At 41.7% G+C, this 144,179-nt stretch overlaps 4 protein-coding genes across 13 annotated transcripts in view; 1 reads left to right on the plus strand and 3 right to left on the minus strand.

Moving 5' to 3' along the window:
* Positions 1-36,944: 36,944 nt before the first annotated feature.
* On the minus strand, positions 36,945-46,809 carry LOC128905081 (histamine H3 receptor-like). Its single transcript, XM_054190558.1, has 3 exons — positions 46,521-46,809; positions 43,753-43,919; positions 36,945-42,028 (listed from the first exon to the last, which is right to left on the minus strand). The coding sequence occupies exons 1-3, from the start codon at positions 46,807-46,809 to the stop codon at positions 41,243-41,245; spliced, it is 1,242 nt and encodes a 413-aa protein (XP_054046533.1). The 3' UTR covers positions 36,945-41,242.
* Positions 46,810-46,863: 54 nt separating this feature from the next.
* Positions 46,864-64,544, minus strand: LOC128905079 (histamine H3 receptor-like). Of its 4 annotated transcripts, XM_054190556.1 has the most exons (5): positions 60,582-63,652; positions 59,811-60,081; positions 56,515-56,681; positions 52,563-53,098; positions 46,864-46,976 (listed from the first exon to the last, which is right to left on the minus strand). In XM_054190556.1, exons 1-5 carry the CDS (start codon positions 60,600-60,602, stop codon positions 46,892-46,894), a joined length of 1,080 nt encoding a protein of 359 aa, XP_054046531.1. In that variant the 5' UTR covers positions 60,603-63,652; the 3' UTR covers positions 46,864-46,891. The 4 variants fall into 4 exon arrangements, with proteins under 4 accessions (XP_054046531.1, XP_054046530.1, XP_054046528.1 ...); XM_054190555.1 differs by lacking the exons at positions 46,864-46,976; positions 60,582-63,652 and adding an exon at positions 64,507-64,544 and having other exon boundaries at positions 48,049-53,098; XM_054190553.1 differs by lacking the exon at positions 46,864-46,976 and having other exon boundaries at positions 48,049-53,098.
* Positions 64,545-68,572: 4,028 nt separating this feature from the next.
* Positions 68,573-92,658, minus strand: IMPACT (impact RWD domain protein). 6 transcript variants are annotated; one of them, XM_054190560.1, is made up of 12 exons: positions 92,564-92,658; positions 91,766-91,894; positions 90,753-90,805; positions 89,672-89,734; positions 87,916-88,002; positions 86,282-86,367; positions 84,233-84,361; positions 83,843-83,937; positions 79,282-79,355; positions 77,536-77,626; positions 70,541-70,675; positions 68,573-68,711 (listed from the first exon to the last, which is right to left on the minus strand). In XM_054190560.1, the coding sequence occupies exons 1-12, from the start codon at positions 92,597-92,599 to the stop codon at positions 68,640-68,642; spliced, it is 1,050 nt and encodes a 349-aa protein (XP_054046535.1). In that variant the 5' UTR covers positions 92,600-92,658; the 3' UTR covers positions 68,573-68,639. The 6 variants fall into 6 exon arrangements, with proteins under 6 accessions (XP_054046535.1, XP_054046534.1, XP_054046537.1 ...); XM_054190559.1 differs by having other exon boundaries at positions 83,843-83,940; XM_054190562.1 differs by lacking the exon at positions 87,916-88,002.
* An 8,219-nt stretch (positions 92,659-100,877) lies between these two features.
* OSBPL1A (oxysterol binding protein like 1A) overlaps positions 100,878-144,179 on the plus strand; it is a 73,330-nt gene continuing 30,028 nt past the window's right edge. For both annotated transcript variants that reach the window (XM_054189643.1, XM_054189644.1), the window contains exons 1-16: positions 100,878-100,979; positions 101,753-101,905; positions 106,952-107,074; positions 111,666-111,751; positions 113,763-113,837; positions 114,968-115,079; positions 116,053-116,138; positions 116,627-116,771; positions 117,507-117,574; positions 117,655-117,699; positions 118,726-118,799; positions 118,882-118,945; positions 119,925-120,026; positions 121,466-121,591; positions 122,721-122,802; positions 125,308-125,414. In XM_054189643.1, coding sequence (XP_054045618.1) covers positions 106,954-107,074; positions 111,666-111,751; positions 113,763-113,837; positions 114,968-115,079; positions 116,053-116,138; positions 116,627-116,771; positions 117,507-117,574; positions 117,655-117,699; positions 118,726-118,799; positions 118,882-118,945; positions 119,925-120,026; positions 121,466-121,591; positions 122,721-122,802; positions 125,308-125,414 — 1,293 coding nt within the window. In that variant the 5' untranslated portion in view covers positions 100,878-100,979; positions 101,753-101,905; positions 106,952-106,953. The remainder of the gene's footprint in view (positions 100,980-101,752; positions 101,906-106,951; positions 107,075-111,665; positions 111,752-113,762; positions 113,838-114,967; positions 115,080-116,052; positions 116,139-116,626; positions 116,772-117,506; positions 117,575-117,654; positions 117,700-118,725; positions 118,800-118,881; positions 118,946-119,924; positions 120,027-121,465; positions 121,592-122,720; positions 122,803-125,307; positions 125,415-144,179) is intronic.

Genomic DNA, 144,179 nt, shown 5'->3' on the forward strand with positions numbered 1-144,179 from the left:
CGTATTTAGGCCACCTTAATAATACGGAAATGCCCATCAATCAGGTAATTACATATTTAGACTGTGAGAGAAAAGGCTGTTTTGACATCCAGTAGTTTGTTACATCCATTAAAAAAAAAAATAATCATCAAAGCAAAAAAGATGAGGAGACCATATCATGCCCTTACAAGGACAATAAAGGGAAGATGAGAATGTGCAGGAGAAAGCGAACTCTGGGCTGTGGGGAGGTGGTAAAGCCTTATAATGCCCAGACTGATCTACTGAATTTTGTAGGGGGGAAAAAACCGCAGTCCGTCTGGGACTTCTAAATACCAGGATTAATCCTGAAGTAAAAGTTCATGATTATATTACTCAAACCCATTAGAAACAGATTTTCTAATGGAAATGCTGACTTTGCACTGTAACACAAGCAGTGAATATTATAATTTCATATTTCCTGTTACCATGGACAGTTAATACACTAAAAAGAAACAGAGGACCTGGAAAATTTATACAAGAGACCGCGTCATGCCATTTGTTACCATGCTGTTAATTACACTTCGGTTCCCACTGCGCGACTCAGCGCAGGCTCGCCAGCCCCCTGCATCTGGAAGCCATCCCCTGCCCTCCTGCTTCGGGTAGTTAACGCTACATATTTTGGGCGCTGCAGAGGACATGCCACCCTGCCAAGTCTTCTGCGTGCTGATCAACTCCCAAACACCCATCAAAGTGATAATCATGGTGCCTCTGGTCCTTGTGTTACTGGAGAGAAGTGAGGCACCAGGAGGCCATGGTGGTGGTCACAGGGCTGGTGGGAGGGACCATCAGGCAGCACCACACCCAGGGGAGATAGGGAAAAGCCAGAGCAGGTGGTAGAAGTTTGGTGGTATGGGTGGCAAGAGAATGGGGGCTAAAAGGCAAGGAATGAGACGATGAGAAAGGTAGGTCAGAAAAAGAAGGAAGGCAGCCTGGAAAAGCTGCTGCCCTCAGAAATATTGCCTTATTCATGCACTACACGGTGGGGCTGCCTGGAGAAGAGCTGCTTCTGGACAGGGTAAGGGCTCTTGGGACAAACTGGGAAGCCCTGAATTATCCACCCCAGCACAGGGAAGCAATGAGGTAATGGAGCTGAAGGGGAAGGCGGGGGAGCGGAGGGAAAGGCGCATCAAAGAGATCAAGCAGAAATATTATCTTCTTTTGCAGCAGGGGAGGAAGCCCCCATTTAACTTTTCCATGTTTTCTTTGGACTGTTTTCAAGCGAGGCACCCTGGGTTGTGTGCTACGTCTCAGGCAAAGAAACTCCAGCAAAGCAAGCCCGGCTCCTTGCTTTGGCATCTCAGTCGGCAGTAATTTATATTGCTGTTCCTCCTTAATAAAATCCATCGTGCACTCCAAAAGAGTAACTAGGACACTTAGTTTTTATTCCACATGCATCTCATTTGTCTTCAGCAGGTTCTTCCATAATCTCATCATTATTGCAATCACCCTCTGAGGACAGCTGACTTGCATTAATCAGCTAGGCCTCTCATCCCTCACTAGATTCTTTACAGTTTTACTGTGCCCTTGGGCATCCTAACTTTACTTGAAAAATTAATAAACCTCCCCTCTCTTATCTTACCTTATTAATGTCTGTCTTTGTAACCCATTATCCCTGCATCTCTTCGGTGACCATTTGAGGATGTGGTTACCACCAAAGGATTGTGCCCTGGTGAGGCTGCACACAAGAGTGCCCTACATAATTGAAAAAAAAAAAAAGGGGGGGGGGTGGGGGTGATGAGAGAAAGAAAGAAAAAGACCATAAAAACTTTCAAGTCCAACATCATTGTTTACAAGACAGAATAAAAATATGGCAGTTGCTTAGAACCCAATACACGGTATTAAGACTCATCAAATAGTTCCTTCTTGCCTTATTCCTCTTTCTATGTAAGCAGACCCTTGCCCTGCAGCCCCCCCCCCCCAAAATGTACCCCAGCGCCCACCCATCCCTCCCCTCTCATGCACCCTATTAAACCTGACTCGTTCGTTTTAGGTGTTTTGAAATCCTGGTACATTAATCACTTGTGTTTGCACACACTTTATGTGGGTTGTTGGTCATGGTCTGTAGTTATACTGGCTGTCTCCCTTGCTTACTTAAAAGTACAATCCAATTGAAAATAAAGATTTTGCAGGTTTGCTCATTTCACACAGTGATAGCAGCTGGTAAGTGTCTTTTGCAATTCATCAGAGGCCTCCCAGACCACCTGCTCTTGGCATCCTGCAAACAGCTGGCTCTGTGTAAGTACCATAAGCTATTATCTTACTCAATAAATAATGAAATAAAGAAAGAAAGCAGGACAAAACCACATCTTTGTAAATAACATACATTCATGACTAGTCATGTCTCCTGTTTCAGAGAAGACGAAAATCAACTTAAGATCCTTTGCTGGATTTAGCAGTACCTTATGACAGAAGATGGAGATAAACACCACCAATACACAGGGCTCTGTATTTTCTTTCTTTCTTTCTTTTTGAAACCTGCTCTATTTCTGAAAAGACCACAGGGAGCTTTTATGAAACTTCAGCTAATGTCACCAGATGTCCCACTATCGAGAGGTGACTCTCAGTCTTTGAAAGACCGCCCCACTTAGATTTTTTCGAAATGAACTTTTGTCATCTCTTTTTGGTCCCAAGAGCAGATACGAGGTCATTTTCTCCTCCCCAGCGCTCTGCTGCTCGTGAGGCTGCTGCCAGGTCTCCTCCGGGCTGGGGGAGGAGCTGCCGGCTTGTTCGACAGGAGATCGGCTGGAGCTGAAATCGGAAGGGCCATGGGCCACCAGAGCTGGAGCACAAAATGCATCCCTGTGACTGGGAAGGAACTTCAGAGGTGAGAAGGAGGAAGAAGACAATGGGGGAAACGGTGCCAGAATATTCCCTCTGAAGATGAATAAAGGTTTTAATAGGAAAGTGCTGCATTTTGGGCACAAAGCCTGTGTCTCATAAAGATTTTTATTTTTTAATCTATGAATTCTATGAGGTGCGTCTAACAGATTTCTTGCACTGCGAACAAAGGCAATAAATAAATGCAATCTGTTGCATGAATGATTTATATCAGCGCAATTTAAATTTAGGGTCTGATTTATCTTATTTTTTTTTAAATGGCCTCCTGTTTTATGCTCGCCATAAACTGAGGATGCGAGAGATGGCAGTTGGAGACCTGACTGCCTGAGAGGCAGAGAAAACTGGGCAGTTCAGTGCCTGCCACGCTGCGCGGGCACAGAGCCGCTCTTTTTCTCCCGCAGAGGAAAGCCTTGCTCGGCGGGCTGTCTCGTTCCCTTTAATGGCAGTCCTCTTGTAGTAAGGTATTAATCACTGCGAGAAAGGATGCCTGACCCCAGCTCCTGTCATTGCAAGCGAGGACTGGGAGAGGAGTGTTTAAAAGCCGGCTTTTAACATCCTGTAAAAAAAAAAAAAATACTTGCGATGGTTTTCCGAACGACTATTTTCTCCCTCTTGCCTTGCAACCACCATACGGGATTTGCTACTGAAAGTGCAGACAGAGGTACCATCCCCTCTCCTTAAATCAGGCAGAGCGGCGGACTCCAAAAGTGGGGTGGAAGGGAAGGAGCCCTCGTTTGATCCCGTCTGTGCCAGGCAGCACAGCTGAGCTGGCACTGGGCTGTTTTAGTTTGCTCCTGTCATAGATCAGGGGCGAGTTAATGCCTTTCTGACACGGCGTGTAGCCAGGAGGGGGGCAAGACAGGTACTCTGCCTCAGAGAGATGTCTCTGATGGGCTCCTTAAAATCCTGTGATTGACAGGGCCATGCCATGCACTTCTAACGAAGCATTTAAGTGCCCCGGAAAGTCCAGCAAATGTGCATGACATCCCTGCAAGTTTTTCTGTTTCATTTCAACCTTCCTGCCCTTTCCAGTCTCTCTCTCTCTTCTCTCGTTTCCAAGAGCAGTCAATTCCAGAGGCCAATTCGCACGTAAACACGAGATGCAGACAAACCTGCCCGGCACTTACCTCTCCTTTGGGTCAACGCTGGGGACAAGCAGCCAGAAAGAAAAGTCTTATGAAAACCCTGGTGCAAACACCACCAGGGGCTGTTTTCTGATAATGCTTTTCAGAACTGGCTTCCAAGCCTGCGACATGGCAGACCATCTCTTTGGGCCATTGTCATGGCGACATGGCCATTGGGCCATTATTCCAGCAGCAGGGCGAGCCCGTTCAGGGAGCATGGCTGGCCAGGGGCCGTATGGAGGGAACCGCTCACCCCAGTCCCTGCAGGCGGTGTTTTTCTGGTTAAACGGGAGCAAAGGAGCAATGGGCTTTGGCAAGGGTTGAGCACTTTCACTGCTTTGATGAATCCCGCAAGGTCTTGGGAAAAAAATAGCAGAATGGGTGGCAGCACCTCCGTGGGTGTCTGTGGGATCTGTGGAGGGTGGAGAGAAAGATCTACATCGGTCTCAGATACGGAATGTTTTGTGCCTCCTCTTTGGTGGCATTTATGTGCTTTTGCCACTAAGGAGATGAATCCTGTTCTACTGAACATTATGTGGTTTCTTGCGCTTGCACTAAACCGGAGCCTGAAGCAAAAGCCCAGACCTAAATGTTCCTCCATTCTGCGTATCAGATTTTCTTTATGCCCTATATCTTGCAGCTTTTTCTCTTTTTGCCACTAAGCATTTTCTGAAACTTGTGGCTAGAAGCTATAGTTTTTATGATATTTTTAGTACACTGCATGGTTGTTTAAAGTGCACCTTATAAAACTTCAGTCCTCAGCCAGCTCCCTATAAACTGGTTCTGTTTTACATCAACAGGCTTCAAACCTTCCTTGCCATTCCCCACCCTCCCCTTTTAATAACGAGGCAATCTATAGCAACAATTTCTCTTGCATGTGCTGATGCAGCCTACTCAGAATTCAAGACAGGAGGCTTTTACTTTACTTTATTATTTCACCAAGACTAAAATCCTCCAGACACTATTTTCATTTTTAAGAGCAGCCTGGGTAAACACTGAAGATGGAATTAAGAATTTTGCTCTTGACAGAAAGAAGCTGGAATAAAATGAACATGGGACATAGCATAACCTAGCCAGGAACCCGAAAAAATTAGCTAGCAAAAAAAAAAAAGCTAGCAATTCATTATGAGCACAGGCTCACTCTGTCATAACTCATGCTCCAAAAGTCCTGAAACACATGGGCAGTTCAGATCTCATTTCTGGTCTGGCCAAATCTGCGGTCGAACTGGTCTTTCGATATTAATTTTGAAGAGTTTGGCTTTGCAGCCAGCAGCTTGTGTTTTTCTATAAAAAGCAATGATGGGCAAAGCTCAAAGGGTATGAGGTTAGTTTACATCTACCCTTCAACGGCAGGGATATTTATTTGAGGGTTAAGTGAACTACTGCAAGATCTGCAAAAATGGGTTAGAAACACCACGTTTTTTCCAATGATATTGACTGCTTCTTTTCCATCAGGATGGAACTATACAAGTATCCTCTCCTGCATGACACTGATGTCTCTAATTAATATATACTACAATACTTCTATTGGAGAACGCCTGGAACACCCAGCCAAGGCCAGAGCACCACTGCAGCAGGCACATGGCATATATATGTAATAAAAATCTTAATGCTGTTTAAAAATAGGCATCAGTGAATCCCATTCATCAATTTTGCACCAACCTCAGTGGGGTTTCTTTTGCTTGGATGGAGGGCACGTGCTTGTGAAAGTGGAACCTCATTAGACTAAGGATGCCAGAAAGGAAGTATTTCTACTTTATCATGGTTATTGTTATTATTTTGTTTCAGTGTTATTTTCACTGAGGGAACGGAGTATCAAATTCTCACTTGTGGAAGTTCTTCCCGGTCTCTTTTGCATATCATATTCCACTCCAGCACTTGCTTCCCTTTCTCCAAGCATCGTCATGTGCAAGGCAACATGTTTTTCAAGCTGTCTGCAACTGCCGTTGAATCTCCCCTACTTTAGTTAAAAACTAAAAGTAAATAGAGGATATGGAGTATCAATGGGAGGTAGCACTCAAGCTGATGGTGCAGCACTGTTAATTACACAATACTTTTATTGAGCAATTCAGTGGTAATTCTTACTGCTATTCCTCCTTAATAAGATCCATTGTGCACCATAAAATAGTAACTAGGACACAGTTTGTATTCCACATGCATCTCATATCTCTTTAGCAGGTTCTTCCATATCCATAATCTCATCATTATTACTATTACCCTCAGAAGACAGTTGACTTGCATTAATCAGACAGGCTGCCATTCCCTTGCCAGATTTTCTGCAGTTTTATTGTGCTTTTGGACATTTTAATTAACTTGAAAAATTAATTAAAAATCTTACCTTATTAATATCTCCTACCTTCCCCCTACTCAGTAATCCATTATCACTGTTTATCATCACTGACCATTCAATTCCAGAATGGTCTTGTAATGGGAGAGCACACCAGAATGCCCAGGTAATGCTAAAATGATAAGGTGACTCTGAGACGTCTTAAAACGCTCAATTTGGTCTTTTACTTAAAGAATACCTGACTGTCAGAGAAGTAAAACCAAACTGCTACAGCTCATTAAAGACTATTCCAATTCCTTCCCACTCACAATCCAGCTTAAAAGCTCAGATCTTTCTTCTGTTCTTATACAGTTGGTTGGAGATTGCCAGAGAATGGACTGAATGAAATGAAGGCCAATTCATTTCAAGATGCCATGACACATCCCTGAAACTCGGTCACCAATCACATTAGTTAGAGTTTTACAATCTTTTCCATGAAAAAAAAAATTAAACAGGGAGCTATAGAAATTAATAAGGAGTCCATGGAAATTACTCTTGAAACATATGTAGTTTAACAGAGCAAAAAAGCCTTTCTACTGATATTTTTTTCAAGCAAGCTACAGAACTTGGTAAAGAACAGTTGCCCCAACATTAAATTCTTTAGGGTGGTTTTAAATTCCCAAGAGGCTGCAATATTTTGGACAAAAAAACCCAGTGATTCCTTCAGCAGAAAAGATATTTTTCATGCATTTTTGTCTTTTCTGCCATTCTTCTCTCAATTGCTCAGCACTATTAATATGATTAAATCATGATTGCACTAGCATGAGCAGTTCCACTGGAGCCAGCTAAGCTGGCTCTAACTAACTAACAGCAAAGAAGAGCACACCATGCCACAAGGGCGCAAAGGCTTGCCCTCAACATTTCTGTTTGAGGTGCCAGCTGGGATCTCGCCTCTGTTCTCCAGCTCATACAAAGTGTGATGCCTGGACTGAAAGATTTGGAAACAGAACCGCAGATTTTTGATTCAGTGCACCATTATTTTGAATTGTCTGCTTTTACTGACCATCCAATGATATGTCAGCAGAGCTGATACATTTTACCTCAGCTTTAAAACTTCCTCAATGCTGTCTTTTGTTAAGAAGGGCCAAGACACACCTGAGCCAATTCCTCAGGTTTCAGGAATGGGAATTCTCAAGCTGCTGAAGTGATAGACTACCATCCTCCTTGCAAGGGCTCATCTCCCTTTTCCCTGGGAAGGAGGGAGACAACACCTGCTACTGTAGTCATCCACATAGGGTTTCTATAGGGAAAATAAAGAAATAAGCCCAGGTTACTAGACACGTTGCTTGTGATGATGAACTTCTCTTAGAAAGAAATGTGATCTGCTGGAGACCTGGTGAGATTCAAGCTTTACTTTCCTAACAGTAAGGAAAGCTTGTCCCAAGGTAAAGGCACTTGGCTCAAGGAGACATGGGTTAAATTCCACATATGGGCATCCCGAGTGTGAAAATAATTTAGATATTGCCTGTCTGGGTCCCTCGCCTGTAATCAGAGCCATGTAAGCAGCTATAACTAACACTACTGCTCAATGGAGAGAGCCAACAGCAGGGAAAAAGTGAATTGATTATTGATAATTAAAAAGAAAATAAAAGTTAAAAGTTCCCAGCAGATAAAATGCAAATATTTAGAGCAAGCACAGCAATTTGCAGCTCCTCCCAAACAGGACAATTCCAAGAGCTCTCCATAAAGGAGGGTGATCCAAGAAAGAGATACCCAAACTGCCTGTGGTTTTAGTCCTTCCAAGAACAAAAAATTTGTTTTTAAACTGGTGTCAGAGTTTCACGAACAAAGGCCTTCACCCACCTTTCATCCAAGTAAACACCCAGATTACCAGAAGACAAAGAAAAAGGAGTGACCAGTATAGCTTAAATCCTAACAAAAAGCACTTTGAGGTAGTTTAAAGCTGCACATCCTATCACAGCCAGGAGAGAAGCTTCTGAATTATTTAGTAACCTCAGGCCTTTCAAAAGGAGAAGAAACTCATTGCCCGGTTCCATGGGACTTGGATGAAGTTGTGTGGGTAGGAGTATTAGATATTTATTCACCATGGACTTTGATAAATAATTTACCAGTTCAACTGCGTCTAACAAGATCACTGAATGGTGAAATCTCTGCTGTAAGCAAATAGAAACATTTCCTCTGTCGACTGCACAGGTGAGGTCCCAAACTCATCTAAAGAAATCCAGGCTGCATTTTGTAAAAATCAGACAGGTAACCAGAAAGCTTCATGGCAGTAGGCAAAAGTATTCTGCTTCATAATTATCGTTACAGACCCAGTCTTACCTGGCATACGGTAAATTCAGAGGTTTATTAATATAAGCCTGGACTACTGGATCAGGGGGGCCCTCTGCCCAATACCACAACGCTTTTCACACAAAGTGTCAGAGAGATGAGGAAAATGTCTTGTTCTTACAATGAACAAGCGAGAATCTTACAAATCCTTCTGCTCAAAACCCAGACAGTGCACTTCACTTTCAGCCATGTGCACAGAAGGGGAGTTCTCCACTAACGCTGCTAAATGTACAGAGGCAGAATTTATGCGCATTCCTAAATAGTGTATCTTTCTTATTCTTTTTAAATAGATGGCCCAGAGGCCTTCTTTAAACCCCCTGTCCCGATCTTCTTTTGAACTAACCCCATTTTTACTCTTGCAGTCGCATGTGCACATTGTCAAGCAATAGTGACATCAAGTGGCCTAGCTCAGCTGATCACTAGCATTTTTGTTTCCCGGCTCATCCCGAGGGCAGATATCGATCGTCATCAATCCTTTGTGTAAACAGATCTGAAATAAATCCAGTATCAGACATTTATCCTGTTGAGGGTATTGCTCATCAGCTTGATTTAAGTTATGTTTATATGTGAGTATAGTATGATTTACAAGAGACCTTCCAACTTTTCACTGTATGGTAGTTTAAAAGTTCTCTATCAGAAATATACCTGTATAATCCTGACAGTAAGAAGATTAAAAGCCACCTTCTCCCATCTGATCTACAGCACAGGTACACCAATGCGGCAGAAATGAGTAATATTTATTGTTTGTATTTCCTGAGTGCCTAGTATCCACCAGCAGAGACCAGGGCTCTGTTGTGCTAGACACTGCAAATGCATAAGGAAAAATGTTCCCAGCACCAAGAGACCTTGTAGTGTCCCTGATGAGAAATGAAAAAGGCAGAGGCAGCCAGCAGATAGGAGAGCACGAGACTATGAAGCAACAAAAGCAACACAGCAATGTATTCCTGCCCCACCAGCTTCCTAAGTAACAAGGAGGTATAAACCCCTCTTTTATGGCTACACAACCCCTAAAAATATGAAGGCAATTGTGATGGTAAAACCACCACTGTTGGCTGAAGGTATCTGGCAATGGAATGAACTGCCAGAAGAGATACGAGAAATACAAGGTCTAACCACCGCCTGCGGCCACAGCCAAACCTTTTCCCTAGTGATACCCACAATGGCAGGTCCACCACTGCTTCCCAAAAACAACAGCTGAAAATGTTTCACCTTTCCCTCAAACCTACCAGCTCTTGGAAGATTTCAGAGAGATGTGCTAGCTGATGAGTACAAACTATTTTAAAGATATTTACAGCATATCCACAGTGATATATTCAATTTGCTATTTCTTGTGAGCAATAAGTCACCTGACATATTTGGATGGCCACAAATGCTACTTCAGTAAATTCTCCCTGAATTCTGAAAGTTTTCTGGGCCACAGTGTTAAATTCACAAAGGTGTCCGTTCCTCAGAAGTACTCTGACCAGCGTCAGACAGCAGGGCAAGGAAAAGGAGCTGCTTAGCAGACAGTGACTCTACAACACATGTTCTCCTCTAAATCACAGGCTTTATGAGCCCTAGCAGCTTTAACACATGTCTTCAGTCCCTTTGGAGAGAGGGCTAAGCACAGCATATGAGGAGGGTGAGCATATGCCAGTGCATGAACTGAACATGTCAGTACAGAGAAATAAGGATAGATGCTTTCAAAATGAGAATGCTTTCCTCCGCACTCCTTCATCAGTGACTGTGATGTTTTATATGAAGTATATTTACCACGCTTTCAGAGGTACCTTTCGGTTTCAGCAGCAGTGGACATGGCTGCAAAGCAAATTGGGGGAGGTGATATGAGCATGCCAACTTTAACCTAGTGGTGGCAAGCGTAAGATTGTGGAAGACAAAAAAAACATGCCTAAAAAGGATGAATAAGGCTGGTAAGAAGGAGAAAAGTGCATGATCGGGGATGCTTTTGCATTCCACATTAAAGGTGGTGGTCACAGCCATACGACTGCACAGCCTCTCTAGTTTGGCTGCAGCTGTTCAACCTCCAAGCTAGTCACCAGGCATATACCCGAGTCTCTGGTTGCCAGTGGGTTTTGAAGCCTATGCAGTGCACCTTCAGGGGTAGTCATGCTGGTTAACTGGCACCTGGCATTTATTCCTCTTCTTGTGCTAAAATCACACCTTCAGTTTGCTGTGGAGGTACATCCGTGGCACCACTTGGTTCCTCTTCTTCAGAACTGCAACATGAGGGAGCTGTGTTTCCTGCTTGAGTAAACCATGAGGGGCTGGGTTGACCATGGTCTTGTCCAATGTTTCTTTCCTGTTTCGTAACATTTAAATAGCCAGATTCCCATTTCATTCCCCCTGTATTGAGAAGTTAGCTGGTTACACACACCAGTATCTACTGGTAGAGCACTCATATGGGTTCCCGAGGCCCCAAGTCCAGCTGAATAAAACAGTAGTGTCTCATGGCACACAGCAACATGCTGCATATCCGGAGTGACCTGTATGGCACATGCACAGCAATCACAGTGCCACATCAGGGAAAAAAGAGGCCTCTGGAGCTGGGAGGCCCAGGTTACAGGCCCCACCACCCCATGCCGTAAGACAGCCCGGGTTATTGCTGAGTACAGGTGCAAGTGAGAGAACATGTTCCTCGTTATTAGCTATTCACCATGTGTGCTCCAACATTCATTAGTCTCCTGTTTAACTAGAGTTATTCAGGTAAGGAGCAGAGACAATACCATATGACTTATGTGAACACTCACACACCGTGAATAATGAATAGTGAATAGCCAAAGTGAACCTCTCACTGGACTGAAAATGCTTTGTCCAAGCTGTTTAACAAATACTTAGGAATAATATTCCCATTGACAGAAATTGGATCTCGTTGAGGAATAACTGATGCACGCACATAAAAAATGAAAAAAAATCTACCCCCCCACCCCCCCCACATACCCTCAATTTACTGAATTTACTCACAGTGACTAATCTCAGTAGGCTCTACTTCCCTGCAACTATGGGAATCCTCCCATGGATCCACGAAAGGGGGAAATATAGCTTTATGTATCTACACGCCACCCATTGTTTTGTTGCAGTTATGGCTTTTTGTAGTTTTCTAGACAGTAGTAGTACTGAAATAATTTCCTCTGACAGCAGACTGCTAGGTGCAGGCACAGTGGAAAAGTAGGACAACGTTGCAGCCACGCAGGGGCTCGTTCACGCTTTCGGGTTTCGAGGGGAGGGATGTTCCTTCTAGTAGCAGGTTGACCAAATAGGATGCAGGGACTATGCAAAAGTAATGGAGATGCCCGGGCACAGACTCACTCCATCATTCGGGTCTGTCAGGGGATGACATTTATTCCGGCTTTCTCATGTCGGGTTGTCATGTTGCGTTGAATTCAGTTCTCAACCCAGAAATGAGAGGTGGCAGGATCAGAATGGTGAGACAGCTAACAATGAACATTACATGAGCTGGAAATTATCTCTTACAAAGCAAAAAAAAAAAAAAAATCCAAAAAACTAAAGCTAGCTATATCTCCTGGCTGTTATATTAATAACAGGTAAGCTGGACAGATATGCAGGGGCTATGCATGGATGCATTGAATAGCAGCTTGAAAACTGCTCCAAATGGCTTAGGGGAGCGGCTAAGGAGAAACTAATGTGTAAGACTTTCAAAGCAATCGAAACCCTAACAGACTCAGAAATGGTTGCATCTTCTGCGTTGTGTTCTGCCACAAAGTGCCGTGAGCCTTGAATTAAATCACAGAGACACAAGCTGAAAGCGAGGAGCTGTAGCCACAGCTTGATCCTAATGTAAAGCTTACCTCACCTCACCAGAAGGATCCAGGATAGCGTTATGAGCCAAATTTTCACATCCTCTGCACGCCAGCATAGCGTATAGCATCATCCTTGGAAAATATGTGACCTGCCAGAAGTAGAAATATATTGACCCAGGATGCCGAAAAAATTTGCCCATTGCAATCAGGATCAACTTTTGTTCTTAACACACCTCTTTGGTCCATTTTATTTCATATTTCTCCGTTTTGTTTTTTGCACAGGAGCCATGGGTAGTGCTGCAAATAGAGGAGAAACTCCCAGGGCTGTGTTAAAAAAATTCCAGATGTAAAGCAAAATGGATTAATACACTTTTCTACAAAGTGGTAAAATGAAAACACATCTGATGGACTTCCACACAGTTTGCCTCAGGCAAAGAGCATTCCATTAAAATAAAAATACATTTGGTTAGAGCAAATTAAATGTTCCCAAGGAGGAATAGCTTGAGGTCAAAGGTGAAGCCACTTTACTTGCACACATGTTTTCAATCTGTTTGACCTCTGTGATCAGCAAAGCTCAGATGTGCAAAGGGGAAGAAGCTTAAAAGAGATTGGGAAGAATAAAAAAATAAAATACAAAGAAATGCATAAAAGATCTGCATAAGATAGCTGTAAACTCCCTGTACTGAAAGAGGAAAAGGTGTGAGGAGTTTCTTCTGTGATCATTCTCTGGGTAATAAAAGACCTGGAAGATCTTAACCATATTGCAGAATCATGTTTTTTCTCATCAGCTGGGACAGAAAGAATCACTGTTAAGCTGTTGTGGGAGGGATTTGTGTGGCTGATGGTGAGCACGTCTGAAAAGACTCAAGGGAAGTGGATCAAAAAGAAAAAAAAAGAGCAAGTGAAAGACTTTCTGCTGAACCAGTGCCCCGTTGCATGCACGCTCCCCACTGAGTATGCTCTGGCTGCTCTCTTGCAGGTAGGCTTTTGGGGCAGGTTAGTGCCCAAGAAACCAGGAGGCTGGAGCAAGCAGGCAGAGGAGAGCACCCTGCCAGTATACTGGGTGACAGACAGCTTCCAACGCAAGCTTCATGGTGGCCTAAATCCACAAGGGAAGAGCAGTTGTTCCCTGCCTCCTTTGTAAGACGAACCTGACTGAAAGTCTTATTCCCGCACTCCAGAGAGATCCGGCAGGCAGGGGAGACAGGGTGAGCAGGGGGGAGGGAAAACAGGGTTGTGTATTTTGCCTCTCAGCCGCCTCCTCGCCTCTCCTCGCCTCGCCTCTCCTCACCTCTCCAACAGATACCATGAGTTGGGGTCTTCTTCAGCACAAGGTGAATGTTCCGAACCTAGGCTCAAATATGTCCAAAGAAAAGCAAAAAAACCCAAACAAACCTCAGCTGAAGGCTTATCTGGAGCTTTCTCCCTTCACCATATATAGCCCAGAATGCTACAAATGACAGAGCCTTTTATTGCCAACCATGGGTTTATGATGCCTGCTAACGCTGAATGTTCACTGCCCTGGCAGCTGGCGTTAGACTGTCTTTCCCCCGCAGCTGGTGCTTGAGAGAGGAGCCTCTCAGCAGTGGCTGTTCCTTGCAGCCGAGCCTTAATCAGGTCAACAAGAATGGATTTTGCTTCTCGCTCCCAATGAAAGGCTGTCGCATGTGCAGACTAGAAGTCCACAGATCCTTTGGACAAACTAGACTTACCCAGGAGCCACGTTTGGTCAGATTGCTGTTTTGAAGCCAGCCAGTTTAGCTACTCGATATTTCACAACTCATCTGTTTGCTATGGGTTAGCAAATCCATTGGCCCCTCTCCATCTATGACAGCTGTGTTATTGCCTATGTCACTGCAGGAAAAAAAAAGAAAGGTGCTTTACATCTTTCCCAGGTTATTACTGTGGATTGATCCATCTACAGCCCTGCGGCTGCAGGTTGCATCCCCGGTGGCTCACTACCCACCCACACGCTAGCAGGCACCAGTGCAACCAGTGCATCTGCTGTGCAGAGCCCTGGACTCAGCTGGGAGCTCAGGGATCATCTGTGCACCCATCTGGGCTCAGAAGGTTCGAGTGGCATTTCCACCGGGACTTTCAACGCTCTTTTGTCTTCTCAGCTGCTTCAAAGCAGCAGAAAACCACGAAGGCGTTTTTTAAAAAGGGGAGTGTGTCTGCATCTCTACTAACTGCTGATCGAGAAAAGCAATTCTGCGTTTGTCACAAATCCATGTTCTCACTGGTCCTGAAATCCCAAAGCCAGCACCTCCGCCAACGCGAATGAGAGGGGCTCCATCAATTTCAATTATATGATACGGGTTAAGATCAGCTGAAAATCTGGGAGGCGGTGTTCAAAAAGTGCATGACCAACCTCACATGTGCTTCAGCTGCAAACCAACCCCAAACTTCTGACCATAACTCGCCCCAGGTGGAGTCACTCCCAAGCCTCTCACCCCTGAGCTTTGGGGCAGAGGGGATCCTGAGATCAGGCTTGAACACTCTGCAAGATCAATGATATTTACGCCTTACCCCATGGCAGCGAAGCATCGAAAAGGGGTTTGCTACACCTCTCTTGGACTCGCAAGGATCTGTGAGGTCGGCTTTTTTATTAACAGGTAAGTCCGTGCCATGTGAGGAACAGCAGAGTTTACACTTGCCATCTGCAAAATGAATTACATGTTCCAGGCATCTGCGGCTTCATAAATTATAACGCAGTGTCAACGGTGGACCTGTGAGGAGATTTTAGACAACAGGAGCAAAGAAACTGCCAGCATGCTGAGAGGATGCACAGGCAGAGAGGCTGGAAAGGCGTCTGGCCGCTACCTGCTTGGGTTTGCCCAGCTTTTCCCTCCCGCCTGCCCATCCGCCAGCAGACTTGCACCACGGGCACCGAAGGGTGGCAGAGGGCACACTTTTATCAGCCTTTTAAATGCCCTCTCTGTAATTAGGTGTGGACGAGGCTCTGCTTGGCATTCCTCTGTGTCCCCCCTTGAGCACGGCTGGTGAGGACCCCTTGGGGGAGAGGGGGGCAGGCAGGGGGGCCGGGAGGGCTGGGGTTTTGCATATGAGATTAAGGACGGAAGATCCCGTTCATTTCCCTTTTATCTGTCTGTGTGCTGTAGCACTGAAGTCTCTGCTTTCCCTGTGTTATGTTCAGCCTGCGGAGTGACTCATCTGCAAGCGCAAATTACCTTGCTAAAGTATTCTTAGGAGAAATAATTAGCCACAAGCACCTCCTCTCCAGCCTCCTGTATGTGCCTCCAGGGACTGGGGCGCTTGACATAAATCATTTAGTCCCGAGCCCTAGCACACACCTTTCCCAAAGGACTCCATAATTGGCAAAGTAGTTGCCAGCCGGGTTTAAAGTGATTTGAAATTGTTTTCCATACAGCCTTGCTGATAGCAAAAGGTTTCCCCCTTTCCTCAAGCATGAGTTACAGTAACATGATTGAATGTAACCCGTTATTCAGTTCAAGCTGTGATTCTGATACGGTATAGACAATATAAATTCCCCAGAGCTCTGTGAGGCCACCTCAATGGTCCATTTAAGTCCAATTCAATTAGGCTCACTATAGTTCTTAGGATTTCTTAGGTATGTTTGCAGCAGCCTTGGGGTTTGAATGTGAGAACAGTATTCATCTAGGAGTTTTAAATTAGGTCTCAGGTGTCATCATTCTAAATGAATTATTACAGTGGTGTGTTCATGCCATTACAGGTAAGGTTATGTTAGTATCTCCACTCAGCCATATTAATGCACCGAGGGCTGGAGCTTGGTATGTAAGGTCCTTGCCTTACAGTGACTTTTTTAACCCACTTTTCAAAATAATCGGGCTGCCGGGCACCGAGCTGGATTTAAACTGCATGTAAATATGTTTTTTACTTTCAGCTTCTGCCTGATTGTCAGCAGTGTGGTTTAGGAGGTGCTGTTACGCCCGCAGCACTGCCAGTGCGCTCCCCTCCACCGAGAGTCAGGGGGAAAGGGTCCCTGCCCTGCCGGCCTCGCCATCACTGCCACTGGAAAATAAGCGGGCAGTGGGGAAGGGAGTGCTGGGACGGGCAAAGCAATGGGGGAAGGAGTGAGAGCCCCTGCCTTGCTCACGCCTTCCTTCCCATCATTGGATTTCGGAGTCCTTCTGGTGCTGCATTATTTCCCTAGCCACAGCTGGTGGGGAGGGAAACATAAAGACGATGGTTTATTTTGCTTTTCCCAGCTTTTCGCCGTTTGTGTCTGAATCTGATCTCTCTCCGGTACTTACTGCTCCTCTCAGCGGTTTCAGGAATGAGTGTGGTGAGGGGAGGGAAACACTTCAGCAGCCCAAATGGCCCCTCCATATTTTGTGCCTGCAGATGGACACCATTTGGCTCCTCTAATGAGGCAATGCAAATGCCAGGTATGCAGATGAAGCTTACTTCAAAGAAGGAAGAAAGAAGAAGCGGAGAAGATGTTTTATTTTTGGCAGGTAACTCTGGAAGCCTAGCTGGCATTTGGGTTGATTCTCGAGACCGGTATTTAAAGGGTAAAAATAACATGTCTTTATTGGCCTACACGGCAAAGTTATTTTCATTATTTTCCTCTGGTCCCCTCTAGTGGCTCCAACAGAAAGTGAGACCCCCTTAGTCCATTGGTGTATTAACAGGAAAAGTCATAGTCCTGCTAGAGCTAAACAGAGAAGGAGCAGGGGACATTTCACAGGGCGGGAGCTGAGGAACAAAACAATCAGGTCGCCTTTACGTAGTTTTATACAGGCTGTCAGGTCTCCTGGATCCAAGCATCCTGAGACCCACGTCGTACTTTCCTAGAAGAGTATCCTACCCCTCATAGCCCTAACCTTTTCCTATTGCTTTTATCCTAGAAATCTCACTTAGTTTCTCTCCATTCAGATTTGCTATGTCCTACCGCTATGCTCCTGGGAGAAACATGCCAATATTTTGCCTGTGTTATGTAGGGGAATAGTCGGAAGAAAAGACTCCAAATCTCTTCTCTCCGCTCTCTGTCATATCTTTGCTAGGGCAGACTGTAGCCCTAAGATCCTTCCAAGATCAAATAAATGCCTCCAGGAAGAAAAGATCAAAGGAGAAAAAAGCTTAAGAAGTCACTAGTCTGGGTATTTCCTTGTATTAGAGTGGCCCATCATGATTCAAGCAGTCTCCTGGGTTACAAAATTTAAGGGGCAAAGCGTGCTTCCCTGGGGACAGAAGCCCCCCGGTGAGGGAGAGCATCCGTAGGGCACATCCACACAGACAGCGGGAGGCCTTATGCATTCACTTTTCCCTACTCCCAGACATCTAGAAGAGTCAGACTCTACCCACGGGCCAGGTATCAATGTTAGTACTGATTATTTCCGAGATTCACGGCAAGTCTTGTGAGCAGCACAGCGCTGGCATGATGGACTCAGAGAGCCACATGCTTCTAGGCACCTTGCTGCCTCTTCTGCCTGCCACAGCCAGGGTCCCATTCTGGCTGAGCACAGAGACATGGGGACCAGGAAGGTCACGGTTCTTCCAAAGGCATTCAGGGAACACACCGAGGAACGGCTCACTTGTTTCTAGACCTGAGCTGGAATGTCCTGACTGCCCCGTTATGCCAGGGGAGCATTTCTGTGGGTTTAACACTAATCGAGGGATGCCTGCACTGCACACAGATTACCTGCGAGGTGCCGGATGTTTCCCAGCCTTTCTTCAGTATCTGTTTCTAGGAATGGAATTTCAGCAATTCATTTTCTTTTAGCTGCCTTCACTTTTCCTCCCTTAGTTTTGTTTTCCACAGCATCTTCCTCACTCCTTTTAATACTGCTACTATTAAAGTACAATAAAGGTCACCTTAGGGTGTCACTCATGGGTCTGCCCCTTGCTTGCAGAAACCTGAGGGAATTCAATCCAAATGACTTCAAGTTAGTCGCATATGCGGATATCTTATTCGGTCAAGACTCTAGTGAAAGGGAATGTGTTAAAAGAGAAAATAAATATCTCTTAAGGAGCAATGTTGCTTTGCAACATTTTACCTTCTTCACCAGAATGTATTTTCTTCAGGAACTGGAAAAGCCTATGCCTTACTGAAGTTTTATTTAAGTAATTGATTTGTACAGATGTATTTTCTTACTATTTAACAATCTCCTTTTGCTAGAAACACTTTTGAAAGTTTTTGCACCAGGTGGACAATTAGGATTTAGTAGGAAAACAACAGGTGCCCAGTTTATATGTAGGACATTTCACATGAGAAGACAAATCTTGACATCCCTACACAGTTAATCGAAAGCCAGCCTGGCGAATGGGAGCAAAAAAACCTTCCCCAAAGCACAAATGCATGACAGCTTTGTGTTGGAATCCCAGATCTAGAAACCAATCCTCATCCGCGAGGCGCTTGTGTTCGGAACAAGTACTGTGGAGAAGGGAAAGAGAAGAAAAATTACTTCTCCACTGTCTCTCTGCTTCTCCAGCCCTACAGCCTGCTGGGGTCCTACACAGAGCAGGAATATTCGCAGGTCTGCCTAATGTTGTACTGGCTGCACTTGTTCTCTCTGGACAGACCCACTGGTCTGGGTTTGCTGGTGTTTGTCGAGTGTTGTCTGCACTGGGAGCACCCGAGGGCTCTTCCCAGCTCCTTAACTGGGCAGCCCAGTTGCAGCCCGACCCCTTTCCTGGCACTCTGCAGCTCAGTCCCCACATTCGCCGGTCCATGAGTTGCAGCTCAGGTGCCCTGGCCAGACTCCCACTGCCCTCAGACCTCCAAGAAGAGATTAAATGTGCAGCCACAGAACTGTCAGAGGCACCCTAAAGCTGCTGCTGGGGGAGCCTGTCGGCTGTCTTGCCGGGACTGGCTGAGAAGAGGCTTTGTTAGGGCCAGAGATTTGTGTCCCCTGATTTCTTCACTCCTTGTGTCTATTGCATTTTTGCAGGCTGCGTGCCAGGCAGCTGAGAACCCTCTGAACCGGTCCTCAGCCCAAACCTGTCATTCCAGCGAAGCTCTTTCTGTCCTGTAACTCAATTACCGAAACGTAATTTCATCACAGTTTCCTTCCAGCATCAATAAGAAACAGACTCTATCACAAACAACGCACGGCACCAGCACCGGCCTCAGAGCTCGCAAAACGTGGCACCCACTGCATCCTTACCCCGCACCCACAGCATCCCTACGGACCCTTTGCGTGAGAGGGGACCGCTCGGAGCCACTTAAAGCAGCAGATTCCCGCAGAGGGAGTGAAAAACCTGTGCGCTGCCACCCAGTTGCCACCATCTCCTCCTTCGGTGGCTGACGGGGGGCGGTTTCCGCGGAACAACAGTGACATCCAGTGGCCGCGGCCACCCGGGCGAGCCGTGTAATCCCTGCTGCGGGCATCGCTCTGGAGCGGGCAGATGCTTTGTCTTCCTTATGTGAAAAAATGTTGAGCAAAGTGCTGCCAGGCCGGCGAGACAGCAGCCTTACGGGAACTGCAGGTCTCGCTTTTCAGCAGCAAACCTGTGCTTTACTCAAGGCAAGAGGAAAGGAAGAGTCGCGGTTCAGTCAGGGAGTCTTGGGATCCGAAACTATGCAAAGAATGCAGGATAAAATATTTTGGTGAGTGGGTGGAGGGTATTTAGAGAAGGAGGAGGTCACCTCCATGCCTCTGGCCACTAACCCCTAAAATACAAAAAAAGTGATGGGCTGTAGCCCCACATTAGTGAAATTGGCTTGGGGTTATTTTTCCTTCTCATTCTTTCAAACTTTACGTCTGCGGCTGTAGATCTTCCAGCCACAATCAAGGGACTTTAAAAAAAAACAACCACAAATGCTGTGATTCTCCTGATATCTGCCCATCGCTGGAACCTTGGCTCCAAAATAGTGAGTACCTGGAAACAGGCAAAATCAAAGGGTCAGTGATGCTGCAACCTCTCTGACTTCTTTTCCCCAGCAGTCCAGCTTCAGTGTAAACGATGACAAGAGCTACCCTTACAAAACTGACCTGAGGCTAAGTCTGCACTGAAAACCTCTATCTGTGGAACCACATTGGTTTAAGCAGTGACATTTTTATTCCTGTTTTTTTATTCCTGCTGAATCCCTAGAGCAGGATTAGCTGCACTAGCAAAAGCTCCTGTGCAGGAGTGATGGGAGGCAAGTTAACAGGCAGTAGTCTCCGCTCACTAGCGGTGCCTGGGGCAGCCCTATCTCAGCCCCAGTGTCCTTTCCTCCTCACCCTTCTCCCTCTGAACCACAGCCCATTGCCCATGAGCTGTGCTTGTGCTGGAGGGCTCTGCAGCTCTGCCAGCTCAGCTCTCCTGCTACAAAGCAGCCCTTCATCCTCACCCTTGCCTGTAAGTTCCCTTATACAGCAACATCCCAGTATTTCCAATATGAATTTACTGGCAATAGTACCGATTACAAGTGCTTCAAGGCAATTTACCACAGCTCCTACACCAATCTTTCCACTTTTAAGATCGCTAACAGTAAAAATACTCATCAGGGGAAAAATGCCATCATAAAGGAAAGAGAAGGCCTCCTTGCATCTGAGTCACTGTTCGTGCATTAAAGATCAAGGACTGGAGTAACTACACGAGAAGCCACTTCCCGATGTCTTCATCTTTGGCTGCACTGTAGATATAGAGCTAACATTTAAATAAGTTACCTGGATGCTAAGAAAGGAATCCATGATCCATGAATGTTGATAAGCAGCTTCTTGGTTCCTGAGAGGAAAGAAAAATAGACAATTAATTAAGGTAACTAGTAGCTTTATTTCTAGCTTTCCCAGTAGCTCCAGGGGTATTCAGGACTGCCAGTGAATTGGAAGAAAATCAATAACTAATTGAGAAGTAAACATTCGCTGTTACAGGTCATCCCCTGAAACCTCAAGCCATAGAAGGGGAACCCTGTTCTTATAAGATCTCCGTCCCTGGGGCTGCTTGAAAATATTGGCAGGACATTAACGTGGCCCCCTCCTCCTACCATGTGGTAGATCTGAGGGAAGATAGATCTTGGGGCCTCCTGCTAGAGCAGGAGGTTGCAATCTCACTCCAAATCATTGCCTGCTTCTCCCATTTGTGTGCCACTCACAACAGTGCCCGGGATGTCCCCAGCCTTACCTCAGCCCTACTCATGCCTCCTAAGAATCACTTTCTTTCTAGAAATCCTGAAGGTGGGTTCCTCACCGGCAGCGAACATTTTGGGGATGCCATGGGACACCTGAGCAGAGCTGGAGCTATCCTGGATGAGATGGCACCAGCAGGTAACTGATGGCACAGGTGCCACTTCTAGAGGCATGTCTGCGGGTGGACACCCAGGACATGAAGAATTCCCCTTTTGCAGGATACACCCCACTGATCTCATGATGATAAAATGGCTTTTTACCACTGCCGCTTTTGTAGTTATCGTTGCTGGCTGCCCTGGCAGGCAGGCAGAGGGATATGCTCCCTGTCCTCATCAGGGAGCTACTCCCACCACAGGGCACCTGTCACTGCTCCATGTGTGGAGGCCGAGGAGGAAGAGGATAAACTCTGCTTTTCCACCCCTCACTCAGCAGCTGTAGCAAAAGATGGACTCACCCAGCCTGTAAGAAAAACCTTCTCACCCAGGCTGCTTGCTGGCTACTGCTGCTGTCTTCCCTCCCCAGGCTTAACAGGGAAAAACCCATGGGAAAGCAGCTGCTGCTAGGTGCACAGCAGCTCCAGCGAGGGGCCCAGGTCAGCAGCAGCGGTGGTAACATGCCAGGACTCCTGGAGACAGGGTACGGCTGTCAGCGCAAGAGGCGGGTGCCAAAATTACGCCAGCGCCTCATTAACCCGGAGAGGCAGCTCTGTGCAGCGGAGGAGGCAGGGATGGCCGAGGAGGGGGAGGCCAGGCTGCTGCTCGGGTGTCAAAGCACAGGCAATAATTGACAGCTCCATGCTGGCAGGCAGCAACGAAGGAGAAATCTGTAGACTTGTCCTCCCAACGTGAGGAAAGAGACGCGTGGTTCTCTAACAACCTCGCTTCGGCATCGCCTTCCTTTTCATGCGCGTAATAGCTACCAGCGGCAGCATCTCCTGTCAATCGCTGACAAAGGATCCCACCTGGCACCGCGCAGATGCTGCCTCACGAACAACAGGCCACCGGGAGAGAGGTGTTGAGTGTTGGAAGATTTATAGGCATCAAACTCTTCTTTGTAAAAGAGAAAAAAACGTGGGTGGCAAGAACAAAAAGGATGGGAATAGAAAAAAGACAAGGAGGAAAACCTGCTGTGAGGAAGTACAATAAGGGAATAAATCACAGGAAAGAAGATGGAGGCCCACCCAGGCTGGTGTGGTGAATTGTAATGCTTTGCTGGTTTTGGTTCCCCCTCCTGATTTGGTCCTGCACTGATGCTGCTTACTATCCCTGGGCACCAGAAGTGAGGCTGTGGCGGAATTCCCCTGAAACACCAGTAAAGTCCATCGCTTGTTGCTCTTCGCTGTCATGATCCTACTGACTCCTGGTATATTTAGCCCAGCAGTCCTTCACAAACTCATGATATCCCATTGGGGTTTGAGTGGGGAACTTGAAATGTTTTGCTTATTTGTGCAATAACATGCGATTCTTAAATCAGTCCATATTCAACTTGGTCTGGCACCAAGATGGTGTTACAGCAGCTCTGTCCTCTCCCTAAGTCTCTGCAGCCAGCAAAAATCTGCAAATCTGCTTACTTATACCCTGTTTTGTCTTTAGCTTTTAAACTATGTCAGGATCTTCACTCACAGATGCTGCCTCCTAGATGGAGGTCTGAATTTCCACAGATAGCTCCTACAACTCTTTTTAACTCATAAAACTCCCAAGTAGTTGTCATATCCCCTCCTCCAGAGGGGCCCAGGATGTGAAAGGAAAGACCCTGCATGGAGCGGCATTTTACCTGGATACTTCTCCATCCTTTCTTCTCATCAGTTTAAGTTTCAAAAGTGCTGAGGACTTTTCCTCCCTTCTAAATGTCAGTAAGTGTTGTCAGGCACCCACTGCACCTATGCCCACAGACACAGCTCTACAACATGTCTTCATTTTTCACCGTTTTGTTTTGCGGAGGCACAGCCCCTCTTGCTCACCTGGCAGACTGAGTTATCTGACATTACATTTGCACTTTCCCAGAGGCCAGAAGGCTTCAGCTACCAAGCCATCATCATCTAGCCTCCCCCTGTGGGCATAATATGCTAATTTATACCCACAATCAAGCATCTGTGATACCATTTGTGTTGCAGATACTGTGGAGGGAATTGATGGTTATTCGGATCTTGTGCTAACTGAGGAAAAACTGATTTATTTCCCCACTGAGTGGAACAGTTACTAAAACCAGCGTGGATGAACTCTTCTTTTTCAATGTGCCTTGGCTGCATGCTAATAGTTTGGAGTCTAGGTGACTCATTCATTGGAGAAACTTTGCTCTCTGAATTATTCACTTATTCAGCCTACTAAGCCAGATAATAAGAGATGGCAGAACCTTTCCTCATCTCTCAGAGGGTATATTAGTATCTTTTAAACATTCATACTCTGCCCAAATATATATATTTCAAGACTTATTTGTGCCTGCATTCTTTTTCTTTAGTTAATTTGATACTCTTTTGTTCTAACTTTGCTTGTATCACCAAAGTTTGGCTGAGGATAGAGCCGTGCTTCCATATGAAGAAAGGAGACTGGTTTCCTTTTTTACACAAACATCTTATGTGTGAGGACACTCAGAATTTATTCCCTATGATGGGGAAAATCCTAACAGCACCACCCTGTTTCCTGCCCTATAGATGTTTTCTGTATCCAAATATACAGTCACTTCAAATTTATTTTAAAACACAAACATCTCCATCCATACGATTGAATCCTTCGTCAACATTTACACTGATCACAGCAGCTTTTCTTTGAGGTAAAATCCAAGACACACATTACTTCTCGTGTCTATCCAAAACAGATCTTATGACACCTTTGTAGCTGTCTGCCCTTTTCCTGATCCCCATTTTGAATTCATCTCCTTTGCTGCACCAGGGTCAAGATTCCCGAAGTGCAGACCCCCTCTGCCTGCCCTCCTTTTCTCAAAGGCCCCACTCCTCTGTCTGCTTCGCTTCCCCTTCTGAGCCACAAGCAGCAAAATGCACCTACTGCTCCCTCCTCTCTCCTTTTCACACCTTCTTCTGTGCTCATCCCTTCTCCTGGAGCACCCTCTCCCCACCACAACGTCGGTCACTTGCTGGGTCACCAAGGTGCTCCCAACTTCTCCAACAAATATGAATCATCAAACTCCCACACTGGGGAGATTCAAGCCCCAAAGGAGAGAGAGAAAGAGACCAGAAGACCCTGTGCACTGGCCTGGATTTCAGCATTGCTATTGCTCTTACATATGTATCACCACATATTTATATATTACCCTATACTCTGTTAATGAGAACAACACTGAACCCAACAACAGACAGACAGACAAGATAGTTCTGACCCACCATTCTAGATCCCTCTTCAAGACCCACCTCTCAACCTGTAAAGGTTGCGAAAGAGTTGCAGATGGCTGAGATGCTCTTCATGTGCTAATTTTACTTTATTTTATGGCATGAGTTTCAAGGCTGTTAACACTTCTTCAGCCAAGGACCACATCATTCTTTGACTATAAAGCACCTAGCACAGCCAAATCTTGGTCCAGCCTCCGGTTACACAAATCATGATAACATCTGATTGCATGCCTCTCCCTTTGTCACTGCCTCAGAGCGTCAGGTCAGAAAGTCAATCAGGGACCGAGTCACCTTTTGCATTGTCTATTGCAAGACTCTTGTCCCAAGTTCCTCTTCAAAACTAATAAAACATAATAATGTATAGAAAGTCTTTACTCGTACTGGTTTTTTTCCGTTTACTTTTACTATAAAAACTAAGCAAGATTACATATGATGATAATGATCATGAGATTAAGCGTAATTTTGAACATACATGAGGACAGTTTCTGATCACAATAAGGTGAAACATACTCTTTTTTTTCCTGCTGAGGCCTGTTTGCTCAGTGTCATTATTTACCTCTGGCTTTTCACAACCCTGCTGTGCTAATACTGTTTCAACAGAGATTTTTAACATTTAACGAAGGCACTGTGTTAGCTTTTAACCAACTGATATATTCTGCATTGCTGAACTTAATTTTTTGCTTTTGATTTTTTTCAGCCTAAGCATTACATTTCATTTCAACCAAGTCAGGCTCTGAATATCCCATATTTAAATACCTGCAAACTTTCTCCCGTGATCTCCACTTTGGGATAGTAAAGCAGCGCATGAAATGAGTGTTTCTGAAGTTTAGTGCTGAATGACACATTGAAAAATAAACAACCGACGGTGAGAGAAAGAAATGACACAGTGAGTGCTGTTTTAAGAAGAATTATCACTTTCAAGGGGAACAGGAGACACACAGGGACTGTGCCTGGCCCATGAGCATGGGAAAAACTCAAAGGAATTCCTTCGTGCACAGCCAGTGTAAGCCACAGCAATACCCTTTGTGTCTGGTTGCTCCTTGTAGGGGTAGGGTAGAGAAGCAGGGAAAATCCAGTGCATATATGTAGAGAGAGACACTGGTAGACACAAAAAAAAGAGATCCTCCTCAGAGGTTTTCGGAGTCCTATGGGTCCATGCTACTGCACTACCTAGATCAGAGCAATTGCCATCCCTTTACAGCAGGTGAATAAAGGAGAGACAGTGTTAAATTTTCTGGCATCTAGTTTAACACATCTTCCATCCTGGGACCCTAATTATATCCAGGTGGTGTCCAGGTGCAGGTGTCTGGACTATCTCCATTGGGCACATTTGCTTATGGAATAGTCTGGTTGGTGGGTTTTTTTGTTTTAGAAAAATGTGTTCTCCTGGCCATTCATTATGGGCTTCCACTCTTCCCAAAATTTCCCTGTGTCCCCAAACTGAGTAACAGCTAATCAAAGCCATAAATAAAAGAAGCCTGCTTTGACAACTGAGAACACTTCTAACATAATTTATACAATCTGCTTGGCCTCACTGATTTTTCCAAAATCCACAGCAAGGGTACATTTTAAAACATGCAATATTGTTCCTGAGAGGAATGTAGGTGGGCTTTTCTCTTTTTGTTCTTGAGACCACTGACTTTCACTATGAAATTTAAAAAATAACCAGAACTTTATAAGGCAGCTATATAGGAAGGAAGCCATAATAAGAAAGAAAGATGACACCAATATACAAGAAGAGCTTGAGGACAAATAAAATCACTGTTGGGGAACAAAGGCATTTTCCAACGTTCGGCCACTAAATTCCACCACCACATTTGGCTATGCCCAACAATCTCACTAAGGTTGTTCAAGAGTAAATACTGTCAGAATGGTTTTTACGGCAAACTATGACAGCCTAGGTATAGGTTAGCAACCAAATGCTTCTAATGGTAGTATGGTTTGACAATACCATTATCTGGGATGGCCAACAAGTGCCTTTATCCTCAGCAGCCTTCATTCAACAAACATGAGATGATCACAGTCTAGACTTGGTTTGGTTCATATTAAAGACACTATACAATACAGCTGACCACAAGAAATATTTTTTGCAAAGTTATTACAAAGTGTTTCAGCTTAAATTAAATGGGAAACAGAGCAAAAATATTTTTTTTAAGTAAGATCATTGATTTCAAAGAACAGGTGAGTCAAACTGAATATTGAATACAAAAAAAAAGTACAGCTTCCCTAAGATAAAGGTGACCAGCGTGCTCAAATAGGAAGGATGAGGAAATATCTTGCTTTAAGTTAAGAAAGCTCAGGTGATTTTTCAAGTCTGTTAGTAAATCTCTTCGATGAAGTAATCAAGTAGTGGGCAGTGCCATTGGACTGAGGAACAGCAAGGGTATGACCTGCAATTAAGAAGGTGAAAAAACTGACCCATATTTACAGGTCTATTAGAGCCACTTGAATAGCTTGCTAGGCTTTAAAATAGCATTCTGTGGGGAGTCTAATTAATGATGCAGAGGTAAAAGCAATATGGGATAAATTGCAACATGGGTTTATTAAAAGTAGACCTTGCCAGACATTCTCAATTTCTTCTTTTGAAAAGGTAACTATGAGGGCAGCAGGGGAGGTATTTCCAGTAAAAGTAGGGAAGCATTCATGTCTTTGTACGAGGCCCAGGTGATACCATATGGAAAACTGCATACAATCCTGGACACCCACATTTCAGGGAGGTACCTTCCAGCTGGAAGAGGCATAGAGAGGTCAGCGGGAAGGTTAGGAAAATGGATGTGAGATGTCTGGCTGTTCAGCCTAACAAGGGGTGGCGGGCTGGGGATGCGGCTGTGAGAAGCAGCCTGGGGAAAGGAGACCTATCTAAAACAAAAGACAACGCTGGCGCAGAACCTATGCATACAAAGTGGTCAAGAGTAAATTTAGGCTGGAAGGAAAATGAGCCGCAAAAGCTTTGCAGCTCCGGCAAAGGTTTCCAAGAAGAGCTGTGAGACAGAAAGCTAATTACATCTCAGGATGAGCAGTGGGTATTTGAGAATTTGTTAAGAAATACAGCAAAAAACTAGCATTACTACTGATTTTGCAAAATGGCAATTAAATGCAAGATTGCTTGAGAACCAATATAACTGGGTCATTTTAATACGTCACATAATTTGTATTCAAAAATTCCTGCATTTTAATGTCGATTAATATTATCTTGAAAATAATTTATCACCTGAATAAGTTAATAAAATTAGGAACGGAAATAAAGCCCGGCAGCAATACACAGTTATTGGTATAGGTATAGGCTGGGTGTTACTAGCCATTAACATTGTTTTCCCATGCGAGTAAGAGAAGATGCGAAGAGACCAATTCTGGTTCCAGTTAAATCAGTTGGACCAGAGTCAAACACTCCCCCACTCTTCGATTCAGTCCCCATCTGTAGCACTGTAACAGGGCATAGCATTTTCCATCAAAACTTTATTAAGACTGGCCAGGCTGTGAAAGAAATTGTGATGGCTCACAGTGCGCTGTAAGTGCACAAAATCTGGGAGACATTGACATGGTAAATGTAGGCAAAGCCCTGGAAAGAAGCAGAGGAAAAAGTTGTTTTCCTGTTATGTCCTCTACTACTTTTAATACTTGCCACCTTTAATGGCTGGTCTTCACTAGGCTACGTCTGGTTTTCACTAGACTTCTGATCTAGTTAAAGATGTCCCTGCTTACTGCAGGGGGTTGGACTAGATGACCTTTAAAGGTCCCTTCCAACCCAGCACATTCTATGATTCTATAATTCTATGATCATGTAACCAGTCAACAAAACAGGACCCGTCAGTGGTGGCCGGCAGGAGGTGAGGCGACAGGAGGTGTTGCTGGCTGCTCACAGGCTGCCCTGGACCCGTGACAGCCCATTTCCCCCTCCGATGGGGCAGCGTGCGGTGGGGAGGTACGTACCATGCTGTGGTGGATCCCACGCATAGCGATTCCCATGTCACTGCTTCAGAAACATTCCCTGCCAGTTAAAATTTGTCTTTCTTTAGAAGTCTTTTAAATAGGAAAACAATTGTGAATTGTAGCACTGTACTTTCTGTGCTTTCACTTACTATTCACTTCCTCAGAGAATCAAAAGGACTGATATAGAGAGAGAAACGACCCAAAAAACACGTAAAACTCGTTTACACATATAAAGTATTCTTTCTTGAACTAGATGACCTCCACAGGTCCCTTCCAACCAAAATTATTCTGCAATTCTATGAAGTGGTACCACTGGCCCCTTCAGCCTCTTCTCCCAGAGGATCACACTCACAGAAGCTGGAAACAACAGGGAGCAGGAGAGCTCCATTCACGGCTGGGTACAATCTACCTACAAGGGTGACACTGCAAAACCGAGCCATAAGAAAACTGCTTACTCCATCCCTAAACTCATGAATGTTTGGGGGAAAAAATTAAACTTAGGCTAACAGTCATTTCAGCGGCACAGATCACTTTGAGAGGGACATAATGTATAACCCAGTCAGCTTTGAAAGGTGCTGGTTTTGAAGCAATCTCTGCTGCACGAGGAAGACTTAAAATGTTTAAAATATCTGAGGGATGGCCTGCAAAGCTGCAGCTAAGCTGTGTTAAAGGTTTAAAGACAATTTATTATTTTTTACTGATCTAAATCCTTAAATCACCTTAAACTCTTAGCTCACCTAAGACTTTAAAATAAAAGACCTTAAACTCCCTGTGTCGCTGTATCAGGCATTAATCTCATCATATTTATGAAACTTAAGTATGTAAATAAAAGTATAAACTTTATATTATTAAAAAGTTGTGAGATTTTAGAAATGTCACAACTGAATGTGGCTCTCAGCTGACTTCACAAAGGCAGTCTGCGTTTGTGTAAAGCTTCAACCTTCAGAGACAGTTTACTCTCTGTATTGCAGACATCCCTTAAGTTTGGGCACCCTTCTTTGTCATTTATAAGTTGGGGATCACTATAAAAAAGGAGTAATAAAATGATACCATAGCATTCTTTTTTATGACTAAGGAATGCATCCCACAGTATTTGAAGCTTGTATGAATAACTGCACTCCATGATTTTCTTTTTCTTCAGTGGGTTTTAGTCACACATTACACCAGGGTCACCAACATTGTGAAATGTGAATAGGCTTGCAGCTAGTCTTCTGCTTTCTTTTTGAAATCTTACGTCATTTTCCAGAGAAACTTCACCTTCCCTACTCAGTGTTAAGTAGCTTCCTACCATATCTTCTGTTGTAAGTGAAGGGTAGCTTTGCTTCTTCTTTCTGTTCCTTTAACAAAACTACACAGATGGAGAGAGAATTTTGCTTTCCCCAGCACTGAAGAGATGTCCGGAGCAGTTAAGGATGAGAGAAGGAAAAGGAGGAAAGAAAAGAGGCTTTGAAGGACCAGCAGCTCCTGTTACTGGAGCCACCCTGAACATTGCAATGGTGGGGGAATTCATGGCTCAGCGGCGAAAAGGGACTGCGGCACCTTCATGCACCCAACAGTGCAGGGGTGATGGGGCAGCCTAAGGACCCAGGCAAAGTGTCTGCTAGGACAAAGGTCCTCCGTGCTGGCCCTCATTTCTTTGCTTCACCCTTCAAGCAAACACCTCAACTACACTCACTCTTGACCAGCAAGTAAACAGATTATAGGATGGAAACCTCCCAAGAAAGCATTGTAGCATTAATTTGAGGTATTAAAAAGGAGTGAGTACATTTTGGTAATAAACTGGAGCAGAAATTAAAAAAAAAAAGTTTGCAGGCAAAAAAAAATGAAGGTTGTTTTTTGGGGTTTTTTTTTTTGGCAAAGCCTGAAATTCAGTGCAAACCCAAAAGAATCAGAGGATGTTGCCCAGCTTTGAACCCACAAGCCCAAGGAAAATCATAAATTAGGCAAACCTGCCCTCAATGCCTGTTGGTCCATGCAATGATAATTGGAGCCCCTGCAGGCTGGGCCATGCAGGTCCCCCCTGCACAGAGTACCCAGCTCCTGAAAAGTGCCTCCTGGGCACAGTGCCATGTTGCCCACCTCACATCTCTGCCCTCCTCTCTCTGGGGCAGGACACGGCTTTCAAATTCGCCCCGGGGCTGTGGAGCCCTTTTTGCCTATTAGAAAAGCTAAATTGGATGCTAAGTGCCCTGACTGTCAGCAAAGCACAGCTGATGGCAAGAGCCACCAGGGCAGTCTGAAGCACAGCACCTCTCTGCAGGCTGCTGCCCCACCTCAGGCTTGACCAGCAGCCCTTCAGGTGCTATGGTGGCAGCTTTCCTTTCAATTAATAAATCTAAACTGGGAAGAGCCATGGAGAGGCAGGAATTATGCAGGGCGGTCAAAGGGGAGAAGGCAAAGGCTAATGGCCTGAAGTGAGAAAGAAAGACAACCCAAGATTAAAAGATCCTAACAGCAAAATCCGCCAAAATGCACCCACAGGAACTCTGACACTGGTGACTTGTGCTTTGGGAGGATGAAGGGGAGGAAGGAGAGGAGGCGATGGCCTATCTGAACACTCTGTGGCTTCAAGTGCAAGAAATAAACAGACTTGCTCCAGGAATACTAATCACTACAGAGAGACTTTGAGTTGCTCCAGTGCGTGTGAGGTAGACCCCTCTCCCTGGCCTGACCATAAAGCTGTGATATTATCAGCAGTGTGATATTATCAGCAGTGTGATAGTATCAGTCCAACTCACACTTTTCCCTCTCTGGATATTCCTTTACACAGCTGACATGTCAAAAATTAGAGAAACCTTTTTTTTAATCCCAGCAATCTAATAAGATACACCCATGTTACTAATATCCTTTTTAAAAGGCACTTAGCTAAAAACCTAGCAAATTTGGGGAAAAAAACCCAACAAAACAAACAACCAACAACAAAAAAAACCCCAACAACCAAAAAAACCCAACAAAGAGCCTATTTAACCTGTCAGATCTTTTCCCACCCAGAACTGGATATAACATAGCACCGAATCACACCTGTTGCTCTGCTGGTTCCCTTTCTTATGAAAAATACATTCAAAGTCGTCAGCTGGATCTCACTGTGGTAATTGATTCAGCTGATCTTCAGACAGTCCTTTCTAGCATCTCAGAATATATGTGAGAAGAGACATTCAGTTACGGCTCAAGGTATTTCTCAAAATCAGAGGGTTTTACCTATTTGATGTTTTAATAGGCAACTAATTACTCCTCCTCACATCCTCCATTTGGTTCAGGGCTTTCCTTTCTACCTTTCAAGACCTGTGTGGTCCAAACAGAAGTATGGCAATTCAACACGTTGCATTTGGATATGCCAGTAGTCTGTGTATGCTAGTCTATGTGTCTTTTATTCTATGTGTATTTTATTATACAAAATGCACAATCACTCCTTAAATTGAGCTATAATTTTAGTGCCGTTCCCCTCCCACCTCACATCACCACCAGAAGCCTGAAGTCCCATCAGCATGAGTGTCAGTAAAACCATCGATTTCAGCCTGTGAGCCAAATCAAATTAGACATGAGTTTTTCCCTAATAAGCTCTGCCCTGGTCAGCAAGGGACCGGAAGAAACCTCCTTAGCTCCATCTGAAAACTCATTGCCCTCTCCAAGTTGGTCATGGGTTTATTCTGTATTTTGAATGACAAAGCAACCCCTCAGCTCAGCTAATACCTTGGCGATTTGCTCTTCACACTAGCTCCCCAATGGAGTTCAGGTCCCTCTTTTAAGGCTCAAAAGCTGAAATAAGTTTAATCCTAACCTTCTGCTTTTCCTCCCTGTGTAGATGTGCCCTCCCACAATACCAAGGAGCAACAAATCTAGTGACCTCACAAGAAATAACTTGCACAGAGACCAAGGCCGAAGCTCTGGACATGGCAAGAATCTCTGAAGGAAATTAAAGCACCGTTTTCCTCCAGTTTTGGTTTAAACTCTCCTTTCTTCATTCTCTTACACGCACAGATTTAAATAGCAAGGAATACATAAACCTGCATGCTAGATGGGAGGAATATTTAAAAAGATAATATTGCCATTCTTCATCAAGAAAAAAATAAGACATTTACACACAGCTCCTCAAAGGACCCTGTTTCCAGTTCCTCCAACATGGTGGAGAGGAAGGGTACAACACTAGGTGGAAGGTTGTAAAAGGAGGTGAGCCAGAGGCCAACACTGTTCGCTCTCTATCAGGCTACACCTCGCCCGGTGGTCTGGTGCAAAGGGACCGCTGCCCAGGCAGAACACGGCAAAGGAAACCTGATGTATCATAATGAAAAAAATTAACCAGGGCATTGTGACATTAACCAGCGTGAACAACTCGCCAACAGAGAACAGAAAAGAAACAGTGTGCCCATCCGTATAACACGAGAAAAGCCAGGCAACGAGTTAACCTGAAATAGCAAAAGTAGAACAGGTTGAAAAATGATTGATCCGCGCACACCAGAAATTATTACTGAAATATAATACAAATAATGCAGACAGTTAAACTTCAGAGGCCGTACCCATTAACTTCCATGGCATTATTCCAGAAATTAATTTGGCTCATGTACTGTAGTGCAGGCATTTGCACTGATGTACTGTCTTTGTATTTACTTGAGGACTGACTCTACTTGCAGTCAGCTGTCAAAAGCGGCAGAATCAGTTGAATGTAAACGTCTCAGCAGGGAACTCCACTAATTTTGACATTTACAGACAGTTTACCCAATACAGAGGACTTGAGACAGACCCTTAGCACACCAGGGAAAGCAGTACAACTGAGATCTGTCCTGCTAGGGAAGTCCTCCATCTGAGGGACGGAGAGCAGATCCCCTTGAAGTTCTCCACCATACAGATCAAGCAAGGTCCTACTCCATTCTAGTTTGGCATAACTTTGCTAAAGTTGCTGGAGGTTTTCCAAGAGAGCCAAGCTAAAACTCTGATCTGTAGAAAACGACTGAGAAAACTATCCAAGTACTCATACCCAAAGCTGCAGCTTCATCATTACTTTAAGCTGACCCAAAAGTAAGCTGCTGACAAAGCGAGAGGTCTCACCTCTTCTGTTAGACCCGCAGCTAGCAATTCTGTGCTTGTGTGGTAAACTAGATAAGGTACTCGCCCTAAACTAACCAACCAAACTGAAAAACGGTTACTTGTCACCTAGATCAGCCCCTAGATGGAATTTCCTGCGCAGCTGCACAAGCCCTCAGCCAGGGTGGGAGCGGGGCAGGATGGCGGGGCCAGGGGCAGAAGCAGCGGCAGGAAGGGTAGGAGAGACGGACAGACGACTGGTTTAGCAGCGGTCCTCAATTAGAATGGCCTTAAAGCAATCATGAGAACAAAGCCTTTTATATGACGGGAGATAAAACGTTTTTTCAATGAGCCAAGACCGAGGACCTGCTCTCAGCTCGGTATGACTCTCCCTTCTTTTCCATGGGAGATTTAAGGCAAGGCTCTGTTTTAAATGCAGAGCACGGGATGATTTCTACACAGGGCAACTCAGGAAGAAGTCCTGCGCTGACTTTATTATTATCTGTATGACTAAAGCCTCCCTTTCTTTGCCAAGGTAGTAAGCCCTACCCCTAATCTTTTCTGCAGCAGAGTAAATATTAGATGTAATACAACAGATCCGGTGGCGTTTCTAGCAGAAAGGTGCTGGTGTCATATCATGCAGGATTGTACATACAAATGACACCTTTTGAAAAACCCACGGATTTGCAAGGTTTAAAAATACCGTGTAGCACTAGTGACATCTGCAGGTGCACGTTGGTTGGAACAGCGAGAGGAAAAATGCCAAAAAATGAGACTTCTATGAGAGCTATCATAAGGAAAACCAGCGGATGCACTCACAGCCCCCGCCTTTACAGGCAAAGCCAGGGATGAACAGGCCCTCTCAACTGCTGTCCTAAGGGATTAAGTCAGACCCCTCCTCTAAATCATGCTCTGGAGGAACTTCTCATTTTGTTGGCAATACAGGTGGTGGGGGAAACCTGGCCTCCTGTTTTAAAAGGCACCTGCACAGCAGCGTGGCTGTCCTCCTTCCTAGGAGCGAGAAATAAAAGCATGAATCTTCAAGGGGGAGGTTGTGTTGCTTCCGCGGTCAGACCTAGGTAGGGTGACCAAAAGACACCAGGGTGAAGAAGACAAACACAAATCATTGCACCATGTCCTACAGAAAATGAGGGAAAGGGAACAGCTGATTTTAAATGTTTCCACAGCTCAAGAGAGAGTGCATCAGTGAAGAGTCGCTATTGGTTATATTGAGTCTTGTTGCGACTGATAGGTCTAACGAATGCTCTTCTTTAAAGATAGAGTGATAAGCGAGAGTTCCTACCAAATAAAATGCATACTCAAGATAAAAACTTTTGGCAGAGTTGTTTAGCAAGGAGAGAAAATGAGTGAGCAAGTATGCACACGAGTGAAGATCAGAGCATTGCGCAAACACTTGAAGGCAAGAAACTTTGATCCATCTTGAAGTACAGTAGCCAGATTCTGAAAAAAAGGGCCGGAGGGGAAAAGCCTTGAGAAGGCATTACATAGATTTGGTGATATAAGGGAAGAGACAGTCTGCTTTTTTCATTTCCCCTCCATTCAAGAAAACGATCCCCTCCGCACGGTAAAAAATTGAGCTTCACCTTCATCTTCTTTCATTATGTGATGCTGTTCCAGTTTCTCCATACACAAATCCAGCCACTCTACTTTGTAACACTTCACCCTATTTACACTAGGAAAGCTATTTGTAACTCACTTCATTAACACTGCTGTTAAAACAGTGTTATTAAACTAAATGCATGCAGGTACAAAACAAGATCAAAGAGGAATTGGATTTTTCTGGTCTGGATACATCTGTTGTGTTTCTTTGCTTAAAATGTCTTCATTTCTAATCTTGGTCGATTTTTTTTTTAAACACTTTCTCTTAAATAAAAATTTTGCATTTTACATCATGTTTAATCCAAGTTCTCAAAACCCTTACAAAGTGTTATGCCAGAACCTCCACACCATCAAAGGGAATCAGCTAGGATGGTTTATACTTGTTAGGAACACAGGTTGCTACGTTTTGGCATTTGTGAGATAAGGCGGCACTGTCATTTTAGAAATACCGGGGATGACACCTGTTCTGAAGTGATGATACACAAGAACCCTGTGTTCTACCCCAAAATTACAGCAGCACCCTAACAGCAGGTAGGCAATGAATGGTGAAGTTTGTATAATGTAAGGAGCGGTATATATGGTTGTGTTAGACTGCTAACATGTTAACAACAACAGGTTTTACTCAGGGAATATTCAATTTCTGTGTAGAACTCTTAAAAAAAGATATTTTTGCAGTACAGGAAATGAGAAAGAAAACAGTAACGTAAATGAGAACAGCAATCAGATCTATGATATGTTTAGTGAAAAGCTGTACCAATATGGCCGGGGAACTGTTGAGGAGGGCACACAGAAATATGGGCCATAGCAAATCTATAGGCACTACAACAGTATGGAGGAACATGAACTACCTGATGCAAAATGGGAAACCAGGCACTACAAGGAATACGAGAAATGTGGTGAGGCTGCAAGGAAAAAAAACAGCACTGAAGGATGCAATTGAAGGGAAAAACTGATATAACAATAAAGTATTAGGATAGCACTGATAAAAATAATAAAAGAAACGTGTGGGATCTGGAGTTGTTTTGGGGGAAGATGGACAAGATACCTTCGGCAGATAGAGCTGGGAATCTCCTGGGGAGCCCCTGATCAGACTGGATTTGCTTGGGAATCACTTGTGTGATTTCTTTCTTCCACTTTGGAAGACTTCAGCTCCCCAGGTATGACTGTGGGGGATCACAACACAAACATGAGATGACAAGCTGGGTCCAAGGCCAATCTCAAAGTCCAGTTAAAACCTCCAAAAAATGCCAAAGGCAGAGCTGAGAGCAGCCTACAGGCACTGATGTAGCTCAGGCCAGGACCACCCCAGTCTAACAGTGCTCCAGGGCCTAAAGCTCATGTCAGGAGTGGGGGTCCAGGTGAGGTTGGTCATGGCAGTTGAGGCCTATTGGGTGCCCACAAGGTCCTCACACAAATAGCAATAAGACTCAATTGTTCTTGACTAGGATTTGTTCAACAAGACGTCCTTCCCTTCATCAGTTCTTTTGGTTAGAGACCAAAGATTTTTTTATGAAGGATTATGCTGTTGTTCAGTAATGAAACTAAAACGCCATGTTTTCAGAAGCCAGACATATTCCTCAAAAAAAACACATGACACTCTTTTATTCAGCTCCAGCTTTTGCTTTTTAACACAACTGAATTTTGTTTATAAAAGCTTTTTCTTCACACATTTTCATAGACATTTTCAAGTAAATTCTGTACTTCAAAGGCAAGTTTTACTTTGGTATTTTGAAACAACTTTGTTGGGTTTTTTTTAATGTCTAGGAAAGACAGGAAGTTGTCTGGTCACTCTCACTTACACAATAATGCATATGTGAAAAAGCCCATATGGTTCTGTCAATCCAAGGGAAAAGTGAAATTTGCATCTGACAGAGCTATCACGTTTCCCTCTAATCAGCACCCGTACTGATGCCTTTCATCAGCACGGACCCCGTGCCATGGCTTGCAGGACCTGTACTGACCATGAGTTTCAGAGCAGGTGTAGGGAGAATTTCATGTCATCGACGCTTAGGGCAGTAATGCAGCTCACTTGTGCAACTTCCATGGGGACCCTTGGTCCAGAAGAATATTCTTGGGCTAAACCCTCCCTCTGACAGTTCCCAATATTTCTGCTGTCTGGCTGAAGGATGAGGAATACAATGTAGAGAGATCCTGTGTCTTTCTCTATTGGAAATAACATCTACATCAGAAGAATAGAGACTAATTTACCCCCTCGCCTAAACCACTCAATTTTTCTTGCCCAACAGCTTCTTTAGTATTCCTCTATCCTACAAACAACAGCTCACAAAAAGTGAGGAAGACAAGCGACCAGATTCTCAATTTATTTGCCAGTACAGTTGCAAAGGGTGCCAGAAATAAGCCAGAGGGATTAATGAAATATCTACCCATGCCCTTAAACCCAAGTTTTCATCAAGAAGCACTGTCCAGTTAGAGTAATTATTCTGGCAACTTCTAACTTGTCAAGTAAGCTCGAATAGAGGCAGCGTTAGATGCTCCACTGCCCCTCAGAGGAGCTAGGCTTGTGCTCAGTTATCTTCTATCAACTAACTTCAGCTTGCTTTTCCTAGGCCTTGCACAGGGCACTGATGCAGACTTCATGAGGCCTCAGGCTGCTTAAAAATAAGTCCCGGTTGATACCAGCATTCAGCCCTTGTTCTGGCCTGTACCAACCAGTTGTGGCAGAGACCAGGCTGGTATGAGAAGCAAACAAAAGATGGGAGCAAGGAAGAGGAAGAAAAACAAAAGTAAAAAACAAAGCATGTCATAGTTATAAGAGTATGTGTCCTTATCTGCCCATGGCAATGGCTTAATTTCATAGATAGCCTTTTGATAAGCTAACCAGAATGAGATCTCTAACTCCATATTGCTAACACTATCAAAAGTATGTCTTATAAAGCATTAAGGAGCCATTTGCTTTTAAAGCTGACACAAAAGGATTTGTTTGCCCATGTTCGACATTACTGACTTTACAACTTGCATTTTAAAAGAATGACAAAAGCTTTGCAGGGTAAAAGACTGGTACGCACTGTGCTTAAAGAAAACAGATGGGTGTAGTGGGCACTTGTGTTTTGTGTTCTGACCTCTTTGGATTTATCTGTTGACTTTTAGCAGTAATTACAAGCCCAACGCATTGGCCAAGATCCTATAATGCCCAGTGCTGTTTAGGCATCAACTAAAAAGATTACACCTAGTCTAAAGAGCAAACAAGAACTGTATTCAGAAAATGCTGGAGAGAAGGTAGAAAAGCCAATATGCTTTTGTAAACATCTCAGTTACACCATAGTCTTTGTAAATTTACATTTTAGCCTCTGTTAGTTCAAAAAGAAATGTAACAGAAAGAAAAAAAAAAATCAAAGGAAACGGTAATGGGCCAGAGTCTGTAGAAGGAATAAACTTTTCACTTCAACAGCTGGGTGTGACAGTGGAAAAAGATCAGGCTGGGCTGGGTAATCACCTGATCTGTCTGAAGACGATGTCAACAGAAGTACATCTTCTTGCTGTATTTGTCATAATGCAGCTTTTTATAAGTGAGTACACAAACAAGGGCTGTGTCCCTGGCCACTCTTCTCCTGACACTGAACTGGCATTCGTGTTTCCACGTGCATGTATCAGAATGACCCTTCTTCCTCAGCACTTCACACCTGAATCTTGGGCAAGTTTATTCCCAAAAGGCTGACTGCCAATCAGTGTTTCCTAGCATTTAAAAAACTCTAAAAATATCAAAACTGGGATTATTCCTTTCAAGTTGTTTTTTTGGTTTGTTTTTTTTTTAAAGTTACGTTACTACTTTCACGCATTCTTTGCATTACATTGTTTTCAGTTCATTTGTTGTATCCCATGGTTAACATCTTCAACAAAGCTCTATTTCAAAAACAGGTCTTTGAAGTAGTTTCTATTGACTCTTACAGCTCTCAGCTCATGTTTGAGAGACAGCACTTCCTACATTACTGAATACATGTGTAATTTGTGTAAGTAAGTGAGTTTAAATTGTCATATAGTATAGCAAACCAAATAACTGTGATTAAGTGGTAGTTCAGACCAGAAGGATAACATTCAGATGAGTGTTCAGTAAAATATACTAATATACTGTATGAATATACACTAAATAAAATTGGAAGATAAAAGAGACATCCACTACCTCTCATGTTTCTTTAGTATTTATTCTTCCATTAATTTGCTAACCTTATACTTACTGACAGTGTGATGAAAAGAAACTATTTGTATTTTAAAGAGTTACACCTGTTTATTTAGTAAGGAATCTAGTACCCGGTAATTCCAGAGTTGTGCAACTAAATAACCCTTAACAGTTTGGAGAAGATGACCTCCATGCTGTCTCAGCTAAGGCACCACACACAGTATAGGTAGTCATCAAGGTCGGTCATTTTCCTGTGTCATGCAGCAAACCAAACACAGCCTTACACCATGTGTAAGAAATTCACCCATTTATCATAACCTCCAACAAAGGGCTTGTAACAGAAATAGAATCATGAATCATAGAATGGTTTGGGTTGGAAGGGACCTTGAAGATCATCCAGTTCCAACCCCCTGCCATGGGCAGGGACACCTCCCACTAGACCAGGCTGCTCAAAGCCCCATCCAGCCTGGCCTTGAACACTTCCAGGGATGGGGCATCCACAACTTCCCTGGGCAACCTGTTCCAGTGCCTCACCACCCTCACAGTGAAAAATTTCTTCCTAATATCTAGTCTAAATCTACCCTCTTCTAGTTTGAAGCCATTACCCTTCGTCCTATCGCTACATGCCCTTGTAAAAAGTCCCTCTCCATCCTGTAGGCCCCCTTCAGATACTGGAAGGCTGCTATAAGGTCTCCCCGGAGCCTTCTCTTCTCCAGGCTGAGGAACCCCAACTCTCTCAGCCTCAGAAGTACAGAAGAGGACAAATGAGATATAATATTCACATTTAGCCTGTTTCTCAATTATTCAAAGTACTTGCCCACTGGGATGCTGAACTGAATCGGGATTTTCTTTGCTGTGGAGTAGAGCTGGTCCCTGTGCATTACATCATATTTGGAAGTGGGCAGGGCTTGTAAGACCAGCATTTTTCACAGTGCGAGTTAGAGCTTCGCTCGGAGTTACAAAAGGATTCAGAGGGTGCTATGCAGCGTTAGAGACACTCGGACTGCTGCACACATTCTCCTCTGCGCCAGCAGCAGCATATTTTTTCCCTCATGGACTAAGAACAAATACTACTTTTTTCTATGATCTCTCAAAACTATAGCCACAGAAGGCTTGTTTCTTGAAGAATAGCTGGAGATGCACATAAACGCATCTAAATTCTCTACTGCTGCCTCTGAGCAAGTAGACGGGTTAATGCCCTTCTGCAAAGAACACCACTTCAGTTTTTAAAAGTAGTCCCTGTGTTCCACTGATGTTGGAACATCCTTAGCGAATGGAAGTAATCCTGCTATGTGCCTGACAACTAAAGTCATAACTTAACTGGATGTTTTACGGTAAGGAAAAAAATGCTTCTGAATGCAGTACAAACTGTTCAAAAGAAACAGAATAGAGAAGATGATACTAACTTTAGAATACTATTGACCTTATGGCAAATACCCACCTTTACTGTATTTTTAACTAATACTACCCATGAACACAAAGACATGCTGCACTGCAATTGAAGATAGTATCTTCAACAACCAGAATGAAGATAATGTGGATAGACTGCTAGGGGAAGTCAGACAGAGGCAATATGCTTTATCTGGCCAATTGAAATAGCTGGAAAAAAGTACACAAACTTTCGGCATGTGTGTTTGTCTGAAGGACAACATATATTGTGGAAAGCTTATCTAGGCTTTCTAACTGGGCTAATCTCCTGGAAGAGACTAACTCTAATTTCCAACTGCAGCTACGTACATCCCTCGTCCAGCTGCTCTTGAGCCTTTTTTTTTTTTTCCTTCTAAAAAGAGCCTGATCTCAATGTTGCAAACTTTTTGGGACATAATATTTTCATGAAAGCCATTCGAAATTTATCATGACAGAGAGGATAGAGAAATGGATTCAGAGAGGAATTGAGCCACAAAAGCCAAAAGGTTATTTCATACAAGGAGTTGTGAACACAAGTTCCTTTGCAGGCCCCACGAATAATCATTAGTAAAGTGTATGGGGCCCAGCAAATGGCAAACACACATACAATTATGGCAAGTGACTTCGCTATTTTCTTGTCCTGCTGCAGTTTTGATCTGGTCTTTGTACAGAAAGAAACAGAGAAGTCATTCGCTGGGGTTACAGAACTGCTTCTGGATGGAGATGAGCTCTCAGCTGCCAAAGAGTCTTTCTTTGGCCTCATGGTGGAAGAAACACTGTCCTCTCTTTCCAATGAAGGAGAAACCACTCCTAGCCTCAGCAAGAAGCAAAATCTCCAGGACAGGCTGTCACTCTTTGGAGGCTCACAGTCCTGTGTGCTGCCGAGCTGCTGGCGCCTCCGGATGTTGTGGAAGATGTGCACGTTGAAGTAGGTCACTGAGAGCAGCGGCACAAAGAACTCCAGGGTGGATGCACAAAGGAGGAAGTACCAGTTGTGGAAGAACTCAGCGTAGCACTGATCTGCCGGTACCACGCTGTGTCCAGCCACATGCTCCCAAAAAAGAATTGCCGGGCAGTAGAGGAGGAAGGCAAAGACCCAGATGGCCACCATCTTGATGACAGGGTTGGACGTTATTCCCTGCTGGGCTCTGTAAGATACCTGTGAAGGAAAAAAAGAAAAAGGTCACTCCTGTAAAGACAGAGTTTGGAACAAATAGAAGTAACAGGAGAAGAACTTAGCAGAGTGCTTGGTAATTTAGAGCTACAGCCATGCTGATCAGCTGAAGCTCACCCAAGTGTGTTTAATTCATTGATGTTGACATAACGTAGGGGTGTCTCTCTACAGGTTAATGTAACTGTGCTAGGGTCCTGGTCCATGGATGAAACATGATCATCCATCAGTACCTAGTAATTGGTATGCCTTTTTTGAGACATCTGTGGTCGGAAGTGCCAGAGTAATTAGTATTTTATAGCTGTTCAGAGCATGACGCCCATTCACTGACAACTGTGCTGCTTTTTACAGCATTTTACAAGCTAATAGGACTTTATGCGTCACAGTGGTCAACAGAATACATGTCGCACATATATTTAACACCCATCTTTGAGAAAATTGTTTATTGCACACTTCATGAGGAGGTAGGAGAGATTCCAGCTCTGCTATGCAGCCTTTAGCTGATGAAACCTTCTCCCCCCTCCAGGGCCAGTACATATTTTCCACTATACGTTGCAGAACAGACAGTTATCTTGTAGCTTACATCCTGCTCCATCCCTTTCACAGGGTGACAGGGTGAGTATGTAATTCTGGGAGATTAGCTTTCCAATTGGAAAAAAAAAAAAAAAGTATGAGTTAATTTCAATAAAGACCATCATACAAATGTCCATGGGTCTTAATTAAATTTGCACAGGTGGTGTGAATTTTGCACTTTGTAAATGCTGAGTCTTTGGCTTTCCAGTGTAATGCTTCTTATGTGCAAAATGTTTTAGTGTTTGATTTACCATATTTTTTCCTTTAAATAAAATAAAATAGCATAAAATAATAAAATGTAATAAAAAGGCAAGTACAATATGTAAAATTAATTATAATTGACAAAAATAAAACTGAAATTCTATCATATGGCATTCTGTTGACATTCTCATACATCATGAAAGAGCTGGAACCTTTAGCTCTCCTTGACATTTCCCTGCCACTTGAGCTAACAGAGTGACTAGTGAGAAATTCTGGTCTCCATCCTTAGCAGGAACCAAGACATGCATGGTGGGTAAGATGCTCTGCAGAGAGCAGAGACATAGAGTGCGTCTGAAGTTTGGATTCTGCCCCAGGCATCGAGAGGAGTTTATTGCTGCATGTCCGCAGGCAGTCCCTGCAATCTGCCCTTTGTCCCGCTCTCTTCCCTGTTTGCTCTTGCTCCCAGTCTTCTCCAGGAACATTTGGGGCCACGTCTCAGGCCTAGACATCCTCCCCAGTGTCCTTCACCTCACTGCCCTAGCCCCACTGCCTTTTCCTCGCATGCCTGATTTTAGGTCCAAACCCAAATCCAGGTTATTTCAAATTTCCTCTTTCCTTTCCCGCTTTTCACCAGCCTCCTGCCCTACCCTTTTCACCCCTCAGCTTGCTTTCCTTAAAACAGAAGCACAAGAGCAACCTGCAGCAGAAATTGTGAGAAAAGTCCTGTTTGACCAGCTCTGGGCTGGAATATGCTAAATGCAGAGTATTCACCACATCTAGCTGCAAATACCTAATAATTTCCACATGCCAGCACATTTTTGAGGGATATTATCTTGATTAAATTTGGGCTTCTACTCACCAACATGGCGAAGGTTGGAGAGTATAATCCACCAACGCTCTTGCGACAAAATCAGAGAAGTTATAAACAGAGTACTTACAGCTTTAGTAACTGACAGGAAACGGTCATAGCTGATAAGAACAATGTTAAATACTGAAGCTGTGCACAGGAGATAGTCCAGAGCCAGCCAGAGCTTGCAGATGCCTCTTCCCAAGTGCCATTTCCCCGTCAGGCTGTAAGGGATGTAGATAGGTATGCAGAACGCACCTATGGAAAGCAACCACAGGGACACCACGTGGTTCATACGGATTGCAAACAGTACTCCTGGAAGCAGAGAGAGACACTAGTCTGATGTTTGGCCAAAAAAACCCTAAATCTATAAAGGTGAATGTGTAATTTATATACCTAAATTCTTACATTCTCATGAAATCCGACGGTGACTTTGTATGTATTAGATGTTAATCTATTTGGGTATGCTGATTGTTGGGAACAAGCTCAGGGCAAATCAGCAAAGAAGGATCTGCTTAAGAAGAAAACTGCAGTCTAACCAACTTACGGTCTCTAAAGATATATAATCAGTGCTGCAGCATAAATGCACTGTGGTTGGATTCTGACATGTAACCTCATCACTGTTTCTCCTGTAGTCTTTTATCTGTGTTAGAGTTTTCCCCCAAACACATCTAAAGATGTTGCTAATGTCTGTTATTGATTTAAGATTAGTTAGCATTTGTAATCTAGAGGCAATATATTGGACAGTCTGAGTGGTACCTGGAAACCTCTTCTACCAAAATCAGAGCAGTCACAGCAGAGGTATGAAACCCTCTCCCACTTTAAAAATGTGTTTTAAACTCGTGCTGGTTCTCCAGCTGAGATTAACTCCAGAACTATCTTTTGGTTTCTTCCATTTGCTTTTTCCTCAAAAAGGCCTTCCACTGAAGTACTTTTATAAGAAAGTCATGTTTGTGTTTTATTTTTAAGCCAGCAACTTCATTTTACCACTAATATTCTTCCAAAAGCATGGTGCAATGTCTGATGCTACATTCCTGAAAACGCTGATCAACTAGAGACAAATATCAAACTATACGCAGCTTCAAGATCCATTTTAAACTCTTCAGATTATTCTTTTTCAGTATGTCCACCAAGATCCTAGACTTGAACGTGTCCAGGCTGATGTGGCCCACTGACAATAAACCTCCGGGCAATGAGCTGACAGATTGTTATCAACAGGCAAACGCACACAGCACTTTGAATACTGATGGCTTGCTTTAACATATATCTTAAGTACAAGCAGCATCACTTCTGTACAAAATACTCATTTTTCAGAGTTCTTGATGACAGCTACTGCTCTCATCAGCTTCAGCGGGATCAATGTTTGGCACCATGTCAAAAAGTAATGACTGCTCTTAGCTATAGATACAAATACAGACGCAAGAACCAGGTTCTAAGCATTTATATTTGAAGCTGTTCTCATTTTTAATAATTAGAGGTTGCAAAAGCATGAGTCATATGCCTGGAAAGATTCCAGACTTCTAAGAAATTAAAAAAATACCACAGCAGCTTCAGAAAATAAAGCATTTTCTGACTGATCCTAGAGACATGATCTATAGGCCAACATAATACCGATATCAATCATTTCCTCTTGGCTGATTTAAGATTTCATGAGGCACCAGCCGCAAATAAGAACTGATGTAGAAGGCAGATATTTAAATCTCTTGTTTAAACTGTAAGATATGAGGAGAAACAGAATTTTGCAGAAGACCTGAGCAATGAAATGGCAGCTCTAGCAAATTGTCTGCCTGGAGCTGGACAGCAAAGGCTCCAGCACACGTATGGTTTGGTTTCCAAACCCATGGGGTGAGCCCCAGAATTAGGCATCAACCATTATAAATGGCATAAATGAAGGAAAATCTTAAAGGCTAAACTCACACACTTCGCTGCACAGCACTGACAAAGGAGCAGCGTGTAGGAGGGACAGTACTGCCAGAAGCGCAGTAGGTCAATGAGTGCTATTTCCCTCCTCACGGTTTAGTGAATATCGGTCTCTGTGACTGTCCCGAAGAGAGAGCACTTGTGTGCAGAAATACCTCCTCGCTAGCCTCAAGTCAAGATGTTTGGAGGAACATCTTCCACAGGACCATGGTTTTGTCTGGCTTTCTGTGCTGCACGGGCTGTTTCCCTGCCCTGAGCCCTGAGGGACTGATGCACCAGGCGTTCACGCCTCCCACCTCCTCGCCTGTCATCACCCACCAGGGCTGGATCCGTGGCACCTCCAGGGACCAACTCTCCTGGACCTCTGCAATGACACTATGGGAAGAGGGGACTAAAAACCTATGGGAAGTTGCCAGCAGGCTGTTGCTGGCATCAGGAAAGCCATCTGATCTACAGCATGCATTGAGTGGAAGCCAGTAAAAAAGTCATAGTGGTAAAGTGTAACACACTCATAAGTCATTAGTACTAATTAATTTACCTGGCTATGCCACAGAGAGCTGTATAAGAAAACAGTTACCCTGTCAAATATGAGGATGTTCTGAAGTGTGTGATCTTTCAGGAGGAAGAAAGGGAAGTCATAAACAATAGCAAACAACTTTCTTTCAGTTAGTATTCATGTACAATAGTTGCTCCTTTTTCCTGAAGCAACATTGAAAGTATTTATATGGAAAAAGGATGCATTTCTCATTATAACATATTTTGAGACATAACAGGCTGCTAAAACGCTTAATGCAGTTTCCACCATTCCTTACCCTTCCCCTAGAGACACAGCTGGGAAATAGTTCCCTCAGAAGAAACCACCCACCAACAGAAAGCCCCCTCACTTCTCCTAAGATTCCTAGGAAACAAACAGTACACGCCTCCACGGCTGCGACTTACCCACTGCAAAGTCAGAAATGGCGAGATTGAGAAAGTAATAGTTACTCCGATGCCTGAGGCTTCTGTCCATGATGAAAGCAAGGATCACCAAGACGTTCCCGAGGATGGTGACCAGAGCTAGCAACACCATGAGGAAGGCCAGCAGCACCAACACGCCCAGTGAAAACTCGGAGCTCGGCGACTGTGTGGAGAAAGTCTCATTAAATGCTCCAGCCACATGCGGAGTTTCGGCAGTGCTGTTGTCCATGTCGCGTATCCAGGTCAGTTCAGTCTGGGAAAAAAATCTCATCTGGCAGAGTTATCCAAAAGGTTGAGACAAGTCTGTTAGAAGGATGGACTGAATACTGACACATCCAAAAAAATTCACAATATCAGTGTAACGGATCACAAGTCTTCAAGGCCTGGAGTCTCTCACATTCCTTGATCTGAATGCACCTATTGGCCTGAAAACAAAATCTAAAAAAAAGACACCTCATAAGCAGCGGTAAATGCACACTTTAAAACAAATCATCTCTTTCTCTCCTGAATGCTGATCCTTATCTACTGAGATCAGAAAAGTTAGTCTGAAAACAACCCTTTTCACAGTCAAGCAGTTTGCATATTAGCATTGTGTAAGCGTTTTTACACATTGAATTCTGCTGAAGCTAAAAACAGATCTCATTTTCACTTCCCCAGTGGTCAACAGGATCTACATTATTACAATTCTATTTCTCTCACAGTAAAATGCAGGCACTGTTGCGCTTGCTGCTCCACCACTTCCTAAATGGTACCATTAAGAACAGAGATGTATATTTCTTTATGCTGCCGGTTACAGAGCATTTAAAATTCAGTTATATATAGCAGAAGTATCACCAATACCTTTTCAGCTCATCCTAATTAGAAGCAAGTCTAGCCCTGGGCACAGCAAACGAAATACCTGGACTTTGGAGGATTTATAAGCCTGGCCCATCTAATCCTCCACTTCCCAAGTAATTCCAGGTAAACTCCTAGTCCACACAATGCCAAACCCTTGGCCCTCTGCAGGTGTGAGAAGGCATAGCCCTTCCTCATCACAATTTCGTTTATCTTGGTAAGGGTGCACAGAGGTGGGCAGGCCATGGCTGTGACTCATGTCTGCAACTCATCAGCCCCAAAGCACTCCGTGACACCAGCTTTTCAGACTGTGGCCACAATGCTGGGTGCTTGAGAAGATGTAGGGCAATAAACAAGGAAAGAGAGGGTGGACAAGATGTGGGGAGGAGAAGTGCAGTGCCCTGGTCCTGTCTTGGGGAACAAAGGGAAATATATTGTAAGGAGCAATTAAAGCAAAAGGTGTAGGGCAACAGGAATGGAAGAGGCTTTGGGAATGATAAAACGTGGCAAACGGACACCTGCCCGAGGTGCACATGTGCAAATGCAGCCTGGGGCCTTTGTTCCTCCAACACACAGGAGGAACCAGAGCTTCCTGTGCAGCCACAAAGCCACCAGGCTGTTGGAGTAACAGCAGTGGTGGGGCAGCTCGGGCAACTGGAGACCTGCAATGGGCAGAGACAAGCTTGTCAGGAAAGACAGGCAGGGAAGCTGAGGAGCAAGGATTGCCCGCCACACACAGGAGCAGGTCGAATGTATGGAGCCCTTCTACGGGGTAGACAGTCTGGTTGCAAATTTGCGGGTCAGGGTCGGAGGAGAGGCCAGCGACACAGATGACACAGTGGTGGGAGTGTGTTGCAAACCACCCCAAGCAGGGTAAGGGAGTTGATGAAGTCTTCATTAAGCAAATCAAGGAAGCCTCTGGCTCACAGACCCTGTTTCTTGTGTAGGACTTCATGACATCTGCCAGAAGGGCAAGACAGCAGGTACAAGCAGTCAACAAGACCCCTGGAGGGTGTCAGGGACAACTTTTTGATACAAGTACCAAATGGGCCAATGGGAGTGACACAGAGCTAGATCAGCTCTTCACTAGTAAACAGGAGCTGGTTAAGGATGTGTAATCAATGGCAGCTTTGGCTGCAGTGACCATGACGCAATGAAGTTCAAGATCTTAAAGGTGGTGAGGAAGGAGAGTGGCAGAGTAGAGACTCTGGATGTCAGGTAAGCATACTTTGGTTTATTCAGGAAAGTGGTAGGTGGCATCCCATGGGAGGCAGACCTGAAGTGACAATGTGCTCAGGAAACCTGCAGGCCTTTAAGGACAGCAGCCTCCATGCACACGAAAAGCCCATCCCAATTGTGGAGAAAACAAGTAGAGGTATCAGGAGACTGGCTAACCAGGGAAGCTACAATGCAAAAAGGCAGCATGGAGGAGTTTGAAGCAGGGACAGGCTATAAAGGAGGAATTTAGAAACGTTGCCTGCCACAAAAGCATGATGTTGGGGAAACCAAAGCTCATCTAGAATTGATGCCTGTAGGGGACATCAAAGACAACATGAAGAACTTCAAACACCCCATTAATAGTAAAATGCTGAATAAGAAATATATAGGTCTGTTGCTGAATGGGGCCGGTGATCTAGCGACAGCAGATGTGGATAAGGCTGAGGTACCCAATGCTTTCTTTGCTTCAGTCTTCACTAGCCAGGTCTCCCTCTCCTCCGTGTTTAGTGAACGAGTTCAAGGAGGAGACCTGGCAGGAGCAGGTGAGAATAAGACAGGGATTACTTGAGAGGACTTGGTCCATAAGAGTCCGTGGGACCTGATGGCCTACACCCAAGGCTGCTGAGTGAACCAGCTACCATCCTTGCAAGGCCACTTTCTATTCTCTTTGAAAGGTCATGGACATGAGGGGAGGTTCCCAATGACTGAAGAAAGGCAAATGTTGCACTGATCTGCAAATGGTGCCACAAGGACAAAAAGTCAGTCTCTCTTTGGTCCCTGGGAAAATAATGGAGCAAGTCCTCATGGAAGGCATTTCTGAGAACTTGAGGGAGAAAAGGGTGTCTGGGAAGAGTCAGCATGGGTTTATCAAGGGTAAATCATGCCTGAGCAACTTGGTTGTCTTCTTTGACAAAATGACTGGATTAGCAGACAAAAGGAGAGTAGCTATTTGCTTTTAAAAATTAGGGAATAAAATAAAATGTTAAAGTTTTAATCATAGTCCTTCACGGGGCTGAGGGAGAAATCTATGTGGTCAGTCCTTCCTTCCTGTGGAGGAAAAACCGTAGCCTAACATAAAGGAGACAGAGATTAGGAGAATCATTAGGGTTAAATACTCATACCAGAAACAAACAAACAAACAGAAGACAACACAATGCTTCCAACATTTATGTTTTATTTGCTTTTTTTTAAGACCTGAGAGGTTGTTTTTTTAAGACCTTAAAACACAACTTTGTTGTGGTTTAAGCTGAAACTCACAGAGTCATAGGCCTACTGTCACCACATATTTACAAGAGCTACTGGACATCTGCAAAGACAGAAGAAAATGCAAGGGCATGAAAAGGTGGAATGGATGAGTGAGTGCAGAGAGAGACTTGGCTTAGAAATCACTTTGGCAAGCAAAGTCCATTTGTGTCAGTGCACGAAAGGCAGGCCCAAGAACAAATGCTGAATAAGCATCTTACATATATACGGAGGAGAAGACCTCCCAAGAGAATGCCTTGACCAAGACAGCTTTAGTGCTGTGAGCACAGCAACGAAGTGCCTGAATTACCCTGGGAGCACCAAGCAAAATTTTCAACCATTAGAAACATACAATAAATTCTTCAAATACGGAGGAGTGGTGTGAGAAAACAGTTTGAATGCTGTGTGTGTAACACAGAACATCAAAAACATTGATCACTAGTAGCTTCACTGCTCTGTGTGGTTTCAGATCTGCTGCACGTTGTGCTCCCTGACACACTCTAGTTTTCCAGGACTGCAAAATGTCGATAGGGTTTACCTAGTCAATACTTTTGGAGGCCATTTTTCCAAAGCAAACAACACATTCTTTAACCACAAAATGCAAACTTTTTCTACACTAAAAGCAGAGGAATAGAAAAGCAGACAACTCAAATACATCTATGCCAGCGCCTTAGCTCGTGACAGTGCAAAATGACCTCCCCCTGAGGCTGTACCTCTCTTAGCAATTAGGCTCACAATCCATAACACCACCCACCTGAGGCAATGAAGCATAATGAGAATGAACGGTGAAAGATAATCGTGTGAAAACTGGCAAGCGAAGTCTTCAGTTCCATACCTTTGAACACTTGGAGCATTTTAGCTCCTCAAAGCCACCAGCTTTTGTGCGATGATTAAGCTGCTTACATGCATTTGAACTGTGCTTGCAAAGGACCACTCTGCTTTTGCAACGCTTCTACAACCCATTTCAAATTAGATAAAAAATACTATTTAAATTGACTATTGGTCTTCATTGATCTGTGTATCAGATTTCTCTTTTCATATTTTATACATTTATATATCTATATACAAAGAGGAAAGAAACTTATATAAAAGGAGAGGAGAAAAAAATTAACCAGTGACTCTCACTTACCCACCTGTGAAAGCCTTCTGGGTGAGCTGCAACACCCAACACAAGGTAAGAAAGTTTGGCACATGGAATGGGTTATAATCAAGCTCCATTGCCTTCTCCCCATCTACTCACTCCTTTCAGCACTGCATATTCAACTGCTTTATTTATTAACAGCTGCTTAAGACACCTCTCTGTCAGCTTTCAAACCTCTGTTTGATACTGATTCAGTGGCAGAGAAAATCCATATAATGTCACAGCAACGGGACACAAAGAACTGATCTAGTATAAAAAGCACTCTGTCGGTTCAAATTTGTCCCAGACATTTTGATGGAATAATTTTGCACTTGCAAAGCTTTACACCCGAGAGGGTATTGTCCATTCTCGCCCAGCCAGCCAAAATCATAAATCCAGCATGAACTTTGTATCGCTTGCTCTGCTAATTCAAAAGGAATGTGATCATGTGCCCAAGCCTGGCCTATCTTTTAGGTAATCAAATAGTGCACAAACCTGGCACTAAATATCATTTAAGTGCAACCAAAGAGGCAGACACTGTCAGGAGAAAAGACAGCGCTGGTGAAAAGAGTAACAACCATTAACGCCTGTGACAATTTTGATAATCAATTTCAAAATTCCATTACCATGGAAGCTTTCTTTCTCTGAAAATCATCCACAACTACTAACTTATGTGTACTGTGACCTGCAACATATAGTATGGGCAATATTAAAATTAGAAAAGGACAGATATGCCGGATTAGGCAGCCCATTCACTTGCATATTGCTCACTGTGGGAATTATAACAACTACAGGGCACCATCATACTATCTTTCCTCCACAATAGTTTTTAAAATGAAATGATACTGCTCCTGTGAGTATTTGTACAACCTTTCAAAAATGTAGCAGAACCGCTCCTTCACTGATAGCTTTAGGTTCACAAATAGGACATAGTTTAACTCAATGCACACACAAACAGGTCTCTCCCTCCAATGAAGCTCTATGGAGATATCTAGAGAAGAGTTCTTTCATAGTACCGGCTCTACATAAAAAATAAAAAAATTAAAAAAAAAAAACAAAAAAACAGGAAAACCAAAAGTACCTCAAACCCACAAACCAAGAAGCACATCCATCAAAACTTGGTATTCCTTTCAGTGCACTAGGTGGTGTTTAACCTGGCATCACACCAGCAAAAACAAAAATAAGATCCTGAAAACCAGCAGAATCAGAGCAAATACCTACCTCTGCTGCACTCTTAACCAATGTCATTAGTAAAAAAAAGTTTTTGCTCTATTTCTGTTGAAGATACATACAAAAAAAATAGCGCTAAATAAGAGAGGAACCTTATCTGCAAGTCATTTATTTTAACTCTCTAAAGAGAAGGTGTGTTACGTGATCTCAATGTTGCAAACATTTTGGGACATAATATTTTCATAAAAGCCATTCGAAACCTCATATGACAGAGAGGGTAAAGAAACGGGTTCAAAGATGAATTGATCCACAAAAGCCAAAAAGTTATTTCATACCAGGAGTTATGGATGCACTTTCCTTTGCAGGCCCCACGAATAATCATTAGTAAAGTGTACGGGGCCCAGCAAATGGCAAACACACATACAATTATGGCAAGTGACCTTGCAATTTTCTTGTCCTGCTGCAGTTTTGACCCGGTCCTTGAACGGAAAGAAACAGAGAAGTCCCTTTTGAGAGCGGTGGGACTCATTTGTGGTGGAGGTGGGCAGTTAGCCATGACTGCTGGTCTCCACGACCTTGTTAATGATGAAACACTGTCCTCTGCTTCCGACGGAGTTGATGATGTTCCTGGCCTTGGCAAGAAGCAAAATCTCCAGGACAGGCTGTCACTCTTTGGAGGCTCACAGTCCTGTGTGCTGCCAAGCCGCTGGCGCCTCTGGATGTTGTGGAAGATGTGCACGTTGAAGTAGGTCACTGAGAGCAGCGGCACAAAGAACTCCAGGGTGGATGCACAAAGGAGGAAGTACCAGTTGTGGAAGAACTCAGCGTAGCACTGATCTGCCGGTACCACGCTGTGTCCAGCCACATGCTCCCAAAAGATGATTGCCGGGCAGTAGAGGAGGAAGGCAAAGACCCAGATGGCCACCATCTTGATGACAGGGTTGGACGTTATTCCCTGCTGGGCTCTGTAAGACACCTGTGAAGGAAAAGGAGATGTCATTTATTCAGATAAAATTTTGTAACAATTATGTCAAAAAACCCATGAGCAAGCAAGTCAAATATAACATTTCTTCTGTAATTCCCCAGACACCTAGCATATCTTCACTTATATAAGGTCCTGAAAAACTCTCTTAGACTTGCTCATAAAATACTGTAGCTCTGTGATTTATTTTAATACTTGGGATTGGAGAGGAGCTGAAATTACGATGGCTAAACCACCATTTGGCTTCCAGGTGTGAAAGGACATGGCTTGTTTTCATCACCACCACAGTACGGTAGCAGTAAGGAATCAGTTTATGATTCATGAAATGCCCAGGCTCAGAGGAGAGTGAAAGCAGCTGTGGGACTTCCTTCGGGCACAGGCAGAAGCAGAAGTCTTCTGAATTGGACAGATTGCCATGTGCGACTGCGAATGCTAGACAATGTAATTTTTAATACTGTTTCCCTCTTGCTGTAGCAGAAAAATCTGTGCCACACATATGCTTTAACATCCCTTACTCTATTGAAACATTCTGTTTTAACACTCACTTTACCTTGTAAAGAGCTCATTGCATTACTGCAAATCTTGATGGGTTTATGTCTACCCAGACGGCGTTAATTTATTTTATTCTCTAGCCCTAAATATCTACCTTTGAGAAAAATATAAGAATTAAAATCATGTCATCCAAAGTTAGAAGAGTTAAAACTGCCCTTGTAATAGCCCAGTTATTACGTACAATACATACTTCTAGTTCTTGGTCCCCTGCGTCTTTGGGAGTACAAGATGATCAATTAATAAGAAGCTGGACAATTTTATTTCCACCATACTGTTCAACATTTGTCATCTCAGGCTTTACTCAAGACCCAGAACTACTACCTTCCTCATCAGCTTCCTATCCTGTTCATTAGCATAGCACCTGCATGCTACACAAACATTAATGAATGGTATCTTCGCAGCATATGACAGGATGGGCATTGTCCCTACTTTACCGGTGAGTAACAGAGCAGCAGTGCGGTGTTACACATGTTATTTTAGATTCTCTATTTTAAACATCTGCAGCCTGAAGATTCAGACTCCTCTACATCTTAAAGTAGATCAGGTCCTTAGGGATATCTGGTCTTCCTGGGATCCTCAAGGCTGGTGCACAGAGATGTTTGCTCCTGTGACCTGGATAACTTTGAGGTGCTGTGGGGATTAGAAATATCATCAACTGGGGAGTCATCTCAATGGAGAGTCCAGAGGAGGGCCACAAAGATGATCAGAGGGCTGGAGCCTCTCTCCTATGAGGACAGGCTGAGAGAGTTGGGGTTGTTCAGCCTGGAGAAGAGAAGGCTCCAGGGAGACCTTAGACCCCCTTCCAGTACCTAAAGGGGGCCTACAGGAAAGATGGGTGGGGACTCTTGATCAGGGAGTGGAGCAATAGGTCAAGGGGTAATGATTTTAAACTGAAAGAGGGGAGATTTAGATGAGATATTAGGAAGAAATCCTTTCCTGTGAGGGTGGTGAGGCACTGGAACAGGTTGCCCAGAGAAGTTGTGGCTGCCCCATCCCTGGTGGTGTTCGAGGTCAGGCTGGATGGGGCTTTGAGCAGCCTGGTCTAGTGGGAGGTGTCCCTGCCCATGGCAGGGGGCTTGGAACTAGATGATCTTTAAGGTCCCTTCCAACTCAAACTGTTCTATGATTCTATGACACTGGCTCCGAGCACACCTCCAGTTCTGCAATAATGAATTTGCAGTCCTTTGCAATACCACAAGTACCTCAATTTAGTAGGCAGAAAACAGGAAGCTCAGCACAGCTTCACTAAAAGTTAAATCTGAGATGACTTGCCCCTGGCCACAAGCTAAGTTTGCAGCAGAGGCAGAAGTGGATCCCAAGTCCATGAGGAAGCATGACATCTTTTCTTGGGATAACAGCCCTAATGTTACACCCTCCTGGACTCACTCCATCCTAATTACCTAAAGAAGAAAAACAGAATGTGATCAAGTAAACGAAGACCATCAACAGTGCGTAAGAACACGCAGCTCAGTTGGGTTGCAGGGGCCTTTTTAATTTATATTTCTCACATTCTGAGCTCTGCAACTTCATTAATATTTTTCAATATTACAATGTCTTAAATACAGGGATTTTCATACTTTATTGTTCAGCTTTAGAAAAAAAAAAAGGCAGAAACAACCAATCCTAAAACCACAACACTGGGGAAGAAGAGAAAGAGATTAGGCATTGTATCAGCCCTTCCCAAATGAGAGTCTCCCAATCTAATGCAGCCCATGTCACTCGAGCTAGCAGACTCATCAAATGCAAAGGATGTTGATCATCCAGAGGGGTCCAGAGGAGGGCCACGAAGATGATCAAAGGGCTGGAGCACCTCTCCTATGAAGACGGGCTGAGAGAGTTGGGGTTGTTCAGCCTGGAGAAGAGAAGGCCCCGGGGAGACCTTATAGCAGGCTTCCAGTACCTAAAGGGGGCCTACAGGAAAGCTGGGGAGGGGCTGTTTGCAAGGGCATGTAGCGATAGGACGAGGGGCAATGGTTTTAAACTAGAGCAGGGTAGGTTTAGATTACACATTAGGAAGAAGTTCTTTACAATGAGGGTGGTGAGACACTGGAACAGGTTGCCCAGAGAGGTGGTGGAGGCCCCATCCCTGGAGACATTCAAGGCCAGGCTTGATGAGGCCCTGAGCAATCTCATCTGTCCCTGCTTACTGCAGGGGGGTTGGAATAGATGACCTTTAGAGGTCCCTTCCAACCCAACACATTCTATGATTCTATGATCTTCCATCTGGACTAAACACCAGGTAGAGCTTAGAAATGGTGAATGATAATATTTACCACTGGATTCCTCAGGTACCTTCTGAAGGAGAAGAACGATAATATTCAAGAAACACCTCTTACCTCTCCACATATTGTGATTCCTTCCTCTTTTTGCTTCAAGGGATTAGTTTTCACCCAACTGCTTGTTGGAAGCACATGTCAATCACCCCCTGTGGTAACACAGATCCTCATCTGATCTTCAGTCAGTCCTTCCCACATCTCCATACCTTCCTCTCATTTTAAAATTTATCCCAAGCCTAAGCACATCCTTGACTCAACCTAGTTTTCATTACCACTCTTCTAATGACCAAAGCCCAAGCTCTCCACGCTCCTGCTGCCCCTTTCCTATCTTGACCTTCCCACCTGCTCTGTAGTGTAACTAAATGGTTTCTAATCCAGGCGGCAGGAGGGAAGCACTGAAATCATAGGCAAGGCATTGTCCTATCTCTAAATCCCAATGTAACATTGAAGCACTAACATTTCTCCGGATAAAAATGGTACAATAATGAAGGACTGTTTAGATTCTAGTGTTAATCATGAACACTCTGAGTTTTATAGAAATCTTGATATATATAAAGAAATAATTAGAAATGTTCTTCTTACAGCTTTAGTAACTGACAGGAAACGGTCGTAGCTGATAAGGGCGATGCTAAACACTGAAGCTGTGCACACGAGATAGTCCATAACTAGCCAGAGCTTGCACAGGCCTCTTCCGAAGTGCCACATCCCTGTCAGGGCGTAAGGGATGTACAAAGGCATACAGAACGCACCTATGGAAACAAACCAAACGCACATGTCAATCAGCACTGCAGGCAGCGCCCGTGGAAGCATAGAAACACTTCTGCGGCATCTGATAAAAGCACGACACTGACTGGAATTGCCACATGGAAGGCTTTGTATTCTCATGCAACCAATGAGCACTTTATTACAAACTAGGCACCAGTAACATAATTAACACCTTTCCGAAAGGTGTATCGTGTTGGTCATGTATCATTATAACTTCTGTTTATATCACCTGCTAAAGGAAGGAGCGGCCAACTTTTTTACCTACTGAAGTAAACACTATTAACTACTGAAATTAAAACAAACAAGCAAAAAACATCTTTCCCCCCCAGTGTAATTTACTAACTGTTTTCTACAATAAATTATCTAATTGCCATGCTCCTATCCTCTTAGAGGCAAAAGCGTCCAAAAGTGCTCCAGAAGTAACTTTTGTAGAACTACATTATGAATTTCAGACTAATCTTTAAAACTATATGATCAAACTGGCGAAAGCTGCACAGTTAATTAAGCACACCATTGTGGTTTAACCCAGCAGGCAGCCAAACACCACACAGCCGTTCGCTCACTCCCCACCCCCAGTGGGAGGGGGGAGAGAATCGGAAAAAAAGAAGTAAAATTTATGGGTTGAGATAAAGATGGTTTAATAGCAGGGAAAAGAAAGAGATAATAATAATAACGATGATGATGATAAAAGAATATACAAAACAAGTGATGCACAATGTAATCGCTCACCACCCACCAACCGATGCCCAGTCAGCTCCCCAGCAGCCGTCCCCGGACAGCTTTCCCACTTGTTTATATACTGAGTGTGACATCATGTGGTATGGAATATCCCTTTGGTCAGTTGGGGTCAGCTGTCCCGACTGTGTCCCCTCCCAACTTCTTGTGTACCCCCAGTCTTCTTACTGGCAAGGCAGTACGAGAAGCTGAAAAGTCCTTGACTTAGTGTAAACACTGCTTAGCAATAACTAAAACATCAGCATGCTATCAACATTATTCTTATCCGATGTCCAAAACATAGCACTATACCAGCTACTAGGAAGAAAATTAACTCTATCCCAGCCGAAACCAGGACAGTACACCCAGACTAACATTTCTTTTCATCGTAATTCTTGATCAAAACCACTTTTCAGTGATGAGCTGACAGTGTTATCTATGGGAACACACTAAACGGTGGGAACGTACATGAGTGACCCACACCCATGGCTATCTCAATTTGGGCTGTTAAATCCAAATGTGAAAGTGCCAATAATGAATTTCTAGGTGACCACACTACTCACACAGTCACAAAGCAGCCTTGTGAGGCTGAAGAGCTGACGGTGCAGTTTGCTGTGTCGCAGAAATGCAGTGAACAGCATCAGTGCTGCAGTGAAATGGAATCACTGCACCTACAGAGCAACTAACACTTGCTCTTTTGAGCAAAACATTGTATTATAGATTTTAACATTCACCAGGGCTGGGGGGGAGGGGGTATTATTTCAAATTTAAATTTACTTCATAATGATGCGTGCTCCTGTAACAGGTACTGAAGAGTATCTTAAGAGTTTCCATTTCACTAAAAAATCTTACAACTTCTGTTATTCTCCCTCTACTAAGAATCAAGACATCTCTACTCAAATCCAGCTATAGGTCCAGAAGCACAGAGATAAAGCAAAAGTTGTTGAAGGTCAAAATAAGATAGATTAAATATATTAAAAGAATAAGCAGAGGGCTCTGCAAGCAGTGTGTGCTTTTAGCAATTAGGATCAAGCAGAAATTAAGGATGATTTAGGTATACCCTGAATCTAAATTATGTAGCTACAGAAATACAAATCAAATTGACTCTAAAGTATGCAAAGCTTTTAACCAAATTTAGAATGAAAAAAACAGACATTCAGGGTAACATAAGATCATAACATTTATGGAAGTTCGGTAAAGCCAAGTAAGATTTACTTCCTTGTTTGACAGGGGACATTATTTACTTCGTACTTCTCAGCTAGATGCTGGTATTTGTTCAATATGGTGCTAGATGGTGAGCCAGATGACAGAACACCACTCTGTCCACTGGTTTTCTGTTCACTGCTGGTTTTTTCCTGTGTACTGTAGCCAGACAGCAGGCAGCCAGAGCTCTGCAGCACAATAAGGCAGTTATGAGCTGAAGAAGACATGAAGTGTATGGGGGAAAGGATCAAAACGTTACAGAAGGGAACCTGGACATCACCAAGATCAGACTATCAGAAACTGTGCCCCTAACAGAACTTATGACACTGGCAATAAATTTTAAGAAGATGTTCTTCTGTTCTTTCAGTATCCTTTTTAAGTGTGTAGGCAGAAAAGTACAATAAAAAGAGTTTTAAAAGATTTTGTTGTGATGTGACAAGACAGTATATAGATTTCATGAAATAGCCACACCCGTTTAAAACCACCTTTCTGCATAATCAATAATTTAACACTTCACAGAATACTGCAATACATCAATCTCCCATGGCACATTACACTAGCATTGTAATTGTACTTTTTCTCAGTATAAGTTTCAAAATAAAATGTGTCTCTATGTATAAATATGTATGTATAGCATCAAACTTCTTAGAAACTTTGATTTATTATTTTTATTTACCTATATAAACACATATTCCTAAGGTACAACTCTAGGTAGAGGATGTACAGCAAAATGTTTAAAAATACTATTCATCACTATTTTAGTTGCAAACATCAGGTGATTATCTGTATTGTGTGACAGTAGATTGAAAAAGAAGATAACAACTGTGCATGCAAGATCTGCCAGATAACATATGCTCTATTTGATTTGACTATCTAGACTTTAGTCAAGAGTCTTCACAAACAACTCCTATTCTTTGTTATTCCACACAGATTCACACACGCTAGTATTTTTATGGCCATAACATTAAACATTAGCTGTTAACCTGGCAAAGGATCCACTTCTTATGATAATGTATTTCAGAAAAACAGTAGGCTGCTAGGACACAATGCAGTTTCCACCATTCCTTACCCTTCCCCTAGAGACACAGCTGGGAAATAGTTCCCTCAGAAGAAACCACCCACCAACAGAAAGCCCCCTCGCTTCTCCTAAGATTCCTAGGAAACAAACAGTACACGCCTCCACGGCTGCGACTTACCCACTGCAAAGTCAGAAATGGCGAGATTGAGAAAGTAATAGTTACTCCGATGCCTGAGGTTTCTGTCCATGATGAAAGCAAGGATCACCAAGGCGTTCCCGAGCATGGTGACCAGAGCTAGCAACACCATGAGGAAGGCCAGCAGCACCAACACGCCCAGTGAAAACCCGGAGCTCGGTGACTGTGTGGAGAAAGTCTCATTAAATGCTCCAGCCACATGCGGAGTTTCGGCAGTGCTGTTGTCCATGTCGCTTATCCAGGTCAGTTCAGTCTGGGAAAAAAATCGCATCTGGCAGAGTTATCCAAAAGGTTGAGATTCATAAGGATTATAAACAGGATGGGCCAAAAATCCAATAAACAAAAATTAAAAGATTCTGATGCTAGATAGTTTTCCTAAGATTTTGTAGTTTTAATAAATACCAATGCATCTGAAACCATGTTTATCTCTATAATATACCAGTAAGAAATACGTAGTTTTTTCAAGCTCTTATTTTAAAATGCAAGTTGTTCTTTATGCAACCTGATGCTTATCTGTGGAGGTCGGGAGGGCTGATTTGAGAATTATCTCTTGCTTTCCTCCCTCCCTCGTTCCCTCCCTTGCAGAAGCGCTATGCTTGTTAGCATTACGGACATCATCTTTTTCTGGAAGTTGTTCCTTAATCTTGGGTACCAATCCTTATGAGAATTTAAACTACTTTGTAATTTCATCCCTGTTTATCTAGCATTATTGTCAATTCAGCAAGTCTGTGGTCCTTCTCTATTGCATTATACCTTTTTGTTGACCAAAGGCATGGTCAGCTTTGTTGTTGCTGTTGCTGTTCCTCTTTCTGTGAATCCTGAAAGGGCTGAAAACGGACATGCTGTAAATAAGCATATACACAATTTCTTACCAGAGCAGTTAACCAGTAAAGGTCCAACCCTCAGAGATCAGGGTTGCAAAATTTCCACTGAAATCAGTTTCAAAACTATTAGCGGGAGCCCCAGTGACACAGCATCAGCTGCTGCCAACCCAGAACCAAGGAACAAAATTACTGACTCCCTGAACATGAATGAGAGCTTGGCAATTAGCTTTAATAGGACTAGGCTTTTCTTTCCACACTGGTGGGAGAAATCGTTGTGTCTTCCACAAGCGCTTATATTTTGTATGAGTAATGAAGCCACTTGCAGAGAGCTGTGAGTATTCCGCAGTTGTAAAAATTCAATCATTTTTATTATGGATTTTAAAAACACTTTGGTGTCTAATTTTAGATACTTAAATTTGAAAAATGTTGGCTGTCATGTCTATGCTTCTGTTGTGGGAACAAATTCATTAGCATTTGCCAAGTGCTTTTACTAAATGTTTGAATGGCAGCAGTACAAAAAATGCAAAACTTTATCATCCATACAAATATCTTCACAGCATGCCTGTCCATTACTGCTTTAAGCTTTATTTCATTTCCAGGTAATACTGGAAATGTTGAAAACACACTTTGGCAACCACTACTAAGTAATACCAATAGCCTTTCTTCTCCTAGCAATACTGAAGCTCATCTACATAAGTTTTCAAGGTCCACTATCATGTGGTTGAAAAGACAAAAAATATGGTGAACAAATGTGAGGTCAAATTAAGGGTTTGGCCAAGTCTGTATCCCGTTTCAGCTGCCTGTAGCCTAAAGAAGAGAGTAAGAACATGGCAAAATATACTGCCGGTGTGTTCCCCGTGCCTCCAGTGATTTGTGCCTCAAGGTGCAAATATGATACTAGAAGTGACACTCGATCATTTTATTTTCATTTCGCCTTCTAAACAGTCACATTCTTACGCCAAGAATTTCTGCTTCTGCATTTTACTGGTAATAAAAGACATCACAGGACTCCTGTAGCTTCTAAGGAGGGTAACAGTCCTTCTGTGATTGCTTCCCTGCATTCAAATCCACACAACAGCAGGAAAATTGCCGTGGATACTGCCAAATCACAGATCCTACATAAACTGTTACCATGTCCCCATTATAGTTTTTCTTTCCTCATACCTAATGCAACCAGTCCTTTTTGACTGGTCTCGCCTTATCACAGGAGCAACAGCTCGTTCCTGTGCGTTCGAAGCGACAATCCCTTGCTAAGAAGCACTGAACGCAGGGCACCTCATATGCACACAAACCTTCAGAGGTGCGTGCTCAGAAACTGCACTGAGACACATAACCTAGAGGAAGGCACATAAAAGATTGTCTTCTAGTAGCCATGGGGGTGCCTGCCCTCAGTCAGGACAGGGTCCTGGAACAGGTTTTCCCATAGCCAGTAACGCTCCCCCTTTTTCAACCGCAGAAGACAAGAGAAGAACCAAGTTCTTAAGCATTCTTTACTACTGGAAACTTTTGGATATGCTTTGATTCCTAACTTGGCCCTCAATGGCCAGAAATGAGCTGGCAGGCTTTCTACAGACTGGTGTCTATGATGAATCAATGCAGAGCCACCAGTCTCAGAAGAAAAGAATTAGTTACAATCTCCTGAAAACTCCACGAGGACCAAAAGGCTGAAAAAATCTTATTAAAGCAGAAAAATCATAGATCAAAACTGTGTTCTGAAATAATATCTTTTTGGTAAAAAACACACAAGCCGTGAGGCTGAAAGCCACTGTTTGTAACAATTGCAGTTAAAACTGGATCCCCTTAATAGCAAAGCCCTTACTGAAGTATTACGCGTTTTTTTTCCTCCAGTGAGAATCTATGCTAAAATAATTAAAGCTACAGTGGCAGTTAAGTTACTAAACCACGACACTGATGTAATTTGCAACTACTGTGCCTCAGAATGGTGCAATCACAGCTCTTTGCAAAAGTAAGCGTAATGTTTTTGGACTCTTTTCTTCTTGCCCAAGCTGCTTTACAAAGTATATACAGAAAGGTTCTCATTGTACCTTAACCCAAAATCATCAGTGCTGAGGAACTGTATCAGAAGAGTATTAGAAGTATTTAATAAGGAGGCTGCCCACACAATGGCTTCCCAGATACAACAATTACATCCTCACTTTTGTAGCATGCAACAAATTATCGTAGTTTTAGTACACCTGTATGTAACAGCTGTGCTAAATGTTTAGATTCTTCTAAGAAATACTGTATCACTTTGAATTGCCTGCTTTTCTTTGACATTTTATTTAGTGATACAAGAATTAAGACATTAGCTTAAGTGTAATAAAGTTCAGCAGTCCTAGAGTCCCCTGGGAACCTGGAAATTCTCAGCTCCACTTCTGGTCCACGTGGACCCGCCTTGTAACTTTTCAGTCTGTTACTTGATCTCTTTGCTGTAGTTTCCTCACCCCCTAAGAGGAAGGTAATGCTTAGCAAGCTTCTCAAAATCCGAGGGAAATTCTGCATTAACTAATAAAGTATGTCAGTGGAAGAGAATGAAAGATACACTCTCCAAAGTAACTTTAGTCTCTTAGTTAAGATAACTCAGTTGGGAAGCAAGGAAGTTAGATTTCAGAGCCTCCAAAATCAAGCTGAAGACGGGATTCATCCTAGCTGAGCACTCTACCCGTATACTCTTCAGTCTCAAGAGGAGAGTCATCAGCTTCACTGTTTTTCATGAGAAACAGCTGACTTTACCAAACGGCTTCAATCCTAGGGTGCTTTCTAGGAGTATACAGCTACCTAATTCCTTTCCATCTCCCTCCCTCAGCATTTCTTCTCGGAGCTAACTTAGATCTAACTTGGTTTCTCAAAGTCTTCAGATATCTAATTCTCCCACACCACGTGCGTGTGCAGCGGGGCACCTAAAATCACACTCACGTGCCTTGTGAACGTACCTCTGGCATCACTGACCTATTTTGCACAAGTCACGATGCCACGTAACTAGTCTGTTCGCATCCAGGAGATAATCTACACCAGTCAGCACTTTGGTTTTTGTTTTTTTTTTTTTTTTTTAAAAACTTGAGCAGTATAAGTGTAGGTTAATAGAAGATACACAACATAAGCTTTATGTGTGTGGCTATAACTACGATTAAACCAGTCTAGAGAACATGTCTAGCTAGGAAAATATCTGAAGTAGATAATAAACTGCTGATTTTCTACTGGGGTCAGGGCAGCATATGAACTGCTTGATCATAATCTTATAAAACGATACGGAATTTTTATTCAAATAGACACGCTAGACAATAACTGCATAGCACAGATTAATACACCAAAAGGATCCATAAGCAAATGTTACAGTTTTATCTTCCCTTCCTTCTTCCCCAGGCATTAAACAAGAATGGACACTGAACAGTAAAAGCACCACCCCAAATTACCTGCTTATTAAAGTGTTCACATTTTGCAATATTGAGAAATTACAAACTGTACAGAATTGCTATGTTGCAATTAAAGAGACAATTATCTTCACTTTTAAAAGTTAAGGGCAGTAGATTTTAAAAACAAGTGTCCTTTCCATATTTCGGCATGGAAGACTTCCAGATATGGTAGGAAATTTAGAGGAAATGTTCTGCCTAACCACCACTTCTTGAAGAGAAACTCGTAAGAATGACAGGAGTTCTTTTCCACTGCTCAATTGTCTTGAATTCATTAAGGTTCTTCTATCTGAAGTCTCTGTTTTACAGAGAAACCACCTGGCAGTTCTTTAGAAAGTACTTTGATAACAAAATATCCCGACCAGAGACCAGATATAAACTGCAGCTGTTGGTCCAGTCACTTAAATTTGAGCAACAAAGAAAAATAAATCACTCTGATACTACCTTGTAGGAGACTGGGGTCCTGAAGTGGCTAATCTGGTTTCAGCCGTACTCCTGATTCATTTCCAGAAGAGTATAGTGAAAACAGTATAAAAAAGAGGCAAGACAGAACAGTGTGGCAACAAAGATTAAATAGAAGTCACAATCCACCTTTTTCTGCTAGTGTTTGATTCTTCACGGACATATTTTTATGACAGGCAACTGTACTTTAGGTATGGATTACTGATATTATATTTTTCTTCTTTTTTTTTTCCCAGATAATTAAATTTATAATTCTTCCACAAGTAGGGGATATGTATACAGCCCATATAGTCTTAAACAAATTTTCAACTGCTGCTTCAGTTTAGCATTATATGTTCCATCAGGACATTATTTTTAAAGTTAAAGCTGTTGCAAGCCATTTTTTTAATCTCTTTCCCTTGCTGGATCCCACTTGCTAGTTCACATACACAGAATTTATTTCATGCAATCTGATTTCTCATCAGGTCACATCATCAAGCTCTGGACTGAAGAACACCGGTGCCCCGTTCTGATTTAGTTGATTTTTCAATACATTCCTCTGGATCCTTATTTACAAATCTTCAACTTGCAGGACAATATTAACTCATCAGAGTTTACATAGATAATCAAGATTATTACATTGTTCAGCACTAGGAGTTTAGAATATCAGTATTTATAACAACGCACTTAACAGGAGTATGAAGTTTGTGTCCCCAGCTTACTCAAAAGCAAAGGCTGACCTCATCCTTGTTACCTGGTAGGGGAGGAAGCCATGCTAAATCTACAGCAGATCTCCTGTCAGCACACTTCAGATAACAGACTGCAAAAATTCATTCCTTTCCCACCATCGGGGGCATTTTTGCTGATTCTGCTGAACTTCCTTTCACCACAGAAACCTGCAAAAAAATGGTGACACATACCTAACAGAAAGGGCAAACCTTTCTCTTCTCTGCATAGACACATACTGAAGGCTACAACTTCTCTCTTATCTGTAAACCTTACCCCAAAATAAAAAAATGATTACTTATGTCAGCAACATAAAAACTAAATGGTTGTTAGTTATGAAAATGACAGGGTTGTTACGATTACAAGTCATTGTCTATTTTGTTCTCGTCATATTTTTTAATTAATTAAGGAATACCAATCTAACATTACTATAGTTCAGAGGCAAAAGATACCAGTGCTTCCAGTCCATTCAAGGGCAATACGCTGGCTTCAGAATAACATACTTCACAAGTACGTACTTCAGCATTCTCAAACTAACCTGCAACTCCCACAAATATTATGAAGTGTAATTTCACTTTTTTCCTTTCCTTTTTTTTTTTTTTAAAGATATCTGCATATTTTTTTTGAGCAACAGCTTACGGCCCCAGAGCACAAGTGACTTACGAAGCAAGCCAGCTGCTTGTAAGAGCAGGCTGACGTGTTTTCCTTCTCAGATTCTGGGGAACCTCTGTTCTCCACTAAGTAAGAGAAACAAAATGTTTTATAGCTCAGTTTCTAAAGAAGTTACATTCTTGATTTCTTTGTTAACAAGGCAAATGCATTCTAGGCAATGATGAAAGTTTGCAGATCAAAATATATTCCATGTGTCTGCTGCTGCCCTGCTTTACACGGGCACTATATTATTTGTGTCCCTTGGTTACCAGTGCCAGTGTGAAAACACTCTTGACACATCTCAAGGACTTCAACTGCCATATCAGTGTTAAATTTTTGACCCTGACATGTAGCAACCACTGCTGCTCTAACATTTTCTGCATTACAAAGCAGAAACAAGTGTACTCAAATAAGTGATAGCATGTAGCATCCTTGAAGCACAGCTAATAATCAAAGAGCAAGAACCACAGGTTCTTTGGGCCATGATCTACGCTGAGGCACCGCTCTCAAAGGAAAGGACAAAATCCTGCATTGCAAAACTCTTCTGGAAAGCCACATGAAAACTTGTTCTTGCAATAAAGGAAGTTTAAACTTCAGAAATGGTAAAAAAACAAAAATAGGAAGAGAATGCAACTTCTCTAACCAGAAGTGTCCACAGTACAGCTAGCCAGCACTTGACATTCATTGCATTTGTTTCAGAGAGAAACAGAATGAAATAGAATAGCATGAATAGAAAAGAACGGAATGAAGACAACACATTTCCGCCTTGATGGTCTGTTTCCAAACATTTTAAGGGACAGGGGATTAATTTTGCTCACTGATTGGAGGACCTATATGGTCTATTTCACACAGCAAGTGGTTATCAAAAACTTGTTTCTTCCATTTTGGGGTTTTAGTTTTTGCTAACACACAACACCGAAACATGAGATTCTTGGGGATAAGGATCGGTACTTTCTGAAAAAAAACAGTAATTAAAAACAAAACAAAAACCATCAGACACTTAGCTTTTACATACCTTGGACTGAACACTCTAAAGTTCATACCTTCAGAATCACTTGTTGGTTCTGAGCGTTCAAGCTAAAAGGATTCTCTTTGGAAAAGAACATGAATTACCATGAGTGGAATTGAATCTTGGGCAGCTGTAGCAGAACATGTCACAATTCATCTGCTTCCTGCATTAAGTAATTGCTACAATTTCAAACTATCGTAAAAGCAACAGAAAATTTGAAACACTTAATAAGGTACTGGAAGTGAATGGCAAAATAAAAAAATTCTATCAATAAGACAGGCAAACAACAAACAAGGAATACTTGTACGACCCAAAAAGTGCAAGACTACTATATAATGTAATATATGGATCTCCTTCTCTAGGACAAATGTCATTTTACTATTACAAGTACAGATACTAAGGCTGAATGCAAAAAAAAGAGCTTTACTATGCAAACAAGGTAATGTAACTGGATAAAATTGCTTCAGTGAATCAATGCAGGATCTGCCACAGAATTAGTGGTTTGTTTTGTTTTTTTTTTAAATCACATATTTCAGTGGTACTTTTAAAGCCACTGAAATTCTTAAGGCATATCTCTGTTGCTGTATCAAACTCTGGAGTAGTTACTTTGATTAGATGAAGTTTGCCCTGGGAAAGGTTTTCTGGGGTACCTCTACCGTAGAAATATAACGAACGGTTCAGTATAAGAACATATTGGCAAAAAGATGTATACAGAACTGGTGGCCAAATAAGCTAGTCTTACAAATACACCTTTAAACTATGCAAGTGCCACTAGAGAAATGTCATTAAATAGTCACAGCCCTGACATTACTATATGAGTAAATTATATAAGGTGTACCTGACCTAGGAAAGCACCTGTGACTCAGCTAGTAATGTTTTTCTGTTAATTTTTTTTGTAATGCATTAGAGAAAAGTTAGGAAGGTATTAAGAAAAGAGTAGAAAATTCAAGTGTTTGTGATCATAGTATTAACACTTGTTTTTTCCTGCTCTACACCAATGGAAGTCACTTCAGAATGTTTACTAATGTCCACCACTAGCTGTAACAGTCTGATTTCAAAATCCCCATATTCTTTGTTGAAATCACTGGTTCCTTTAATTATACAACACTCAACGTTCAGCTTTCTAACAGGCTTCTAGACTCCTGACGCTTACAGAACAATCCTCAAAGAAATCTTGAAGTAATTTCTTCACATTTGTTAGTTCATCACCCACGTTCAGTCTTTCTTATGTCACCAGGCCGGCCCTATCTAGCATGATCAAGAACTGCATCAGCAGGACCAGGCTCTGGGCCATACGCTTTCCTTTTAGGTATAGAAAATCTAAAACTTCGTAAGTAACTTTGCCTATGAATGACTCCGGTCCCTCCCTCAATACAACAAACTAGGGAATTCAACTACTAATACAAGACAGGTGTTTGAGTTCGAACTCAGGAATGGAGAAGATAAGTAAACCGCATTTTAAATTAGTCATCCATCGTCGGGTGGGAGGAGGTGGGATGGGGAGATGGTTCCAAGTGTTACAAAGTCCTCATAACAAGGAGCTAAAATGTATGAGAATACAGAAAACTTGTGTCGAAGATCTACTTCAGAACAGCAGAAGAAATCACAGAACAAGATGAAAATATATCTATAGATTTACTGAATTCTCTTTTGAATACAAAATGTCTGTTGTATTGGATAAGGCAATAATGTCCACGTTTTCTTTGTATAAATATGTGCAAAATAATCTTCTATATTTTTTAAAAATAAATTAGTGTTCTGTTCTCTTCTTGTTGTCCTTCCTTATCTTTTTGCTCTTTCCTGCTTGTTTGGATGATTCTTCCTGAAATGAAAAACAAGCATTTCAAAATTTAAACAGCATTCTTCTGTACCTTAAGTATTCTCTCAAGGTCACCAAAATTATTCTTAATATGAAATGTGTTCATAGTTCACTGGGATTTATGAAAGTTTTGAATTGTATAATATTTGTCCACTCAGTTTCATTAATTTGTCTGCTTATCTTGCTATTTAAAAACTTCCGCCTTCAGCAATGATAAAATTATAGACATAGTTATGCCAACAGAAGCATATAATATAAAAATAATCTAAGGCATTTCCACTCAAGGAAGAGGTTACCATCATAGGAATACTTCTACACTATATTGCAAAACTCCATCTAGTGTGGATGTGGCCTTATCAAGAGATATACTGTACACCAGTGCATTAAAACTGTGTCCCTAAATGAAACAAACCTACACAGGGAAAAACAAAATTTTGCTGGGTCAACATTGTAACGTACAGCTTGCTCTGACTGTCAAATTCTGAAAAACAAGACTTTTCTTCAGTGGGCATTCATCGCAAGCACTCCCCAAAATGGTGAAAGAATCTGCCACTACATATGCCAGAATCTGGGACGTTTTAATCTATTCCCTTCTACCTTTTGCACATGGGAGGGAAACGGACTCTAAGAGAGTTAGCGAAAAGAATACTTCTTCCACTAGCCACATCTATGGCATTAGAATAGTAATCACCATAAGTTCCATCTGTCATTTTTCTGATGGACACTGGTAACAAAATACATTTGTTAATACACAATAAAGAAATACAGTCTAACTTAAGTTGTTAAAAAAAGAAAAAAAAAAGAAATCATTTTTGGTACTAAACCTTTTCTAGAGGGTTAATGCTTAAAAGTCTTGTTAGTTTCCTTTTATCTTGTGAGCAATGCTTTCAAGTAAGAGAATACTGATAAATTGCCAAGAAGGTAAATCAATAAGTACATCCAAGCACTTCTAAAATGCAAAAAGCAAATAACTGAAAAGTGCAGGGGCAGAAATGGGGAAGACTGCTCAGCTTTCAGCCACAGCAATCTTACATACTTTCATATGAAAATGAAAACTGACAGTTGTGTACTTTTTCAAGTATCCATTAGTAATTGTTTCCAATTGTCTTAAGCTTTCTATTGTTAGCAATTACATACTATATTGTACATAGACACATGTAATATGCTGTTCTGAGGATGAAGAAAAGTTGAAAACCAAGAATATCAGATGATTAAATGACCCAAGTCTTCTACGAAATGCCTTTTAAAGACATTTGGAACTTTGCCTCCCCAGTCATTTAAGCTCCCTTGAAACATTTTTCCCTTAATCTTTTCTGTAACAGTTAATGCTACTTTCTTTGAATTCTTCTAGTCTAGATTTTTTTTTAAATGGTGCCTATCACCTATACTTCTGAAAACTTCTTTGGGTCCAATAAAACTTTCAATGTTTAAAATGCCTACTAGTTACAGTTATCCCCAAGCTCAGTGTCTGCCTGAGCCACTAGAACTGGTGGCAAAGGTAAGCATGAGAAGCAGCAACTTCCAGTTTTCCGAACACACAGAAAGAGGCATTTCCCCTTCCCATCCTCCCCCAAACCTCAAATTTGGGTTCTGGACCAATGTCCTCAACTGCTGCCACCCTTCTATGGCACACCTCACACTTAGAAAGCAGGTCACTAACATCTTTGGAAGTTCTTTGGAAGTCTTTGCACTGATACTATGCATACCATCAGTGCATCAAAGCAACCAGTGCTTGACACAGGTAGTATTACTTTTCTTCTGGCTTTATCTAACAGTGACAATTTACACAAGTTCACATACAAACGCCTTCATTGTAAGAGGCAGAAACTTACCACTGAATGTACATAGTTATATTCCACAAGTATATTTCTTGCACAATTGTTTATATGTTTAAAACGATCTGGTCCTAAGAGAATACCTCCATACCAGCGGGATACCACAACTAACACATTGTGGACGTTCAAAATCTGTTTTTTAAAACAAAACAAACAAAAAAAAAAAAGTAAGGGTAAGTTTCCCTCTCCAAGCTCCTATCCAAAGCTAAATTCAAAGAAAAATGAGTCAATATATTCCTCCGAAAGGGCGCAAAGCTATTTCATGTGCATTACAGTTGCTCATTCACGTGTCAAAGGCTTCAGACATTACTTAAACGGAAAATTAGTGACTTACATTTAGTATTCTTTGATACGATGAATTACTATTTCCAGAGAACCTCTGTCACTAAGCAGGTTGTCCATCCACATTTTTGGAAGCGTTGGTGGATGAGGCTAATAACAGCCAGGGGACAGGCATTATGCATATGGATGCCTAAAATGCCATAAGCTAGCACTGTTGCATGTGCAGGACCTAGCAACAGCACTTGGATAATAAATAAAAATCTCTGCATTTTCCAGGTTTGAGTCTTAGTCCTTTACAGCCAAGCAGTTGCTTTCTAAATTCAAAAAGGCATAGGGAAAGTTCACACAACGTGAAATAATTGTATTAGCAATTAGGATAGAAAGAACTAAACAACCTTTATATAGCTTTTTTAGGACTGTAACAAAAATCAAGTAGAGAGTTAAACCAAAGCGATGATTTCTTTTACTTTTATTAAAGGCAAGAAACAGGGAAGGCCTTCAACAGCTTTGCTTTTCACAAAATCTAAATGTGACTTGACAAGACTTGAAAACTAGCATTTATTCTGTCTTAAAGCAATTCTGTGCTCAAGATCTCCCCATCATCAGCAAACACTACTAGCACAGGGAATGCACACAAGAGAAACACACATCTTGTCAAAATATAAGATATACATTATTGCATGGAAACATGTAGTGACAATCACCAGTTAGCATTTTTGCTTAAATTAGTCTTGCATGATTAGTGACCATGATCATGAATTTGTCCCTCAAACCAAGGCATCTGAAATCTCTGGTCTTCACTTACAAACAGCTTTCTTTTAAGCCCTGCACAGTACTACAGTAACACACGCAGGTGGCTTGGAGCCAGACAGAGCAAACACAGCTTTATTTGCATAAGGCTGAGCAAAAACACTGTGGTCTGCAAGTATCAGGGTGGTTTGGTGGAGGCGAGAAAAATCCCTCAAGAGATAGCTACTAATAAAGCATGCCAACAACAATTAGTTGTCAAGGAGAAAAATACATCTATTTGATTAATTTGAACACCACCATTAGAAGATTCTATCGTTGCTCATGAAAACAGAAATATTCTTAGAATTTTAAAACTAAAAGGATAATGTTAAAAAAAAAAAAAGGAAAGAAGGACTGGGGCAGGTTTTGTGACGGGCACTTTCTACTCTACATTTACACATCAGCCATAAAATCTACGTATAGCAACTGTTCACAGTAAACAGGATGCCAAGCAGAGTTGGGAAATTTTTAACTGTAACTTCAAGTTCGAAAGAATTAATCTAAAATAGTTTCTTGTAACTGGAAAGTACCATCTTGACTGAAGTGCTCAGTTTATCTGAAACAAGATAAGATTTCTATTGCAAAAGAAGACCTCTAAGTACAGCAACAGTAACTGTATTAAACCACCTAATTTTCAAGCCCATATCATAGAATTATTTAGGTTGGAAAAGATCATCGCATCCAACCATTAACCTGGCACTGCCAAGTTACCACTAAACCATGTCCCTAAGTGCCACATCTACACGTCTTTTAAATACTTCCAGGGATGGCGACTCAACCACTTCCCTTGGCAGCCTCTTCCAATGCTTGATAACCCTTTCGGTGAAGAAATTCTTCCTAATATCCAATATAAACCTCCCCTGGTGCACCTTGAGGCCATTTCTTCTCAGTCCTATCGCTTGTCACTTGGGAGAAGAGGCTGACCCCCACCTCGCTACAACCTCCTTTCAGGTAGTTGTAGAAAGTGATAAGGTCTCCCCTCAGCCTCCTTTTCTCCAGGCTAAACAGCCCCAGCTCCCTCAGCTGCTCCTCATAAGACTTGTTTTCCAGACCCTTCACCAGCTTTCTTGCTCTTTGGAAACAATTCAGCACCTCAATGTCTTTCTTGTAGTGAGGGGCCCAAAACCGAACACATTACTCAAGGTGTGACCCCACTACTGCTGAGTACAGGGGACGATCGCTTCCCTAGTCCTGCTGGCCACACTGTTCCTGATACAAGCCAGGATGCTGTTGGCCTCCTTGGCTACCTGGGCACACTGCTGGCTCATATGCAGCTGGCTGTCAACCAGGTCCTTTTCTGCCAGGCAGCTCTCCAGCCACTCTTCCCCAAGCCTGTAGCGCTGCATGGGGTTGTGACCCAAGTGCAGGACCCAGCACTTGGCCTTGTTGAACCTCATACCATTGGCTTCAGCCCATCAATCCAGCATGTCCAGATCCCTCTGTAGAGCCTTCCTACCCTCAAACAGGTCGACGCTCCTGCCCAACTCAGTGCTATCTGCAAAGGTACTGAAGGTGCACTCAATCCCCTCGTCCAGATCATTGATAAAGATAATAAACAGAACTGGCCCCAGTATTGAACTGTGGGGAACATCAATTGTGACTGGATTTAACTCCATTCACCACAATTCTTTGGGCCTGGCCATACAGCCAGTTTTTTACCCAACGAAGAATACGCTCATCCAAGCCCTGAGCAGCCAATTTCTCCGGAAGAATGCTGTGGGAGACAGTGTCCAAAGCTTTACTAAAGCCTAGGCAGACAACATCCACAGCCTTTCCCCCATCAACTAGGCAGGTCACCTTCTCATAGGAGATCAGGTTAGTCAAGCAGGACCTGCCTTTCATGAACCCGTGCTGACTGGGCATGATCACCTGGTTGTCCTGGACATGCCGCATGATGGCACTCAAGATGATCTGCTCCATAACCTTCCCCAGCACCGAGGTCAGAACTGTAGTTCCCTGGATACTCCTTCTGGCTCTTCCTGTGGATGGGCCACTTGCTAACCTGCAGTCAACCGGGACCTCCCTGGTTTGCCAGGACTTCTGATAAATGATGGGAAGTGGCTTGGTGAGCACTTCTGCCAGCTCCTTCAGTGCTGTTGGGTGGATCCCATAGACCTGTGTGTGTCTAAGTGGTGTAGCAGGTTGCTAACCATTTCCTCTTGGATTACGGGGACTTCATTCTGCTCCCCATCCCTTGTCTTCCAGCTCAGGGGGCTGGGTACCCCAAGAACAACTGGTCTTACTGTTAAAGGCTGAGGCAAAGAAGGCATTAAGTACCTCAGCGCTTTCCTCATCCTTTGTCACCATGTTTCCTCCCACACCCAATAAAGGATGGAGATTCTCCTTAGCCTTCCTTTTGTTGCTAATGTATTTACAGAAACACTTTTTTATTGTCTTTTACCACAGTAGCCAGATACCTTTTTGTGATCTGAAAGAGTTTATAGACACCCATTGCAGCACTTCGGTTCTGCGAGTGATCCTACCACGCTTCCATGATTGCAACTATATCATAGCTTTCCTGCTGCACAATGGCTTCCAGCTCCTCCTGTTTGTTGCCCATGCTGCATGTATCATATGTCCTAAGTGCTTATAACAGAAAAACTACGAGACCTATGAACATCTAGAAATCAGCCCATAAACCATTTTAATCTTTTCCTATGGGTGAAAATTGCACTTTTCTGATCCCTACAGCAGTGCTCTTCCAAAACAAAAACATTCCCAGTAACCAGGACTACAGATAGAGAGATATGAACCACATCACAGAATCCTAGAATGATTTGGGTTGGAAGGGACCTCTAAAAGTCATCTAGTCCAACCACCCTGCAATGAGCAGGGACATCTTCAACTAGATCAGATTGCTCAGAGCCCTGTCCAACCTGACCTTGAATGTTTCCAGGGATGAGGCATCTACTGGGCAACCTGTGCCAGTGTTTCACCATGCTCATCATAAAATATTTCTTCCTTATATCTAGTCTGAATCTACCCTCTTTTAGTTTAAAACCATTACCCCTTGTCCTATGGCAACAGGCCCTGCTAAAGTTCGTCCCCATCTTTCTTATAAGCACCGTTTAAGTACTGAAAGGCCACAACAAGGTCTCCCTGGAGCCTTCTCTTCTCCAGGCTGAACAACCCCAACTCTCTCAGCCTGTCCTCAGAGGAGCAGGGCTCCAGCCCTCTGATCATTTTTGATCATTGATCATATGATTTAGACACATTCACATTTGAAAGGGGAAACTTCATGTCACTTTCTAGACTGGATTTTTATGGAATGTTAAGTGTCTAGACATTTTAAACCTGACAATTTTCAAAAGCATATGTTAACATGCTGAGAAAAAGCTGATAAGCTCAGAACAAATTGAGGTACAGTAACTACAGAGTTGTTTCTTTACATTATTTTTATTACAATAATGTTTTCACAGTGCGCATATATACTTGCCAATGTTACATAAAGTAAGTTTTCCTTCCCAAGTCACGTATCAGTTACTTAGGCAGTTTCAAAAAGTTCTAAATGAAATATGTCAAAATATTTCCATCAATTAATTTTTTTTTCAGAAAAACAAAAAAGCTTTGAAATAAATTTAAAAAAAAAAAAAGCTTTAAAATAGTCTCCAGGAATAAGAGTACAACACATTAAGCAACAGAATATGCACGCAAGCAAAGGTTGGGAAAAGAAAACCCTTGCTGTGAAGAGGACATCAATCTAAAAATCAAAATTAAAAACAATAATTAGTGTGCTGGTACAGCTATGTAACTTGAGGCACTGCATAAGATGTACCCAGCTGTCCCCTGTAGTTATAGTATTTTATTTATGGTTTTACTAGGGCTTGCATCATGCCAGTGAATGAAAATTTATCAGTCTCAATTCACGTTTAGTAGCAACTTTGGTGAGGGCATATTATTTCAACACTTGAAAACTAAAATATACATGAGTATGAGGGCTAAGAACCCAGAACTGGAAAGAGCATGAGGAAACAGATTAAATGATTAAAATAACTTAACACCTTCACTCCCTCTACCTTTTGCATTTGAAGCTCTACTCCGCAAGCTCAAGTATCACAGAATCACAGAAACTTCAGAGTTGGAAGGGACCTCTAGAGATCATCTAGTCCAACTCCCCTGCTAAAGCAGGATTGCCTAGAGCACATCCCTCAGGGCTGCATCCAGGCGGGTCTTGAAAATCTCCAGAGAAGGGGACTCCACAACCTCTCTGGGCAGCCTGTTCCAGTGCTCTGTCACCCTCACTGTAAAGAAGTTTTTCCGTGTATTTGAATGGAACTTCCTATGTTCTAACTTGTGCCCATTGCCCCTCATCCTGTCGCTGGGAACCAATGAAAAGAGTCTGGCACCATCCTCCTTCAACCCACCCTTTAGATACTTATATGCCATAATAAGGTCTCCCCTCACCCTTCTCTTCTCCAGGCTAAAGAGTCCCAGCTCTCTCAGCCTTTCCTCATAAGGGAGATGCTCCAGTCCCTCAATCATCTTAGTTGCCCTTCGCTGGACTCGCTCCAGCAGTTCCCTGTCCCTCTTGAACTGGGGAGCCCAAAACTGGATGCAGTACTCCAGTTGTGGCCTTACCAGTGCAGAGTAGAGGGGGAGAATGACCTCCCTCGACCTACCGGCCACAGTCTTCCCTATGCAGCCCAGGATGCCATTGGCCTTCTTGGCGACAAGGGCACATTGTTTTCTCATGGATAATTTACTGTCTACCAGGACCCCCAGATCCTTCTCCTCAGAACTACTTCCCAGCAGGTCCACCCCTAACCTATACTGGTGCTTAGCATTCTTCCTCCCCAGGTGGAGGACCTTGCACTTGCTTTTGTTGAACCTCATTTGGTTCTTCTCTGCCCAGCTCTCCAGCCTGTCCAGGTCACGCTGGATGGCAGCACGGCCCTCCGGAGTGTCAGCCACCCCCTCCCAGTTTGGTATCATCAGCAAACTTGCTGAGGATACACTCTGTCCCATCATCCAGGTCATTAATGAATATACTGAACAAAATTGGACCGAGTATTGACCCCTGGGGGACACCACCAGTTACAGGCCTCCAACTGGACTCTATGCCGCTGATCACAACCCTCTGAGTTCTGTCACACAGCCAGTTCTCGATCCACCTCACCGTCACCTCATCTAGCCCATACTTCCTCAGCTTCCTAATGAGGATGTTATGGGAGACAGTGTCAAAAGCCTTGCTAAAGTCAAGGTAGATGACATCTACGGCTCTCCCCTCATCCAGCCAACCCGTTATAACATCATAGAAAGCTATCAGATTGGTCAAGCATGATTTACCCTTGGTAAATCCATGCTGACCACTTCCAATAACTTCCTGTTCCTCAACGTGTTTGGAGATGACATCCAGAATGAGTCGCTCCATTACCTTCCCAGGGACAGAGGTGAGACTGACTGGTCTGTAGTTCCCTGGCTCCTCCTTCTTGCCTTTTTTAAAGATTGGAGTGATGTCAGCCTTCCTCCAGTCCTCAGGCACCTCTCCTGTTCCCCATGACCTTTCAAAGACGATGGAGAGTGGTCTAGCAATATGTGCCCATTTATTACGAGTATTTGAGGAAATCAAATGAAAAGCTGTGCATAGGTCAGCTGTTACACTCTGTCAATCAGCTTCTTCCAATCTTCATTTTCTATATACCTAACACCACACAATAAGCGTAGGAATCAAAACTTATTTATCTTTTAAATTGTTCAAACTATTACTACCACCTATGAAACACTACTTGTTTCTATGATCCAAGACCTGTAAATCCCAATTTACTACATGCTGAGTTTTTTCTTTCACCTTTGAAAAAGCAATCATCTATTTGGCTAAGAGCAGCACAAGAATTAAAATAATCTTCTACAAGTTTATTTACATCGTAGTGATTTTTAAAATCTGTTCAAGATTTCCAGAAGTAAAGATTAATTTCTATAACCTGCATAAGATGAAGAAGACGTCCACCTGCTGCTGTCTCCCCATCATCTTCACAATCCTGTAAGAATGTCTGCTTATCTTCACAGTATATTCTTAAAAAGAAAAAAGAAAAACAAAAGAACATAAAATAGATTAAAAAAATATCCATCAACTAACATTTTGACATGATTAATGAAGTCTCAGAGATCTTTCATACACACGTGTATCATTTCCACTTCTCTACTAAGGACATTTACAGGAAAACAGGATGAGGCTTAGGGTAAACCACAAATACTTATCTGTACTGTAGAACAAGATTTGAAAAGCTTTTACATAGACTCTAGTTACTTCAGATTAACTCCAGACTCGTTACCAGCGTAAAGTGCCTAATAAGAAAAGTCCTTAGGTTTTTAGCCTATTAATTACACCTAGCTGAAACCAACTCTATCAGATACAGTTTCAAATCATGGTACACACTCACAAATTGGAAGAACCTGGACAAAAATACTATTGATATATGTTCATATATAGATCATATTGATCTGTATATGTTCATATATAGATCATATTGATCTATATATGTTCATATATAGATCATATTGATCTATATATGTTCATATATAGATCATATTGATCTATATATTGATATAGATAGGTCTATATTTCCGCAGCAGCGTGAAACTATAACTGAAATTCGCCTTCGTGGCATCTCTGTCCTCAGGGGGCACTCCAGGAAACTTTGGGGTGTATTGTTTCATATATAAAGGACAGCTGCACAGGTGTAATTTTCCAGAAGTAATGCTCAGAGGTCTACTGTTTGTTACCTATTGATTTCATAACTTCCAAACTTAGCTAATATGTGACACAATGACAAAGAGGCTTCTGATACTAGATGAGAAATATGAAGCAATAAATATGTTTCTGTTGCTTTTTTGAAGTGCATTTAGATAGCATGAATGAAAGAAGCCAGATCATCATCAACAACAACAGAAATTCCCTGTTTACCAAAACCTTTTACTTAGGTAGACTTTTTAAGAAAGTAAGCTTTCACTTGCTCTCATTTCATGTTTCACTAGGATCACTCCAGGATGTGCATGAATGGATCAGTGTCTATACATGCTTTTTCAAATGACTGGTTCCTTCAGTAATGAAAGTGATTCCTTTACTGTCACTTACATTTCTCAGAAAACCTACATCACTATCTGGACTGAGACCAATTCATTTCACATAAGCTACATTCACAAAAGTTACCAGAGACAGACCACTGCCAAACTCATTTTTACCTGTTTCTCATTTTCCCTAAAGTTTCTCATATTTCAGATGAAACTTCATATGCCAGATGTCTGCATCAGGCTTTCTGTTTCAACTCTTATTTCAACTAAAAATTTTCAGCTATTTCTAAATATAAGATTGGTGGAAAAAAAAGGTACTTTATCCAAGTGAAAACACATTTGATTCAGGACGATGTAGCATTTCCATGCTCACACATACTATACGAAGTATAACAACACATGTTCAAATTCACTTCTAGTCTTTTTTTATTTCTAATGCTGCTTTACTATCTTAACATATTTCCTACTATATATTCTACTTTCTTGACCTCAAACTCAAAATAAAGCCTAAAACCTTTACCATACAAATAAGAAACCTACTTCCATAAATATTAAATAGCAAGGAATTTCTTTGATGGATTTTACTTTTCTCATGTCCTGCACTCATTTGTCAAAGAACACTGAAAAAAAATAAAAAATCACTATTCATCTCTCACCTGTATGCATATATGTTGTGGGTAGCACTTGCAATTTTCTTATTCTCATATAATTTTTCAAGAACTTTCTTGACCTTTAGAAAAAAAGAAATAAGCTTCCTTTTATAACAGGGATTTCATACACATGATCTCGATAACACTGCTAAACAAACATCTCCTTCTTAATACTATAACGAAACAGTTTTACACTTTGACATAAAATGAACTAAATATTCAGTGTGATAACTCAAGAAACACCTTCTCAGTACCCTCATGCTTGTTTCAAATCATTTTTCTGGGATACCGAAAAGAACTGTTCCTTGGATTTGCACATTGTATACGTTCATGTTATTGCTGAAGATGAAGAAGTGTTAAATTGCTTTACTAAATAAGAGAGACAGTAAGACCTAGAAAACATTTGTAATCAATATTAAATATCAATTACGCCTGCTTGCTTTTTTCAACTATAACATTAAGCTGGGATATAACACAATTTGACATACTTTTTCCCATTACACACTACTTCTACCTATTTCACAAAAACATGTCATGTTAAGAAAGCTGTACTACATTTCGAGTTTTTCCTTTTTCCTCAAACATACTTTTTTCCAGAGTTCCCACTTCACAGAAAGAATAATAATAATAAAAAAAGTTCTATTATGGGTCTGAAAGTGTCAGTATTGCCCAGAAAACAGATATTTCCACCATGTCCATCTCTCTGCTCTTAAGAAGTGCCAAATTCAAAATATTTGTCAATACCAGTTCATATTGTGTTTCTAATTGAACAAGCTAGCAATTGTTCAACCCTTTCCAATCGGTCTAGCAAAAACAGGAGCTTTGATCAAGTCATTGTTTCAGTATATAATACAAAATTAATATTACTTTGAGCAAAACATTACTGAAGTTCAGAAAGCTTGGGAAAACACGTTTGGCAAGTAAATTACCTTCCACTCCAAAGAAATATGTCTCTGAGGAGTAATCAATATACATATTTAATATCTGTCTTAGCTATTCTGTGTTATTTTCAATTCTTCTGGCGGAAATTCAACTTACAAAAATCACCTCAAATATGACACCTCAATGAAAAAACTATTATTAATGGAGAACATTGCTTCAGATATCTGTTTTCTCCTTTTTTTTTTTTCCCTTAAAGGGGAATATTGAAGAAAGACAAATAACTTAACAGACTGTCATAAATACATTTCAATAGACAGACTTAGGGTACAAAGCATATGAAATGATCATCACCTTTGATATTACTTATTTGTCAGCTACCAGGCTTCTAAAAACATACCTTAAAGATTCATTATGTGTCTGTATTAGCAATTAACCTTCAAGACAGACATCTCAGAGCTAAGCAATAGTTTATCCTTTTTTCTGTTGTAGCTCCTGAGCCTCTTTTTTCTCCTGTTCCCCTCTATTATTCATGCTTATGGGAATTAAGGGATGTAATTCTCTACATGTCAATGAGGCACCTGCTCATAAAAGACACAAGATGCTTAAACAACAGGTCAGTTCTTAGTCTCACCTTACTAAATCAATGTCAAGTCCAAGAACCACATACATTTTAAATGCCAGAATAAGCCAAATTGAGATACGAAAAAGCAATGGTACCAAATACAGCCTGCTACCTGAAACACACCTATCACTTTCTTTGCCCCATAAGGTTTATGGTAACATGTTCTGTTACGTAAGTAACTATGATATTACTCTGGCTATCATTATTGAAAACTACACAGGAAGTTAAGTTCCACTATTAAAAATACTCATTAAAGGAATTTACACAGCAATCTGTGTACTGTCTTAAAATATTGATGAATATCATTGCAGCATATAGATTATGCAGATGAAGTATTATGGGCACATACTATTCTCTTCAGCTGATACAGAAGCTAGCTTTCACCACAGGTGCAGTGTTTACCCCATTCCTCACCTCTTTTGGCTTTCTTTCAGAAAAATTAGTCATACCACAGTAAAGCTTCCCCAAAGCTTTACTTCAGATTTACTTTACAGATTGGTCTTAAGACCAATCACCTCACACTGTACAGCAAGACTCTGTGAAACAAGACGGATTTGACACCTGGGGAATTGTTCTATCTTTATACTAAGCACATACCAGTAAGTCTTGACTGGAAACTCCTAGGTTTATTCAGTATATGTTGTCTTAAAAACAAAAGTCATAAAAGAAGAAATCAAGAATGTCTTTGCATACAAAAGGGAAATTACTAACCTGCTTTAAATGAATACTATTTCTTGACACATGGAAACCCACGTCTGTAGGTAAAGACTTCCTCATAAGTAGGAACAATCTTACTCATAAATCATAATCGAAGTGTGCGAGTTTTTTTAAAATGAGAAAAGGACATGAAGCCAATGATTCCAATTTTTTCCCTTTCTAAAGCACCACAGTTCATACAGGGACATAGGGACTGAGCACAGCTAAGAAAGCCCCTGAAGTGCAGTGCCACTTTAATGAAAATGGTAATGTACCAGGTATTTTAAAACCCTGAGTTATTCCACATTAACACAATGTGGAAAACTACTTCCATTTGGCAAGCAGTAAAAGAACAGCTCAAAAAAGCTGAAAGTGTGTTCAAAAAAGCTCAAGTTCTATCCAGATAAAGAAAAATAAGAGAGATGACAAGACAGATGTGAAAAGCCCAGCATATTTTTGAAGGTATAAAAATAAAATTACTCATTTTTTTCCTCAAACACATAAGAAGCTGAAGCTCACCAGAGATCTGTACTGCCAGCCGATAAATATAATATAAATAAAAGAATAACTTAAAGAAGACACAGTTGTAGCACAAAAACCTAGATGAAGGTACAGTATATATGAACTTAAAAGGTCAGACAAGGATGATATAGTGGAGCCTTACCACAGATGAAGGCTGAGCAAGCTGATAAAATGAATAGAAACAAGTCAGCAAAACCAGATCATATTTATGTAAAAGTTTAAAGAGAACTGTAGTATGACGCTGTTGAACTATAGCTAAGGTACCTAACCTACCAGTTAAAACTGATTCTGCAGCAGCAGGTGACTGATACAACACCAACACCTCAAAAGTACTCCAGGAAGGATGCAGGAAACTAAAGACCAACAAGTCTTATGTCCATACTAAGCAGAGTAATGAGGGGGAAGCAAAACCCAAAAAACCACAGACAGCCCAAAATGATACAGCTTTTTGTATAGAGAAATATGCCTCAAAGCCCTGACAATCCGTCAACATTCTTTCAGAGTCCCTGAGCACATAGTAGATCTAGCTTATCCGGAATTTCAATATTTGACAAGATCCCTTACCAAAAATTCTTAAAATAAAAGCTATTATTGGATAGAAGGAAAGAGGAAAATCCTCTCAAGGTTTAACTCTCAGTTAATGACAAAAAAAGATGAGAAGACTAGGATTTTCCCCACTAAACAGGGATCATCACAGGAGATTGATGTTAATAGCTGCAAAGTGATGTACAAAGTAACCCCAACATAGTTATGAGCATTTGCAAAAAGAGATCTTGGGGTAATAACACACATTTCTATGATAACACCAACTCAGTGTTCAGTAGAGGTCAAAAAAGTGAACTGAAAGGTATTACTGGGAACCGAACATGGAAAACAGAAAAACTCTTCACACCACTCTATAAATCCTTGGAGGGATTGCATCTTCAGTGTTGTGTACAGTTCTAGTCTGCATCTCAAAAAGATTACAGTATACTTTACACATACCAAAATAGACCGAGGGTCTTTAGCCCAGAAAACAAAAACCTAAGGTCTATAAAATATGATAGATGCCTACAAAATCCAACCACACAAAGCTGAGAGGTGCAAAAAACAAACTTGTAGTGACTAATTCACAGCAAACACAGAAGGGCATATTTTCATACAATGTTTTGGATTCTGAAACTTAATTCTGGTGTAAGAAGCAAGAGGACAAATTCCACAAAGGATAAAAAAAACAAAACTGTATTATTAAACACAAAGATACTTTCTTTACTTCATGTTAAACTGCTGAAAGAGGGAAAGCATGATGGGAAACAAAATGCGGCTGACCTTTTACAGCAGTCTGTCTAGGTCTATATTCACAACTGGTTCCAGTAAGAGCCAGGAACTATTGTATTTTTTCTAGTTGTGGGCAGATACAACTCTAGAAGTGTGCTTACTCTTCTCACTTAGGTCTCAATAAAGGTTTACTTATGCATTATCCAAGAGTATTTTTCAATAGAATGACTTTCTGAAGGAGGGAAAACATTTATAACCTCATTTTAATTCCTTTTCCAAGTAGCGCATAGCAGAGTCAGTAGCTTCCAAATATCTTATGATAAACTTGCCAACATCCAAAAGTCAAATTTCAACATTCTTACTCTGTCTGACGTCTAATGCACTTAATGGTAAAGAATAGTAATATCTACCCACTTCTATTTAACTGATAGTGAAAGCGAGAAACTGACAACTACTCAGACAATATTATCACACAAAGATGCAAAGACAGACAGACAGACAGACATATTCAGCTAATCCCAAGTATTTCACTAATATTTTGTCATGCTCAAAGTACAAACAAAAAGAGTCAAACTGATCTCTACTAACTTGTCTGGGTGTCACCACAGGAGCCAGATGTGCCTGGAAAGTACTCCTTCGATCTGTGATTGGGCTTCCATGATGTATGGATGGCAATTCTTCATCTACTGATCACAAACAAGGAAGCATTTGTTTTCTTTTAATGGTACTGAAACAATGTATATAGCTACATAAGTAACAAATGCCCCAACTTTAAAACAACGGATTTGTCAAAGTTAAGTACACAAGATGACATACAGAACCATCAAAAAAAGAGTTGGGTTTTTTAATGATTGTTATTAATCTTTATTGCAATTTTAATGTTATTAATTTTACTCAAAAGCTGAGTGAAAAAACAGAATCTTATGGCCTCTCTCTTCTAAACTATTTCATCAGAATTAACAAGGGCATATTTTTTACCTTCTTGACTTTCAGATGTAATGTAATTTACAATTTTAATTGAATCTTCCTGAATGGGCTGATAGTCTAGAAGAAAATCATCTCCATCATCTTCATCAACTTCTTCACTGGTTTTCTTAATATCTGGTTCTATTAAGATATAAGTAGTAGAATTTATTACACATTTTTTGTCAGACAAGTACGACAAAATTTCAAATTCTTTTTCTCAAAAATCTATCTTTTCAGTTCAAATCAGTTTGCTGTTAAGAATTATGAAATGCAGAATAAGAACATTAATTACAACAATACCCAGAAACTCTTAGTCCCATATTCACTAAAATCTTGCTTAGAATTAGGAATAAAATACTCATACTGTGGGATCCTTTCATAATATCTTCTGTTTCAATACTAATTAAGAAGAAAAGAACAATAATGTTTACCATTTCCATTAAACATTTACAAGGCTCCCATTAATTTAATCTGAATTTAAAGACCAAAATAATCTGATGTTTCACAAGAACTCCAGTTATTTATTGGTCATTTGGGGAAAAACGTAGAGCTGTTGTTCAATGCTACTTCATGAGGTTATAAAATCATTGTATTTGAAACACCTCTCTGGACATGTTTCAACCACTCTGGTTTTCCCCAAATCCTCTTTTCCTTCATGCATAGGACATACAAAAAAAAGTCAATATCAAAAGAGTAAATATCACCCACAGTTAGTGCCCTGATAATTGGATTTAGAGGGAATCTACCATACAGTCAAGTTAATATATCACAATCTGATTTCCTATTTACAGGGCCTACGATGTGGTGATGATACAGTTTTTATAACATAGGTATTTTCAATAAAAAAAGCGGAGGGATCATATAGCGTGTTCAAAAGGCCTAGAAAAATCATTAGATGTATTAAGTAGAAACCACAAAGTTGCTGTCAAAATACGCAACAAACTTCCAATATTGTCAGCATTGGTGTTCCCCGGGGGTCAGTACTGGGTCCAGTCTTGTTCAACATATCCATCAACAACATGGATGAGGGGACAGAGTGCTGAGGATACAAAACTGGGAGGAGTGGTTGACACACCAGAAGGTGTGCAGCCAGACAGCGAGACCTGGACAGACTAGAGAGATGCGTGGAGATGAACCTAATGAAGTTCAACAAGGGCAAGTGTAGGGTCCTGCACGTCAGGACGAATAACCTCATGCACCAGTATAGGTTAGGGGCTGACCTGCTGGAAAGCAGCTCTGCACAGAGAGGCCTGGGAGTCTTGGTGGACAAGCTGACAATGAGGCAGTAATGTCCCCTTGTAGCCAAGAAGGCCAATGGCATCCTGGGGTGCATTAAAACGAGCATGGCCAGCAGGTCGAGGGAGGTCATCCTCCCCTTCTACTCTGCCCTGGTGAGGCCACATCTGGGGTACCGTGTCCAGTTCTGGGTCCCCCAGTTCAAGAAGGACCGGGGATTGATGGTAAAAGTCCAGCGGAGGGCTACAAAGACGATTAAGGGAATGGAACACCTCTCTTACGAGGAAAGGCTGAGAGACCTGGGTCTGTTTAGCCTGGAGAAGAGAAGACTGAGGCAGGACGTCATCAATGCTTATAAATATCTAAAGGGTGGGTGTCAAGAGGATGGGGCCACTCTTTTCAGTGCCGCCCAGCAACAGGACAAGGGGCAACGGGCACAAACTGGAACATAGGAAGTTCCATCTCAACATGAAGAAAAACTTCTTTACTGTGAGGGTGCCAGAGCACTGGAAAAGGCTGCGCAGAGAGGTGGTGGAGTCTCCTTCTCTGGAGATATTCAAAACCCACTTGGATGCATTCCTGTCCAGCCTGCTCTAGGTGACCCTGTTCTGGCAGGGGGGTTGGACTAGATGATCTCCGAAGGTCCCTTCCAACCCCTACCACTCTGTGATTCTGTGAAAACAACAAGCCATGACACTGGAGACTGTTGTTTTCTGCTATTTAGATCCAGTACAAAATTGGGCATAAAGCTTTAACTTGTAATGAAGTCTTACTTTGCAGTTGAACAAGAAGTAAATTGAAAAACCTGTGTATTTTCTGAAATACCTGGATCTGACGACTGTGCCTTTTCAATCAGAACTTCTCGTATCTTCTCCACCCATAAATAAAGTATACTTTCACCAAGGTTCTGTCTGGAAGTTAAAACTCACAGTGAATGAAGAATCATTTTTGCAGATTTTACTTGGAAAGTACACCAAATAACACAGAGATTTCAGACATGCAGAAATAGAACATTATAATCTAGTGAGATAAAGAGCTTAGACAGGTTTGTGGAACATTCTATCTCAGTAGTTCACTGGGTGAAACACTTAATATCTGCATCATTATATACTCTTTGAGGCTTGCTTTTTTTTTTCTTTTAATTTTTTTTTTAACATTAAAAGCATCAATGCTGGAGGAAAACAGGCAACTGACGGAAATTTTCTGGCCACCAAAGAAATGGAAAGCAACTGCGAGAAGAGTAAGCTGGACAATCCTCAGCATTTTCAATAGAATACTAAGCCAGGATGTCTAGGCCTAGAGCTTGCTCTGGATCAGCTTTTTTTTACAAGAAGTACTGTACGGCCAGTGGTGAGCTCCTTCATTTGCTCTGTGGTTGCAGAGTAATGCTTGGGATGGGGCCTCTTCCTTGGAACAGCTCTACTTCTCTTTCCTCTCATCAGTTGGTGCACACACAGCAGAAGTTGATCTTATTGGACCGTGATAGTAAGTCAGTGGCAGCAGACACCGTGGAGCATGGGACTGATATGCTAGAGTTTGGGTAACAAGCAGTCCTATAGGACAGGAAGGTAAGAATTTAGGTCTAGGAGTCCTTACTCAGGGGGCACAGGTGTGTTTTAAGGTACTGCAGGAGGATGGGATGAACAGGTTTTTTTAATGTGCATATTCAGAGTTAAGAAACACTGCCTTAATGTGCAGCAGAATCCAAACAACCCAAAATATATTTAAAATGGTGTCCTGAAAAGTTGTCTTCACAATTATATTTCAGTATGCTTACGAACTGTGCATGTTTGTCTTAAAAGCAAAACTAAAGACTTAGGGCCGTAGCTAACTCATGGTTTCCCATTAATTTTATTCTTACTGCCACCATCTGGGGCACCACATAAGTACATGTCAGTGATGAAATTACTTCTTTAAACTATTACTTTGCTTAATATATACAGCACTATTGCTGAATACCATCAGAAATTCCAGCAAATATACATATTTTCAGAAAAATATTCAAGCAAAAATAAGGAATTTATAAACTTGTAGCTCTGTCTTCAAAATGTGGACAGACTCCAGAACAATTCAATGCCCTGATTCCATGCTGCTTCTTATCATACAGAGGCACTACTTTAATACATGAAGAATTATATTTGTTTTAATACTGAAAGAAGGTAGATTTAGATTAGGTACTAGGAAAAAATTCTTTACTGTAAGGATGGTGAGGATGGGGCTTTGAGCAACCTGGTCTAGTGGGAGGTGTCCCTGCCCATGGCAGGGGGAGTTGGAACAAGATGATCTTTAAGGTCCCTTCCAACTTTACACATTCTATGTATGAATCTAATGATGGAATGAGAGAGATTAGACAACGAATAAGATTTCTCCATTTTGTGCAAGGAAACAGCAATTTCTTCAGCTATAACACCATTTCAGTTTCTATCTATTTGCAAATTACACTTAGTCTGAAAGGTTACCTTTCTATGCTGCTATTTTTCTTGTCACTTGTATTTAAGTCATGAAATAAAGGTTTGTATTGAATAAAAGTCTTACCAGAAGAATACCTGGGGGAAAACAAAAGCAAAAAAAAACCAAAATAAACCAAACCCAAACATTTGCTACATTTTTCAGAACTTTGGGTCTCCCAAAACAGACTTGTGATCTACAACTATGTGCTTTTTCCACCTCCTCAAGAAAACATAGTGACTGACAATATAGTTCATATTGTTTCAGATTACGGACTATGTAATTTGGATCACTAGGGACTAGAAACCTGGTAAAACACAGAATGTAAACGAAGCAGAGCACCTCTGTTTATCTGATAACTATTTAGACATTGGATAGATAAAAAGCTTTTACAAACACTGTGCGTATCAGTGACTACTGCAGAGGTTTTTGAACAGCCTAAAATGACATATATGGCATAAAGTACAAACACATTCATTTCCTGCTGAACAAACAGAAATGACAGGAGACCAGCGAGGGCTCTGAACAGCAACTGATACAGACAGAACGGAGCTTCAAGGGACTAATCTAACAAGCACAATTGAACAGCCTACTAGACTGCAGGGGGAAAGAAAAGCAAAAGAAAAAACTGCTTCACAACCATGCTATTTCTCCTCACAGTCCTCACGTGGCAGCTTGAGCCAGATGTTCAGGACATTTGAAGACCCACCTACAGCAGCCCTACCTCTGGCAGAGACTCCAGCAAATCCTATGAATCTGGACAGAGTTAAGGAAAATCTCTGTTCTTTTTGCTCCACTGAACAACTGCGGTTAATATGATCCCATAGGACTTTTCATTTAAAATGCTTGTGCGTTTTTAACACTTCAGATTCAATTTTACTTGCTTAAATTATCTGTTGCTTAATTAGATCAGAAACCCAGTTAATCAAAGTAGCTGAATAATTAGATAAAAAAAACCTCATGCAAGCTAAGTGCTCTCTTCCTTATTTTATGGCATGAAAAAAACATTTCTTATGCAAGATATTCAGATTGCAGTATTTTGGGCATGACTGTGCTTCCTTGTGACATATTTTCATTTAATTTAGTTTATATTATCCTTGGGATCTAAAAGAATCAAATAACCCATATAAAATTACTACATTTACTACCCCAATTTCACAGCAATTCAAAAACACATAATTTGAGTATTTCTAAACATTCCATTTATTCTCATGCATTCATTATGCATTGTTGTTAGCTGCACACTGTGATAATAAAGTCCGCTATGTTACAGATTCTAGTTAATAGATTCTACATGTGTTTAATTTGTCTTAAAACCTAGTTATCCCTTAGCCATCTTTTAAGAAAAACTGTTTTCCCACTTACGCTATAAGACACAAATGCTTTCACATCCTGCTGTTTAACATTCAAATGCAGAATAGATACAGAAATCTCACACTTTATAGCATCAATTCATAGGCAATCTCATAGATTCTAAAGGGAGTCTATTCTATTAGGAGTCAAAATGAAGACTTCTATCCTTATAGAACACCAGGTCTAAACAATATAAAAGAAATTTATCAGAGTTTAGCACAACTTTTTCTTGCAAAATGCTTAGTAAATACGTGTCATCTTTAACTGATTTATAAAAGAAACTTGCTGTTTTACGTCTATTGCAACAATCACTTCACAACTACTAGTTCACATACTTAAAAACATACATTGAGCAGTGCATGAAACTGAAAAGACACTGTCTCCTTTTACTATATTCCACAGTCTCTAACTTACACATATATTTCTTCCAAGCTATTTGCTAGTTCCACATAATCTTGTCCTCGAAGCCAAGGAGCACTAGAATGAAAAGAAATACAATGAAAATTGTGCGCATACACTGACCACAACATCTCAACACATTCATTTTAATAGAAATGTGATAAACACCTTCAAAATAAAACACAGCCAATCATTCCCACTTAACAAAATTCCAGTTGTAAACATCTTGGCAAAAGCATGATTGCCCAGTCCTCCTTCAAGACTCCTAACTTGGGCTGCCTTTTCTTGCCTCAGGTAAGAAAGCCAGACTTGTTTTTCACAGTAGGCCACTGCGACTCAAGAGTCACCTTATGGATTATTAGCTTACCTTTCCAACTCCTTCAGCACCATAGTACCTCTTATATTCAGAATGACCCTTCAGTTCTGAACCTGTATCCTCCTGGTCTCATATTAAAATACAAACTTTGCCTCCAATTTACCTGAACTATTTTGTATTGCCTTGTCAATACTGCTGACCAAATCCCAGTAGATACGCTGTGTGTCATGCCCTGCAGGTCCCTCTGTCATCCAAATCAGGGACCTGGCTTACACATCTCCATTCCCATCTTGTTTACATGTCAGGAGACAAGGGGAGAGCAGGGAAGGAAAACAGGAAAATGGCACACGCTATGGCTCCATCCCAACAAGAGTTAGTGCTCAGATTGAAAGCATGCCTTGCAATCTGAAACAAGGATCCAGACAAGAGGGGTACACCCAAGGAAGCGATGAGACATCAGTGCCCAACACAACAGGCAGCAGTCACTATACCTCCACAGTCTAACTGCTGCCTCACCACAAAATAATGCTGCAAGAATTACACATGAGTGAAGATAGCAAAGTGTCAGAGGAGCTCCATGAGGCTAACCCGCGGAAAGGGATAGAATATGCTTGTTTGAAACGTCCACCATCCCCAGTATAATTTAATTCAAGGAGTCAACTAAACTTCAACTTACACTGTAAACAACTAACAGTGGTAATTCAGAAAGGAAATACAAATGTTTGAAAGGAAACACAAATGTTTGAAGGGATACAACTCTCAGCAAGAAACCTCACTTACTTTAGTTGATAAATAGGTGGCTCTGCAGCTGGATATCCTGGCGGCAAAATCACCTGAAAGAAACTGAGGGTAAGTATTCACTGGATGACTACTCACAGCTAGCTGAGCTTTACTGATGTACCCTGACACTGAGCACCAGGACTACAATCAGTGCTACAAATGAAGAAAATAGTTGGCTATGTTGTTACAGAATGACAAGAAAATATGAATGTCTTTATTTAGGATTCCAATAATGGTAATGCATACAAATATTATATTTCATGGTGCAATTTTTGTGAATGAAGTGTCATGCAAAATAAAGTGCAGAAGAAATTTGAAAGCAGCTGCATGCATGGCTACTGGACTTGTTTAAGTGGAACTGCACTTCCTTAAGTAGACACCTCAGTGCTTCTTCCACTAAGTAAACTTATTGTTCTGAGGTCTGTAAACATAAAGTAGCAAGTTACTCAGTTAAGTTCATCTGAACTTTGTTTTGTCTCCATGCTTTCCAGAAAGCAAATCTATAAGCAACTGCAGCAGCGGTGCCCTACACAAAGTCGATGTAAAAGATATTTTAAAAATTGGTCTTTAGAGAAAGACACTGAAATTAATTTTTCTCTAGTGTGGAATTAGGATATGTAACTACTGAAAATGTCACAAGCACACTGACGCACAGAAGAAGTTCTTTACAATGAGGGTGGTGAGACACTGGCACAGGTTGCCCAGAGGTGGGTGGAGGCCCCATCCCTGGAGACATTCAAGGCCAGGCTTGATGAGACTCTGAGCGACCTGATTTGGTTGAAGACGTCCCTGCTTACTGCAGGGGCATTGGACTAGACAACCTTTAAAGGTCCCTTCCAACCCAACAGATTCTATGAACAATCACTGAGAAGTCTATCACAGACTCCAATCCAAAAGCTCCTTCATCCGAGTAGACAACAAATCCTATTCAAAAGGGCTTCATGCAGGCACAAGATCTTGCCTGCATCAGTCCAACTACAAATTCTACGCCAAACTCTTTTATACCACTATACCTGCAGACAGAGGGTCCATTTTGGTTGATCCAGACAATCATTAATCTTAATGCAGTAGATTTTTTCATCTTCATCAACAACACACCAATCTTCACCATATATGGATGAAAGAGCTTCGATTTCATCAATCTAGAAAAAGCATTATGCAAAAATAAATAAACAAACTCCCCCACAGCCCAGTGCCTTGTGGGCTAATCACAGTTTTAAGTCTTAGCTCTTCTACAGCTTATTTACAGATGTGACAAGATTCGCTACGCTGGAAGGCCATAAATATTGTGGATTCAGCCCCGATTCACAGCAGAAATAAACTTTGCTCAGTTCTTCTGTACACGCACCAGCTTTTGCATTCCTATGGATAATCCTGTAATTCTCAGCAGAGACAAGGTGAGCAAAGTGACATGGTGCAGCTACAACACACCCCTGCAGCTCCCACCCTGTGCTGCTCATGGCGGGGTCATCCCCCTGCAGGTGAAAGACCCCCAAGGCTCCGGTACTAGCTCTTAACGAGGAAGAGCGGATGAAGTTATATAGCAAACTCCCATAAAAACCGCAGAGCCACCTGCCACCTAGAAATTAGCCACCTGAAATGGTGCAAATGTGCAGTCTCCCGTTGGTGCCTGAATAAAGTCGAGGCCGCCACCGCCGGGTCGGCACGGCGGCCGCCAGGCACGGAGCTCCTCACAGGGCCGGGCTTCACCAGAAGCCACCTAAAAGCCACCACTTGCGAGGCGGCGCTCACGCTGCCTGCCCCAGGAGGCCGTGACGCCCCTCACCCTCCTCACCCCCACCGCCGCTCACTTGTTGCTGGGCCGCCTCCGTCTCGCCCGCCGCCATCGGTACCTGAGGGAAGGCAAGGGGGGGCGGGGAGGGGACAGACCGGGCGGCCGCACGGAGCCGGGCCTCCTGCGCATGCGCCGCGGGGGGAGTTTGCGCAGTGGCGGGGGTGAAGCTGCCCGCCCTCCCTTCCGCCAGCTCCCCCTGCCCGCCCGGGGCGGACGCAGGCGCGGTGCCCCGCAGTGGGACGCTGAGGCGTCGGGTGGTGTTTGGGTGGTGGCGGGGCTTCTCTTTTCCCCCTGCGGCTGCTGATTTGTCCCGGAGCTCAATTGGCGAGAGGATCGAAAGGGCAGAGGAGGCTTCTCAGGGAGATTCCTGCGGGAGAGGCGGGCTCAGCTCGCCCGGCTTCAGGGCAGGGCCGCGTCCCCTCCAGCCGGGCCCGGTGACGCCCGTCCCAAGGCGAGATGGCGGAGCATCCATGTAACGGTTGCTGCTTCTGTGCCAGGCGCTGCATCGCCCTCCCTGCCCTGCCCCTTGGCTCCGGTTCTCTCAGGACTGGTAGCGCTTGCCTGGCTCATCTCCGCACCCGCCACCTTCCCTTCCTGCGGCCTGCGTTTCTTAGGTACAAGCAGTGTTACCTCGGAGCGGGACCATCCCATGGCCCAGAGAAGCCCGCGGGCGCCAAAGCATAGCAACATCCCAGCCCCAAACAACTACTGCAGTAGTTTGTCCTAGGCCTTTCATCCCCCGTGCGCTGCCATGCAGTTCCCCTCAACCATTCTTGGCCTGTTTCTGGAAGAAGGAGTGGTCTTAAGTGATCTTGTTTCCAGGTTAGGTTTAATTGCTGGCCCAGGTAAAGGAAACTTAGCATATTTGTACAGTAACTGGGTCAAGATGTAGCATTAATACATTGTTAGAAAATCTACTTCTGTCATGCATTGCCACAGAATCAAGATTACGCTTGTCAGGTAGTATTTTTGCCTTATTCATTACATACTATTTTTAAAATAAAGTGTATAAGCAGTTATATTTCAGTAGCAATTTTACAGATACTGTCATTTTTACCTTGCATTTATGTCACTCAAAATGAGTGACTGGTATTCTTAGAACTACATAATTTCTTCTAAAAAAGGATTGAAAAAAAATGATGGGTGTTCCAAGCAGTTTTCATTTCAGTTCTAGAAATGCAGTTCATTTATTTAACATCGATAAGTTTTATGTGTCTCTTTTAAAGACAGCACTGATCAGTAAAAATCTCTTTTTGCTTGAGTGCGAAGTATGGGTGCCACCTTGTTTGCAGCTCATATCTTTTCTTCCAGTGGGTTTTTATACTGACTTAGTTGTGAAGAATTCAAGGTAAGCTTTGTTTTCCGCTTTCTCAAAAGCCGGGAGAATCTGCACCTGCTCTGGAAAACAGGGTGAGAGTTCAGAATGATTGTGGCAAACAGGGGACACTTTCTCAAAAAACAGACACAAAAACCCCAGGACTGTATTATCAGCTGCATACATTCAGGACGGAGAACTACTGGTTACAGAGCAGTTCCACAGAAATGACTTGGGAGTTACAGTAAATCCCAAGCTAAGAATCTGCCAAGAAAGCATATGCCAGAAAGGTCTAATCTACAAGGACATAGAAAAGATGGTGCTGCACTTCTTCATCCTAATACTAAATTCCCCTATAAATTTAAAAAGAGAACTATGAAGCTACAAGACATTTTTTAACTTTCAGAGCATTCTGAGATTTCTAAGCAATCTCTATATAGTGCTTGTGCTTTATAAGTTGCAATTTTGACTTAGATGAACAAACAAGTTGACATGACTATACACATTCTTTGCTATTAAGTAACTTAAAGTTGTTATTGACACTTTTTATGACTGTTGTCTATAATCCATAGAAAAGCACGGATATGAAGGAGTTTAGCAACCTACCATTGGGCCAGGAAGAAACTGTACTGGATAGAAAGACACAAAGAATAAATCACAACATCTGTATGAACTGTAGACGTCTCTGACAGATTTCTGAGGACTCTGTCATTTTCTTTCATTGTCAGTTCTGTTTGTGATAAATTGTATTATATTGAAATGGAGACAAATGTGGTTAATGAATCTCCAACATGTTTACGTGTACTAAATTAATAACAGTGTAGCTGAATTGATATGATGCACAGGAGTATTTAACAGCTAATTAATTTCTTTGTCTGCCTGAAATAAAAATTCTATTAAAGTAGGATATGAAATATATAACAATAGCTTTCAAACTTGGGATACCGCATAGTAGGGTTTACTGAAATATTTCGGGTCTTCTTTTAGTACATAACTGAACCTTGCTTTTCCTAATAGTGAGGTGTATCCCAAACTGATACTCTTCACAGCAATGCATGAACTTTGATATTTAAAATGGTTACTAAATCTAACCTTTGGTCCATCAGTTCTGCCTTTGTGAACTATAGATAGTAAACGAAAACATGTAAAGCCCAAATCAAATCAATTCGGCAAAAAAAAGACCCTGAAGGTCAGGAAGTGGCCCAAATTACTACAGGGAATTAAAATTCTTTGTTCTGTCTTTTCAGGGCAAGCTAATACACCAGGTAATTACTGATGCCTTTCTGGAACCAGAATCTAATCCTGGAGCACAAAGAGCTTAAACCAGATACAAATAACATTCACGGAGTTAAGGAAGCAATATTTACACAGAAAGCATAAATAAGAATGTCATTTAAATGCAATGCATGTAAAACCTATTAACAATTTTGAAAGAAGAATTAAAAAAAAAAAATCAGAAATGCTTTTTGATTTCATTAAATACTGCTTACATTCTACTACCAAATCTGTCCAGAGGGGGGAGGTAAATAGTCACATTTTTATGTTACTATAAGGAAAAAGGAACCGGCTGAGAACGCTCATTCTCCTGGTGTATGTAAATTCAGCTCATGTGAGCTTTATTTGTTGCAAATTCTTTTATCTCTGCTAGTCGTTTTTTTTTTTTAATTTCATTATCCAAACCTTACAAACTTTAGATTTGCATAATAAACGAAGGTGTTACATAAATGATGTTAGGAAGACAGTATAGAGTTTGACAGCACAAAGTAAATGCTGATTAGGAATAAAATGCCAGAATTTATATGAGTGAAGAATTCTGATTTGTAAGTAAAAATCACATGTAAACATACATTGGGAAATCTCTTAACTTCAGTAGAGCTGATGGGTGTTTGACTATTAACTTTGATGGGGGCACAGTATGTAAACATAGAAGGATGAATCAGGGTTGAATCACAAATAAGTAAAATATATAGAACTAAGAAATAGGTAAGAACTAAAATATTGGAGTAAAACATCAATAACCCTGCTTGATTTTGCACACAACAGTTCAAGCACCATGGTATATTTGCAACTTCTCTTTTATAAAAAAAAGGAAGATTAAGAACAAATAAGGACAATGTCATGTCATGTACTACCAATGAATGCGCTCAGTTCTCTATTCTGTTTTTAAGCAGATTTTTCCACTGAGGATGTGCCAGTACTGTAGTTTTATCTTAATAATAGCTCAACGAGAGAATTTTGCTATAGTAACTTCCCAACAAAGCACAAAATTTTCTCTAATGTTCCAGTTGCTTCCACTCTACGTCCAATATAAATCTCAATCTGGGCCATCCAATAAGGAGCATATATACATTTAAGCACAAAGTAGTTCAGCTGATTGCAGTTTCACAATGATGTGAAAACTAGATCGCGGACTAAACTGACATGAATTAGCTATAACTTTCACAGTTATAAACTCTCCACATGCAGCTAATTTATCATTTTGGAACTAAACCCAAACAAAACTGATTCAATCACAAGAACAAAAAAGTGCATTAAACAAGCCTAAATATTCGTTTAAGACCACATATCTGGTAAGACTCAGAAGTATACATACAGGTGACTTACACCTTGGTTAAGAACGTTTGTTCTCTTTTAGCCGCAATCCAGTTGTGTGCTGGCTATTGCAGTGTGCAGTTGTCTTCTGTAAAGCTAGAGAAGAAAATATTACATCATTTTCTATGATGTAATAAATGCTAGCAGGTTTTAGGAGCCTCCTGGCAGAAGAGGATCAGTGAATTCTCCCATTTTCTCCTGCCATACCTGCTTTCAGATAAAAAGGGCATGTTAAAATGAACTCTTCTATATTATATGATTTTTTTGTTCTGCTGGAGGATACCTCCAGAAACTGCCTGAGTTTGCTTCAGCGCTGCTTTGAGCAGTGAAAAGCATTCCTAATCTCAGCAGTTAATCCAGCTCACAGCATCTACAAATTAACCGCATTACATGTTTATTTCCTGCAAAGTATGAAATAAATGTCAGCAACAGACTCGCATCTGTAAAAATTCCTATTGCAGGCAGTTCAGAACAACATGAAAATTTGCTTTGATCACTCACTGGAAGTTGCTCTTGGTAATCGAGGGAGAAGATCCAGAAGAATCACATCTGAGAGTTAGTTCTCACATTAGTTAACACATTAGTTAGTTAGGTAACACATTAGGTAACACATTATTTAGTTCTCCTGTGCCTTTCTGTCCAGTGACTTTTGGTCAGTTAACGAACACTCAGTCATTAAGCACTTTACTACATGAAAACATGTGCAACCTGTCGTATCATTTATTACTTCCAGTTATCATTTCCATGGGTACACTCCCTTACTAAATTGCATATCTCAAAATTGAACAGTATGCTCTAGTCTAAAGAGGAAGAAAACAAAGTGTCAGTGCAAGAAAGAATTGTTGTATCATAAATAAAATTGTGAAGTTTTATAGGGGGTAACAACATAAATGCACCGTAATTCTTGTCCCTTTTGAAGTCTGAAATGTCTTCCAGAAGTTCTTCCTTAGTTCAGCCACGGATAAACCACTAGCAACCTAGGTCAACCGTGCAGAGGCAGAAAGGGGTGCTCATCTTCTCTCAGCTGCCAGTGGTACCTTGCAAAATGAGAAATGATCATCGTCTTGGCTCATACGGTTGCTAATGATGATATGCTAATGATAACCACAATAGCGTGGTTATTTTTTTTCAAGTAATGGCAAGGAAGAGTGCTATTATTTCAAAATTTCCAACAGAAATACTTCCAGTCATAGGGTTTGACTTGCCTGCAGCATTGAATTGAACTAGTTGATTATGCACTGCGCCCAGTAGAAGCTCCCTCCCTAAATAAGTTTCTCCCCAGGAAGTGCTATGGCCTTACAGCTTCAAATTCTGCAGTCAGGTTGCCCCATTGCCCCATCCCAGAATACGGCATGATGTAAAATATACTATTCTGTGAAAATCATTGACAAAACAGTTCAGTGAGTTCTGTGCAAGGCTGGTTTGCCAGTGCCTTCAGCCCTGGTATGAGAAGCATTTCATGCTCTCTGCGTCACTAATTTCAGCAGGTTATCTGAAAAAGGAAAGACAGGAAAAAAAGGATAAAAGATATCATAGAATCATAGAATGATTAGATTTGGAAGGGACCTTAAAGATCATCTAGTTCCAACACCCCTGCCATGGGCAGGGACATCTCCCACTAGACCAGGCTGCTCAAAGCCCCATCCAGCCTGGCCTTGAACACCTCCAGGCATGGGGCACCCACAACTTCCCTGGGCAACCTGTTCCAGTGCCTCACCACCCTCACAGGAAAGAATTTCTTCCTGATATCTGATCTAAATCTACCCTCTTTCAGTTTAGAACTGTTACCCCTTGTCCTGTCATTGCACTCCCTGATAAAGAGTCCCTCCCCATCTTTCCTGTAGGCCCCCTTCAGGTACTGGAAGGCTGCTATAAAGTCTCCCTGGAGCCTTCTCTTCTCCAGGCTGAACAATCCTGGCTGTCTCATCCTGTCTCCATAGGAGAGGTTCTCCAGCCCTCTGATCATCTTCACGGCCCTCCTCTGGACTTGCTCCAAACAGAAAGAACCCATGATATTAGCAACACTGTTTTTCTCATTTCCACGCTTTAAAGTCCAAAATGCACCAGGTTATTACTCTGGGATGATCAAGGAGGCAAAACACAGGTGAAAAATAGACACTCCTTGAAGATGCTGGAGGCAGGGTGAGTGTGGTGATCCTGGCCAGGAGACCGCTGCACATGCAGGAGACAGGGATCCACAGTACAGGCACCCTGAGGAGACCCAGGTCTGTGCTGTGCTGCCTTTAGGCCTGTGTTGTTTTGCACAAATCTCTCGGTTGCAAGATAAACTCCACCAGCTCCTTGTCACGGAGGAACCTGTGGGCAGCTCCCTCTTGGTGTAGGCGATTACACTGCCTGCATGGCCTTGCCTTTATCTAGAAGTGCAGCAAGATGTTCTCACGTGAACATCCTTTATGAATAGCTGTTTTCTCATAACAAAATTAAAACAGCTTGAATGACCAAGGGAGGAGCTTCTCTCTAGGGATGGGATCTGTGCAGTGTGCCATGGGAGAAGTCCACCAAGGGTCTGTCTGATGCTGGATGTGGGGTTCAGAGCACCTGAAGGGACATAAGATTTACTCACTATCTGTATTACCCTATTCCGTCTTTTTAAAACAGGTATTTTATTAAGCCATTTGCTGTCAGGCCTTTCTTACTGAGTTTCAGAGAAAAGCCCTGCACCGTCCCTCTCTCAATTCATTGTCCCTGCTCCCTGGTGCAGAACAGGGAGCGACAGTATAATGGCCTGGCTGTAGGGTAAAGCTCTGTGCTACAAACCCTGTGCTGCATTGCAATGGCTTATAGAGTAGTGGGGTGCTGATGCTTTTATTTAATTACAAAAATTATAATAAATACAAGGAAATAATATAAATATTTATCTATAGTATTTGTGTGTGTAAATGTAATACGAAATAGGAAAAGGGAAGGATGCTTGATTTTACCATGAGGTTGCTAGGAGCAGTTACGGCATTGTGAAAGATGCCTCGAAGCCAGAAGCAAGAGGAAGAAATAAAGGGAAAGAAGCTTAGACAGACTGACAGCAGTGGCTAAGAGCGTAAGAAACGATACGAATGTGGGCATGAAACAGCTAGTGCTCTGCAAGTAAGGACAGCGACTTGAAGACCTGCTTCTAAGGAAAGAAAGTCCATGTGATCCTTCTCAGAAGCCTCTCGGATGTCATATACTTATGGCTGAAGCATCCCCGGATGCAGGTCTCTTAACTAAGATAAACTAATTTAAAGTAATGAAAAGCAGGAGAAGTCCAAACATAGTAAATTCGTGTTATTTCTGCAGGTGTGGAACTGTTCTTTTTCTTCTTTTGGTACTTCATCCTTAAAACATTAAAAATATACGTAGCTATAGACAATACAGAAAAATGAAGCATGCCTCATTATTTATGTCCCAGGAGTTTCACAAGAATTGCTCAGGCTTAAACTTGCCCACTTATGGAATGGAAGTTTCATCCTAATCTTCTGAGATATTTTCTCATGGCACCTGTGGCTCCTGCCCTGCCTTTTCAGCCCTCCCTCTGCATATGACACAGACTCGGTCATGCCTCAACACCGCAAAGCTTCCCTCCTTAATAAAATTCCTGCAGGATTTCAAAGGCACCGTGGGAGCTTCCCAAATGCAAAACCCCCTCTCAGGTGCTAAAGGCAGAAAAACAAGGCACCGGCTACCGGCTTCAGGTGAAAAGGGGAGCAAGGAATAAATACGCGCAGGACGGACAGATGGCAAGGAGCGGTGGACCAAAGGGCCTTGGATCGAGGGAGTACTTCACATTTTGTCCCCAGGAGTACCCAAACTCTCGCTCTCTTCGGTTGTTTTGGGCTATGCTGTTCTTAAAGCAGTGTGTGTATTCACAAGTAGTTCCTCTTACTTGCACCACAGTCGTACGCGAGACTGCGGTGACTACCAAGGACGCCCTTTTTCCCCGCTGGAGAACCATCATTCCTGTACGCTTACAGCCCTCTTTTGGGGACGTTTTGACCGACTCCACTGTCGGCCCCTTCGCGTTCCCGCCGCCTCTTCGCCCCCTTCCGTGGCTCCCTCGGCCGAGGCGGGGGCTGGGGGGGTGTCTCTCAGCCCGGGAAGGGGATGCACCCATGGCGGCGGCGGGCGAACCCAAGCCAGAACCGGGCAGGACCTGCCGGGCAGCGCCGCGGGTCGCAGGGGCGTCGCTGCCCCTCCCGGAGCTCCTTTCTCTCAGCGAACGGGCGGCGGCGGGGCCCTGCTTCACCCCTCCCGGCTCTTGGGGCGGGCCCTGCACCCCCGCGACCGGCCCCCACGCGTGCAGAACCACCCCGCCGCCTGCTCCCACCCGGGCCCGGTGTGTCGGGGAACGGCGAGGAGGCCGCTGACAGCCCCGTGGGCGGGTCCCGGGGGGAGGCGGGACCGTGGCGTGGCGGAGGAGTGGGGGGGGGGGCGGAGCTCTGCCCCGCCGGGAGCCCACGGCGCCCGCCCTGCGCGGCGTGGGGCGGGGGGGAACCGGCCGAGGCGCCGCCGCGGGTCACGTGCGGGGCCGGTGCGTATAACACACCGTGAGGGGGGGGGTTCGGGGGTGTCGCGCGTGGGGCGGGCAGTGGCGGGAGCTGCGCGGAGCGGTGAGGTGGGGGCATGGCATGGCGGCGGGTCAGCCCACCCGCTCCTGGCGTGTTTTCTTCCGCGGCGCGCAGCGGTGGGGGACGGGACAGGGGAACGGGAGGGGACGCGCCCTCACGCTGCAGCGGCGGCTTTGTTGCTGCTGTTATTGCGCCTCTCTGTGTCGCTTCTTCCCCGGGCCGCTGCCGAGCCGGCGCTGCCCGCCAAGTTCAGGCGGAGCCGGCTGTGAGGGGAGCAGTGGGGCTGCCGGGCCGGGCCGGCCTGGCGCGGCGCTGAGTGAGGGGCTGCGTGCATCTCGCCGGGCCGCCCCCCACGGAGGACCCCGGCTCGCTGGTCTCCGGGAGCGGGTTTGGGTTTGAGGTGGGGGTGTCGCTGCACCCCCTGTTCCCTCAGAGCCCCTCTTCCAGCGAGACGACCACCGTGAGGGGGGGGGGCCGGCCCAAAGTAAGGCTGCTTGCGGCTGAGGAGACGAGGCAGAGTCAGAGGCAGCCTTGGTAGCCGGGGGGGGGGGGTTGCTGTGGCCTTCGATGTGAGCGCCCGCTATGGTGCGCGGGTGGCCCTTCCTCCTCCTCCTCCTCCTCCTCCTCCTTGCAACTGCTCCGTCGCCACGGCGGAGGCGGGGGGGGTGGCCGGTGCCGCCGGGCTGTGGCGATCCCGTCCGCGCCTTGGGTCTGAGCCCACCTTTCCCTACCACAGGCAAGAAGTGTGGTTGCCGTGGCCCATGACCCTGTCGCGTTAAAAAAAGTGTTGGAGTACCGGAACGGAAACGAACTGCTCCATTCCACCTCCATTCTGCACGCAGAGAACTCCAGTTAATGTGCTTGGAACGGTGCTTTGCCAGCTGATCCGGTAAGATCTTGCACTGGCTGTGCTAAGCTTATTCAGAGCTGCTGGGCTGAAAGAAAGCCTTTGATGTAACAAAACTAAACTATTTGCAGAAGACAGACAGGAGATGCCTAGGAATGAGGATTAGTTTAAATAGCTATTGCCTTGGCAATGGTGTTGAACAGATACTGTGTTATTCTATCCGTCTTAATTGCTATGAAGCAGACAGTAACTTTAGGTGCTTTCACATGAAGTACCATGAGACTGTCTTCAGCATGTTCAGCTTCTAACTTCTAGAACCCTTTAACTGAAGATTAAAATAACTACTTTTAGATAACATCACTTGTGCTTCTAGTACTGCAACTCTCTCTTCCTGGAGCAGCTCCTGTCAGTGCAGTGTGGTGTGTGGGTTTGTAGACAGGTTCTGTCTGTTTGTGCGGTTTGGTGCATTTTGTCCTCCTCCTTTACAAGCATCACTTCATAACGTGTGCACGCTGGGACATGTAACAAGTCTTCCTGAGTGAGTATCATCATTTCCTACAGGAATCTAGTTTTCATTGCTAGAGGGAGGTCTGAAATACTAGCCAGTGCTGTGCTTCTTACCAGCCTTACTATTTGTCACAAATAGAAAGCTTCCTATGCAACCGACAGCTGCTGCCTCAGGGCCTTAATGTTACATTGGGCAGTGCCAGTACTGCTTCTGCTGCTTGTCAAGCTGCAGCAGAGTGAAAACCAACCATGTTCTGGTTAGCGTGTATTGTCACTGTTCTAGGCCGTGTACACTGCAGGAGGCCTCAGCAGGAGAAGAAATCAAAGCAAAAGCAAGTGTGTCATATCAGTAGTGCTGCCCCATGGTCATGCATGGCCCTTTAGGCCTTTGTAGACTGCTTTGTGAGAAAAGCAGCTTTTTTTTTTTGCTTGGACTCTCTCCTAGCAATTGGGTAACGTTGGTAGTTTGTATATTGGTAGTTAGGTCATGTCCTGGTTTCAGCTGGGAAAGAGTTAATTTTCTTTCTAGTGATTGCTGTGAAAGGAATGTTAATAATGAATATTGTTTTAGTTGTTGCTAAGTGATGTTTATACTTTTCAAGGACTCTTTCCAGATTCCCATAGAAGCTGAGAAGGAGCACAGACAGAACAACATATGTGGAATATTCTGCACCATGGTCATCACACTCAGTATATAAATGGGCGTTGGCCAGGTGCAGGCCCCACAGGGAGAATCTGCAATCACTGCTCAGGTTGGGCTTGGCAACCAATTCATTGAGTGGTGAGAGTGACTTGTATCTTGTATATTCTTTCACCATTATTATTATTATTGTTATTTTACCCTTCTAGGATGGGGGAATGGGTAGTTAGTGAGCGGCTGCGTGGTCCTAGTTGCTGGCTGGGCTTAAACCACAAGCGGTTGCCTTTTGTAGTTAAGTATTCTGCAAAACTCCCTTAAGCAGGTGTGTGCAGGCAGAATGGTGAACTGGGCTTTCTAGTCTGTGATGGAAGCAACCCCTGTGTGAAGGTAGATACTCTAATAGCATGAGAACATCACTCTGGCACAGGTCTCATAGAGGAAGATAAAAGCGGAGCATCTCGCTGCTATTCTTTATACCTTCTTAAAGGATAAGATTCAGTTAGCAGTCAGGTACTGTTCCGGTAGTCCTAATGAGTTCAACATCTCGGTCCCATCTTGGCTGCATATATGACACTAAATATTGTTCTTGTGTTGTTTGCTCACGGTATACCAGTGACTGTAGAGCCTAGCATATGAGCCTTTCAACAGCGCAAGCTGTAAAGATGAGCTGTGAAAGGCAGTTTAACCTATATCAGCTGATTAGTGGAATAAGGTAATGATGGCAACACCACTGACTGAACAGATGTCTGCTCTCATAAGTAGCTAGTAGCTTTGCATAACAGGCAGCACAATTCATATAGATTAATCTGTTCATAGCATCTCATTGCTACTAAATCCAAACTAAGCTATTAAGTTTCTCCCTCAGTACTGATGATCTGGCTCGGTACCTCAAAACTGATGGGTAGGGATTTGGGAGTTCTCTTGGTGGTGGGTCATGGGGCCAAATAAACTCCCATCTGCAGGGGAATGCAGGTATACAAAGTACAGTTGTAAGCACACAGTGAGTGCCTGTGTATGGATTTCTTTCCATACCCTGAATTTGCCATTCAGACTTCTGTTGATGGCCATTCATCTCCATTACTGAGCAAATCCCGTTGCTTAAAACAGTATTTTCAAGACTTCAAGATTATGCTCTTCTGTTAAGAGTTCCTTCGCTGTCAGCTTCACTTATGCATTTCATTTAGCTTGTTAGCTAAAACTTTAGGTTCTGTATCATTTGTCCAATGAGTAACTGCACACAGATTCACTTTCCAGCTCCAATTGTAGGAATATTTCCATGTGAATGATCTTCCTAACTATGACTAATAGCTAGACAGTCATTCTTCTGCATCATTGCATGCTTCAAGCTTACAAAGTATATTTGAAATTGGAGGCTTGGCCTAAACAGCAAAGTCTTTGGGGACTAAACCAGTGAAGCAGACAGACCTTTCTTAGCCATTTCACTACACCTGTCACTCTACTGCTAATATTTGCTGTAAGCGTACAAACAAATCAGTGACTTTAACCTAGTGACTATTTGGGGGGAAAAAAACATGCAAGTAATTTTACACAGTGATTCAGCTTTTCTGTGTATCTTAAATTGTTTAAGATTCTGCTCATGCACATAACTGGCCTTGCTGCATAGGAAAGTTGTGCATTTGGATGGGTTTCCTGGTTCCCTTCCCAAGCAGTCTTTTCCTTCTCATCAATATCAAATGGAAACTGCAAGTTCTTAATGTGTTGAGAGTGCATTGCTATTTGTACCTGCTGTGTATGTGGGATGTTGACAAATGATATGGGGTAATGATAGGAGTATGTTTCTCTCATCTGAGACATTTGAGAGATGGCTAAAGAGAGATTGTGTGGGAGGGGGTGAAAATGAAGGATGAGCTTTGCTTTTTTTTTTTTCTTTTTACTCCATCCCTGATGGGTAGACCAGCAAAATGAGCTCTAACTATCCTCTTAGCTTTTGTCTGTATGATTCTCAGTGCTGCATCCTTTGTCCCCCTGAAACAGTATCACTCGACTTCAGAGAAAGTATTCCAGACTGCTAATACACTGACATACTTGACTTTGATCTTTCTCTAGACGCTGGTAGAACTGATTCACTGAGGAAAATTATAGCTGCCCCAGTAACAACAAATTGTGCTATGTTGCCTCAGACAAGTGGATAGACTCCTGTTTAAAGGAGAAGGTAGCTTCAGGGCTCGAAGCATTACTAGAAGGACTAGTACTGTTTTGTTTTCTAGTAGAACTGAAAAGCAGGCACAAACAAGAATATTGTCTAACCACCTCTGGAGAAGGCATTTTTACCCAGTGTCTGTGGGAGATTGCAGGTGACTGATCTGATCTTTCCATCATGTTTCAGAACAGGGCTTGCTTAGTCTTTCTCGCAAATTCTTTGAGAATGAATTTTCTCTGTCTCCCTTTGCTGATTGAGCAAAAGGTGGGGGAAAACTCTTCTCTGTATTGCTAGGACTTGAGCAGTCTGTCCTGTTCTAGGCTTCCGTCTCAGTCTTGAATATTACAAGATCTGTCACTGTTAGAGGCTTTTTGTTGCTTACCCAGTGTTCTCACTGAGTGGCTTCTCATCTTACAGTAGTTGAAGAGCTCCCTGCATCTGTTTTGGCTATGAGTCTGTGTCGTGCAGTCAAGCTGCCTGTCCAATGCAGCAGAGTGTAAACATGTTGTGTGACCAAGCAAAGCCTCTGCTTGTATAGGAAAGCAAACTATATGAGGCCAGTAATGTTCTTTGCATTAACTGACTTTAGAAATATAGATTCTGCAAGATCTGGTAAACCTAGCTTGTCAGGCTAAGATGCTAAACTGGAGACACTAAATTTGGGCAACCTCTTCTTTTACTCTTGTTTGTAGCAGCAATAAATTGTGTGTTACAGCACAGTTTTTTGAGGCTGCTTTTAAAATCACTTGACACCTCTTAAAAGCAGAATATTTAAATGGGACATTAAAATTGGGTTTTGCCTGTACTGAGCTATGCTGGGTCTAGTTGTTGTAACAGCATTTAAAAAAAAAAAAAAGGGGGGGGCAAAAGACTTCAGACTGGGATTCTATCAGTGTGAAAAGGTTGGTAAAGACATCACTTGATAACTGTATTCATGGAGAGACCTGGTAAGTAGCAATATCACTTGCGCAAAGGCCTCGGGCTCCTTGTCTATTAAAGCTGTAAAAAGAGTGATGCTAAGAGGTTTTGTTTTTTCCCTGTTCTTTGGAAGATGTAAATGTACTTTTTCTTGTAGTTCAAAAGCAATGGTACAATGAGAACTAGCTAGTTGTGTTTTACAGTTGCATGTTAACTTCTTTATATTGTACTACAGTGCTTAAAGATAAGCTCAAATCTACAAAAATGAGTATCTGACTCCCCTTCAAGTCAAGTTTGGAGGGGGTCAGGTATCTGAGTTCAAGACCTGATTGTATCAGGGACTGATACAATATCTGGGGACCCCCACATGAAGATGGATTCTGTTCTCCAGGGTTGGCAGTCAAAATAAGTCTCAGTTAATTCTGAAGAAATACTTGGGCTAAAAGGCTTTTATTATTATTATTATTGCCTCTGGAAACCTTAAGGGGTAAAGGTGAAAACTTTACGAGGAAAAAGTAAATGTTTACTGGTTATGCTTGTAGCAAAGTTTGCCTTGTTTGTGGCATACAGTTCCAACTGTCAAGGCACACTTAGAACCGAGAAAACCAAGAAGTAAGAAAACATGGGTATTTTGTCACTTAACTGCTTTGTTTGTATGAGGAATTTTAATGCCTCTTAGTGGCATGACTGGGTGCTTGACAGTTGAAAACAGCTTGCATATTAAATGGGTCCCATATAGGAAATAATTGTCTTTCTCATACTGGTGTTAATGTTAAATAAGGGAGAAAAGTGCCATAATATTATGCCATATCTTATAGCAGCATAAGAGATTGCAAAATTGGTTCTTTCATATTTTCATTAGAGATGAGCACTGAAGCAGAACAGCAGCTTCTCCATGATGCTAGAAATGGAAACGCTGAAGAAGTTAAACAGCTGTTGGATACCATGAACAAAGGAGAAATAGACTTTGATATCAACTGTAAAGGTTAGTAGCCTTCCTCAAATGTCTGTAATCTCACTGTTGTAGCCACAGGTAATGAAACTGTTACTGATAGTATAACCTTGCTTTCTTTGGAGTGCTCAATAGAGTAATAAAACCTGCTTATACAACTGCTTTTACCCTGTGACTCTTAAGGCTGCACTTGTATGGGGAAGAGATCGTACAAGCAGAGTAGAGATAACTGTAACATACAGAAAACCTCAAGAGTAATTCACAGAAGCTAGAAATGTCAACAAGACAAAGAATCAGTACCTCTTCTTGCCTCTGTGCTCATGCCAATGTTGGAGCTCTATAATGTTCAACAAAACAGGCCATGGTGCCAGAGGAAAGGCTGCAGAGAAGACTGGGTAGTTCTTGTGCTCTGTTAGATGTGATTTGTTTTTTAGGCCCATGTTTCATTATCATGTAGTAGGAGCAGCTACATCTCTTGCCACTTGCAGGAATGGTTGGGACAAATGTATACTTGTTACTATTAGCAGTATACTAGGTTACTTTGGAAAAGAAAGTAAAACTGCCAGTCACTTGTGTCTGTCTCTTTGGCCAACATTAAAGTTTTTTCATGTGCATAGCTGACATAGTTACGGCTAAGCAACTTGCTGAGCATTAAACCTTCAAACTGGGGCTGGATTTGCAACCTCGTTAGCAGTTGCAGATTGACCTATTTCTTTATTTGTTTAGTTAGTTTTCTATTTCTGCTTATTTATGGGAGTGTGTTTCTGGTTGCTTCAAAAAAAGTGGATGTGTATCCCACTCTTTCTACGTGGGCTGATATTTCTTTGTTCAACACTTAACTGTTAAGCAGCACTGAGAAGATAATGCTGCAAAGGGAGGGGGGAGAGGGCAACTATGGTTCTTCTCAGCCTTGCCCTAAAGAGCAGGGAAGCCTGTTATCTATCCCTTTCCCAACTCTAGTTTTTAATCATCCTTTTGTTTGACTACTCAGCCATGTCTGTGTTTTCCCAATAGTTAATGTGCTCCCCTCCAAAAAACATGTTGTAAAACCCAAACCCTTGATACTTCATCTTCAGGGACCTAGTTCATAATTTAAAGGGGAACTAGACAGAGCTTAATGGAGTTGAAGTCCTCCACCCTCACAAGCATATCCTTTGCAAATATTCATGATGATGTGAGCAGTGCCTAAACAGCTGGAATAAAAATACCTTAAGATTCATGCGGTAGTACCCATAAATAAATTGTTGAAGTCTCTTGTGCTTAGAGATTTCACAGCTTCTCAGATGTGCTCTTAAATATAACCTGAAGTCAAGAAAGCATAATGAAATGGCATAATCTGCAGTCCTGTATTATATCAAGGAAACTGGTCTCTGGTTGGCATTCGTGCTCAAAGTGGAGTGTTAGTATTGTGAAAGTTTGCAGCTAGGTAGAAGAGACTCAGGGAAAGGGAATGAAGGGAAAGATACATGGTGCTTGGCTGTTATTCTTCCAGTTCAGCAATACATGGCCAGCCAGCTAATACATGCTTGCATGCAAATGGGAGGTCTAGGAAACTAGAGGGAACATGCTGGTGATAGTTTAGGTTATACAAAATAATTCTGAATGTGGAATCTATACACAGTGAAATCTCTTTTCTCTGATTCCTCTAAATGTTAGAGGACACAGAAGTGTAACTAAAGCGTTCTCTGGGGGAACTGTTCCGGTTGTGTGAAACTTCAGAGTTAAATCTCTATTCTTCCACAGTCGCTCTTTAAAGTCTGACCATTTCAGTCACTCTGCTCCCATAGAGTACTCCATTGGAAATAGTCTAAGACAAATTCAGGCCAGCCAGCTTCTGCAGTCTTTCTGCCTCCTCACTATGTCTTTCTGCGTCCTCACTGTCTTGCTACAAATCTTGATCTGTTAGGTACTACCAGATAGTAATTGCACAACCACATGACGATTAACTAAAATAAAGGCTGTAGAGTGTAACTGACTTTTTGCAACCCTCAATCTTCCTTCTCTTCCCTACAGCCTCTTCTTCTGTCATTATCTTCTGGATAATAAGATATCCCTAGAGAGTCAGGGTATGGGGGATGTCTTCAGTGCTGCAACTGTTCCTTCAGGACTTGCATCTGATGTGGCAATGACATTTGGCTTAGAATAAAGTACTTTCAGAGCATGTGGGAGGCTGTACTGGAGATAGTGTAAACTTCCCCCAGAGCATGCCTTGGGAGACATAAGTCTGACACATTAATGTGCCTGGGTTTCAAAGCCTACCTCCAACATCTTGTAAAACCTGTCTTGTCTTTCCAACGGTGAGCTTATATCCGAGGCTGTGCTCTAGATTCACAAGTGTGAAGTCTGACAAGAGTGATCCCAAACATCCTGATTTCAGCCAAAGTGAAGGAAGAGAAAATAAATCCAGGCTTCTCCTCCTTGTTCTGTTGGGACTGGATTCTAGCCAGTCAGCACTTACAGATAAGTGAAACTTGCTCGATTAGAATCCAGGTCACTGGTTTCGAAAGAAGATATCTATATTAAAACAGCACTAAACCTAGGTTTCATCCAAAACGATCATATTTTCTACGGCTATGTTGTCTTATTCTCCTTAAGTACAAGAAAACAGAATATCTAGACTCTGCAAAGTAAGAAAAGTGTAAAATAAGGTCAATGGTCAACAGTGTGTTATGCCAAAATATACATTTGAATGACTGCGCAGTAGCCTGGCAGACCACAACCTGGAGATGACTGCCTAGTTTGTCTCCACTCTCTAAATGAATGGTTAACACTTGAGACTTATCGCTAACTGGCATCAAAGCAAGTAACTGGGTGGGAGAGCTAGGGGAATTTGTTTTGGTTTTGTGTTTATTCTACTTTCCTATCCTTATATTCTCCCCAGTGTAACAATGTCCTGGTTTAAAATAATAATTAGGAAAATAAAGGCATGAACACTTGCGATCACTTTAAGAGAAGTAAGAAACACTTCAAGAGCTTGAGAAGTAACTGGGCAGCTAACATCAGAAATGCAAACGTTCACAGTGGATGCAAAACAAGGCACTTTATTCAGTAAGAATTACAAATCTGTCTGGGTTCCTGATTTTCTTTTTTTATGACCAAATTCTTTGGCAGCAGCACTGTCTTGTCAGTGCTGTAACTAATGACTGTCTTAGGCTAATTGTATGAATTCAGTGCAACTTGGACCTCTTTTGTGTTTTTTTGAAAGAACCTTCTTACCTACTAGACTGAGGGATGAATGATGTCCATTTAGTATGTTATCCAGCATATGTAGCCCCAGAAGTAGTGATCCACACAGTATTTATCTTCTGTGGTACTTGAGCCCATCAGTCACACAGGGCAAGAACTCTGTTGTAGGCCAGACTGGGATGAGGGGAAGATACTAAATCTGGGGTTGGAACAAAAGCAGGAGTTCAGAAGAAAGAGAACCAAGTAACAAAAGAAATAGCCAACAGAGGGCAGAAATGTCAGTTGGAAACAATTATAAGAAATGGGAAAATATTTCATCTGTGAACCACATTCTAGTGTTAATTTGTAATATGAGAGCAGAAAGAACGATGAACTTGCAAGACCAGGACTCCCCTTTTACCTTGTGCTAGTGGCTTGTCCCCTCAGGGCAAACTTATGTTATGCATGTTCCAGACCTCAGTGCTTTAGGGTAACTGAAAAGGGAAAACTTAATGGTGTCATAACTTCAAAATGATTTCTAAGTCTCACTTTCATTTTGCTTTCAAATACAAAATGATAGCTTTTAGGTGGCACCTGGAATGCTGTGGGTCTGTTGCTTAGTAAAAACAAATGACAAATCAGCTTTGCTTACTACAATTGAGTGTTACAACTGGAAACTAGCATCAGTTGTTAAATTAGTAATCTCTAATACTTTTAATATCTTGCTTTTAAAGAAGTGATTGTAGGACAGTTCTTGACTCTAATTCATACTGCCAATCCTCCAGGACGTGCTTTACATGCTCTTTAAAGTATAAATAATAGTTTCCTTTGCATGGTCACTTCTGTGCCTGCTTCCTACTTATGCTTGTCATGCCTGCAGAGGCTTACAGCTGTAGACGATACATGAGTTCTGCAGTGCAGAAAGGTTTCAAATCATGATACTTAGTAAGGCTATCTTTATTAAAATTGAGTACAAGCACAAGACAGCAAAAAGCCCTAACAGTAGGCCATCCCACCTGTTTTGGTTTGAATCATCTGTTTGGACAGATGCACTGTCCTACCTTTCATTTGTGTGCAGGATATAAAATCGGATAAACCAAACTGTTTTTTTGATAAACCAGAGGAATAATGTACTTGCATGTGCTATTTTCACAGTGAGTGAAGGTAACTGAAGCTTCTTGCTCCTATTGAAGAACAAGGTGTTACTTGAAAACTGAAGTTTTATTCTCTATCAGACTACGTGACTTTCTTCTTTCAGAAAGATTTTGTAGATTTGAATCTAAGTCTCATGCTGCATCCCAGTTCAGTAATTTAGATGATGTTAATAATATTGATGCTTCCAGCTGCCTTGCTCCTCTGTTACTGTGAAGAATTGTCATCCATGCCAAGCTCCAAGCATGTGACAAGATCTTTTTTGTACTGTGTGATCAAAACTTAATTTCCCTGTTTTGTCTTTTAGGCAGAAGTAAATCTAATATGGGTTGGACACCTCTTCACCTTGCATGCTACTTTGGACATGCTGTTGTGGTAGATGATTTGCTGAAGGTATATTTCTATTTGCCTCCATGTATAAGAAAATTCTTTGTTATGCTAGAAGCAGTTAGTATTTATTTAGTTTTTTGCAGTAGAAAAAAGACAGCTTTGTAGAGAGGTGGAGACACTCCTACAATTTATCTGCATGTAACATAGAGGTAACTAAGCTGATTGCTAAAACTAAGGAATTAAATAGTTGTGTTATTAAGATCAGCCCAGTTTACAAGGACCCGAAATAGTGACACTGGAAGTCTATACAGTAGTATACAGCTGTTGCTCTGAACAGTGCTTACAGCTATCAGTACTTAGCTAACTTTCCTATGATGTGTGTGTGTTTGTCTATGTAACCCGCTGAACATAGGAATTAAAGATGTATAGTATATAGGTATGCACTTGTGAAAGCTTCGTCCCTTTTCAAACTCCATGGATATCTGCATATAGTACGCCAGCATCTGATACTAGTGATGCAAATGTTTCAAGGGCCTTATCTAGCTTACTGTAGTACATAAAGTATATAATTGAGGCAGTTTTACTGAGTTGCAGGAAAGGCTAAAGGCTTTCAAATGCGAAAAACCCCAAACTGTGTTCTCTAACTGGATGTTGTACATAGATGTCCAGAATTCTGTGCAAAGTAACTTATTTGCGTTCCTTTCCAGGCACAGGCTAATGTAGTTTGACTCCATTATTTCAAAGATGTTAAAAGAAATAATGAACTGTGTGATGAACTTTGAAATTATGAATCTCTGTGGTAAAAGCTGACCTATTTGTATCTTAGCCACATCTGCACTGCATTTGCAGTTGTTTCTGGCTGAGTTTATGTTTTTACCCTCAGCTCTCAGGGTAGCTTCAACCAACCTTAACTGTATTATACCCTATTCCTGTTTGAAAGGTTTTGCTGTAGGTGGCAGGAACATGCTAAACAGCCTCACATACTCAGATAGCTAATCTGAAATCGAATTTCATTCAGAATAAAGGGTACCAGCCATAATTGTGACCAAAGCAGGAAATAAAGTTGAGATTTCTTTGAGACATTCTTCTCTAGCCTACATACCTGCTCAGGTGATAATGCTGCTCTCGATCCAAGAGGGCTACTTAAAACAAAAGGTAAAGTTTTGTCACTTAATGCATTTATCAACATTTCTGGAGTTGGAAGATTATGTGTAACTTTGTGCTTTCTTCTCTGTTGGTAGGGCTCTTGAAAGGGTATTCTTTTAAAGAACAAGTGGAATAGTAAAGGAGGCTGTGCACCTCTGAAAGCAAGCCATATATAGGTATCTCTGTGTTTTTCTGCCTAGATTTTGCACTCAAAGAGCAAGTAAAGGAGGTATTAGCAGAAACAGAGCTCTGGAACTAGAGTCAGGTTCCATCAGTTAACTTTAGGCAGGCAGCCGTGATCTGGCTAAATTATGTGATCTAAACATATGTGATAAAGTTATATATGTCCTGCCCTCTTTCTGGCTCTTTAAGAGGTTAGGTGAAGTGGTGTAGAAGAAATGCTTTAAAAATGGGTATGATTTCTTGGTTTCCTGGAAAAATGTCTGTGCAAGCAGTCTTCCTCTCAGAAGAGGTATGGGATGGAGACTGTGTGTTACAAGAGGAAGGGAGATTCAAGACAAAGATTGTAGAAGAGAAAAGGGAGGAGAAGAAACGTTAAATTTTAGATGGTACCATCTTAATGCTGACATGGAATCCTTCACTCTAGTGAAAGAGCAGCAATAGGTTTCTAGAGAGAATGTCACTTGTTAAATCAGGAGCACCAGGAGGGTGGCAAGAAATGAGACAGATGCCTGGAAAAAATACAGGAGCCTTTTCCTTTTTGAAGCAGTTCATAGATGGCTGGTTATGAATCTTACGTATGTACTTTATCTTTGTTTCCAGGATGGCTGTGTTAGAGTTCTGATCTGATTTGCCATGAGGCCTATATTAGTGTCATGTCCTGTCCTCCCCCTTCCCTCAGTCAATGGAATAGCTATGTAGTTCTTGTTGGAAGGACATTCAGGTGTCTTTTGGTCTTGTTGTTTAGGCTGGTGCAGATGTGAATGTGCTGAATGACATGGGGGACACTCCACTCCATCGTGCAGCTTTCACAGGGCGTAAGGTAAAGTATGTTTGCTTTTTTTAAGCCTCAATCATAGGAATATTAAGGAAACACTAACAATAAGATCACTTCAAAGAGATGCTTCTAGAATGTCTAAAAATGACTTATTGTTTGTTTTGGTACAGTGCATTCAAAAGAAGTAGGCATGTTGCCTAGCTGGTATAACTCCATCCAAAACAAAAACATGGTACAAATATCTTTTCTTGAAAAGAGGAGAAGACTGGTCCATGGTTTTCCTTGGTATACTTTGTCATATCTATTTTTTAGCTTTTTATTAGTGAAAATTTTGTTAGCAGACAGAAAGAAATAGTCGTTGTCTTCCACTGTAGCACTGTGCATCAGTTGTGTAAGTAACGATGCTCCTTCTGTTCTGCTTCTGCTCTGTGTCAGGGAAAATGCTGAAGCATTTTCCATCTCTTACTGCAGGTGCTAATTACCATGTGGAAACCAGTGTAAAATCTCCCATCTGCTGCCAAAATACAACAGATTAATTTGTGCTTCTGCCTGGTGTATTTGACACAGTAAAAGGAGTAGGGATTGTTCCTTCTAACTGTGTATTTACATAGAGAGAAAACATACTGTTTTAATCTTAGTGGCTTCTGTAGGGGAGGGAAAAAAACCCTTATAAATTAGGACACACTGGTCCATTTGGTGTCTGGAAGTGCCGTTTCTTCATAGAAAACTAGAAGTAAAGAGTTTTTTATAGGCCTGTAATGTGAGACTAGTTTGATTGTTCCCCAAATGCCAAACTAGCAGTATCTCTGTGGATAACCTCTTGGCCCTTCTGCAGGAGTGACTACTTAGTCTCTTACCAAAAGAGCCAGTTGTACTGTTTTTATCTGTCAAGTTCAGTATTGATACCAGGTACACCAGCTTTTGTATCAAGAGTGTGTCTCTTTGGGTATAACTAATCTCCTGTTAGTTCCTTTGTCCTGACTGACAAGAGAGAAGGCTGCAGTTAGTCCCACTCTTCAATCTCTCTAAAACATCCCTTCCTGTTTTTGCAAGTCAGCAGTGGTGAGAAGCCATTACATGGCTCATCTTACAGGATGTCAATAGCTGGAAAGCCTGTTTGCAGCCTTGCCATAACGGAGATAGATAAGCAGTGTTTTTTTCAAACTGTTTTCCAGGAGGTGGTGATGTTACTCTTGCAGCATAATGCTGATACTTCTATTGTTAATGGGAGTGGAGAGACCGCAAAAGAAGTTACTCATGATAAAGACATAAGGAATATGTTGGAAGGTAACTTTAATAGGTCAAAGCCTGTTTGGGTTTTTTTTTTCCAACACTTGTACATTTTAAAAGCTGATTTTTCTACTGCAAGTTACAGAAGCTCAATTGAATTTTCTCTTTAAATTTGGTCATTAGAAAGAAAAAAGTTATAGTTTTTGGTTCTTGTCTGCAGTACTGACAGTTGGGTTTTGGCTTTTTTTTCACAATATGTCTGCAAGTGACTTGGTGACCCAGTTTTTGATCAAGTTTAGGACTTGCTATTGCAGTCTTGGAGGTTATGTCAAAAGGACAAAAAAAAAAAGGAAAAGCTCTTCCCCTCACCTCCTCCATTACCTCACAAGTGTTGAAAGAGAGGGAGATGGTGTCCAAATAGTTACATAGGCTGACTGCTTATAGCTTTGGAGAGTTCAAGAACTTTGCTTCCTGGTATTATTATGTGATACCACTTAATACTGCTGAAGCTGTGTCTAATAACACAGACTGTACATGTGCAAAGTGATCTCTCTTCTGATTCTACATGCAAGTGCACAGATAAGTCCTTTTCTCTGATTATCTGCTGGATTGTTAGAGAATAATAAAATTCTGTAGGATTCTGTAGGAAGAGTAGAAGAGAGACTGAAAAGAACAAAGGGAAGATCTGATGGGGGTGTCATGTAGTTCCCCTGTTTTACTAGGGAGTTTACTAGTGGGTTCTAAGTGTTTAAAACAAAAAACAAACAAAAAACCCAAAACCCAAACAAACATATATATGTGTATACACACTCACACATCTAGTCAAATATTACATGGTTTTGAACATATTTTTTGCTCTGATGCAGACTTCTCTGAATAAATATTCCATTTATACCTGTCCCGAATAAACAATACTGGAAACTTGTGTTTCTCTAGGCTTGCTTTGATAGTTTCTTGAATGCTGTAGTTTATATAAACTTGATACTTTGAGACAGACCTTAAATTTGGTTTTGTTTTTTTTTTTAAATAGCAGTGGAAAGGACACAAGAACGAAAACTGGAAGAACTCCTCTTAGGAGCAGCAAGAGAGGGGGAAACAGGGAAACTGACTGCCTTGGTAAGAATTAAAGTGCTTGTAATACTTTTGTGTCAAGTGGTTCAAGCCATAATGCTAATGTAACATGTTCTGGATTTAGCACTGGCCTGTGCTAACTTTCAGACTGTGCCTGGGAGTCTTCTGCAGAGAGCAGTAGATTTTGGCAGTACAATCAAACAGGGCTGTTCTAGCAACATAAATGAGCGAACTGCAATGCTGGGGAGCTCTCTCTGGCACTCTGCAATTGAGCAGGATAAATGTTTCCATGTTGTGCAGTAGAGGTGGAAGGGGTATAAGCAAGCAAAAACACTGAGAAGTTCCTTACTGTAGTTCAACATCTTGCTTGATTGTTGTAGTCTTTGCCCTTGTAATACTTCCTACGTCCTGTCTTTGTTGCTAGATCTACACTGAAGCATCCTAGTTAGGAACAGCTAACTTTCAAAAGAATGTGGCATCTGGAGAGGGAGGAAGACTGATAAGTAAGCAAAACTTTGTGTTTTTTTTCCCAGTTGAACAAGCCCAAACCACCTGATATCAACTGTACAGATCAGATGGGGAACACACCATTGCATTGTGCTGCATACCGTGCCCATAAGCACTGTGCATTAAAACTTCTAAAAAATGGAGCAGATCCTAAAATAAGAAACAAAAATGGTGAGTACCAAATGAAAGTACATAAAGTGTTAAGAGGAGACAGAAATTTAACAGCTGCTATAAGCTATGTTGCTTACCAATGTTCAGGAAAAATCGTACAGTGCTCTACAAGCTTTGTATCACTAATAAAGGAAACCCAACACTGACTAAATTGCAAGAGACTTAGGAGCTGTAGCAAAATACTTATTGTATATGCTTTTATTTTCCAAATTTACTCATTTCTAGAAAATTTGCCTGCTGCCTGTCTTAACCATGAAATGTGCCTGGCCTTTGTTTTCTTGATGTTAAACGCTGAACACAGGTAACAAAAAAGTGATAAGATTGAAGATGTGGCCAAGCCAAAGTGACCCTTCAGAAGAAGGCTTCTAATAAAAGCAAATCCAGGAAAATTTTATGCAGATATTATGCAAACTGTGTACTTGTAATCTGAATAAAGATGCCTCTATCTTGATATTTGTGAATGTTCTGAACTGTTATATATAGCTGAAGAGCTAAGAGCAAAGGACTCTCTGTGGCTAGTAGAACTCTAAAGGACAGTTCAGTGCATTAAAGTTCAGAGCCTTTTTAGTCTTCTGCTCCTGAGGAGCTTATGTTTCCCCAATTCCAAGAAAATATAGATGCTTGTGGGACCAAACTTTGACAGGTAAACACAGTGTCAGAGTAGTTATTTTTGAGTTAAGTACATTTAGGTTTATTTGCATCAAATTCTCATGCCTCATCTTGGTTACTACACAGATCAGACACCCCTTGATCTAGCCCAAGGTGCAGAAATGAAACTGCTACTGGGAGGTAAAACTGGAAAGGTAGGAACTCTTGTATCAATTTAAAATGCCAAGGCTGCCTAGTCGAAGCTATTCCTACTAGAGCTTTAATTTCTATGCAGGTTATCAATAAACCCCTGAGACGATACGAAGGTCTCCTATGGAAGGTATGTCTTAGTTCCTTTTTTAAAATACCTTGTAAGATCTCAAAGTATGTCAGTACATCCTTTTCTGTACTTAAGTGAAAGCTGATGAATGAGTGAACTCTTCAATAATACATTTGTTAAATGACTTGATTTTAGTATATTTGGTAAATTATAGATGGGCTGGCTGGAGCAGTTACTGGATTCATGGCACTCTGATCTTAACCTCTGTCCCTAAAATCTCTCTTCATTTCTTGGTAATTTTTGTTAGAAAGCTTCACTGTAGTAAGATCTTGTTCATCGTCTGTGTGGCAGGCAAAATGGTTTTTCATGTTTTTTTTTTTTTCCCTTTCCTGAATAGTGGTCTTAATTTTTATTAGTCTGACTAATATTTTGCCACAAGTTCACCACCTTCTGGAAATTTTAAAACTTGAGGGAAGATGTCAGTCAAATGGTTGTTTAAAGCTTGTTTTGCTCTGATAGTCAAGTGAATCTTTTTTTCCCTTGTTAAAAAAGGTTTTCTCAGTCTTCTCCATGAATGCTTTTATTTTTGTGTTCCTTGATGAAATCTTTGAAGTTTTCTTCAGTGTAAATTTTCCTATGTATTCATTCACAATTGTAATATAAAGAACTGTTTTTTAAACCAGAACTACATATGAAGGTGTGTGAAAGGTAAAATGTTGTAGTTGGGTATCTCAGTGTGTTTTGTTTCTCATTTGATTTTTATAAAGTAGAATTCTGTGGTGATCAACAACCCCTGTAACATGAAAAAATGCAGTGTTTTATTATTTCAGTTCTTACTGAATAGCAGGCTCAACAAAACTTTTGTCTTCAGGTATTTCCAAAAAACAGAATAGCAGTGCAATTGTAAAGTATTCTCAGGTTGCTGTGATCACCAAGATATGTAAAACCTAAAATGTTTTCCTAATGACTGCCAGTTTTATGTAATAGTCTTCAAGCTATCAAATTTACTGGGAATAGTGACTCTTCAGCTGTTAACCTTACCTGGCCTTTTTTGTTTGGCTGTTTTTTTTTAAATTATTTTTTTAGAGCTCACGATTTTTTGGTTGGAAACTCTACTGGATAGTCCTAGAACATGGAGTCCTTTCCTGGTATCGGAGACAGTAAGTTCTGTGTTTAAATTTCTGAAAAGCGATTTAAATAATCCCCGTCTTCACTTCATTTAATCTCTTTTTCTTTCATAAGAGCTGATGCATTGAATAATGATCATCGTCAGGGATGCAAGCATCTAACACAAGCTGTCTGCACGGTAGGAAGTGAAATGACTTGTGACTGCTGTTGGTTTTGTGTTGTTTTTTTATGTGACGGTGTTGCATACTTAGACAACGAAAACTTCAGCTAGGTTGGTAAGCATGTCTTTGTTATAAAAAAGATGAAAAGCTTGTGCTGTTGCAAGAAACACTGTTTTTTGTCAAGCAAAATATTATATGTAAAGTGGCCATAATGCTCCTTCACTTCTTTCCAAAGTCTTGAAGACCTAAACAAACATAAGGCTTCCTAAAAGCATGCCTCTTCAGTTTGCAAAGCAGCTGCTTGGAGCATGTGATGCAGAGTAGCAGAGCTGTAGTTCCTCCTGGAGCTGTCACTGGCTGCTTCTGACTGATTGTGTAACTTAAGTGGATCTCAGTTGGAGGTTCTGAATTCTGAAGGTGGCTTTTGGAAAAGTTCCGTAGATCCGTAGATCCGAAGATCTTTTGGAAGGGATGAACAGAGGACAAAGGGAAAACAGGCCAGGTGTCACTTAAATACACAGGAAGATGAAGTGTTTAGGTGAAAAATGCATTTAGGTTTGCTTCAACAGTTCTTATTCTATAACTAAGCTGTCCTAGTTCTATAGATGGGCATCACAAGTTCTAACTACAGTTATATATTCTTACTGTATGAAAAGTGACCCTTGCTTTTCTAGATCTATGAATTCCTTAATATTGATGGTCTTGCACCATTGCTGAGGTTTTGTCTGAATCAAATGGTGCCAATATATGTCTATATAATATTTTAACATAAAGAACCTCTGTATTCTTATTCATGATGTAAAGTGCAAACTTGGCAAACACACTTGGCAAAACTGTTCTGAACAAGCTTTTTGTAAACTATAGCTGTTTTGCATCAAAACTGAGGCAAAAAACTTCTGAGTTAAGAGTAATTCTCTACCTTGCTTACTCTTAACAGTTTTGTCTTTTCTTACTGATTCGTTACACTAATTTTGTCCTTTCTCCACCTTCTTTTAGGTAAAATCTACAGACAGTTGCTTCTTTTCTGTCAGATGTTTTGATGACACTGTTCATCGTTTCAAGATTCCTAAAAATAGCCTTCCTTCTCAAACTAGAGAGGTAATAATGACTCTTTATCAAAGGCTTTAAAATGTAATAACTTCTGTAATGAATAATTTGCATACCACTTGCTATGGATGTAGTAGTAGCGTGTTCAGTAGCTTGATCATCAAGGCTTGGTAACATAAGTGCATATATTGAATCTTTTAGCGCAACTATAGACTAAATAGCAAAAAATGGGCAAATTTTCAGACTCTTCTTTAAAATTAGTGCCACCTTGTTTTCCAGCTCTGTGCCTGTATTATGCCTTCCTCTTTTCTTTAACTTCTCCACGTGCTAAATCTGTATTGCAGCTTCCTTCTGTTGCGCTTTTTTTTGTTGTTCAGGATAATGAACTGTGAAAGAATGTTTAATGGTACATTCTACTCTTAGCCATTCTCTAAGATGACCCAATAAATTATATTTTCTTAAAAGGTGGGTCTGAAACAAGAGAATAATTATTTTTTTTTCGAGCTGTTTGTAGTGTAGTTGCTACTCCTGTAGATGACCAGAGATGAAGTAGGGATAGAGGCAACTGGAGTACTGTGTCCAGTTCTGGGCTCCCCACTACGAGGGAGATGCAGACATACTGAAGAGAGCCCAACAAAGGGCCACTAAGATGTTTAAAGAGACCAGAGCACCTCTAATACTAGGAAAGGCTGAGAGCTGGGACTGCTCAGCCTGGAGAAGGCTCAGCGGGAGTCAATGTACGTAAATACCTGAAGGGAGGGTGCAAAGAAGATGGAGTCAGGCTCTTGTCATTGGTGCCTGGTGACAGGACCGGGGCAATGGTCAGAAACGGAAACACGGGAGGTTCCCTCTGAACACAAGAAAAAAAATGTGAAAGTGACTGAACACTGTCAGAGGTTGCCCAAAGAGGTTGTGGAGTCTCCATCTTTGGAGATGTTCAGAAGCTGTCTGGATGTGGTTCTGGGCAACTGTCTGTAGGTGGCCCGGCTTGAGCTGGGGGGGGGGATGGACCAGAGAACCTCCAGAGATCCCTTCCAACCTCATCCACTTTGTGATTCTATGATCAGGAAAAGAATCTACCTGTTAATTATGATAGTGCTTGAGGTTTTGTACACAGAGTTTGTCATGCATAAGGCGTCAGACTTTGTTACAGGGACCACACTAAGATGAAAAATATATTTTCTACAATCTCTTCTTAATTGATGCAACTTTTTAATGTGACCTTGGATAGACTGAGGTGTGGGTGGTGTTTGTCCTTAAAGTGTGATCAATTTAAAGCTTAGATAGCACTTTGACTACAGAGTATCTCATCTTGAATACACTACAATTTTAACCATCTATCTTCTGCTCATGAAGGTGTCTCATTTTATTAATGAATATCTTATTCACATCAATAGGAAACTTTAATTTGTTCTTTTGAATGTATGCTGTTGCCTTCTGGGGATGACCTTTGAAATGTGTACTTACTCTGGGTTTTTTTTTCCATTCAGAGTTGGCTGGAAGCAATAGAAGATCACTCTGCATATAGCACTCACTACTGCACACAGGAACAGTTGAGTAGTGATGATGAGGAAGATGATACGGTATCTGTTACAGACCTACAGGATACTCTGAAAGTATGTATTGAGTACTTACGTGGCTCATGCATCTATGCAGTTGCACATTAGTACTGTTTTGTATTGAAATACTTTAGGGTACTTTTGGCTAACAGTAATGATTCTTTGTTTCCATGGATGCATAAATGCTGCTTGTATTTGCACTGCTTACTGTCAGGTATTCCTCTTCAGACTATATGCATAAGATGGCACATCTATCATAGCTACAGGGTTGTGTGTTTCAGTTTTACCAGCACTACTGCAAGGTAGAAAGTGGCTTCAGACTTTCAGCCAGGAGAGGGAGCCTCGTGTACTGTACTTGGTGACACCAAGACTGAAGGATAACAAAGCTAACCTTCAGTGAGCTCTGCCTCTCTAAAAGAGGCAATTAAAATAGCTTAAAAATGATCTCTTACCACCTCGGGTCACATTAGAGTTCACATTAGATGCGTTGTACAGTGATTGTTCAGACCTGCAATGGAAATCAGTCTTCTTTGATAATTCTGGCATTCAGCGTGTGATTCTTGCTTTTTGCCATACATATACTTCTAAAACCTTTTACTGTAAGGGAAAGCTGACACTGCAATGCAAAAATCTTCATGTAACTGAACTCCAAGTGGCTTGTACCATACATTTTGGTACAAGAACTCAAAGTTCATAGCAGAATAGAGGTAGGAGGATAACTGGTGCTGGTAGTTCCCAGCAGAAGAAATGGTATTATTTAGTAGATAATTGTATCCAAGTTCAAATGCAGGCTTGGAATATGATCTTGGGGTGGGTTCCTGCATGTTGCTGTACTTGCCATATGTCAGTTAACCTATGTGTTTGCTTATTTTGGCCTTAGGCTTGTCAAAGAACAAGCAATGGCTCTTCCTGGGTTTTCAAACTTTTTAATAAAAAAAGGGGGGGGAAATGTAACCAAAAGCTGGTCAGCAATATTATGTGCATAAATCTTCTGTTTGCTTGTGTGTCTTTGAAGGTACTTCAAGTAATTTCTTTCAGTTTTAACATATCAGTCTCTGTCACTGAGAATCTTTTGTTAAGATTTAATGCTGTACAAATCTTAAAATTTCAGTATAGTTAAGAGACTAAACATACATTTTCCTTAGAACAAGGCACTTTTGAACTAGCTGTCCTTGCTGTCTTTCAGAAAGCACAAGCATGCCAACAAAGACTCAGTAAAGAGGTTTCAGACTTCCTTGCAATGGTTAAATCTTTGGATGCTACAAAAGGTAAAATTTATTCTTCCAAAATGCATTTTGTTACCAGGCAACTAATTTTTTCTTTTAAGCAGCACATGCTTCAGTTTCACTGAAATGAAATTTTCAGGAGCTTGGAAATATAAGGCTGTTTTCCTTATTGAAAAAGATTTGCATAAAGTAACATTATAATAATTGCTAAGAACTAAGATTTCAGATTTGAAGAAACAACTAAGAAGTATGTTGATTGAAAAAAAAAAAAGTTATTGGTGGCTGTAAATGTAGTGAAACTGCCTTTAGATATAGTGCTAGAAACACAGTGAAAGCTGAAGCGTGATGAACAGGATGTGAAGTGAAATCACAAAATTGTACAGGGAACTGGAAGCATGGTGTGATGGGATATAGTCCACAGACTGTGGCTATCATTTTTATGCCAGACTTGAATTTCTTGGGCTTCATTTTTAACTAATAACACTTAAATTAACATGTATCTGGATTTTTTTCAGCATAACTGCCAAAAAATAGCACAGGCATTCAAGCTGTTGGAGATTAGAATGTGTTTCATTTAATGCCTTAAACATGAACAGAAGTTGCTCATGTATGAAACACATCAAGGTGTTGTGTAAGAACACTTAACTGTTGCTCCTTCGAACCTGAGTCCTAGTTACACATTGTGACTAAAACTTATGAGCTCAAATTAGAGCATAAGTTTTTTTATATGTACTCTGTAATAGAACAGCAGTTTTGTGAGGAAAAAGATTCTTCTTTTTCCATCACTCTGCCTTTTTTTCTCCTTATGCTACTGGGGTAAGTTACTATGTGATATTATCCTATCTTAACACTAACTGAATTTTTACTGAATTTTTATTTCACAAAGAAGAGTACCATGTCATTATACATATGAGTGTTTTATTGGGAAGCCTTTGTAATGAATACAATAAAACTGAATTCTTCACAAAAAGCAGTCTGAAAATCAGTATGAGGTGGATAAATTCCCTTTGGTAGAACAGGGGCAATTTCTTTGACACCATATTGTTGACCTGAAGAACCAGTGAGGACATTCACTTTTTAAAAAAAAATACACAACTTGAGTAACCAAAACATGTAGCAAAGCAAAACCAGAGACTGTCTTTTTCCTAGAAACTTCTAGTCTTGGCCAATAGCAGTAATAAATTCCTGTTTTCCTCCCAATGAATGTTTGTAACTTGATGGGTCAGTGAACTGTTTCCAGGTTCTCTGTAGATCTCAACAGAGAAAACTGCTGCAGCTGTCCCAATTCTCACATTGGGTTGATGTAGTATCTTCAAAATATTCAAGTCCTTTGGCTGCAGAAGAATGCAAATTTCTGAGTTAAAAGTCCTTCCATGTGGAACTTCTAAAAGTTTTCGAGTAATATAAAAATGGGACCTGATATTTAAAATTCTTTCCCTAACTGCCTCAACATGCTGGTCTAAATCCAGGTGTCTCTGGGATTTAGGCATGTTATTTATTACAAATAAAGATGCCTCCTGCTCTTCTACTCAGTGTGCTGCCTCTCTTTCTAGAGGCACTAGCTGTTCTTGATAGCTGCTGTTAAGTAGACTCGTAATTCCAGTCAGTAGTGAGCTTTGATAGCAAAGACAATAATTAGCTTGTGGATATGTACTGTATCCTGTCCTGCACAAGCGCTGTAAGTTGCAAAATGAATTCGAGAACTGTCACTGCTGAACCTCTTCGTTTTTGTTGGTGTGACATCAGCTTGAAGCACCTGTGTTACTAAATGGTGTCAACTGATCCTGGAGTCTGCGGCCACTAAAGTGAACTGTTATTTTAATTGCAGCAAGTATGCTTCCTGAGAGAATGGTTTGCTTGATTTCTGAGGAATTGCTGCACACCACAAAACTTCAAAGATGAACTAAAATGTTAAATAACTTCTACCAGCTGATTGGATTATTATGGTTTCCTGCTGGTTCTAGACATGTATCCCTTTCTATAAATGGTCACAGAAGTCAGGATGTGAGGTGGCATTGCCCTGCAAGCTGTACTACTTGCCCAGACGATGAGTCCGCAAAAACAAGATCTCTTTCCCTTTTTATTGATCAGTGTCCTTGTAACTCCCCCTCTATTTTTCAAACCTAAATCTCCAGCCGCACAGCGGTAAGCTTTTCCTCTTCTATATAATACCATGGCAGAAGGTAAAAAAAAAAAAGCAGCTAGAGGTCTCACTTTAACTTACATAAAACCAATGCAGTATTAAAAGGAGACTGTTGATAGCCACTGTTCCAGTGTCTTGCTGCCATAGCATTCTACCTCTGCTTTCTAAGCTGTGCTGAAAGAGAAACTAGATCCATTCATGTGCCACTTATACCAGTACTAGAATATAAAAGCACGAACTCCTGTTCCCTTAGTGCTACTTTTGCCCTTTCCTCACACAGATCTTAAGTGCACCAGCCTTCCTGTAGAATATGAATGTTATGTCTGTATTACGTAGAGGAAAAAATAATTAAAAGAATCCTGTAGTTTAGTGTCCCCCTAACACTACTAATCTTGTGCTTTCAGGAGTATCTTCTCCTCTCCTGCAAAAAGTTGATGTGGTCTCTGAAGTATCCCAGGAAACCTGTGAGGCCCTGGCTGACTGCCTCAACCTCTTCACAAAGCAAGAAGGGGTATGTATTATGCTGTGTGGATCTTTAAAGGATCTGAATAGCTTAGTATATTTTGCTAGTTCCCTTCTTACTTGTTAGAAAAAGAAATATGCATGCCCATAGAATATCACGTTGTTGGTAAGCTGTCTTTTTGCATGCTGAATGTCTGATGAAAACTCATGCTTCTAGAGAAAGAGTAGCTAAGTTCCTCTACAAAAGGGTATCTTAGTATTTGAGTATTCGGGAGAGTCCCAGATTTTGCTTACAAACTGCAGCTTGTAACATTCAAACTAAATGCCTGAACTCAATAAAGCAGTTGCTTTGCTGATTTGAAGGTTAAAACATTGAGAAAATTCATCTCTTTTTTTCTTTTTTTTTTTTGTCCTGGCAAACTGAAGTGTTGAACAGTATTGCTTCTGAATTTGTTTTTCAGACCATGTGCTTAGTGGGTGTGCGAATGCTATCTATTGAACTTCTGGCTTTCCCAGTGACAAATATCTTGTATGGTGTTAAACATAATGCAAATGCTTCAATTTGAGAATATATGTCAAACTCATTAATTCCTGGCGTAGGAGATCTGGTTGGTTGGGGTTTTTTTGTCCCTTTAGAAGGGGCCCTAATACCATGGAAGAAACTTGGCTTCCTGTATTGCAGTACAGTAATCCCTCAGTCAGGCTCTTGTTGTCCTCAGTAAGCTGTGTTTCAAAATGAGGTTTGTGTTGGTGCTGTTGGTCTTCCAGTTATTTAACAGTGTGCTGCAAACACTGCCTCCATTGTCTCGGTTTGGTTTAAGATACTTTTTTTCCATTCCTTTTGAAGCCTTTTTGTCTCCCGTCAAAGTCTTCCAGACTTAAGTCAAGCTCTAGCAGAGTGGAACAAGCATTGCTTTTTCGCATTGATTTTTCTTTTTTCTATAAGAAAATCTAATATTAAAGTTGCCAGTTCCATTTGTGGATGAGGGGGAAATTGGTTACAACAGTGGGTGTGTAGTGTAAGTTAGTATTCCTTAATTGTGTTGGCATCTTGCTTCAAACCAGACTAAAATAGCTTTCCAGAGTGGAGTATGGCAAAACATATGGTGAAATTGTAATTTCACCCTACTTGAACTTGAGCAGTCTCAGTAGGTGTTACAGAGGCCTTATTTTAAGCTGGAAGCACATGGATTCGGGCACAGGGGGATAGGCTGAGGTGTGAACTTGAGTTTCCACCATAGCTAGTGAAATCAGTTGGTCATGACAGAGGGAGAAGATGTGATCCTGGAGAGCTTTGTGTCTTGGTATTTTTAAACTTCAAACTATTGCAGTTCCAGAATATAATGTCGGCTTTTAAAGATGCCATAAGCTCATAAGGGAAATTACAGCAGCAATCTCTTCCTAAGACTTAAACCTTTCCAGAAAGTTATGTTCCTTGAGCGTTACTGTTCGTAAACACACAGCATTTGGTTTTGTTGTCTTTTCTAAGACAGGGCCCTGTTCTTTGGCATTCAGCATCAATTTTTAGATGGTAGTTGTGTTGGCATTGCAAAAGCAATATATTGGGTTCTGCATTAGCAAGTGATAGGACCGCAATTAAGTACTTCAATATTCCTTCCAAGTATATTGAATATTAAAGCATAACTCCAAGGTATCAAATTCTAATATAAAACAGTTGCCTAAAATACTCTTTAAAAAAAAAGACCTTTTTTCAGTGTTTTGTTTCCTTCTGACCATGATCTCAATAATGAAGTTAAGGCTTATGTGTTGTTATGCTTGGGAACAGCTGCCATGAATGCTCTGCTCTGGCAATAATTGGCTGCTGTTAATTTAAAACTGCCAAACTACCTCGGGAAGGGTAACTCTACAACTGCTGTTTTAACAGCATCTTACCTGCCTGCCCTGTTGTCTCCAGGCCTCTCTTGCTGCCAAATGGACTGTTTGACTGCAGCTTGTCTTACTGCCATTCCCTGATAGGACTTCCTCCTCTAATTAATAGGAATTAATTGCTCCACGATACCTTTCAACTGTATTGTGTGTCCCCCATGAAATCAGGTTCTCTCTAGAACTAACGTTTTCTCAAGCTTGGTACCCTTTTTATCTTGCCTCTTTAAGGAGAATTCTTTCCCTTCTAACTTAAATTGTGGGCATGCCAGAAGTCACTGCTTGACTAACGTGGAGAGGCTGCTAACTTCGGCAAGGAGCACGGCAGGGATCACACTTTTTGCCTTTTACAGAAGACTTTTTGTTTAGTATTGCCTGTCTCCGTGCTGTGTACCTCTGTGTAGCATAATTGTGCAATATGCAAATGAAACTTCTAATACAGGACTAAAGGGGGGGTGGTGGGTGGGAGGAAGATAATAATCTTCAACTCTTCCACTTGCGTTAGAAATGGCGCAGGAGCGCGGTACCCAAACACTCCATCTGCCCGCCGTTTCTCTCTCCCCCGGTGCCGCTGTGCGGGGCTCGGTGTCCGCGGTGACGGCGACACTGACGAGCGGCTGCGGGACAGCGGCTGGTTCCGGCCCGGTTCCTCGCCCGGCGAGCGGGTGCGGTGGCCACTGGCCCCGGAGCGGTGGGGGGGCTGCGGTGCCGGCTCCGGGAGGCGGGAGCCCCGCCGCACCGTGCCGCCCGGAGAAGGCGTGACCTCACCGCTCCGCACGGCAGGAGCTGCTGTGACGCCATAGAAGGGGGAGCGGGGCGGGGGGGAGCTTCCAAAAATAACCCACTGCGGCGGGGCTCGGTGCGGGGCGGCCCCGGGACTCGCGTTATCCGGCGGGGGCCGCCCCGCCCCGCGGCCGCCTGGGGAGCGGCGGGGCAGGGGCGGGAGCGCTCGGCCCGTCGGGCCATTTTTAGCCGGGCGGGGAACCGAACCGGCTGCCACCCCCGCTGTTTCGGGTTTGGTTTCCTCCGCGCCCGGCGGCGCGCGGAGCAGCGCGGAGCGGCGCGTGTCCCCCGCCCCTGCCCTGCGTCCGTCCGAGCCCGCGGCGTGCTGCAAGGTGAAGGGGCCGCCCGCTGCGCTACCGGCCTGGCCCGGCGGGGGGGCTGCTGCCGCCCGGGGCGAGGGATCGGAGCGGCTGTTTGCCCGAAATCGCGTTCCGTGGTATGTCGTGTGCGCCACGGGTTGGGTTTTGGAGTGGGTTTTTTATTTTTTCCTTCTTGACATTGTGATGAACCCTGTTGTGTCAAGGAGAGAAGGGTAGGGATGAGCGCAGATACTCTGCCGAACAATTAAAGCGTGCGAGGGGAAACACGAAGATAACTTGGTTGCTTTAATCTGAGTGTTTATTGAGGCGTTTGTGTCGGAGCTAGTGCAACTTGAAACGTTTTCTGCAGTGACTTTGGCACAAGGTTAGTAAGTATTGTTTCAAAGCGGGACTTCCCTTGTACTATTTCCAGCAGATATCAGAACCGGCATTCCAGAAGCAGTTCGATTCGAGTATTTGTACATTCTGAGGTGTTGTATAGCTGTAGGAGAAGTTTAATTTAAGGTTGTTTGCATGCTATTATCTCTGCTGGATTTTCTGAGTGAGTTTAAAATTTATCTCCAATACTTGAGCTGCATGCACTGAAGGAACTGATAGGAAAGGTATTATTTAAAGAAATGAATTTTATTTTTTTTTTAGCTTGCTGCTTCATTAACCGGTGCTAGATAAAGTGTGATGATGAGTATCTCGACTCATCCTAAGTTTCACTCTTAGATTTTTTTTTTAAATATTTAGCAGTAAATTAAAAGCTCATATTGCATGAGTTTAGCACCAATAGCAGCAGTCATTTTGTGGCTTTGATCTTCTTCCTTTGTTTGTTTGTAGGTGTTGACATTCTTTCTAGGTTTTTTTGGAGGCTTGGGTTTGCTGGTTAGGGGTTTTGGTTTTTTTTTTTTTTGGTTTTTTTTTTTTTTTTTGAAAAGGAGATTTGTTTACAAGCTGATGAAAAACCTTAGCTGATGAGATAAGGGATTCAGAAAAGATCTCTTCATTTCTTGGTTTAAATGAGTTGTATACTCAACTAAGTAGAACTTGTCGTAACAAATTACAGTGGTCATTTTTACAGAAACATTAAGGTCGAAATACTGTGGGTCATAGTCCTTGGATTTAGTTATCTTTGCCATGGCATAACTTGCTATCTCTTGTATGTATAATTGACATACTGTAAATAAATGTGTACTAAGTTCAGTTAGTAAATAAATACAAATATCTAGAAGTTCAGTGTATTGCCTTAGTTTATTTCATATTTCTTGGAAACATAATTGAATGTTCAAGGGTTAGATGTGTCTGTTCTTGTGAATGAATGCACGCATGCTCATTGCAGTATAAATAGTTGCCTTCAATACCTGTCTGGTTTGTGGTGTGGGTCTACTACCTTACTGGATTGTGAATGAAGAAGGTGCCTGTAAACTCTGTCCAAGTGACTCCTTAATGAAACGTTTTATTATCCATTTCCTTGTGGGGGTGGAGCTGAGGGAAGCAGTGATGACACTTTGCAATCAAGGGAGAGCTATTGATATGGGCACCCTGAGCAAATCTGTCTAGAAGAGTCGCGGAGTCCGTCAGCAGTACTTTTCTGCCACCTGGCAACATAGTCAGCTACGTTAATCTTTTGGGTATTAGGAGCCTTTGGTGTGGGGGAGGGAGGGATGAAGAGGGGGTAAGGGACTCAACTAGTCAGGGAAGCTAAGAAAGAGGTTAATTTTATGACTTCTGATCTAGGGCTGAGGAGGGCATAATTTCTTGGCTGGCTGTTGTACTAGACCTAGAACCACAGAGTCCTTAGCACCTCAAGTCATGGAACCAGTGCCTGTGTTTCTCTGCTCTTTTCTCCTTGTGCTTAGAAACAGGTGACAGCCTGTTCTGTTTTGTTTTTTTCCACTTCCTTTCAATCACTGGAGCACAACAGAGCAATTCTATTGTCTGTTCTGTGGCTCTTGCTGAAAGTAGTGGGAATCAAGGCAAGTCCTCGGTCTGTCAAGGCTTATAGGCAATGCCCCAAACAACTGAAATGCTGTTCAGCTTCTAAACTGGGGGAAAGGAGGAGAGCAGTTTTCAGGCAGTTGATTTTTGCACTGGGCCCAGAAAGAGGTGTCTGGTGTTGAAAGACTTGAGGTGTGTCAGTATCAAAAAAAACCTTTATTGGTTGTATGAGTCTGTAACTGACATGACCCTATTTCTTCCCTTTTCTTCCTAATGGCTGGAAATGTACTAGAAATACCTAGTGCAGCTTGAATCTTGTTTGAAAGTAACAAGTTAATTGGAAGGTTCTCTGTGCTTAAACAGGTACCCAGGTAAAGACTGATTTTTAATTTTTTTTTTCCCCCTCCATATGCAGAAGAGCATGGATATAACATGCTATGGGATGATATATAGGCATGGCATATAAGAGAACAAAGCTACCAACAGGAAAGTAATTTGTCAGGTTCTTTCTCCTGCTAGAACATCAGCAGTTCTAGCTGATGATTCTGTCTGTACTAATTTTTGGGTGCTGAGCATGCACATGTCTTTCACCTGTGCTAAAGTTCTAAAGATGAGATATTCAAATCAGAGGAACTTGATAGTGGAATGTTTGCGGATAGCACAGTGTTCTTCCTCTGGAAGCGTTTTCTTTCTGCCACTGTACTGCAGCCTTGCAGACAGAAAGCTGACTGTCTGTGAAGACAACATCCTTATCAGTATTATGTAAAAGAGTTTAGCGAGTCCAAAGTTATCTAGGAGGTAGGGGAGTTAAAGAACATAACTTTATTTCAGAGACTTTCCTAGAGCAGCCAAGACTGAATAGATCACCAGAGCAGGCAGAGAAGCTAAGCATCAGCCCAGATGGAAGCTCGTTAAAATAATAAATACTGGGACTCCGTTCAGGGAAAAAGATAAGTAAATATTACTGCTTTTCTTTTATAAAAGGGTATTATGTGTGTTGACGGAATGTTTACATTTTGAAGCAGTTGATAAGATCCTTCGTCGAGTGCTGTATGCAAAAGGCTTCTGGTTGGCAGATGGTCCTGGCTGACAGAAAGACGCCTGCATGTTACTATAGGGCAAAAGACGAATGCTACTGGTCTTTGTAGTACAACAGGGTCACAACTTCCCCACACACACACACCTTAAGAGCATGCACTTCAAAAGTTAACCTTTTCCCATGTAGCAGTGATATGTTTGAATATAATCTATTGGCAAAGTGACTTACTAATTTCTCATGACAGGGAAATTCTTGCTGCCTTGTAGCTCTACAAGCCTGTGTGAAAGCTGGTCGCACAACTTGTCTGAAGGCATTCTCCACTCAGTATTGCGTTGCCCGATTCAAAGCATGCTGCTAACCTGCTTTTTGCACTTTCCAGAGTGGATTAATGCTTTTTCAAAGTCTGGTTTGTAGGCTTGTTGCTTGCTTGTTTTTTTGGTTTTTTTTTTTTTTTTTTTCTTGGCAGCTGTTAAGCAGATTTATGTAAACTAACTTGGAATCTGTTCATGGGCCTCTGGGGAAACACAGTATAAAAACAAATTAGGTTGAAATGAGACCCCTTCTCACTGGGCTTCTGCAGCTCCCACTCCTGATGTTTACTTCTGAGGTCTTCTCTATGACTTTTTTGGGGATTTTATTTTTTAATGCAAAAACATGAAGAAAAGGGGCTTAGCTGAGACTGCAGGGAGGAAAGATCAAGCAGCAATAAAATTTAATGGAATAGTATTTGATATAGTAAGCTTCTAAAATAGGCATTAGCAATTCTGTTTTCTGTGAATGTATTTGAAAAAAAATGGTGCTCTTGTCTCTGGGCAAGCTGATAGAAAGGAACAAAAAAAAATACATAACGCAAAAACTTTTCTGCGTTTTTGCTACTTACTGCTATGCGGATATTGTTTGTTCTCCTTTCCATCATGGTTGGAAAACAAATTGGAGTGAGAAGGGTGCACACTTTCATCCTTCTAGTGTCATTGTGACTTCATAATGGCATGTAAAGCTCATCAGCTGGTTTTCAGTGTTCTGGCTTAATGTGTATTTACTGTGGTTTGGAAGAATGGATGAACAGCAGAGTTCTAAAACTTAGCTCCCAGACAACCAGTGTATTGTCAGCTAAGGTCTGGTAACACTTCAAGAAAATTGAAGCAGCCAAACCCAGGATTTAGGGCCGAACCTCTGTGCACAGCACCCTACTTGTTAACTCTCTTTGCTGGGATTTTGTGTGCAAGTGTGCGAGATACCTGGCTGCAGTGGCAGTCTGGCTGAGTGGTCTGGTTTTGTCTCTCAGCTGCATAAAATACCAAAATGTTGAACTGGGTGACTGTGATCACACACGTTTACTAATTCTCTAGAGGTGTATTCTCCTTGACCTTTCTGTCTTGAATCTTAGGGGTTTTATAATGCCTTTTTCCTTGTAAAGCTGATAAAAGCTAGTTTCTTAGAATAATAATGAAAAAAATTACTTCTACACGTACTAAAAACAAATTTCATATAGTCTGTCCAGTACTAGATATTAACATGTGCTTTTGAGGGAGATATGATATTTAACTCTTACACGTATGTTTTGTGTGAGGTTGTTTTAAAGGCATTGTCTCTGAGTAACATAAGTAACTTAAGTGACACGAAGTCTTAACTGTTGTCAAATCATCTTAAATTCGCCATGTGGTGGGATTTTTTGGTATGTTTTATTTAGCTTTCTTAAACGTCAGTGACTTCACATCTCTTGCGTTATGGCCTAGTAGGCAGTTCACGTGCAAATGTGAAACCCTTCCTTGAATAAATGAACTTGACTGAGTTTAAATTTACTTTTCTGCTGTTCTTTGCTGTGTTTTCAGTTGCTGTATGTTAGTCCCTTCTGTTTCCATGAAAGATAGGGGTCTTCTAGCTATGAAGAATGAAATGATTTCCCATTTAGACGGTACTAGTGCATATGGGAGGGTGTGTTGTCTTTTTTTTTTTTTAACTTAGCCTGGCCACAATCATGGCTTTTCAACCAAAACTCTTTCTTTCACTTTTTTTTTTATTCAATAACTCCTCAGAGCTGGTACCCCTTTTTATAATAGAGGTAAGCCATTGTGGAATTTGACCTCTTGTCTGATTTTAAATCTCATGAACCAAACGTGTACTTGTTGGCCTCTCTCTCCCCCAGACCGCCAGTGACCTTAAAAGCTTTTGTGGTTTTAATATTAATATTCAGAAGTGTGTTATCTCTGCTTGCTGTGCTGTCCAGTGAAGAAATGGGTTTGTATAATGCTGAGTCACTGAGGTTATCACTAGAATTGGTAAATAGGTTTTGTTTAGAAACTGTTTATGTACTGAAGTAAATCACTGGTATTACAGTTTTCCTTGAAGGTACATGCCAGGCCTGGGTCATCAAGAATGTTAGTAACCTCTTTCTCCAGAGTGCTTCTATTGTTCTTAATATCACCCACTTTTTCAATGCATCAATAATTTGCTTTAAAAATAAATGCATTCAGTGTTACGTCCAAATGGGAAATGCAGGCCTATGCTATCCTATAAGGATAGTTGATAAGCGCACACAAAGCAGATGATGCTCTCTTTATAGTAAAGAGCTGAGCTGAATGTTGGTGCAAAGGAGCAGGAAGATAGAGGGCCTCTTAGGAATAAAGTGCATCCATTTGTTGTGACTATCCTGAAGAGTGCAGTAAAAGAGGATGTCCAGCTTTTACATAACCGTAGCCCTCATCTGAATATCTTATCTTTGCAGAATGCGTTTGGGAGTGGCACCTGTGATGTGCTCACTTTGCTTGTAGAGCTTTATGTTAAGCCGCTTGTAAGGTAAATGTGGACTGTGTCAGTGGTTTTGAATAGGAATGTTGTCCCTCCTCTCATACTTGTCACTCCTACATTATTAATGTTAAAACTTTGACATCAATGCAATGACTGTTGGATCCATAGGTACACTATGAGACTTTGAGAATGGCTTTAAAGCATGCCTATTTGAAGGAAGTCTGCAGTGTACATCATAACACAGGAATACTCCTTAGTTTAGATGTAGAACAGTTTTAGTCACAGAAGCAGACTATAAACTTTTTCATCTGATTTGGATATTTTTGTGCTGTCAAAGCTACGCTGCTTCCACAACACAAGCTTGTTCAGATGTGTTGTTTGACCCTTGAATAGAAGTACAGCTTCCTATTAATTTTGAAATTTAGTAGTGTCATTATTGCAGGTGACTTTTTTTTTTTAGTTAAGAGCTTTGGTGGGAGGAGGGGTAGGGAGAACAAAACTACTCTTGCCTTGTCTGGAAACATTCAATTTAATTGGCTAGAGCATCAGCCTCTAGGCTTTGTGCGGGTCTACTGTAGCAGAACAGCATCTGCAGGGACTTGGAGGATTTGAACTGGTAGACGTGAACTAATGGGGCACAGTCATACACAGGGATTTTATCATTGTGGTGGGGAATAATCTTAAATTGCCAACATAATGGTGTAGCTCCTCCAGGTAATGTGGTAATCCCAATGTGTCATATGTCAGTAGGTACGCCTTTCTGGAAGTGTCAACAAGACTATTAATTGTGGAAGTATTCTGTGCTATGCCTGCAAATTGGATTGTCTGTTGTTCCAGTGAAACACCTTGCTGCAAGGTCAGACAAATCAAATTGAGGTGAAAATGAGCTGGCTGAGCCTTGAAGACAGCTTGAAACCTTAAGATCGTTCCATCTGTGCCTATGGACAGCAAAAATCTAGTTTTGTTTGACCTGTATCTCCTCCATCTATTGCCTCTTGTCCTGTCAGTGAGCACCACTGAGAAGAGCCTGGCTCCATCTTTGCACTCACCCTTCAGGTATTTCTATAGATGGAGATCTGCTCTGAGCCTTCTCTTCTCTAGCCTGATTAGTCTTCGGACATCCCCACAGTACCTAAGAGGCAGTCTAGTATCATAGTTTTAGACAATTTCAGGGAACCATGTGTCACAAATCAGCTGATAATATATGGTCAGTGGTTTTTTTACTATTGTCCTTGCTCCCACATACAACTTATTGAATCTAAAAAGCGACATATTACTCTAAGCTGTCGGATCCTGCTTCATCTTGTGGTGGAGGGAACTCTTGGTGTTCCTTTAGGCTTAGACTTTAATCAAATCTATCTTCTAGTTTTATTCTAGCAGCCAGTGGTTCAGTGATTTTTCATAGAATAGTTTGGGTTGGAAGGAATCTTTACATGTCATCTAGTCCAGCCCCTCCCCCCTGCAATGAGCAGGGACATCTTCAACTAGATCAGATTACTTGGAACCCCATCCAGCCTGACCTCGAAGGTTTCTAAGGATGAGGCATCTACCAGATCTCTGGGCGACCTGTTCCAGTGTCTCACCACGCTCGTTGTAAAAAAATTTCTTCCTTATGTCTACTCTAAATCTTCCCTCTTCTAGTTTAAAACCATTACCCCTTACTCTACTGCAACAGGCCCTACTAAAAAGCTTCTTGAATTTTTATAACAGAGATAGTTTAAAAAAAAAAAAGCCCACCACAAAACAAAAAACCACCACCACCAACAAAACCCCACCAGATAAAGGCAAAAGTGTTTGAGATCATTCATAAGAAGAGAGGATCTGTTCCACTGAGTGAGAATATTTGGATTATCTAGCTGTTCTGCATGGTAGTGGTGGTGTTTTATAGTATCTCCTTGTAATTTATCAGTAAGTATCATAGTTTGGGATAATTGTAGTGGTTTCAGACTCTAGCAATTATTTCTAACAAAAATAAGAACTGGGTGGCAGTATTTCAGATTCCATTCTCAATACAAAAATGTCTTTTCGCTAATTTGATCTAAGGTTGTGAACTTTCAATTTGGATTTCCGTAGCCCGGAGCATAGTTATCTGTCTGTCCTAACTGCAGGATGAGCTTCCGTACAATGTACTCTAATTTCAGGAAATGCCTTATCAGCCTACCCAGGGCCTAGCTGATGTCTGCTGGCTGTTGCCTGCTTAAGGGGTAAGGTCAAAACAGTGTCTCAGAGGAAAATCACCCCTAAAAAGAGACAAACTTCTTAATGCTGCAGGTCATTCTAAAATCTGAAGTAGAAGAGGGATTTCTGTGTTTATGTCTATCTATGAAGTCTGACTCTTTGGTACTGGAAAGCTGAGGAGAGCCTGTTCTGGGCTATAGCGAATTAGAATGCTTTCCAGGGTGGATTTTGTTTGGAGATCAGAACTCCGGTGCTGCATTGTGAAACTCACTGTTGACTTTTGGCCTATGTAGGAGTTCAACTTTTTTCGTTTTTAACTAGTTTGGTTAACATCCAAAATGAAATAAAAACTAGCAAATAAGATGTCTGACTCTTTCATAAGTGCAGAACCATGGTACAGCATGCATGTTTGTTTTGAAATTGCTTTTTTTTAAAAAAAACTGTCAGTTATTCTTCATGAATAATTGACACCATTACCACCATGGAGCTTTTAGAACAGACAACCAGCTTCAGAAGTGTTAATTTTTTAATAGGAAGCTGGTTTCGCTCTGAGTCAACAACATGTCTAGTTTTGTAGCAGCACTAGTAAGCCAGTAAGAGCCAACAAAAACATAGCAAAAACATGACAGTTGCTTCAAAAGAGAAAACATTAATACACACGTTTGCTGTGATCCGGCTGGGAAGAAGTGGGGGGGTGGGGATACAAAGGGGTTGATCAAAGTAATCAGTGGCTTGTACCGAAAAATACTTAAGGGAAGTAGTTAGATCAAAACTGCCTTAAGATCTATTTTTCAAAACAGTCCTTAAGAACGCACACAGGAAACATTTCCTTTTTATTCTTAAGAACCCTTATATCTTAAAGTCTGGTCTCTGTTTGTGAAACTACCTAACTTCAAAGATGTCCATAGTCTCTCAAAGGGAAAAGAGGCAAATAAAGTCCCTACCAGATCTGAAAATATGCAGCAATATACTGTTCTACTCCTGTTGCCATCAGTATAATGTATCAGCTTGAATGAGACCCCTAATTTGGGTAAGGTTACTTGTGGCGTATGCCTGTGAGGAAATAGGTGCTTAATCTCACTAGGGCAGCAAAATATCTTTGGGGTGTGGTTGTTTTCTGGTAATCTTGTAGCTCTGCGACTTGAAATGAGCTTCCCAAACCTGTACATCACTGCTGATGTCATTCAGTCCCAGCTTGTTTTGGCATAAACTATTGGCAAACGTGAATAGCAGCCATATTTAATTTCAACTTTACTCAGAATAGAAACAATACTTAACAGAAAATAACAAAATCGGAAGGCTTTTTCTTTGAACTCTTGATTTTTGAATAATTGTTATTATAACATTGGAACACGAGTAGGGACAGAATGCACCCTGGAAACTGGCAAGTTCTGCAGCTCTCAAACCTAAGTAGACTTCATGAGATTTATCAGTTTACAGTTAAGTTGTCTAAGTAAAATGTAAAAAAAAAAAAAAAAAAAAAAAAAAAAAACAAAAAAAAAAAAAAAAAAAAACCAAACCCAAATACTTTTGAGGAAGACTTGGAATAACCATTAAGTCTCACTTTAGAAACAAACCAGAAAAAGATCTGTTAAGTCTTGGCCAGTGCAGAATCACTTTGAAGAAAGCAGTTTCTCTAATAGAAAAGCTTACATACACCCAAGCTTTTAATCTAAAACCATCCTTCTAATCTGCAATCAGAAATTAAGTCTTTGCAGTTTGTTCTTGTGCTCCTAGACAGGTTCTTGGCTCAGAACTGCAACATTCTCAGCTGGTTAAAACTGCACTGCTTCATCAGAATAAACAAACTTTGACATAGCCAAATGTGGAAACAGGAGAGGGGAAGGAAAACGGCAAGGTCTGTGTTGAGGAGGAAGTGTCGCTGTTTTAGGAGGGAAAGGTGGGAGGGAAACAGTCTTTGTCCCTAGCATGTGCATAGCTCAGAAACAATACAGGCAGTCTTGAATTATGAATTTTTATAACAGATTTGCGTGTTGCAAGAAGGGGGCTGACTGCTCTCAGCATCTCCAACTCTTCTATTGAATAACAGTTCTCTTGCTGTCTTGATATGTGTCTCTGTCAACATGATCTTGCTAAAGTTTGATTTTTTTTTTTTAATTTTTTTTTCTGTGTGGATGATAGCTTTGCTCTTGCTTCTAGCAGTAGGTCCCCTATCCCTTTCTATGTTTTATGATCATGTCTGGTCTTTTTCTTCATTAGCAGAATTTTATTATTTTTGTAAATCAAGTATAGGGGAAATTTTACACCTCTGTACTAAGAAGAATGAAATCTAGCCTTTCCAAATCAGCCCTGCTAAAATCCTCCTCTTGAACTTTTGAAGTGAACATTAGTAGATGACTAACAATGAATCCTTGTGTTATCTGGGGAATGATTGAGGCAGAGTCTTATGACTTGATTTACGAAGTCTTTGGTTTCTTCTGTAGGCTTTGAGTTGGGATAAAAGCAAATAGATTACCAGGACTTGTTTGCTTGTGTGTATGGGGGTCTTTCAGCCTCTGTACAAAAAGAAACTTTATTGGTGATGTTTCCTTTATATGGGAAAGCAAAATGTTACGTTAGCCTTTTGAGTTCTTTCTCTTTTGAATTTGATGATCTCAGTAAGATGTGATACTTCGCTGTAGCTGTAGAGTCAGCTGGCCAGACTTCTGAGACAAAGACTGATGCTGTCTTGTGATACAGTAAGTAACCCTTTACCTATCATCAGTGATCTCAGCTTACCTCCTTGATTAACTGATCATGTCTTGTTTTGCATTTCAGTAGTTGCACTAGCAGTAGCTTAAGTCACTGGCAAGTGCTATCTAACTATTCTATTTTTAACGAGAGATCTGAGAGATCTCTGAAGCTGGGTAAATGGTAAGCTTATAGCACAGAGAGAGAGAAAGCCTAAGCAAGAAGCAATGGTTGAAGTAAAGCATGACTTTTATGGATCAGTCCTGTGTACCCTGGGTTGAGCCAAGGCAATGATGAAGTTTAAAAGAGCTAGTTTACTCCAGCAAGTGAAGAGTTATGGTATAAGGTCTTAACATATGTTAAGATAGCAGATGTTTATTCCAAGTTCTTTGTGGTTGATGGTGATGGGGAGTGGTGAGTCAGCAGGGGCACTTTGTGTGGAAAGGCCTATGTGTAAACAGATAAGAACTCTGAAAGTTTTGTATAAAATATTTACATGCTTTACGGCTTTAGGAATCTAGTGATGTGTTCATGAAACTGTTTGCTGCATCTGTTTGGGAACACTTTATTTTTGCTTTAATGTGAGCTGTCACACTTGCAGTTTTATGATGTGTCATAGGAGTATTCATGAAACACTCGTTCCTTTCTCTAGTACTTCAAATACCTGAGGTGCGCTTGCAAAGAAACATACTGTAACTAAAACTGTTCCTATTTTTGGGGGTGGAGAGGAGGTTAGGAGAAAAGCAGGATTATGCATATTCATATCATATACTAATATGTGCTTAGTGGGAGTTAAGTCCCATGAGTAGAGGTAAAAATCAAGCGTTTTTTAAAGACTTTCTTTCTGGAGAACTTCCTCTATTGAAGCTCAAACGTGGTTAAAACTATGAGAACTCCACGTGAGAGCAACTGGTTTCAGTTTTCACTTTGGTAGCAGCTTAAGCAACAATTTAGTCCTGCTCTAGGTAGCAGAAAATCTAAAAGCACTCTTTCATAGAAACTTATCCTGTAAAATTAGTGCTGCAGTAGCGTGCTTGAAAGTCAGTTAACAAAATACATAGAACTGTTCCATTTCTAAACAGATAGGCCTCAGGGAAGGTATTCAAAGCCTTTACATTTCTTCCATGCTGAAATGAAAAGGCACGTTTTATTCAAGACATGAAGGCAGACTTGACTCTTCTCAAAACTATGTAGTTCTCATTCTACGTTAAATGTAAAAGAATAATAGATTTACCCAGCACTAGTTTAAACTGGTCATCACAAAGAACTGGTTTATGCAAGGAGACGCTAGCAATAGGGACTGCATTGTACTAACAGCAAAATTGCAACTATGTGAGCTTGTCTGTTAGAACAGACAAACAGTGCACATACCAAACTGCCTGCATTGAGGTTGTGATTTGCACTGTTAGGCTCAGAATTTTTGGTAGTGGTTTTCTTTTAGTATGAAGATCACAGAAGGAAGGGAAAGAATCCTCGTTTTGGATTCCCGGTGCTTCCTGTGGGTAGTTTTCCATAGCGTAAGGTGTTAAAACACAGAGCTTTGTAGGTTCTGTCTTTCAGGATAGTGTGTTCTGTTGGGGTAGCTGACCCTGGAAACAAACAGTTTTGTATAAATAGGTGCAGTGTGAAACAAATGTCAAGTTTGATTGGCATTTAATTCATTACAGAAAGCAGGATTACATTTCTTAATGTCAGGAGATGTCCACAGAAAACTGTCAGTTCTATTACAGCAGTCTTTTTCCAATTCCTTGCTTACATGTTAATTTCCAGCCAGGTGTTAGACTAGCCCTTAGCTTGGCTACTGAAAACTTGCAACTTGTGTCTGTGCTTCATGGCAAATGTCCCATAAGTGGTGACGTTTTGGGGAGGATGGAATTTCTGTGGCAGTCGGACAAAGCCATTCACTTTGAAAACCAAAACCTCACTTCGGAGTAGTCGGAGACATCGGTGAGACAGTGGCGTAGGCTGCTTTCCTGCACTCTGCTGACTGCAGAGCAGAACTGGTACCCGGCGTACTGGCAGAGTCTGACTTCAGATCTCCTGGTGGCTGCTGTGTGAAAGAGGTGGTTCTTCCTTCCTACACAACTCGGAAGTCTACATATTTTGGACATTCGTGTTCCTAACACTGAAGTTGAGTGCTTTTGAAAGTAAAACTCAACTAAATTACACTGCAGTGTTGTTGTGTCTTTTCTCTCTCACGGTCCAGGAGAACCTATAGCTAAGGTATGCTGTCTTTTAATTTACTGTTCTAATGTTAAAGGCGGGTAGCCCTACATATCGGTGAGGTGTCTGTATTTGTTCTGTGCCTTGCTTGCTATGTGTTGGTTTTAGGATTTACTTGTAGCTGCAGTAGCATGTTGGTGAGATGATAATTTATTAGCTGGGCATACAGTGGTGTGATCCTTTCCTACCCCACAAAAATGCCACTGTTGTTGGGCATTAATTTAAATTAAAGTCATCCAGCACCAGACAAAGGAAGTGTTTTGTGTATTGTACTGCGATGTCTTCAGGATGGACAGAGAAGCCTTGGTTACAGACTGCACTGATATAGTTCGAGACTTCAGGCTTTAAAAAAGACAAGTGAAAAAAAAAATAAAAATAGTGGTTCGGTGCATGTTACTGGTCTCCAACACCTAATGGAAGCTGAGGGTACAGAAAGGAATGTGACTGATGTTTGTTACAAACAGATAGGGTTTTTGATATTTTGGAATAGGCACGTGAACTTTCTGCTAGTAATATGCAGTGAAGGAGTTAACTTTTAAACCATGCTCTTGTGCTTAACAGGATTTCTGGTGGCATGGAAATACAATAGAAGTGTCTGCAAATAAGCTTGTTGCTCTCCTCTTAAAAAAACTAAAGTAAACAGAGGTCTGACTGCTAAAATAACTCAATTCTACTGTTTAAACTCACAATTTGGTGCTTACAGCCTGAAGGACTTGGAATGTTTATGGGAAGCTGTTGTAAACAGCTTCCCATTCAGATGAACCAGAAGTGAAACCAGTTTCCAGAACTTGGATATTGGACCACTTCAGCTGGAGAAGTATTTTTTTTTTTTAGAAAGTAATTTGTTGCACAGACCTAGATACCAAAGTCTTAGTGGTTCTGTGTCCGTGTATCAGGTTATAGCTGTGTCTGTAGCTGTAAGGTTAATGATGGAGTGATTGTTTGCTTCTGTGAGACAAAGCTACATAGTTTCCATCAGTATTTATAAATTGAAGTTTCACTATGATAATGTTTTCTTTAGAGATAAAAAAAGACTGAACTATCAGCACAAGCCCAGCTTTATTGATAACTGTTACTGCACTTGTGCAGGATAGCTCCTGACAAGGCTAAGGTAGGGAGCCTGACCAGTTGAACATTGGGAACTCAGCTGGCCAGTAGCACTGGCATTGTGGGGACCAGTTAACAGGGATCAGAAGGGTGACAGCTGTTCCATAGCTGGAGGATGAGGAGCTGAACCCAGTACGATGTGAATTGCCGTCTGTCTCAGGCACCACTGCTAAAGGTACAGAAACCACAGCTATATCACAAGCTGTGCCCTATGCAAGCCGTCAGTAAACGTCTCTTCTGATATTTTCCTGGGTATGCTCAGACTGGATTTCCAGAGCTGTGTATACACTGATGCCTGCATCATTTTTGTGTGATATTTACTATCTTATATGAATATTTGTGTCACTGTGTAAAATAGTGTGGCACTCAGCTAATGCAACTTCACAAAATCAGATGATATTCCACTGAAAAACATTGGTTTATCTGTGTCCAGTTTAATAGACTGAAAAGTGTATGCTTCTGAAAGCAGGTGTTTTCTTCATTGTTTTATGCTTGTCTTCCTGCTTTATATATAGATCCTAAAGACACGGCGTTAATAAGCATTTTTAAAACTAGTTTGGAGGTTCCTTCTGTAATCTTGCCGTTGATTTTGTGTTGGGACACTGAAGAAAGGCAGCATGGGAAAAGAAAAACTTTGGAGATGACACCTCAGCTTTATCCCTTTTCCCCAAAATGGTAGTGGAGTAGCCAGGAAGGAGGAATAATTCACCTCAGAACTTTAATCGTTGTCTAAGCCTTGTGAATGAAAAATACAGTATGGCAAAATTATGCGCGAGAGCAATCTAATTCTTAATGTTTTGGGAAAACCTATCACTCAGTTTGTCAATTATGTTGTTCAATAAACATGCTTTGAAAATAGTGCCAATCTGCCTGCATATTTCTTGTTAAGCTTGGAAGAATGGAGTGTGTGGTTCTGGGGGGGGGAAAAAACCAAACAAAAAAAAAATCCAAAAAACCAGAAACCAAACCCCAACCCAATAACAATACACACACACACACACCCACCCACCCCCATCCTGCCTTTACAGTCAAATTTACTGCAAGAAGTAAGCATACTGTTTAAACCTTCAAACAAGGTTGTTTCTCCAGTGGTACCTGTATTAAGTAGAGTACGTGAAGGTTGTACTAGCTCTATCTCTGCAAGCATTGCTTCTCTACAGGTGAAATCAGTCAAATAATGGTAGTAGAACCATCTTTTTTAGTTGTCACATGACACTGTAGAACTGAACTGTTTGGGTGCTTAAGATTGTAGTATAGTTACAGACGGTATTCCTAGACCGCTACCTTCAAAGATCTGCTAGTGTAAACTCCTACCCTTCACTGAGTACTGGGCTGCAGAGGTTTGTGGAGCCACCTCTGGACTCTGAATTCGTGTGGCCATCCCACAAGCTCAGTGCTGTTATCAAAAGTTTTATATTGGACTTACATCTCCAGCCCCAGACTACTGAATTAAGGTTGCTTTAAAACCAGTTTATTCACATATGAATGGACATCCCTAAGGTTACAGGTAACAAACTTAAAACATGTTGGTTTCTTTTCCCTTAAGTTCTGGCTAGTGTCGTGCTCCTTATCTAACAGATGAAAAGCATTTTATTTTTGTTACCTGCTAGTGGTGTGTAATTGTTTTGCTAATAAGTGTTTGGCAGCCAGGAGGTCTGGAAATACACAGAAAAGTGAACCTTACTGTAAAGCTGGCTATTTATTTTCCAAAAAGGAAATTTGTTTCCAGTACACCTTCTGCAATACTTTATAGCTGTATGTTATGATAAGGCAGAGGAATCTTAAAGTCAATAAAAGTCTCGGGTGTGGATTGTTATCTTAAGCCTATATATGTTGTTGCTTGTTTAGTGACACCACTGTGCTTTTAGGAGATGGAAAAAAGAGGTTCATCTGGATTTTGTTAGATATATTTTGATTT

Source organism: Rissa tridactyla, chromosome 2 (genome assembly GCF_028500815.1).
Source record: "Rissa tridactyla isolate bRisTri1 chromosome 2, bRisTri1.patW.cur.20221130, whole genome shotgun sequence".
NCBI classification, from domain to species: domain Eukaryota; kingdom Metazoa; phylum Chordata; class Aves; order Charadriiformes; family Laridae; genus Rissa; species Rissa tridactyla.

Bases quoted from the DNA above. Each gene is read 5' to 3' on its own strand.
- LOC128905081 (XM_054190558.1), bottom strand. From the start codon at position 46,809: ATGAGATTTTTTTCCCAGACTGAACTGACCTGGATACGCGACATGGAC. The intron at 43,920-46,520 runs GTAAGTCGCAGC...TGCTTTCCATAG, and splicing joins CATTTCTGACTTTGCAGTGG to GTGCGTTCTGCATACCTATC. The intron at 42,029-43,752 runs GTAAGTACTCTG...TTTCCTTCACAG, and splicing joins TCCTGTCAGTTACTAAAGCT to GTATCTTACAGAGCCCAGCA.
- LOC128905079 (XM_054190553.1), bottom strand. From the start codon at position 60,602: ATGCCTTTGGTCAACAAAAAG. The intron at 60,082-60,581 runs GTATAATGCAAT...TTTTTTTCCCAG, and splicing joins TGCCTTTGGTCAACAAAAAG to ACTGAACTGACCTGGATAAG. The intron at 53,099-56,514 runs GTAAGAAGAACA...TTTCCTTCACAG, and splicing joins TCCTGTCAGTTACTAAAGCT to GTGTCTTACAGAGCCCAGCA.
- IMPACT (XM_054190559.1), bottom strand. From the start codon at position 92,599: ATGGCGGCGGGCGAGACGGAGGCGGCCCAGCAACAA. The intron at 86,368-87,915 runs GTAACCTTTCAG...TTTAACTTCCAG, and splicing joins AAAAATAGCAGCATAGAAAG to ACAGAACCTTGGTGAAAGTA. The intron at 79,356-83,842 runs GTTAGTAGAGAT...TTTTTTCTAAAG, and splicing joins CTGTGGTGACACCCAGACAA to GTCAAGAAAGTTCTTGAAAA.